We start from the raw sequence: 144,179 nt of genomic DNA, 5'->3' as shown, positions 1-144,179 counted from the left end.
TAACCCGGCTTCAAAGAGTAAAAAGACTGACCATGTATTTGCTCCACCACCATGCACTAAACCAGCTGATTCTAATTAGCATAACTCTTCACCATGGTAGGAGAACTAATTATTGTAATCAGCTGGTTTAGTGCATGTTGGTGGCGCAAATACATGGTCAGTCTTTTTACTCTTTGAAGCCGGGTTACCCACCTCTGTTTGTAGGTCAGCGTAATCAAAAGTTTTGTTATCATCGCATTAACTTACAAATTCACTCTGTGGTAGCAGAAAAGACGAAACGTTGTCAACGACTTTTCGTAATTTCTTGGAAAATACTATTATTCTTGAGGACTTCTGGACATAGCTAAGCCATATGTTTGCTGATAGACCTAGCTGACATCGTTTTCTGGAGCAAAACAGAAGCGATTAGAACAGTATAATTGATACTGTCTCTGTCACCATCTACTGAACATAGATGAGATTTCATCATTGCCATGTAAGTATTATTGCTCAAAATATTTTGGTTATATACGTTATTTTTGAAATTGAGTCTTTAAATAGGTTAGTGGTGTTATATAATGTGGATATTTCACACTGCAATGTAAGCGTTGGATGGTAGTGTAATAGTTTTTGTGAAGCATGCAACAGTGATGATGTGAGAGTTGGAACATTGCCAAAACGTGGTGGACGGTTGAAAATTGTTTTCATGTCGTCCCATCCCCATACAAGAAAACATACGAGAGTACAGAGTATAGAAATACATAAAAGAGTTAATTATTACACATTTAGGTACTGTACCGCATTGCGTGACAATATTTTTGCATTATTTTTCAAATTTGATATCAATGTTTCATCTTAAACCTTCATAAGGGGCCCATTTATATAGTTTACAATGGACAAAAAGCATTATATTCCTTTTTGGAGATATTTTGCATTTGATTCTGGACCCCTAGCGATTTTAAACCACTGTACTGACAGAGAGCTTGTAATTACCACTTGAAAATGATGCACAGTGAGTTTGTTGAGTAAAAACAGTTGATTTGTAGTGAAATACGTTAATTTGTTGTGATTTACAGCAATGCATAATTTAGACATTTTGGGTAGATTTGGAGACTCTGGATACACTGCTTAGTTTTTGCTTCATAGATCTTTAGTAGTTCTACATATCCACCCTTAGATTTTATGAACTTGTGGTCAAGAAGTGTTTGATCCGGAACATGTATACTACTATAACCTGCTGTATATATGCAATCTCACAGTATTTCATTGCGAACTAAAAAAGCAAATTCATTTTAGATTTTTTGCCTAGACAATTGCATTTGTGGCACTTTATTTCTTCCAAAATTATGAATATAAAGTAATCTAAGCTAGTATTGTGAATGGTACAAATGCCTTGCTTCATTTAACCATTTTTAAAGTCTCTGTGGTGTTCACATCTGGAGTTATAAAGGTTTTAATAGGATACCCCCTAAATGGGCAAGGATTGGCCATATTTAGCATGTGTGCTAAGTGGTTAAGTTGTTGTTTGCTCTTTATTTTAAAGAAGGTATCGGTTCAGGCACCATTTAGGAATCGGTACTGTTTTAAAGTATTGGCTTTGGCATCGGTATCGGAAAAATCCAAACGATTCCCAACCCTAGTCCGGACTCCCAAAGGCTGAACTAAAAGACAGGAAACCAGGATCAAGCTGAGAAATAGTCAGGAAGCCCCTGGCATTTAGCCTACAGAGCATCAGTGCTTAATTAAATTGTGCAAACAACTCCCCATACCACAATGAAGTGCATGTCTATCACCAGCTAGCCCTTTTTAGAAAACCTTTTTTGGCCCTATCTAAAACATTCTGGGAATTTTGGTTTACAAAATGGAATCCACTGGGAAGGGTCTTACTGGAAGCATGTTTCTGAAGCATGGTGCTCACTATTCAAAGCCAGAGATTTCTCATTTTTCATTTGACCTTTCATCTCTTCAGCATCTTTGCTTTTTCAAGGTTGGTGGAAAGACCTGACTGGAAGTCTCGAGACCAGGGCTCGCAGCCAACAACCAAACTGGTAAGGTTTTTGGCAGTCATGGAAGATGAGTCTTCCTTTAATTATTTTCAGTGTTTTCCAGCTTTCATTACAGTTTTATTTATCCACTTTCAAGGTCATCACCAAAACATTTAAAGGCAGTGCTGACTCATTCCAAGTCACATATTATTTCTGTTTTGCTCTCACTTTCAGTTTTGGCCCTTCACTGAAATGACAGCTGCAATTACACTAATTCTATCCCACACTGTCAATATGAAGCCAATTTCAGCCTCAAAAATGAAAGGCCACTCATATTTTCGGCTTAAACTATGAACAAACAACTTTAGAATAACAAGTGGTGGAAATTCAGTGGCCAGTGGCTGTCACATCCTGGTTTACTAGCTTTTAATTGGTATTGTTTAATGTAATTATTTATTTGTCATAGAACATAGTTGGGCTAAAGACAGTTATTCCTGCCAAGGCTGGTCATAATTAATGCTAGTGAGCTGATGTTTTCTTTGGCCCAGAAGGACATGATTACCGCAGAGTTTTTGTGCAAGGGGTCATGCGTTCATTGTTCCCCTCTCCTCCCCCAACTCTCTTTCTGAGGAGAGTTCACTGGTTCAACTTTTCTATGCTCTGGCTAAACCCCACCAATTTTTTAAGTCGGACTTCAGAGCTGCTGTTTTGGCGTGACGCACTTCCTTCAGATGTTTGTGAGATCAGCTGTAAAGTTCTGCTTTACTTCCAGGTCAAAGTTAACAATTTTAATGTTGATACTCTCACTTCCTCAACATGATGAAAACATCCAAATGTAAACAAGAAATTCAATGAAAAACAACTTCATAAAGTGTTTTATAGCAGGGCTGCCCAACCCTGTTCCTGGAGTTCTACCACCCTGTAGGTTTTCATTTCAACTCTAATTTGGCACACCTGGTTCTACTAATTAGCAGCTCATCCAGATCTCTAGCTGTTGAATGAGGAGTGCTTTGTTAGGGTTGCAGTGAAAACCTACAGGATGGTAGACGTCTGGGAACAGGGTTGGGTGGCCCTGGATTAAAGGCTCTTCAATGTTTTATTTGTTTCCATGAGAACTGGTTTAGTATGCTATGTGAGACTGTGCTATATGAGTTGGATTGTGCTCTGCTATGGGTGTTTACTGAGAAATACTATGCTGTGTATGTAGACCAGTTTATGCTGTGCTGCATGTGACTGTACTATACTGTGTTGTGTGGACTGGGCTCTTTTTAAGCATAGCTCATTTCTGTGGTCAAACACTCCTTGGCCTCTCCACAGGCTGGCAGTGTTTCAGCTGGCAGCCCCAGAAGAATACCCCTCTTGAACCTGCCCCACTCTCACTGATCCCTCTGTGTGGAAGTTCTGCTCTTCAATTATCTACACAAATTCCCACTAAACTTCCCTCGTTGTGTCCTTGCTCTGCCTTTGAAATGCATTCTGAAAAAAAGGGTCTTAGATATATAGTTGGTCTGTTGAAATGATAGCACAAGAGGCAGAGGAAAGAATTTCAGATAAACTTTACCAAAGCGATCAGCCCTTGTAAGTATCCCAGCTCATACAATACAACGTCCTAACATATGGGCCTTACTTAAACATCGTAAGGTTTCAGTGTAGAAAAATAATATTTAAAATGTAATATCTTAGTTATTTTACAGTGATCATGATCTGTTCCAGGAAGAGTTGGTCCAACTTTTAAAGTTGCAGATTACCTGAACCTGTCAGTCTAGTGGTCCCAACTCCAGGGTAGCATTGTACTCTGAGAAGAAACAATGCCATATAAACTTGTGTACTTAGCACTTGGTACATGTATTCATTTAATATGTTTTGCTCATGTTTTAGAAAATTCACTCTATGCCAGAAGATCAGTTTGGCTAAATGATGATACCCATGTTGTAATCCTTTGAAGTGTTGTTGATGCATTACTGTGAATACAGCTGAATATGTCAGTAAACATCACCATTGCATGACCAAAATGTAGTTGTAGAATTTATTCTCTGAGATGATCCATGTACTGCAATGGTATTATTCATGACTGTTGAATAGTTGGCTCTATATACGGAGCCTGCATCATCATCTCTGTGCTGGAGGACTGAATAAAAGGGTTTAAAATTCAAGTTCCCAAAACATGGGGTCCTATTTATGATGTGTTTTCAATAAACTGACTCACAATTAAATTAGAGTAACTTTTTTCCAATACATCATCTTTTATTCATTGTGTTGATCAACAGACTAGCCAAACTCACATTATTTAATTCTGAGTTTATTCAAAGGACAAATGTTGAATGAAGCCATGAGACAGTATCTTGGTATTATTAGAGCTGTTCACTTTCCTACTGTACATTGATTTCCTATGCCATTTATGTATTTTGTATTATTATGTACCTTTCCAACATGTCATTTTAATGAGCTAAATGATGTCATATTTATTTTTTCTCTACCACTTTGGTGTTTTGTATTTCTAAGTCCTACATTGAAGTTATTATTGATTTGCAAAATGCAGCTGAGAGCTTGAGAATGTTCTCCCTCAATGCTCTTAACATTCTTAGCAGTGGACAAGAGTCCTTAAGTATCAAAAGGGTGTTTTGGTGCTTTAGAGAAAACAGAATTATGCAATCTACACAAAAGAAGACTGAATGGCATTCCCCATCCAGAAAAGCATGGGATTTAAATCCTTTTTTGTACGTCCTCTCTGTGGGGGAAGTCGAACAAACCACTATGGTGCTTAGTCTCCAACTGAATGACATTCAAGCACGTTGGCCTTCCTTTTCCTTTCTTACACAACATTGTTTTTTGATTTTGGTGACCCCCTGAACTTGTGTTAATGACCTGGATTCAATTAACATTTGTCCTTAAGTTTCACTCAAAATTAAATGAAAATGTTTGTATTTTCTTAACAAACACGATTTGGCAAGTTCACCATGACTAACCCACCAAACTGCGTTTGTGAAAATTGAAACAAATGCTTGCGCTCATAGATACGGACAAATGTTTACTTAACCCAGTCCAATATGATTTTTTAAGGTCAAATGCATTTGCGGTTCGGTTCAATTCAATTAAATTTTATTTGTATAACGCTTTGTACACAGACATTGTCACAAAGACGAAAAACAGGAAATAAGAAAATTGGGAAAGACTGGGCCTGAACCCCACAAAACCACAGAGTGAGGTGAAAAAAAATTCCCAAGTGGGGAGGTTGAACCTCACTCTAGTGCAAAAGCGGAAGGACATGCCTAATGTCAAGAACGTGAATGCCCTGGGAGAATCTCCGTGGCGTTTCATAAATATCTAATTGAAACAGCTGCGTGCTTGCTGAAGCAAGGCCAAGAACAGTACCTTGCCGAAAGCACACTTCAGCAGAACCCAGCTTGGGATTTGAGCAGCCAGCTTTCTGGTTACGTGTGGAGCTCCCCAACGACAACAGCCCACTCTGCTTTCACGACAGGAGTGATATGAAGCCAGTGGAGTGAGACCAATAAGCTTAAAGCGCCTCTGTGTCAGATGTCTCTTTATACTGTAAGCTCTGAGCAACCATTATTTGGTTTGGAGATTAACAGAAAAAAGGGGGGGTGATTATGGGGCAGACGAGGAGGGGTGGTCAGGACGGGATTGTGGGGGGGAGAGCATATATGAGTTGAGCCGAACACTGCCATCTGGTTCCCACGCCGCATTATGACTTTATTACCGAACATCTGGCCAAATTACACAATAATCGGCAGAAATCTGTGCTTGCTTGTTTAAAGCACATGGCTTCAATGGAGGTTGTGGTCCCCTGGCTAGAGTGCAGGGGGAATTCTATAGAGTGAGCTGCATCTAATCCCATTGCTGTCACAACGTCCCTGACCCCAGCCAGCTCCCAGTTCACATTTTTGAGATGTACGTTAGTGTGCAGTGTGAAGTCAAGGGAGACCACCCGTATTTCCTATCCCCTTTAAATGAAGTTTGTACAGTGCTGTAGCATATGTGCAGTTAAATCATCACAGGTGCCGGTGTGACAGTGTGCACATTTGTGGGCGCATAGGTTTGAGCATTAAATTTCTGGGGTGACAGCGATGCTGTGAAGTTCTTTGCACCAAGACCGAGAATCTCAAGGCTGCATGCCATTTGCGTGGCTGGCACACAGAGCTGAGGTGCGGCCACTTGCCTGAATCTGCCCCAGTGGCAGGTTCAAAGGAGTCACTAGAGGGGCGGGGATAGAGAAGAAGTACAGTATGTGTACCTGTGTGTCTCGATATTTGTGTGTGGCATCTCTGTTTATGCATGTGTCGTGTCAGGGTGAAGGTAATAAGTTGGTTCTGTGTGTGTCTTTGCGGTGGTTGTGGTGTTTACCCTCTGTGTGCAGTGTTCTTGTGTGTAATGCTGATTGTTGAGAACATGGGAACCCCGGCATTTCATTCAGAGGAGGAAAGTGAAGGATCCAGTTATCCAGCTAACTCAATAATTCTGCTTCAGAAATACCCCCCTGGACATTTAGTTGGAATTGGGTTGTAAACACGGAATCATGTGTGGAATGAGTCACATTAGCAGGCCATAGGTTTATCATAGCTAGCTAATATACTTGTAAAGTGACTTTTTCATGAAGTTATCCATAGCCCCCGATTAAAATAAATGCAGGTAAATTACAGAGCTATCTAATTTGCAGCTATAAACAGTAACAGCAGTTCCCATAGGGGAGGAAGACATCTTGATAGAAGAACAGAATTCGATGTAGAAGCTACCCAACCTTAGGCATCTAGCTGTGTAAGGTAACAAGCTAAAAGTAGCGTTACTTACAGGTCCAACAGAAAACAGGCCAACTGCGTCGCTTTTCATCCCCTTGGCGAACTTCAGCTGACGCCACTGAAGAAAAGTAATTCCAAGGATGACTCTAGCTTTTTAATGAGCCCTGTTGGCTTGTCTTTTTGCTTTGCTGTATCTAGGCTTCTCTGCATCTGTCATTGCAGCAGTAAACTAGCAACAAGAACCACACAGAAAATAGCGCCATGCCTAGAAACGTCTCAAACGCATTTCAGAATAACAAATACAAGCTGCATGAATTTGGCTGAAGTGTGTAAAGACTGATATTGCCGGTGCGTCATAGATATGCCTTAGCATTGTTATTTTCTAATATTTTCTAATAAAAAAAATCATGTAGAGTATGCCTTTAATTGTAATCTCCACTCATAGAATTTTACTCTTCTCCTCTGAGGGAATAGTCCTTTTTTGTACTATACGGCAATCTCTCTCCCAGGAGTACATCCAGAGAAAGAGACCTGTTGGACACAAGGGGGTGTTTCTCCGTGGTTCCCACCAATTTTTCCACGTCTCATTACTGTTTTGGTCTGCAACACTCATTTACACTGTGCAAGACAATACAAAATCCCTTTCCGCAATACCCTAAACCTTTCAACCGCTGCATGTGGTCCTGATGTAATTTGCTTTTACATCTTTTTATTGCAGTGGTAATAGCAGATGCAGTCAAGGTCTGCTGTTTTCATTACAAAAGGGAAGTGCCATTCGGCAAAAAATAAATAAAATGAATAAAAAAGCTGAATGAACTTTTCCTCGGGGCACACACGCGAGTTTGACTTAAGCAATCAAAAGGACCTACAGCAGTCAGCATGCCTTTGAAAGCTGGCAGCTGTGGGACTTCTGAGGTCTCGCAGTTTAAGGAGATTTATATTGCAGATTTATAAGAGGCATTTTGTGAAACAAATAAACCAACGTGTTTCCAATTGCATTTGTGGAGTGCCGGCAAGTTCTGTTCATGGATGTTGCTTGGGCAACCGGTGCTGAAGTATTGCATTACGAATAGCGTGACAATTGCACCAGCATTATAAACATCTGAATTTGTGCTTATTTCCTTTGTAATAAAGCCAGGGCTAAGAACTGAAGTTCACTATGTTCAGAATTGACTCGAATTGAATCAAACTAAGGTCTGCCGGCAAGAAGTATAAACAGCACACAGTATGTGCACCAATGTGCATGCCTGCTAACTAGTGTTCTTCTGGATGCTGGAAATATGTAGTTAAGGCTCTGATCAAATAAAAACATATTTGTGTGTGCATTGCGTGAACACACACGCACACCACAATGACTCAATAAATTCTCTCCAGACTTCCAGCCAGTTGAAAGCAGAAATGTCAACTACAAATGCCAGAGTTCATTTCTGAGCAGAGCTGCTTAATGCCAATTAAGATGGAGTCGCCCACTTCCTATACCGTAATACTCTGCTGCGGCTGGACTGTGTCCAGCAGCATATCTGCCCTGGGAGTTGTGTAATGATTTTAAATGGGGACTGGTGCAGCTCATACAAGGAGGCACTGTGTACCCTCATTACCTTGTTAATGCTCGATTGGCAAGCCACTGTGTCAGAGTGGGAGTTTTCATGCCACCACTGCTTTGTTTATCGTTACACATTTTAACAACTCCGTTTCCCTTTTGTCTCTCTCCTTTGCTTTCTTTCTCAGAGATAGCCATCTGATTGCCTTTCTGAGGCCAAGAAAGCCAGGAGTCAGGGCCTTCCTTTCAAAGGGATACCTGCCATAAGCCCTTACTCTCTCACTCCCTCACCCTGTTGATTTGCGTCAGAGCCCCCATTCCACTGTCCCTCTCTAGTCTTCTGCTGGGGGTTGGAACAGACTCGGAGATATGACAGTGCCTACCAAGCAATACATTCAGCAAGACTTGAAATTCAGTGAGAGCACATAGTTATAACCTGGATACCGTTTTCTTCAGTTTTTTTTTTGCTATTCCATATATTATTTAGCCATGGCAATTGCCTTTTGCTTTAATCCTAATGGGTTATTTATAATCATGCTATTCATTTAGTGAGGATTGGGTTGAGTAGCAGTAATTCTAATATTGATTCAAGCTATGTGGAATGTAGATGTGGCTGATGGCTATGTGATGACAACCATAAAAAGTAATAATAATATTTTAAATAATTAACTCTCTCTCTCTCTCTCTCTCTCTCTCTCTCTCTCTCTCTCTCTCTCTCTCTCTCCCTCTCCCTCTCCCTCTCCCTCCCTCACAGGGCTTCCAGGCTGTCTATTCTTCTTGGTTAGGGCATCATACTTTTTTTGGAACTCTCACACCTTACATTGTAGAGTGTGTTTTTAGAGAAAACCACCTGTCACCTGGAGACTGAAGATTGGAATCCCATAAGCAATATACAGTTCCGTGAATAAGTGTTTGCCCCCTTCCTGATTTCCTCTATTATTGCACATTTGTCACACTGAATGGTTTCAGATCTTTCAACAAGATGCAATGTTAGACAAAAGGAAACTGAGTAAACACAAAAGCCATTTATAAAATCTTTTTTTTTTTTTTTTTACATTTATTTAAAGAAAGTTATCAGACACCCATAACACCCATTTGAAAAAGTTGCCCCCCTAGTTACTCAATCAACCAATTAACAAAATTTAATTGATAATTAGATTCAGCCGATTGAACACAGCCAAGCTTGATTGCAGCCAGCCCTGTTGAATCAAAACCTCACTCATATTGAACCTTACCATCAGGGTCAAGTAGTCACTGCAAAGTTTCCACAAGCACAATCAAAGGAAATACCAGAAGAGATGAGATGAAAAAAGTTGTTGAAATACATCACCCTGGAGGTACAAAGGCATGTGTAAGGTTCTGGGACTTCACTGTGAGAGCCATTATCTCCAAATGGAGAACACTTGCAACATTGATGAATATTCCCAGAGGTGGCCGGCCTGCCAAAATTTCTCCACGAGTACAGTGACAACTCATCCAGGAAGTCACAAAAGATCCCAGAAGAACATCAAAAAGGCCTGCAGGCCTCTCTAGCCTCAGTTAAGGTCAGTGTTCATGACTCCACAATAAGAGCGAGACTGGGCAAAAATGGTATTCATTGGAGAGTAGCAAGTCAGAGACCACTGCTAGCCAAGACAAACATCAATGCTCATCTCACATTTGCAAGAAAGCATCTGGATGATCTCCAGGCCTTTTGGGATAATGTTCTATGGGCCGATGAGTGAAAAGCTGAACGCTTTTTGACTACACGGGTCCCATTATATCTGTTGTAAAGCAAATACAGCATTTCACTGTAAGAATATTATACTGTAATAGTGTATAAGTATACACAGGAAATTCTTGGCGTCTGGCTCCCTGACCATGGGACTGACCGTCTTTTCACACTCACAATTAACATCTCTGGTCAACCGAGGCATAATGGCATGCCTGTCCCTTTCCTCTTATGACCCTGCAATAAACCCACTGCTTGATCAATTAGCCACCAGCTTGGGGCAGGAACACCTCTTTTAGGAGGAAATAGGGAGTCTGATTTAAACATTAAAGCAGTGTATCAATGGTTTTTCTATCAGTGTCTGATTGACAGCTCAAATTCCATGAGCCAATCAAATGTTTGTGCGGCCAAAATAATCTATCAACCAGGTTCCAGGGAACATGTGGGATTCTGTCGCATCAGTGACTTTGTGAGAATAAAAACTAACCAAAATTTAACAGCTTTCCTCTGAGGGTAAAGACATTGTCTATCCGACCAGGCGCATCTCGTTAAGGACCCAGGTGGATCTGTGCACATCCAAGTTGTCTCGACTGGAATGTGTCAAGACAACTTGGATGTGTCGTCTGCGTGTGTTGGTCTGGAACAACAAGTTCCATGACCATGTTAAAACCAAATTTTATGAGGCTGATTCAATGAACTAGTCACATACTGTAGAGTAGCATGTCACTAACCCATAACATGAATTAATCGTTAATGGTAGTACTGTTAACCTCTGTTTAGCCAAAGCAGAATTATAATTTCCTCTGATTAAGAATCATATAATATTATTCCTCATATTATGCAAATTATTGTTTTGTTAGCCTATTCACATATTCATTGTAGCCAATCAATATATATCCTTTATTTCCAAATTATTGTTATGTCTATGCTATTTCACTAAATTTGGGTTCTACAGATATACATAATTCTGATTGGTTGTTGAACTTAATTGTTCTGATTAAATCTGACTAAACCTCACTACAATACTAACTGCAGTTTGTGCTTGAAAACATACCAATCTCTCTGAATTGAAGCAGTTCTGCAAAGAAGAGTGGGCTAAAATTCCTCAACAGCGATGTGAAAAACTGATAGGAAATTACAGGAAGCATTTGGTTGCAGTTATTGCTGCTAAAGGTGGTGCACCCTGTTAGTTTAAGGGGGAAACTACGTTTTCACATGGGTGATATGGGTGTTTGACAACTTTTTCCATTAAATAAATGAAATAATCATTTTGAAAATGTGTTTTGTTTTTACTCAGGTTCTCTTTGTCTAATATTACCTTTTGTCTAAAGATCTGAAACCATTCAGTGTGACAAATATGCAAAAATAGAGGAAATCAGGAAATACTTTTTCACTGCACTGTACTGTAGAGGAGTATCTTGGTGTGTACGTACTGGGACAGGATGCCAAGCTCCAGCAGAGAGGAGTGCAGGACAAAGCAAAGCAAAAAGTGACCCTGGCAGAGAAAATCCAGGCCCGACGTACAATGGTTCCCTTTCTCTCCCAGCTCCTGGTGCCTAATATATGAGCCCGGTGGATGTGGCAAGATATTCTCCTCTATTAATCCACAGAGTACGTATCAGATTTCCGCTTGCAAGGAGACTTCGCCGAGGGCCCAGGCCAAGCGGGGTCGGATCCAGTGGGCAGAGTACTGACGGTGAGGCCTTCTGCGGGGGAAGGGGGTTAGCTGGGCCCCCGCGACTCGCCGAGCTCTCCGGGTGCAAACAAACCCAAAATCCAGTCTGGATTCAAAAGCACTCTCTCATTTTCCAAAGCTACATTATATGAGCATCGCCCTTCTGTCTCAAGTCTGCTTCTGAATTGCTTATCAAATTTATTTCTTGGTTTCTTTCCTCTAGATGAGCTGTCCTGCTGGGGATAAGGATGTAGCCTTTGAGTCCACCAATGTCAGTGACCTGTCACAACTGCAGTCCAGTCAAACGTATGAAGGGTACTGGGAGAACCAATTTTTAGATGGTAGTTTTAGCCCAGATCTTGCATCTGTGGTCAAATACCGCCCCTGGCAACAGCCACAAAGAGTTGTGTTTTATCCAAGCAAACATCATAACAGCAGCTTTTATTTGAGCCCCAACATCCACACTATGCTGACGTCAATGTCAAACTCTATTCTCCACAAAGTCTACAGTGCCACATTACACAGTTTTCAAAATTACGTATACACGCCCTTCCAAAATAAGTTGCCTTAGACACAACCATATTAGTGGCAGTATCTTTTTTATATTTGATAGTTACTTGGTGGAGCGTTCCCATATTTTAGTGTGGATTTTGGTTTTATCATAAAGTGGTGCCAGACTTATTTCTTTGGGATGATGATTATAGTTAATAATAATAACAACATTCATAGAATAATCATAAATGTATTATTATTATTCACCCCAATTACATATCAGCTGTTCTCACATTCAGATGAAGAAGAAAAGACCTAAATCAGATGCCTACATTTCCCACATGCTCTCAAATACTCTGCAGCTGTCCAATCAAAAGCTCACAAAAAAGTGCATTAGCAACAACATGCTATTGGATTTTATGACTTAAAATCATCATCAAAAAACAAACAAAAAAAACCCATAAAACATGTCTGTTAGCATTAGAATCACTTCAAATTCTGGTATTTGTTTTCCAGGTTTTGGAATAGCCTGACTGGCATGTGTGTTCTTCTCATTGCATGGTTACACAACTCTTTCCACCTCATAGCCTGAGAACAGGGCTGCAGGGACCTGCTCCTTTTATTGCAGTAACAGTGATATTAAGCAGTTTTTTGCCGCACATCTGTTAGGGAGATCAGGGAATTCACCACAGGCCGACTTTTTCAAACTTCTATACATTTATATATCACATAATTTATCATCAACATTCCCTGGACGACGGGGACCCTGAGATACGCGGGGGGCCCCTGTTCCAAGGCAGAGCGACTCCCTGGCAATTTCACTGATCGATGGGGAGATGGATAACAGCCACTATCATGCACGATCAAGCTGAAAGTTACTAAGTGGCGCGAGCAGGAGGGTTAGCCTGCCCTAACAAAGACCCTACACACATCAACAAGCGAAACTGGATCCACGCAGAGTTGGCTTCTGAACTTCTTGTAGTTTTAAGAGTAAGGGAATATTCTTGGCTTCGGTTTTGTTTTGGTTTGTCAATGGAGGACCAGTTGACGGGATTGGGGAGGAGAAAACGGGTGGTGAAGGGTCAGAAAACAATTTTTTGGCAAAGCCCAGCCGCACACCGAGAGTTCAGAAGCCTCATGGTTTTTTGGGGGGCCTGTTCAGCGAGTCTGTGGGGACCATACCACATATGTTTTCTGCCCCTGAAAAATGGCTTTGTTCTTTTGTCCCACAATCATAGATTTTCTAACTGGTTCAGACTGGTTTAACGCACTCTAGTTATGAGTTAAAAAAGCAACAGTTTTGCGCACACTCTGACACCTCACTGTCCACCAAAATATTTCGAAGCATGCGGCTTTTGTGCAAATTTGTCCAATAATAAACTTATTAAACTTTCAACAAACTTTTTAAAGATGTTGTTAATCTTTTTTCATAAACAATCTCTGTCAGGAGATGTGGTTGTAGTATTGTGTAACTACCACTTCTGATAGAGGCCACCTGCAGCTTTTTTATGTCAGACTGGTATTGTTCAGTGTTACCAGGTGCATATACTTCACCCTGAATTATGGCATGTATGTTTTTGTAAATTATATTTCAATAATGTTATATACCTTGTTTCCCTTGAGTTTGTGGGACACCCTAACATGCAGTCTCTTGACAATAGCAGTCATGATTTGGGAGAAATTTGCACTCAAGCATTTAAATATAAATGTAGATTCCCCGGGAGGTTGGGAAAAAAACAAACTCTGGATTCATGGAGCTGTTTGCTCAAAGAATGGCTATGATTAGCATATTTGCATGTTAGTAACTGAAATTCAATGTGAAAACCATGTCATGTCAGACATCAGCCTAAGACTTGAAAGTCAACTAAGAGTTGAGAAAACAAATATACGTAACTAATACTCAAGCATTTAGCACTCAATTCTGGGCCCTGTGCAAATGCAGTCTCTGTGGGCCCCTTCCCATCTCTTGGGAAAATCTTCAAAAATAATGTGAGTAGTCAGTTTCACTATTCCCCCCACTACAATGCCCTTGCTTGTAATGCCAATGAGTCAACCTCTTGTCAAATTCATGCCATGTGAAATAGAACAGAAGAAACTCCACAAATATACAGTATGTACAATATCAGAGGTATATAATATATATTATATAAAATAGTGTTTTGTTATATGAATGATGTTTTGGCTGACAGAAGTCTTATCAATTAAGACCCCCCAAAACACCGCAAATGGAGTATAGAAATGATCAGATATACTCTGTATTAATATTGGCAGGATCTCTAGTATACTCTGATCATGTCATTCTGTAACCTAGGAAAAAGTTTAATTCCCTGTGTGCAGTGCTGAGGGAGAAGACATGAAAGAGATGATACTTTCAATCACAAATACTGTTACTTTACACAAATACTTAAATTATTCAGTACTTATTTACTTTAATCATTGTTCAGGCCTGAGCTGGAGGTAGAATCCAAATCTGTGAGAGCGTGTGGCTTCCAGTCTAAACTCCAGGGTCTCTCACCCTGTGAGTCTCATAGTCAACGCCTGAGTCTCACAGTCAATGCATGAGTTTGCCTCCGAATGTTGAGTCTCCTACTGCGTCCATGTATTTCACATTCAATGCCTACACAATGCGTGGGTTTTGTACTCCATGCATGAGACATATTAAACCTGATTTGGTTTAATATAGTTGAAAACCTGGAATGGAATCTGTTGTGACTTGTGGACATGTGAAATCAAATGCCTTTCTAGAAGAATGATTATGCGATGCGAAGCAGGCGTGAGCGTAAAACCAGCCAGCGAAGCAGGATTGCTTGCCAGTTGTTCCGCTTTTTTTTTCAAAAAGGAAATTGGCTGGAAGGTGTGTGAATTTGCACTTTATAGACTTCAAAACCGTTCTCATTAAACAACAAAATTCCAAAGCAGTATTTCGTTTCAAACTGTTGTTTCCATTTGGGCAATGCATAGTAGTCACTTTGTCCAAACCGCAAACCTCTCATGATCTAATTTTCCATGAAGTTATTATTAGTATTTTTTTGCATTCACTACACTGCTTTACCAGAGGGAATATGGAGGTAAATAAGGTGTTTCTTCTTCAGGGCAAGAAAGTACTGCCGTTTGTGGTTGCTGTGTCACTAGGTTGCTATTCAGGGGGTGGCGTTGATTGTTTCTCACTCCTGTTCGGCCCTGCCAGGCAAAAGGGAACCAAAGTAAATAGAGCGACTGGAGAAGGAATGAAAGTGGATCCTGTTTGGAGTGCACGCACAGCGCTCACGGATCGCTTTTCTATTGGGTTCCTGTCCCGTTGCTGTTCCTGGTGTGTGGCCAGGTGACACATAGCACCAGGACAGCAGGAACAGGGGACAGTGCTCAGTGCTGCGGAACAGCTGCGCCTTCCTGCTGACAACAGCATTATAAAGAATAAAATGAAAGAAATAATTAAATAAACTTGACTGGTACACAGACTGATGGGGGGTCTGTGAGACTGTGGAGACCGTTCCTTCCTGGTCTTCCTGATCCTTTGAGATATTTGGATCACTATCTAAATTGTTTGAGCTCTGATGTTGGACATTTAAGTTCAGAAAAGTAATTAAAGAATTTTCCATGTAAATTTTCAAAGTCTTTACATTTATTTTCAATTGACAGACACTGAGAGATTGAGTTTTCCAGACACCGTTGTAAATCTAAAAATTTAAATATTCTCAGCGATCATTTAAGATTGCGCCCATTTATTCACATACAAAGTAGAATGCAGCTTTGAACAATCATGGGATTTAGAGAACTGGCGAGCGCACGGGCTGTCTACTCTTTTTATAACACAGCCTGCCATCCATATTCAAATCAGACAAACACATAAGAGCCAAAGTCTAACTGGTTGTCTCACAGTTCAATCCCAGAATGACTGTGCATACACCAAGAAGTATTAAACTATACACAAGATGTGGCAGTGAGCTAGTTAGCCAGCCAGTTACCGCTACATGATTAAGGAGCACTGAATAGGCTACTGTTTGAATATCAAGGTGCTTAAAAACAAGAGAAATCCTTTCTTTACATCGGATAGGGGAAGTGTCTCCTAAAATGGCTCATTTTAAAAGTAATTGCATTCCGTTGGCACTGACAATGCACAGTCCCGTGAAGATCACATTCCGCAGTGAAGTTTAAACCACAGCACTTTGTCCGAAACATTCATAACTTGTTATCTTTTCAAACAGCTAAAAACCTTTTCAAAAAAAGAAAAAAAAACTTCAAAAGCAATGTAGAGTGCTGAGTGTAGCTGTCAATGAATCGTCTGGCCCTGCTTGTATGACCTCTGCATGCCAGTTTGTCTGTTGTAAAAATAAACAGCTCTCCCATGGAGGCAACTCCTTTCTTGTTGCACTAGGCATATATGTTATCTCTGCAGTTTATCCACTGGAATAATAGTCCACGTAAATCAGTTGTATTGATGCAATATGCATCTTAGGGTCACTGCTTCTTCTCCCTGCAGGGACTCAAACTTGCAGTACATCCATATCCTCGGGGGGTCTCCATGGGCACTGAATTAGCACAATCGCCATACTAATCAAACAAGGAATGGTCATTTGTGACCCTTATAAAAGCTAATTGTTTTACTGACGAGTAAAGAAGAAGGAAATCAAATGGAACCTCAACCAAAAAGACTGAGAGACTGAATACCCCGGCATCCATCTGGCACACTGCACACAGATTCAGAATATTCTTCCCAGTTTGCAAATTCTCTGTGCATGTACACAAAATAAAAAATAGCATTTCAACAAAAGAACACACCAATTACAATCGTGTATGTATGGAGACAAACAACTAGGGAAACTATCCGTCAGTAGGGCACAAAAGTATTTGCTGTGGCACAGTCAATTAAGTTTTGCACGTTTCATTTGTTTTGTAAGAATAATCAATTGCATCATATTTGAAAGCAGTCCTTGCTGTTGTAAATTACTCTTCAGCTGTTGATGGCATCAAGAAATGCCTGTTGGACTTTGGGGTGGATTCCAGCAAAGTGACTGCATTTGTCTTAGGTAATGCTAATGTTACAGTACACGCTGAAAGCATATCAGGAAGCCCACGAAATCTAAAGGTCAGGAGCAGTCCATTTAACCAGCAATGCTCACTTTGTGCCTCTGGCAATTTACCCAAAATTGACAACTCATTTGACTTGTTAAAAAGGTTTTATACATTGTCCATGTAAAAAGTTAGTGCTTCTAAGGAAGGCAATAACGGTGCAAGGCTCAGATCTACTGTACCAATAAAACTTCCACCTGAGCCTGGCAAAATGAGATGAATGAATTCTGTCGATTCATACCATTCCCAGTAGCACAATTTCTCCTGTAGATTTGTGGGCCTGGAGGTGGACATGTGACCAAATATGACTGTGCTGGCACAGCTCAAGGAATTGCTGTGCGACAAGGATTTAGGGCACAACACAGGAAAATTGTTTTAATGATACGCTGGTTTGAGAGTTAGAGGAATCAGAACATATGACATGTACAATAAGACTGAACAACTAAACAACTGAATACCAAACAGTGACTCAGCTGAGCCACAATGCAAAGCAAAATTGAGGCAGTGCATCAAAACATTCAGAGAAGTTGCTGAGAAACTGCCACCCTGCTCCACTCCAAAGAAACTATGTTTCTTTCAACCAGCACACAAATTCCTTGAGTTTTTGACCCCAAGCAAGTCCGCACACTCGACTTCACAAAACTCCCTCTGGAGTCAGTTCCAGGATTTGACAAAAACTGTTCTTCCAAACTCAATTAAAAATTATCTGCAGAAGTAAACAGCACTACAATGGCACTGGGAAAGTTATTGTACAGAGGTAGGAAAATATTCACAAATATTATGCAGAAAGCAAATCAATAATTTCCATTACATCTAAATTCATCAGTCTGGGAAAATGTGTGTTCATATGGACAATTTTACACCAAGGCATTGTCAAGCAATGGCCGAGGATACTGTTAATTTTTTTTTTTTTACCATGATTAAATACAGTCACAAAGTTTAAACATTTTCATTAAATTTTAGTTCATCTGTCTAAAAAGGTTTATAACCTATCCCTGTGGCGAACCATTTCATTAGTATCAATAACCTTGGTGTAAAATAATTGGTTAAAACCAGATTTCTTTCAATTCAGGTTTATAGGAGTATAATGAATATGAAAGTCTTCAAAAACACTGAAGACATTCACTGTGTATCAAATATATTGAGCGGTACCTAGGTTTATAGTGAACCCATTAGCACATGACTGCAGCATGGGTTTAAGGTATCAATACAAAAAATACATTTTGTGAATGGAAAAATCATAATGCATTTACTAAATGCTGAAATGAACAAAATTATTGTTTTAAAAACAAAATAAATTTTAAAAAGTTAGTTATTTAAAGTTAAAAACAAAACAAACATGTAGTGTATGAGCCCAGGCCATATTCTTTAAAGTCACTGAGGAGTTCCATTTCAGTTTGAGGTGAACAAACTTCTGAAATAGTGAATTGTGACTGCAGGAAGGAGGCTGGATAAAGTCTGGAAACAGATTTATGGGAGGAGCCAGGAACTCCAGGCTCTTTCTGGAGGGAGGCAGAACAAACTGCTTCCTCTGATGCTCCGCCTAGTGTCACCATCCATGATTGATGTCTCCCGGAGCAGGGGCGTGGCCTGATCGGCTCTTAAAATGAGCCATTGTTGCCACCTGCCAGACCAGGTGACAGGTGCCCTGCCTCATTGTCCACCTGGAGTCAGTGGAGAGGAGAGCTAAGCTGTGTTCAAGCCTGGGAAAAAATCCACTTCAAAAGGCTTGCATTACTGCCCTGTCATTTTGGACACGCTTTATGTTGTGACACAATGAAATGCACATCCTTCTCATCATAGGCGACATTCCACAGTCCAGACCACCTCTTTGGAAAGACTGATACACAACATCGAGGTGCTGTCAAAATATCGGATAGTGTAAGGGATGTCATGGTTTGGCATGAATTGCATCGTGGATCCGTTCTTTCTGGCCCTGTTCTTTCATCGCCCTCACCATCTGCTGACGGATGCCCTCACACAGCCGCTCGGAATTCTGGGTACCTGTGGTGCAACAGCTGTTTAGGCGTTCCCAATATGAAGCAACTGTGAAGAACGGAAACTGCAAGCCATGCAAATATGGAAACAAGGCAGAGAATACACACTGTGTATTGAACATTTGTTTTGCATCATGTCGCATGTTGCAAAATGGCTATCATTGGGTTTATTCTTAATGTGATTTGAATGTACTTAAAGGTTGTGCCTGTACTGTTGGGAAAGACCAGCTGCTATTCTTACCTACAGCACTTTGTATTAGGCGTGCTTCATTTGTTAGTGTAAAAGTCCTCTCAGCACTCGAAGAGTCTTGGGGTTTGCTTTTTCATTGTTTGCTGTAATTGTCACTCAGAACTTGAAAATCAGTCACAGTAAGATAGCTGATCACGCACTTAAATGTTTTTTTTTTTGGGGCCGGGAAACCAAAGCCAGCAGGCCCTGTGGCTCCTCTAAACCAGGGTTGGGACCCTTCCTGTGGGGTTATCTGTACTGTTCCAAAAAATGTGTAGTGTAAATGTGTGCCCCAATTGCAACAGAGCTCCTCATCATGGAATACAACCAAATTGAATTTACTTCAGTGCTTTGCCTGAAAGCACTAGTTAAACAGGACTTGTTTCATCAATGTGCCAGATGCTGTCATGATGGTGACTTCATTGCTATTTTATACTTCACAGAACAGAAATGTTCACACTCTCCTTGTTGTTGAATTCTTGTTCTGGCCAATGATTTCACAGTAACAATACAGGATCTGCAATCAACTCTGCGGGAGGTACTCCACTTAAAAATGTGGGCCCAACTCTGAAACATCCCATAATCCCAGCATGAATTTTGGATTCTGTGTGATCCATAGTGTGGACCGTGTACAAGCATGTTCAAGCTGCTTTTGTGAGCTATTCGTAATGATGGGACTCATCACTGCCTACAAGAACAATCCTTGAGGTAAGGCACATTTGCACTGTTTCTAAAAATGATGCCCTGATACATTGATGTATGTTTTAACCATTACTATAAAAACCTTCAAACATATTTACTCATATACAGTATCTACAGCACATTTTTTATTATTCAGTTTTATTTAAATTTTATTCATTTATTGTATCTGAATATACTGTAGTTGCATCATGAGCAGTTTGGGGGAGTTTGGTGTTATGTGAGAAAATGGCATCATATTCTATTTTGTACTTTTTTGTTCTTTTATACAATAAAAATAAATAATCATCAGAAGCACCATGAGCTGTGCTGAGCTCAAGACAGGCCCAAGTGAACGAGTGCTTACATAATCATCAGTGGTCCATTAATGCAGGTGTTCTCAAACTCTGGTGTTTAGGGGATAAACCGGTATGTCATGAGAGTCTGAGAGATTAATTAAGACATCTTGCGCTCATTTCCACACATGCATTAATCAAAGCACATGTACACATTGTACCCCTACCACAGATATTCCAAATAAACAAAGTTTAAAACGAAGCATGATTCCACATTTGAAAATATTTCAAGCAATTTTGTTTTGTAAGGCGTGAGTTACAAATCCCCAAACCCTGAGACTCCGCCAGGCTGGGGTGAATGAAGTGTGTGTGACCTCGGGGCAAATCCAAAGCAAAAAACGAGAACAGAAACACTGACCTAGAACACAGAGTGAAAGACAGAACTTGGGCTTGGACACTTCTGAAACCCCTAGTTTAATCTGACGGATTCATTTTCTTTGCAGTATTTATGATGACTTCATAAATAAAATATTGCTGCATATTCAGGCAAAGGGTTCCTTTCGCATCACAACTTACTGTAACATGGAAAATGACACTTGCTTTACATGCATTTTATATTTGAAAAATGAAGACCTTATGCTTTTTGGCCTAGGTTCAATCATCAAGTACTTAACATGACTAACAGTTAAGTGTTTTCTAAGTTCAATAAATTTGACAGTTTATCTTTTGGGGGCAAAAATTGTGATCTGTAAATTAATGAAAGGAATGGTAAACATGACTCCCAAAATAAACTGATTTTGACAAGAACCACTTACCAGCAAACAGGCCCAAGGGCTGTTCCATGTGTGTTAATAGATTATTCTCAAGAGTAAACTAGTCTGGATAGTTGTGTACCTGGGATAACATTTAATGGTATGGAGGTAGAAAAGGAATGAACACAGCCTACAGTGGAATGTGGTTGTTTTTAACCCCCCTCCCCCCCCCCCACCCAAAAAAAACCAAAAAAACATTATGATTAAACATTTCATATTTTTTGTGATAGCTCTGTTAACCAAAATGTAGTGCACTGGTTAATTTCACAAAAAAGAACAGGATTGCATTATGGGAGTGCACCTGTCTGTTAGTACTTTTTTTGTTGGTTATGAATCAAAGCAATCATTTAAAACAATTTTTCCTACAACATCTATGACAATATAAAAAGGAAGTGAATTGCTAGATGTCAGCGTGTCCCCTGAACAAAAAATCCACATCATCCATCCAAGATCACTTTTAATATAAAAAGAGTTGTCAGGGGTAATAGCATTAAAAACATGAACAATTTTTGTATTAGTGAAATATTCACTACGTGATATAGATTGTACAATAGAACAAATCTCATTCCATTTATGAGAAAAAAAGTCCCAAAAGTTTTGTTTCAACACAGAGGTAATCATAACAATAATGATGCCTTTCTTTTTTAAACAAATGCAATGTTCTCCTAGGAAGTTCTGTTCTTTCTACTTGACTATTTGAATCTGTCATAAAGTCTACATGCACAGTGCCCAGCTCCAGGTACGTACACAGCTTGGCTTTCCCAGCATGAATACTTCCCCCTTTTCCAGAAGATAAGAATCTAAGCAGGTGTTTCCCCCCAAAAAGGTATTGGCCCTTGTCTTTACCCAGGCTGTGCTTGGTGTAACCTTTTAAAAATTGCAATTTTAAATCCAACAGCCTATTAGTCCTCCTAGTCAAGTGTAACTGTGTCCCAGACAGCAAGGCAGTCCTGTTGCTGTTGTAGTTTGATACAAGTTTGTTCTGTCTGTTTTGTCTGTATGAAATACCCAGGGATTTTCAGAAATAAAAAGGCAGCTGAAAGGCTAAACGAGGAGGAAAAGAAAAGGACTGGATGTTTTAAAAGCATTGAAAGGGAGAATAAATAAATGAAAAAAGGTAGGATCTGCAAGTCTAGTTCATGTCCTTTTCGCAGTTGCAGAGTGGCTTTCAAATTGTGCGTCCTTGCTTGGGTGGACATGCAGCATAAATGGCTGGCCAGGTGGGGGCGCTGTTCTTTTGACAGTCCCTTCTGCTGCACGGCCAATGCCAACCCATGATGCCCCCACTCCCACACCTGCTGTGCTCTCAGCTGCACTTGCAGGACTTGACAATCATGTTGGAGAGCTGCTCCACCTTGGGGTTGCGGCCAGAGTAGTACAGGATGGTGAGCGGCTCCAGGTCTTGGGGTACGCAGCACGGGGAGGCTGAAGCCTCTGGGTTTAGGGCGTTGTACAGGCTCAGCAGCTGTACAAGGAGACCGGCATCAGTGAATGATTTTTACACATTTATATAACAAGAACATATTCAGTTACAAATATTTACCAAGCAAGATTGTGTGTATATCACAACAACAACAACAGCAACAATAACATTATTATTATTATTATTATTATAACATAATTAAAGTATTTATTGGTAAAAACAAAAAAATATTTATTATTATTTTAGTGGAAAAGGAACAAGCTGCTATAATGACGCATGATTTGAAGAACTTTGTCATTTCATGAGAAATCACAGCAGGACTAAAGAAAGGGCCACACTAGTGTAATGATCTGATCAAATAGTTTTTATTCTAAGCAAGGCCTTGGAAGAAAAGACAGACCCAATTTTGAATTTAAATAACATAGACCTGAATTACATATATACTGTATATTATTTATCAATAATAAAATTTAGTCCGTTCGCTTCTGTTTACGACTGAATTTGTTCCATTTTGTATCCTCATGCATATTCATGTCTGAGGTCAAGCGAGATACAGAACCGCCAGCAGACGCTACCAGGAAGCCCAAGGTTTCATCAGCATATCACAGACAGATCCATTTTCCCATTTGGCTCAATATGCTTAACATTCTGGTTAGTGGACAGAATCTGTGGTCCTACATAAATGGCACGAAGTCGACAGTTTTAATGAGAATGATCGCAGTCACGGGTCAACTGGCAATAACCAAATCTCACCTGGCTGTGGGTGGTGTCAGCGCTGCGTAGGTAGGGGCAAGGACCAGAGCAGAAGTTGGCGTAGTACCCTTTGGGCTCGTGTATCCACTTCCAGCCCAGGTCATGGCGGAAATCTATGTATAGCGGGCGCACACAGCAGTTTTCCTCAGAATTTCTGTGGAACAGGATGGGGAAATGAACAGTATGGTTAACACCCACTGACTAGTTTGAGATTTTCCTATTTGTTTATTCACAACAAGGACAGTGTCCACACTCCACAGTGTGATTCTGCTATCCAGACGTGTGCGGTTTGTTGTGTAATCAGACATTTCACCTTAATTTATTAATAATTGTGTATTTAGCATGTCACACAGAGGCTACCCATCAAATGTACAAAAACTGTGCACCGGTGTTGCCCAAAATCCTCTCCAAGAGAGGAACTATAAGCAAAAAATTTTAACAATTTATCAACCAAGTCATAAGGGGATTTGAACCAACTTCTCTAGTTTTAAAGCGTAAAGTGTAAAGCGCTTTGGATAAAAGCGCTATATAAATGCAGTCCATTTACCATTTACAATTTAATTACAGTGTGAAACATTAACAGTACATAAAGCACCATAAGCAATAGGTATAAAATACCATAATGATAAAATACATACAAAGTTAGCGCATGATGCAACTGAAATTACAACATAACAGTGAAATATGACCTTTGCCATGGATAGAAAAAAACAACTGCGTGTCTTGTTAATGTTTCTGTCAATTGCATGGCCCTCCCTAAATCATTAGAACAGGCTGTTTTTCAGTCTCTTTGAAGGGTACCAGGCATCCTCCACTGCTTATGATGTTGAGTGCGTGGCATGGCCAGCTTAACGTGCTTTCACAGAGAAAGCATTCGGGATATGTAAGGACAGATTTCGACTTGCAGGGCGATGTAACCCTGCAAGCAGGCTGAATGGTAAGGGTGGGAAGCTTCTCATTCCTGCAGCTGGCACTTTTACAAAGCACCATCTGACTTGTCCGTGCAGATTGGGATTGGCACGCACCTGGCGCCCCCATCTTTTTTTAATCTTTTAAAAGATTGGCTGCCAGCGTGGGACTGAATATGTCCAATTCACACCCTAATTTGGAATGTCCAACTATCTGCAACCACGGCAGCCACGTATATGCGCAAACTCCACCGCCGTTTCGAGAGACATCCGCTGTTCTTCTCCGAAACACACGATGTCGCCAATCTGCTTCTTTTCACACTGCAGACTACAGCTAAGCTGGCAATAGAGTGGAAGCAGAGGAAGACACATCATAATCAGCTTTACCAGCGGGGGTCGCTAGAGAGTGTTTTAACATAGACCCCTAACAGATTGAACCCTCCCTCACTCAGGCACATCGCCCTATGGAGCTACTGGCCACAGTCCGGAACTGGTGCAGCCCGGATTCAATCTGAGGCCATGAGGCTCATCCTTGCAGCAGACCACGGTGCCTTAACCGAATGAGCCACCCAGCAGCCCACCATCTTATTTAATGCAGAACAATAAGGAGACGGTGTGCATTACAGGAAACAGTCCAGTAAGGGGAATGGTTACATGAGTTACATGAAGCAACGTAGTAAGGAGAGTGTGCATTACGTGAAGCAATAGTTAGTGTCCAGTGCACGCTTGCGTCGGCGGGAGGACGAATGGGTATCCAGGCGGTGTGGGGGCAGCATCATTAGGATCAGGTGGGGGAGGAGCTCCCCCCCCTTCTGCTTCTTTGACCGGCCTACTAGGTCTTCGTAGTCTCCCTCTGCCCCTGAGGGAAAGCGAGAGAGGTGTCCGTCACACTCCGGAACCGCCCATGCCCCCCACCCCCCACCACCCACTTGTTCCTGTTTCTGCTGCCTTTCTTGTACAGTCTGCTCCTGATGGAAAAGCAGTTTGTGGGTGTAGGGGGGTTTGTCATCTGGCAGGCACAGGGGGAGCACCTGCGTGATCCCCTTAGTGGAGCCCCAATCTCCATCCACCCCCCCCCCCTTCGAAATTCCCCCAACTGTAAGTGAAATACCAGAGCTTTTCTCTGGACTAAATCTCTGCATGCTGGTTACTATTTCATACCCAGCCTCATCAAAACCAATACATCTTCAAATGGATAAGGATAAGGCATTAGCTCCATAAATCATTCTCACAATATTGAAACCAGGGGGTTTTCTGTACCACACAAAACTTTACAGGGTTTTTCAAATCAGAACATCACATAACTTCCCAGTGTTCTAGAGGGCGGAAACTGCCAACAAATATTCAGATACTTCAGAATACAATATGTCCTTCACCTTTTACTGAAAACTGTAAACGGTATGGATAGTTAAGATTTACACAGTATACTGTCAAAAATCAGCCCTTTAAAAATCATGAGTTCTTTATATTTATTTTTTTAACTGGTGAGTTGTATCAAAATGTGGTCAGTCTTACCTTTGAACCTGACGTCCAGCACCTCATTGACGTTTTCAATGATGTCGCTGTTTGGGCCAAAGGTATGGCAGGGGCAGTGCACGCTGATCTCCAGGCCCAGGTTAGTCTCTGAGGGGGTAGAGAACTTTGCATCATGGGAAATGTCTGCATTTCTGCTTACTTTTCTATAAAAATTTTCTATTGTATTTATTCACTCATTTATGTCTGTGATGTCTGAATGTTTTTGTGGTCTCCTTTCAGACAAACAAGTTGTATGGGCTATCCAGTCAATCAATGACTGAATAAAGCCATTAACTGCAGGAACACATCAAAGGGAAGCAGACACAGCATTTTAATTTGAGATCCTGGCCTAGAGCCTAAAGAGAAGCGTTCTCATGGACAGCAGATTAACCATTCCCATAGTGCTGTATATATAGTGATGTGAAAAAGAAAGTACACCCTCTTTCAAATCTATGGTTTTACAGGACACAACTAACCCTTATCTAGTCCTCACCAATTCCTAACCGTAGAGCAATCTAATCTCATATGATTCATAAGACACACAAATTTAACATTATCATTATTTAGTCAACCTTAACCCTAGCCTTAGGTACATTGGGGCCTTATGTTGCCACTACACTGGGATTGTGTTATGATGGTAATACATGTCACAGCAACAGTAGAGGAATGTTGTATTTACACCTGTCTCCAGCCTCCACCCAAACTTTCATTAATAAGAGCAAAGAACCAGTTGGCAGGTTTTTGGGCGGCAGCACCATGGTGTGATGTTTTGGGCTCTCACCGCGGTACATCAGCCACTCCCGCACCGTATCGGTCACGTCGAAGGAGACCCACTCAGGCGTGCCTTTGGTGAGGATGTTCCTGCCACCGATGTAGCGCTGCTTAGCGATGTGCCCCTCCGGTCTCAGGATCTGTCAATCAAACGATCCAGACTATTGTACCAGACTGCACATCCACAACCCTACCCCTCCCCGCTGCCCTTAGAACCAAACACTGGGCTTCGTGGGAGTGGTATCTCCCAGGTCGATGCCCCCACCTTGCAACGTTGACGCCTGTGTCTCTGCAGACCACCAGAGTCCTGGCTGTCTGCCGGATCCGGACTGCAGGATCACTCCACATCTGGCATCCCAGCCCCACTCCGCCATTCACATTCCACATACTTCTCCTCTCTAGGGTTCCTGCAGGTGCTTCACTGCAAACAGCCTCATTATCCCCAACCTCACTACCGGCTGGGATTTAGAAAGGTCCGCAGATGGTGTGTCCGGTTAAAGCCCTTTGGGGGAGTTCAGTCCGAACCAACGCCGGTTCATCGCGGTAATCTAGTACCCCGCTCTGGCGGTCTGCGCCAAATACACTTCCTGAAAGATTATATCCTGCGTGGGGCACTGATCCAGGATACGGCATTGTTTTAAGAGGTGTACGAGTTCAGGCCTTGGTCTCGTCATGAACCGCCAGGTGAAACAACAATGGCAGCAATGTTTCTCCGCCTGCTCAGCGGGGCTCGAAACCGGCGGGTCCGAGAGCGAGCAAGAGTGACCAATTTCCCCGGCAAGCGTCTTGGTTTACTTCTCACTCAGCTGCTGACCCCCACCTCCGTCCTCCGTCATTCCTGGAAACGATCCGCCGGGACGAAGAGCCCGGCCCCTAGTCTCGCACAGCCGGCGCTCCGGAGCGGTATGCGAGCCCGGAGACACTAGTCTCCCCAGCAGGAAATGATGGAACCCAGTCGCGGCTCGCGCTCTCACGAGGGTTTCGCCGCGGAAAACTTTACTTTAACCCCCCCTCCCCTCCCCTTCCCTGCCCCCCTTTCCCCTGTCCTGTCTCGGCCTATCTCTGACAGGTGCTTTGGAAACAGACCACTTTTTTTGTTTTCGTGTTGTTTCTGTGAGAACTGAGAGATGGGGAATAAGAAGAGGGTGAATCAGACAGATGAGGTTTCTCAACCTTGGCCGAGAGGAAGCACACCTTCTCCCAGAGGCCTTCCCTTCCATTCCGCTCTACTAAGAACTGACACCGGGGGGAAATTTCAACGAGGAATTTGTCTGAGCAAATAGAACCCGATCAACGCAACGTGCCAGCGAGGACTACTGAAAGAGACAGAGGAAACGGTACCTTTACGCACCTGGTAGAGTTCGATCCGCTGCTCGTTCCTCTTGGCGCTGGCGTTGGGCACACGAAGGGCACGAAACTCGGCCCGGAACAGGTTAGTGGCGTTCTTCTCCATGGCAGAGACGCTGAAGCGGAACACCTTGGAGGTGATTCCCTTTGGGCACTGGTGCAGTTCGTCTGCAAGACAGGCGTCCGAGAAGACTGAGTGAAACCCTGAAAAGCTGTGGCTAATGCACGGTCCAATGTCAGGCGTTCATGCGAGTCCTGTCACCTAGAATTTCCCATTAAAAAATGAAGCAATAGTGAGATCATCCTTACTACGCAGCTGTTCAATGCACAAGAGTGAATAACAAGAAAGAAAAGGTAACACTTCACAATAAGGTCACATGAATTGGCATAAACTAATGTAGTTTTTAACTGCTAACTACTGAAAAGTTAATCTGCACAGCTTTGCTAATGTATTTGTACATCATTAATTCATGTTAGCAACTACATTAGTTAATCCCAATTTGTGTGACCTTATTGTAAAGTGTTACCAAAAAAACTTCTTAACGCTTGAGACAACAGTGCACAGTTGTACAATGCATTGGTAACCCATAGTTATATTAGCCTTGTCCAATGGAGACAATCTCTGCGACTTGTCTGCAGTTGTTTGTCTGTATATTCATGTGCTTTCCAAATGCCAATCTGAGTTTGTTTCAGGGCTTAAAATTAAAGTCAGGTGTCCTCTGTTGTGGAGTAAGATGGTTCCTGGGAAGATACACTCCATGTCCTGAACTTGACCCTCTTTTGGCAGGTGCCCAGGTAAGCCAGGACAGCTCAGTGTGGCTCAGCACTGCCAACCTCCACCCCCTCCGTTTGAAACATGTGTGTTTGCATACCTGAAACCCAATAGCGTTTGAGCAAATCCTGGAAAGCGAACGCCCACGCACCTGGCCTGAGATTGGCTGCCAGCGAGGCGCGCAGCCCGCGAGCAGGCCAGGTCAACAGGGGCATTACAGTGCAGCTGAGTCACTCGATCCGCGCTGCAGCGGCCATTCACTTTGGCCTGTTTTAAACTTCCATTCATTTCAAAGAGAGAGAGGGGCGGGGCACGCAAGAATGACTCCATAATGAAAATACGCTTCTGACAGAGATTACTGTACATGGGCTTACAACACCAGCCTGTGGTGTTTTCTCTGGCTGCTCCAACTCAATTAACCATACTACCTCAGAAATGTACCCGGCAATGAGAGCCACTATCATTCAGAGTAAAGTAAAGTTTAATGTGAAAAATAAGAAAGAAGTAATGAGAAACATCATTTTCGTTATAAGCGCTGACATTGGTTTATGGCATTGTCTCATTGGGGAGAGAGGGCTAAAATTTCAGTTCACCTTATCCACTATCTGACTGCTCCGTGGATTCAGGACTATTTTTAGACGGCCCTTTCCAGATTCACACATGGCCGGATAACTGTGGAGGCGATATTTCCCAAGGGGTCAGAGTGGAGGCTCTGGGCCTCTTTTCGTCCTGGAAACCCCCTCCTCCCCCCCCCCCCCCCTCGCCCCCGCATAGTCTATGCTCAGCAGAAGGTGAAAAGCCCCCACTAGCAGAGCAAATTTGAAATTCTAATCAAGCCTCTGGTTTCCTTGTGGATGACCTCATTTTTCCTATTGCGACGGTTTTAGGTGGATTTTGCATTACGGTTTATTTTTTCCAAGATTCTCAAGGTAATTTGTTCCATGGCTATCAGGGCCGGGGTATCCGGGAGTGAAAAAAAGGGGGCGAATCCTCAGTGAACCCCCTCCCCCCCTTACGAGGTTTGGGATACTGGCGATGGCTTTCTTAAAGTTTTCTTATGGGACACAAAAAATCTATACAATAAGAAAATTACATGCTCATCATGTTGTGATGAATACACATTTTTTCTTTATGTTTGCATTGTTACTGCAGTACTGTATTGCTGTTGTACAGATAAAAGAGAACAAGCAAGGATGCATTAACATCAATGTTTAAATTTCTCATTGTTGAATAAGTAATACTTGAATAGCAAAAAAGGCACGCCTGTCTAAACCTGATCCTGAGCTTGAAATCTGGTCATGTCAATGATCAATGTTAATGGCATCATGACATTTAAACAAAGAAGTACATGATTAAATTATAAACCTGTATCACCATTTCAAACATTGGAAAACAGATCAACAATCTGGATGTAACTGGCCCAAACAGACGTTAAGGTGTTCACATGCAAAGATATTGATATGTCTGAGTTTGAGTGAGTGAAGCCACATAAGAGTTCCTGATTAATGTTTGGAGTATTTATTCCTTTTGAACAGTAATAAAAGATCTGGTCTGCATTAGGTATGAACTTTGCAAAGAGGTACAGTTTGTAATGTGAAGATTGATTTGGTCCACAGCACAGTACAACTCCATTCTTTTCCCTATTGCACTCTGAATTTGAGATACTTGTGACTTCAGTCCACAGGTGCCACTGATTACACAAGTGACCTAGTCGGATTCATAGCTTCTGGAGTCCTGAAACCACACCCTTTGGCTTACACCGTGTGAGGCAATTAGCAACAACATTAAATGTGTAAAGTAACATTCAAATACAAATGATTCTGACCAGCATGCTGAGTGCCAGCTTGAGGACAAGCTGCTGTGGTACTCAGTGGCATTCTTGAGTGATGAGAAAAATAACAAAACAAAGCGAAATAATGCTCAGCTCCACCAAGCTTCCGCTTAGAGCCGAGCGATCTGGGCTCCCTTCTCTACACCGGCTCTCTCTCACTTTCTCTCTCTTGAACTCCCAGCCCCTTCACCTCCACGGTAACGCTGCCAGGGGCTCCCTCCACCGCTAAGTCTGGGACATGATTTCACACCGCGTCTCCGAGAAAAACAGCGAGGTCGTTCCAATCGGCGAGCCAACCTAACCGGCAGAAGCAAATAATACCAGCAGGCCGCTGACGGGTCTGTGGTGACAGGGACCTGAGGTGATTGGCTTTCAAGCAGTCCCATCTGCGGGAAGGCACTCAGGCAACACTGCCCCGTCACTCTGTCCGCATATTAACCACAAACGGAGGCGGTGGCGTTATCTTTTTGTCAAGAGATGTTAGTGTAACGTATTCTGAAGATGCGTCTGTCCACTGGAACTGTAGCTTGGCTCCAGGACAGGCACCCATGGCTAGCCGTTACAGTAGAGAGCCGTGCCGCGGTGACAACCCTGGTGACGTGCGTCCGACGGCAACTGCAGAAGCCATTATCTGGGAGGAACTGGCGACCCAACCGCGTGGGACGAAATAAAGCGGTGAAGTTATCTGCTGAAGTAAGGGCAGCTCTTTTCCCAGCTGCTTGATTGAAGAGGGAGGGAGGAAAAAGAAAATCTTTGGAATGGACTGGAGTCTCTTTTGGGGTGGGGATGACATCATCTCTCTACAATTCCATATATCAGAAGCACTGCTCTCCTTGGTCTGACTCCCCCCCCCCCCCCTTCTGAATTGATGGCTGCTGTATGCCAAATAACCTGAATTATGCTATAAACAGAGGTTGTTAAAATAACCCCTATAAAAATGTCCCTTGTCACCCCCACACTTCATTTTTTATTTTATTTTTTATTCTTCAGCTTCCATTTACACCACATTTCTTTGAATATCCACAGTGGTGCAGTTTGACGTCTTCCTGAGAAGGAACCCATTAAAGGTCAACAGTCAGCAATTTATTCCAAAAACCACGCGCTGCTTTGCCAGGGTGGGCGGGGGGGGGAGGGGGTTTAGCGGCACTGGCCTGTTGTCCTTGATCTCCCTCCAGTGAACCCGGCATGACCTGATGACGACTGAGGTGCTTTATGGGGAGGACAGCCTGCTGCTAAAAGCCACTGGCATTGGTTTTAACCACCCCCAACATGCAAACAGCCCATCCATTTCAGTTGGCGGTGTTCTACTCCCCTGCAGTTGGCTCAATAATATAGGGAGTCTGTCCTTAAAACCTCTGGCTAGATGTGTCCCTCTGAGAAGCTATCATGAATGCCCTCCTCAGGCTGTCTTTGTGCCAAGAGTTACAGGACTGTTTGGGGAGGGGGAGGTGGTGGTTACTTTTATCTTATGCCCTTGATTCTGCAATTCTCAAGAAATACACTATATGCTTCTTGTCAAAATGTTTCTTTGGATAAGTGCAAATGAATACATAATAAAAGATAGCATACAAGATAAATTGACACAGCTTTGGAGACATGATGGGCATTTCCAGTGAGATTGATTTGATGACCTAAGTGGGAGGACTCATGTTGTGTGCCTGGTCTTGTGACACTAACATGTACAGTAGATTTCACTAAAGCAAGAAAGCATCGGCAATGCTGCCCCCTGGTACAGAACAAGAGAGTGATTATTTAATTGGGATGGAAACTTGGGACTTTAGCTCCACAGGTTTTGCAGAGTGGATAACAATTACTGTATGCATGTGCTGGCCCCACTAAAAAATACCATGCACGCCCCACAGGGCATACATGTACCGTTTGACCACACTGAAAATTGTTTATCTTGCGTAGATTCGACAAAGATTGAAAACACTGCTTGTGGGGGAATGTTGTAGTTGATAAGAATCAACAACAATCACATTCTCCCTCCTCTCCTATACCAAACTTCTGAAACCAGACTTTTTGAGTTACATAAGGAGAAAATGTGCGGGCAAAGATCTGGTATTTCCGCAAAAGAAAATGATGTATTTTCCTCACCAAGGCAAAGAAAAGATCTGGGACGTGGGCCATTCTCCCAGTAACGTTCCGTATCGAGCCCAGACAGGGAGAAAGAGGCTGATGGGTTTTTCCCTGAGCTATGGAGGTTTTAACAAGGTAAGACAATTCTCACACACTCAATGGTAATTTTACAGCAAAAAAAAAAAAAAAAAATAGGTTCTCACTACATTGATTTAAGATTGTTTTTCTTAAATCCAGGAGTGTATTGCATGGTTATGTTTCTAAAATGGTCTTACAATACCTTTTTATGAAAGGTTTTCCAATACGACTCCTATTTTTCCCAAGAACAAGACTTTCATCTTTTCATCGCAGACTTTGATTCTCCAAGAATATAAACAAGTTATGGAAAGGGAATAATGGAAAAGGATACATGTGCATACTTTTCCATTAGACCTTTTCCATAACTTGTTTATATTCTTGGAAAATATATGTCTCTTGGATGAAAAGAAGAAAGTAGGAAATATATACATATATACCATTCAGGAAAAAATTAACTTTATTCAGCACAAGTAACTGGAGAACTGCTGTCGATCTTGGGGGTGGCATTACTGAGTCCAGGAAAGGATGGATGCAAAACTCATCAGTCTCAATGGAGCAAAAGTATGCACGACCTGATACACATGGTGACGGACGTAATGCTTTTCAATCCCAAAACATGCTGTGCTTCATATGGAATTACATAATGGACATTCAAGAGGGAAGAAAGTGATTGTTCAGCAGCAAAGGACACCCTCTCGAAGTTCCTTCTTTCATTTCAGGTGTAGTATTTCAAAAGGATAATCACTTAAGCATGAAACATAAAAAAACAAAACCATCTAATCCACGACTGTGCAATCTTATCTCAGGTGGGCTGTTGTGGATGCGGGCGTTTTGACGTCCATGCACTAAAATACATGATTCAACAAATCAAGGCCTTGATTCTAAAACAATTATTTGTTGATTAGTTGGCACAGGTGTTTTAACTCTGGGTTAGAACAAAAGCCTGCACCCATGCCAGCCCTTCTTAGATAAGACTTGAAATCCCTGATCTAATCTGAAGAGGGGATCAACTGAACTGGAGATGACTTTTGCTAACTTTGGCCGATGTGCCAAGCAATCATTTCTTGAGCAAGAAGTAAGAGAAAGCTTTTTAATGGAAGGGTGTCTCCAGACGGCTTCCCAAATGCTAGGGGTGGAGGCCTTAACCCACCCCCCCAAACACACACACTTTGTTTAGGGGGTCCTGTTGCTTTACACTGGCAGGCAGGCCATCGTAGTCATGATGACTTCACAACAGTCAGAGGCACTTTGGAGGGCCTGAAACAGAGCTTTGAGAGGGCGTCCTGTGTGGGTGCCAGAGCCAACCCTATTTAATGTCATCTCTGGATGTGGACTCCGCCACATTTTCGGAGGCCCCGTGTGATAAAAGGGGGCCTGTAAGTGACCCCCGTCTTCATCAGAGCTGTGCGGCCCATTCTAGGTCTCTCTCAATGAACGTTTTATCCGCTTCTCAGAAAGGGTGAGTCAGTTGGCCAGGTTACACAGTGAGACATTTTTTTTCCTACTGAGACCGATCCACAACGTAGACTCTTAATGGGCATTCCTGCTTGCAAGACATTTCGTATAGTGATTCATTCTTGGCTGATAATCAAATATCTACTATAGCTTGAGTATGCCATATTTTTAGTGCTACAGTAACTTGGTATGGCAGCTTTGTTAAAGTGAGTCCATGTCAATGAAGTTGTGAATTAATCTCTGCCCCTTTACAGTACATATCCGTGGTTTAGCTAAAGGAAGTAAATAATATTCACACAACAGCACTGATACACTACATGAATGAACAGATAGCCTTAAAACCCACAGGAGATACTGATTAAGGGAGAGGTCATGCCATATCACTGCCAATGTGCACAATTCAAGACACCGGGAAACCAGATATAATGGGCTCATTGTAATGCCTGTTTCAGACTTTCTATGCTGCAACCCTGCTGTGCCTCCAGCTGAATCTGTTTGCTTTGCTCATTCCTCCGGATCAAGACATCGGCTTTCCCCCTTGCTCCTAACGCCAACACTGCAGGGCTCCATGCTTGGCCATCTCATTCTTTGGACGGATGAATGACAAGCTCCAATAAGCTGAACCATACTAGACTACGCTAATTGAGTTCCTCCCATAAGTGTAAACTTACAGTAACTTTTCCTCTCTAGATCTCCTGACTTCCACTGCTGGAGGATTTATCCCTCACTCAAACTGTGCTAGAACTAGGAACATCTGGAGGGGGCAGCTGAACCAGTGGAAGAATGAGAGGAGGACAGAGGGATTTTCCATAAAACATTGCAAACCAAAGGCATGGACACAAAGGAAAACATTACCTTCTTGTCTTTACTGACTTGTTTTGTTTGATCATTGAAATAATTTAAAAAGTGTACTTTAATTCTTAAATAATTCGTTTTGTTTTTTTTTAAAAGAACACCTGAAAATAAAGAAATTTCAGATCAGTCTGAAAAAGTTGCGTATTTCAAGACGGTAGTATTGTGTTCTGAAGGAGACTTCGTTGATTTGTAATCAACAAATCTGACATTTTGATATCCACTTGTCGGGCACAATACGACTCAATTGCATACAGATTTTACTAGCGCCAAAGCCTATAACGTGTCTGCGGAAATACAGGGCAAGCTGCTTTTTAAATGGGAACTAGCTTTGACTGACTGGCCTTCAGTATGATCGTAGCACACAATTGGATCGATGACCCAAGTCTTTGGCAATGGGCTTCTTACATAATATGGACAAATCATGGGAGTCAGAGTTTACATTAATTCAGAGGGCCAACAAAAACAAGCCCAAATAAAACGCCAGGAGCACAGATATAAGGCATATTATGCAATGTTTCGATCCCTCGTAGAACCCAATTAATACATAAAGTAATATGACAGGCTTTAAATGGTCCTCGAATACACCGTTTAAACTGCCGAAGGCACAGATGACATTTGAATAACGGCAAAGGAGAAATAAAGAATAGAAACCTCCGCGACTCGCCATCTATCGTGGTTATTTGTGCTGCTAACAATTAGCAGTACAAATAACAAATACGTACAATTAATTACGGGTTAAGTACAGGTAATTACGGAACAGAATATTTGTCCCACCGTTACTAACTGGTGTTTATTTGTTCGACATCCTTATTTGTTAGTTGCATGGCAAGCTGCCAGCAACCAAAATATACCAACTCTATGTGGGCTACTACTCATTTGCCGTGTTCCTGCCGTGTTCATAGAGGCACATTGCTAGGCGAATGACATACACGAACCGTCACTTACTGTTATCCGGCGCTCCTTGAATCATATTGAATTTGTGTATCTCTTTGGCGTAGTATTCGGTTTCCGTGTTGTCTTGACCGCAAGATTGCTGCCGGTCCTTCCCCAATTCATCAAGCAGCTCTTTCGTACTGTTATACAGAGCCAGAACTTGGAAGGGGACTTGGTAGGGCGATGATTGTGGCGGACTGGTCAGTCGAAGCTTGCTTAGAATTTGTCCTCGGATTGCTTCAACTCTCTTCTTTTTTATGTTGTCAATGTCCACAGTAGCGCAAGTGGACAGCGACAAACTCATGGTCACACGATTCAAAAGTAAGAAAAACAAAAGTGCTTTTCCCAAATACATTTTCACCTGTTGTTGATTCAAAGAAATAAAAAAAAAATCCAAATAAATTTATTTATGGTATGTTTAAATTAGATTGCAGGAAAAACGTCTAGAAAAAAACTCATTTATATTAAACGTCCTTTATATACTTCTATCTGTCGCATTTAGGTACTTAAAGAACACTTTTCCCAGTGAAATCCCATATTGTCGTTTATGATTAATATCGTTCAGTGGACTCAAGTAAACTATTCCAAGAATATTGGACAACATAGTTATGCAGCGTCGTCACTGAAACATTTCATTGAACCGTCCCTTTCGCCTTTGATTCCTTTATACCATTCATTAAACAGTTGGCATCCTCAAATATTCCTTCCTCTCTCTAGCTTTCGACACATTCCAAGTTCCGTTCTTTCAGCCTTGCATCCCTTTCGTCCGCAGTTTTTTTCTTTTTTTCTTTCTCATCAAACACTGCTGATGCCGACTTTCGCCCAATCTCTTTGCGTCCGCAAAGAACCAGAGACTGTGAGGGCTTTTTGCCTTTATTCTTATACTGAAGTGTCGTGACGTTTGATGGAGGAGGGACGCAATTTTTTATCGCATCCATGAATGCGGTTCCACGGTACTATATCACTAAGAGGGACCTGCCTATTTTCTTATTTTTCAAGGGACAGCACTTTGAGGTTAAAACTTTGTCTTTTACTGTGCTTTTGAACTGCGCATAGTCATTTGTGGGTCTTGCATCGCCATTATGTCTGTAGTGTCAAAATACTGAAATGTAGGCTATGCTGGCCATCACTATATTAAAACGGAATTGTTTCAATATACTTTAATTCGGAAAGGGGGATCTTACACCTTTCAAAATCATGTACTAGGCCTACCTTAAGTTCCTAAAAGGAAATCGTGAAAATGAATATTTTTATACGATTATTTAAATGGCAGATGATTAACTGAAATTGCGCATATCTGTCAGCTGTAGTACTATGCTGTCGCTGTATTTATAACATTCGCCCATGCTAAAAAAATTCACTGCGCTCACCTTCTTCCACAAACTGAAGCACCCCATCTAGTGGAGGATCACATTCTTTAAAATACTTGATTCATTGTCATAAGCGTCCACGATGCCGGCGGCTTTTGGTTAGGTTCAGGCCAGTGGCAGTTACCATCATCTCGCAGTTAGATTTCATACCTTTATGTATAAAAATATGGCAAAAAGCGGTTTACTTTAGTTTATATTCTCATTGCATGAATGTATGTTAGCCACAAGAGATCAAGGAAGTTCCTCCAGGTCATGTGATATACTATAAACTCAATAAAAGCAAAAATAAAAGGAATCCTTTATTGGTAGTGAATCATCACATTTGTGGGCTGAATGTTGCAGTTTCATTCGCCAGTACAGTGGAGGGCGTTTCCATTCCAGGAGTGTGTGTGCGTGGGTCTATTTTTCTAGACCACAATAAACTATTTCACATAGGAATGCAGAAATGGTTATCAGCTGTCATTCATTACGTTATCAATAAATATATTAAAAATATAAAAATGTAAAACAACTGAGGGCTGAAGTTGGCATGAAATTCAGAAACAGAAACGGGCCTCCTTGCCCACTCCTACTTGGTCGGACCCCTTCTGTTGCACCCTTGAGCAAGGTGTGCTACCTGAACTGTTTCATCAAACATCCAGCTGCATCTGCTAAACCAGCAAATCAGCCATGTCTGCAAAGCAGTCGCATAACTACTTAATTTCATTCAGTCATGACTACTGCACAAGTTTAAAGTCATTTGTCAAGCAGTACCAGAATGCACTGTCATCTATAAAATATGAGTTATAAGTATTGCTAATCTTAGTCTTATTAGTATTATTAGTTTAACATTTGCTGCTTCGGGTATTTCCCTTGGGAACTTGATCCCTCCAATAAAGTTTAGGGAACAGGAACACTGCCAGCTAAAGTAAAGGAACGAAAGACTTCCCTCTTTGTGATGCTTGTACAAGGAACTTTCTATATTAGTCCAACTGGGGGTGAGTAATACGTGTGTTTACCCAACTTTTTACAGAGCAGGGTTCTGCATACATTCTGCACACAAATACTGAACTTGGATCAGTTGTAGTGTTACTGAAGGAATGGATAAGGTTAATATTAGTTAAGGACAGGTAGAGTTAAGTCAGGTTATACTTAACAGGGTAAAGTGTGTTCTGATTCTTAACTGGTTATGGATCGTAGAAAAAGTCCCAAACCAGAACAGAGCAGGCTCATCCACAATACTCCTGGCCATACATTTGCAAGTCTCTGATTCAGGCAACTGCATTTTTAGGCACAAATGTCAGCCAAACCACAAGTGAGACGTTCTTTTATATTTAGCTTCATATCTCACATAGGAGAAAACACGGTGTAAGTATCTTGGTTGCTAGAAGAAAGGGGATGGTACCTTTTCTTAGGTGTGATATCATTTGCTGGTTTAGGATAATGAGATTGTAGCCTTACAAAATTAGGGCAGTTTGAATTCAACACTGATGTCACGTCTTTGTCTTTTTGGAATCGTTGAGCACCTTGAGATTCTTTTGGCTTCTTCCATGGGGGTACAGTGTGCAATGGAAATCTAACAGAGGAGAAATCAGATTGTCCAGTTTACTGGATCAGTGTCATAAGTAATTTCTTGACAGATTTTTATTTCAGAAATCCATATTCCTAATGTTACTGCATTGAATGGTCATTTTTGGCAGACATTGTATATCTTTAAAATAAGAATGCATTACGATATCACATTATTTCCCAATAAAAATTGATTTCTGTGAATGAAAGTATGTTGGATTCAGTGCCCACCCTAGTCACAATGAAATGACATGCCACAATGAAATAGCTTTGGGCAATTTTCTTTCCATGTGTGGATCTGAATTGGACATCTCTATATATGGTGGGATTTGAGGGTCTTAAATAAATATTCACTTGCTACATCCTAGTAAACAATGAAGAACCCCAAATTGCTGGCACATACTGTAACCAACTATCCAGTAATGAAACTAAAACCAATACACTCCAAATTCCTTTCAGATGCCTTAGCTCACTATCAAAGCCAAGCTTAATATTTCCATAAAATGTATTACACGTCATTGCCCAGGCAGTCTATATAAGTTCAATTTTTCCAAGGTAGGGCTTGTTATTAAAAGTGGGGTGGCAGCATAGAGACTCCAATGATGTCAATAAGAAGAGGAAGATGAAAATGAAGAAGTATAAACGATTTCACATGGACACATTCACAATCTCATGCCTGCTGTCTTGCATGGGTAATGCCCTGGACAGCATGAAATCTTCACACGCACACATTTATGCTTGGAATTCCGCCACATTAGCTGCTGGCAGGTGTAGCTCACCCTACCCACTTGATCTATAATGGTATTCACCATAAGGCTGGTATGGTGTCTTTTTATTTACCATGGTCCAGTGCGGTTTGAGTGACTCACCAGCTGAATTTGAGAAACTGATGGTGGAGCGCATGCTCACTGTAGTGCCCTGTTTCCAATACAGCCATTTACCTATTCGGTTTATTAGGGCATACCAGTTAATTAGAGGACTCCATAAACAACAGAGGGATCAAAATAACCAATCTTGGGGAATTTCCCCTGCTCAATTTTAATGTAATGATGCAGAGGTTTCAGCAGCCAGGGCTCACATTCTTCCCCAGAGTGATATGCTAGGAGATTTTAGAAGATGACTTCATCAGATGCTGATTAGCGACTCTCCCCAAATATTTCTGCTAATGAATTTGATGTCTCTCTGAGTCATATAAGGTTGGGGACCTCGGACACATGGACAAGATCACATTGAACAAGACTGCCACTATCTGCAACAGAACACTTTTCAGAGTTTTTGGGTAGCTTATTTGTTTGCATTTTTGTCAGCTTGCATCATGGCCATATCAGCCTACACTTTATGAGCCTGGAGGATATTAACCAGTGGCACTTTAGTTGAGCTGAAGTCTTTCAGAGTTGCTTCATTAACAATTTGTTTAATCACACATCACTTCTGAAACCAGCCGATTAAAAGATAAAATGTTACCACTGATTCAGGAAAACTTTGGAGGAACTCCAATATATGGAGATCTCTTGGAAAAGCCAGAGAGAGCTCAGTCTCTAAGAAATGTCTGATTATAAAAATATAAAATTAACAAAGTCAACCCATCGTTGATTGTGCCTTAGTGCATCCGAAGAAAAACTGAGCAAAACTATTTTGACTATTTTAATGTTTGTGGTTTCAGCACAACAGTCATCTTGCTGCAGTGGCCTCAGTCATAACCACTGAATGACGCATTTCGACACATCATCACTACTTCATAAATCGCTGAGATGAACTGATTAGATTAGCTTCCAGTTCAGACTCTGACGGTGGTCTAATCTGGTCTCCTGCCTGGACTGATGCTGCTCACTCCTCTGGACCACTGCAGCTCATCCAGAATGCTGCTGTTTGCCTGGCGAAAGCGTTACAGTAATACTATTACTTTTATGAGTAGATGATTCATTTCCAGTTATCCAATTACAGAATACCAGCGTTCATTTCATCAGAGAAAAAGGGAAGAACATCGTTGTAAAATACGATCTCTTTCTGGGTGATAGGGAACTTTCTACAGAAGCAGTACATCTAACTTAAAAAAAATAAAAACTCTTGGAGAAGGTACATGCTAATTAAGCTGGAAGATAAATGCACTGCTGCGAGCTCCAAGAGACCAAGACACGCCAGCAAGCAGGATCATGGTGCTGGCGAGCCAAAACAACAAAATTTGCATCCTCCTGAATTTGAATTTGCATCCTCCTGTATTGAAGACATTTACACAAAGAGATAAGGGGGCTGGTGGCAGAATATGTAGTAGCGGATATGAAGCCGCTGTCAATGGTGGAATCACCTACATGATCAGCTACATTGCAAAAGATTATCAGTAAAATTCCAGAGAAAACAAGGCAGCAGGTCAGGGACAGGCACGTATAAATGTAACCTATTCTCATTAGCACAGATGCAGAATGCACAGATGATTCTAGAAAATGACACATGGGGTAGCAAGGTTAAATTTAGGGGTGGCATGATCACCGTTTTAAGTTCATACGCTGGCTACTGTTAATTCAGAATCAATTTGCGATGGGAGTAGGTGAAATGTATGTACACATTTTACATCGCATCTTAGTTATGTCTTCAGAATATATTCAGATCGTAAACACTAGCCAGACCTCAATGTTCTGGCTGGTGAGGATGTCTGGATCCTCTACTTGTCCAATACTTTACTTCCCAGTCTCCTGTCCTTTCTGAACCTTTGGTGGTGGAATGAACTGTCCATGGCAATTAGAATGGCATTAAATGGTAAATGGTAAATGGACTGCATTTATATAGCGCTTTTATCCAAAGCGCTTTACAATTGATGCCTCTCATTCTCCAGAGCAGTTAGGGGTTAGGTGTCTTGCTCAAGGACACTTCGACATGCCCAGGGCGGGGTTTGAACCGGCAACCCTCCGACTGCCAGACAATCGGTCTTACCTCCTGAGCGATGTCGCCCCTTGACATTAGCCATTAGCCAAACTTGGGTAGTTTTGATCTTAATTGTCTAACTCAGTTTAATGCACACTAGGGCAGTTGACAAGCTATCAACTGAGTCTGAGCTTTGCTTAGTTGCTGTCTGTCTTCAGACTCCCCCCCCCCCCCTTCGGAATTTCCTGCACTTTGATCCCTGATCTCTGCACTTGTGTTTGCATTGTACGTTTCTCTGGATAAGGGTGTCTCCTAAATTTCCTGGAATTAAATATTGAAATGAAACCTTGCTTGACATTAAAAATAAATAAATAAATAAATAAACTTGTCATTTTTCTTGGTTATCATGAAAATATGTGGCGAAAAGCCAAGGAATAACTTAGGTTGTGTTTTCACTTGGGTGGCCTGATCTTCCATGTAAAATGATGACACACTGAATTCCTGTGCAGACCAGATTAGAAATGACACTGGACAAAGTAATTTGCTGCATTTTAACATTGGTATTTGGAGTTCGAGCCTTGCTTTGTCCCCCAGTGTTGTATGCAATCAGCACCCCCCCCCCCTTGCTAGCCTTGAGGAATTCCAGAAATCCCATTGCATGTATATTCCCAAATTAGGCCAGCTTCCCCAGGAAAACTGAACTGGGATTCTCGCGCCCCTGCAAACCAGTTTCCATGTGAAATACACTTCTTGCGGTTGTTGTGTGGCCAGGATGGTTTATTATCTTGGTATTTTATCAGCAGGCCTGTTCTTCATTTATATATCTTCGTCTTGCTGTGTCCATGAAATGGTGACATTTCTCAAGTCTGAAATCCAGTAATGGGTGCAGGAATTGGTGCTGGAATATTTCATCTTAAGCAGCATAGCCGTGCATAATACCCAACATTGTTCTTATATGGGTAAATCGCTTGTTTGGACATAGACAAAGTTCTTTATTAATAATTTGACGCTTGGCAGCTATGGGCATTTATTCTGATGACCAATGCTGATAAGCCTGCTGTGTCTACACTATGCTATTGAAGTACAAGCAATAAAACTTGTACAGTGACTATCGCATGAGCAATACCAGGAAAACAGACGGAATTAAACATTACCATTCATAAATCATTTGATCATTTGCCATCGAGCTTCAGACTTCACATCAGTGATGATATGCACTTGTGATGACACACGATGATAATGATGATGAATACTGAATAAGCACTCCATGAAAAACAGGACATTAAGTATATTATTTGTATCGTTGCTTAAAGAAGCATCCACTCTGTTCAGGATTTATACATGGGGTATACGTCTTCACAATGATGAAGAGAGATTATTTCCTCTTTTTTGTTTAAGGGGGGGGGGGAATTCCTTCCAAGAGGTCTGTGTCCCCAGCAGTTCCTCATTTGGTAATGAGAGCTATTGCATCCTACGTTTATGCATTTTCTCCTGTCAGTTCTCGTAGTAGGCTCTGGAATGCTTTCATTCATGTGTCCGTCTCGGCATCGTAGCCGGAATTTGACCATCTCGGCCTAGCCGGACCCCGGCACTATTTTCAGAAACAAAGAATGAGAGGGTTGTTGTTTTTCCCTCCCACAAAGTTATTTTAGGTGGTGCGCCTGGCCTCTGGTATCCCTCTCTCCAGTTCCCACGCTCAGTGCCATGCGCTCATGCCCTGATAATGGGCATCTCTTTAAGGGGAGGCACCACCCCTTAATAGGAAAAAAAATTCCTTTACTCATATCAAAATTAAATTTTACCAGTTGAATAAACACATAAATACAAGGCTTTTTTGTATTATGACTTTTCATTTTTTTATTTTTAAAATATGCAAATGAACTATTAGCTCATTATATATACACTAATTTGCATATAAGCATATTCAATATTTAAGATCAACAGATACAATCTGAACTGATATTTTTGAAAATGTGATCAATAACTCAATAGTTACGGCTTGTCTGAGGCTTTTGTCAAAATATTGTTTTTTAAATTAATTATTCCAAGAACAATATGTACATGCTGAAAAAAAAACGTTTTTACCTATTTTTACTGATAAAATGCCACATAAAATGAAAATGATAAAACATATCAAAGAAAGCCGTTGACACACCCTAGCTATAACATTTAAGAAGCAGTATGTACAATTATATAGCTGTATCTATTGTTAAAGTTGAGATACATTGAATACCTTATGGGCAATATATATTATTGAGAAAATGGCTGTTAAATATTTGTTAATGTAAATTAAATCGAAGAGTTCTGCTTGTCTTTCGTCCATCCTCACAGTGACAGCAAAGGGGATAGCCACATATGGTGCTCCAGGAAACAAGCTTTTTAACGATATATGATTTAACCAGGTCAGTTTTAAAACCGCGGAGGCATTTAATCATAAAAGATGCTATCATAAGCTAATTTATATTTTCATCTAAATTAACTATATTATATTATAATGATTATTTACCTTTAGTTTGTTCATTTTATGAGACCATAGAAGTTATAGAAGAAAAATATCCTAAAAATATCAAAATTGACATATGGAACTAAAATCATTGTTTTTGACGGTGGTGCCTCCCCTTAAGGGTCAACACAGCCAGGTTGGGCATTGGTTTCATCCACTTCTGCTTTATTTGATTCCTTTTTTGCATTTGATACTAACTGAGTTACAGATTTTGACTCAATTAATTCCTGACTGTTAATCATGTCTGGATGTGTGTGTGTGCATGGATGGGTAAGTGCACGCACTTGTGTCTGTATGCTTGTATGTTTGCTGGAAGGCATTTCTGTGTGTGTACGTGTGTGTGTGTGTGTGTGCGCACACATGCACGTGTGTATATATGTGCATGTGGATAGAATGTGTAGAGCATTGCATCAAAAGAAGCTGAGATGTTCTCTTCCACACGTCCTACTCATCTAACAATTTTTGCCATTGTGTTTTGGTTCTATCTAATCAAAACCATTATCTTGCATCCTTAAAACCTACCCTTGAACTTTAATTCAATTTCTTATAAAGAGGTGTATAACCCCTACAGACAGTAGTGCCTTGTTTTGCTCCTGTGGTTCCTTCTCAAAGTAATTCTCATGACTTTATTGTATACCTGTAGACTCAAACCTATGTGTTTTTCCTCTTGTGCGCTGTTTCAGTCTTTTTCTCTGACAAATTGTTCTCTTCATGACCAGTAGAGGGTACTCTTCAACAGTAGGAAGCTGCTCTTTGATTAAGTCTGCCACTCAAGGTTATCTGTGGAACACAATGGGTTTGGTATAAGTGGCTGAGGTTGAGGAGCGTTGAATGACTGCATTTAATGAACCTGTCTTTTCAATTTTTTTTAGAAAAAGAATATATTTTCCAGTCTTTATTGCTCCTATTGACCCTTTTATCAGGAAAAGCTGAAAACTTGTAAGAGAATTCAATTTCATTTTTGACGCAATAATGCAGTTTACAGACAGACAGCTCAGACAAGGCTGATAGTTTTGTGTCATTATTCAGCAACAAGTAAAATGCAACTCCAAAACTGTTTGCTCAGATCTGGACACTGTCCTCTTTCTGAGGTCATTGTTCAAAGAAAATTAAATTACATAGCCTATATTTAATGGATTGACCAGCATGGGCAGCCCCAGCTGAATACTAGGCTTCAGGAATAAGAGGGAAATGTATTATTGGGACCTTTTTGTAAAATATAGTGTCTGTACTTGGTTTTTCTGTATGTTAGAATCACAGATGAGTCTTATCACCCTGTAAATAAGAATTCTGTCTATAATTTGCCTCTATTCACTACAGAGATAAACTACGAAGCCATTGATTTTGAAAGGTGGTGATCATTTTCAGATCAGCAATGCAATAAAGGTTATGTGAGCACAGTGTCATTTTAATAATGTATGAAATGTATATAAACTATGATACACTGCGCACATATTGATAGTTCTAACAAAAATATTGGCATCCATACTACCGTGTACCCTGCTCCTGCCGAATAGTTGAAGCTAAGTAAGTGTGGGCTTGGTTAATACTTGGAGTGGAGACTTAACAGGGAAAACCAAGTTGCTGCTGGAAGTGGTGTTGGTGGGTCAGTAGTGGGTGATCTTCCCACTGGTCAAATAAACCCAGATGCCCCAGTGCAGTGATGAGGATACTGTGCTGTGGGAGATGCTGTCTTTCGGATGAGATGATAAAACAAGGTCCTGACTTGCTGTGGTAATCAAAGATCCTATGACACTCATCACAAAGAGTAAGGGGTTCCTCAGTGCCATGGTTAAATTTGCCTAATCATCCCCTGATTTAATTTACTAAATGTAATTCTCTTCCACTCCACCTTGGCTGATGCGTAGTGAGCATCTGGGGCAAAATGGCTGCCGTGCACCACCCAGGGCGGTGCTACATCATCACTGTAAAGCAGTCTGAGGCGCTGGCTGGTGCGAAAACCGCTATCTAAATGCAAAGAATTAATATTGAGGTGAAATTGGTTGTCATTCAGATTGTATCTGAAGGTGTTCCGTTTGCAAAAATGCTGTGCAATGAAGAAAAAAAGAACAGCTAGCTCGAGCATGCAATTTGGCCACGAATGCTGTGGCTGAACAAACTGTTCTCATCCGGCAGTGTTTTTGGAAGTGATTCATTGCGGTGGAATATGAAGTGCCGAGCCCCCTATGTAAACCGGAGCCACCGCTGCCCACCCGCCGGCGTCCCACAGCAGGCTCCGGTTACAGCCTCCCGTCACCCCCCTCTGGCGTTCCCGTAAGCATGACCCAATCCATGGCAGTGGTCTCAGGGATTCCGAGGAACACGCCGGCTTTCCCTGACCCGGCAGGGCACGGCAAAATAACATTCGGAGAAAGAGAAACAAACCTTCAGACAAAGCAAGATGAAAGGATCATTGTGCAGAGCGGGTGCTTATGCAAACCTCCCCCACTCCTCCCTCCCTCCACCCCCATCTTCAGAATCTGGACAGGCTACAGTGGGGTGCATGGCTGGGCCCCTGTTTCACAGTCTAGACAGGAAACGGAACCTGTTCCAAACCGAGGTTTTCAGGCTCACACCCTCAAGATGCGTAACGCAGACCGTTGCGGTGCTGAGCCAAACCCCTCGCTCTCGTTCCATTTATTCATTTCTACTGTATTCCTCAAAAGCCACAGACTTTTACTACCGTTCTAAGAATAGCCTGGGCTCGACATTAATATGCTACCCCTTATAATACTATATAATACCCGAGCCTCCAGCGCTTCTCTCTCCCGCTTTGTTTTCCCCAAAATCCACTTGAATCCGTCTCGGGAGCGCATGCCGTCTTTTGCCCTGTTGTGCTTTGCCAGCCGAAGCGGATTCCCGCTGGTCGGACTGCAGTTTGGCGGCTGCTGTCCTCCCAGCAGCGGGCGAGCGATGCCCTGACCTCCCGCTCTGCACATATGGCCCTGCCTGGAAAATCACTATCGCACATGGCGTGATGGCACCCCGCTTGCGCCTGTGTGTGTGTGTGTGTGTCTGTGTGTGCGCGTGTGTGTGTGTGTGTGTGTGTGTGTGTGTGCGTGTGTGTGTGTCTGTGTGAGTGTGTGTGTATCTGTGTGTGTGCGCGCATGTGTGTGTGTGTATCTGTGTGTGCGTGTGTGTGTGTGTGTGTGTGTGTGTGCCTGTGTGTGCGTGCGTGTGTGTGTGTGTGTGTGTGTGTGCGTGTGTGTGTGTGTGTGTGTGTGTGTGTCTGTGTGTGTGTGTGTGTGTGTGTGTGTGTGTGTGTGTGTGTGTGTGTGTGTGTGTGTGTGCGTGTGTGTGTGTGTGTGTGTGACTGTGTGTGTGTGTGTGTGTGTGTGTGTGTGTGCGTGTTTGTGTGTGCGTGTGTGTGTCTGCATGTGTGTGTGTGTGTGTGTGTGCGTGCGTGTGGCTTGCGGGTGGAAGGGAGAGCATATGGCCCCCTGCTTAAATGCAGCCATCCGCCCTGCTGAATTTTCATGGTAACCTGACAGAGCAAGTCTGAGGAGAAATCTTGGCTTAAGTTTGCAGAGTTAGTGTGGCAACCAATCAAATGCTATGGAGTGCTATCCTCAATGGTATATATACATTAATTTAAACTTATACATTAAAACTTTACATTAATATATAAATCATTATATTCTAACAAATGGGTGGTGAGGCTTATGGAAGAGGGGAACAATAAGAGGGACAAATAAAACTAGACTACACAATTCAGAGTTGAAAGATTGTCATAATTATTTTTAATTTAGGATATTTTTTCCCCAAATTTCTTTAGCCTCTGTGGCCCATACAAAGCATCATGGGTATGATAAAGCCTCACCCTGAGTTTATGCTGCCATTATGTCTTGGTCCCATGTTTAGTGTGTAAATGACTGCGAAAAACAAAATACATTCGCTGAAGCAAACACTATATGTACTATGTTTAGACAGTCATCAGTCCTGTTGCAAATTTTGTGTCAACCCTGATCTGACAAAGCACAGTTCAGGTGTACATGTACACACACACAGCCACCAGGGTTGAGATGGAAATAGTTAAGCCAGTTTCTCTACCCTAACACATAAACTAACACAGTCACGTGGCATTCACACATACACACGCACACACACGCACGCACACACACACACACACACACGCACACACTAAAGGCTAAAATTATCCTCAGCAAAGAAATACTGTCTAAAAAAATGAATGATGTTTAAAATATAATTGAGTTGAAAAGAATAAATGTATTTTCCCAGGAGGAACATCATAACAGAATTAATGATAGTGTATAAATCATGCTAGGTGTATTAATTGACTGTTTCGGTCCGCATATTACAATTTCACACACAAAATGTACGTCATTTTCTCAAAACAATAAACACAAAACAAAAAGAACAAAATGCAAAACACTACAAATCTCTTGCAAAAAGAAACATTGCATTCAAAACCACATTTTACACAGCTCTAAACAGAAGTTTGCTGGCCAAAATAACACATTTTGATGCTCCAACAATCACAAGATAACAATAATACAACTTGTGATCAAATATCTTTACATCGCCGAGAACTACCAACTACAGCTTTTAATATGAACATGTTCAACTTTCATTTGTGCTGTATGCCTATGCCATTTGGTAATCCTTTTATAGTTCTAGTATGTGCCAAAGGTAAGTTAGCACATCACAGCATGGACTGTATTTTTTTTTTTACCAGAGGAGATGCCCTTTTGAAAGCTTTTCAGGTCTTTGGTCATTTTCTCTTGTGTGCAGGTCTCGCCCTTCCAATGAACTGTCACACCTAGATAAATTAGGACATTCATTTCTAGGCTCAGCTCTCGTACTGCATCCTCTCCTCACAAAAAAAAAAAAAAAATTCACCCAAAATCAGAAACAAAAATCTTAACTATACTGCAAATTTTCCTCTACTGTTCAAACTCCCAAATGCTGAATGAATAAAAAGCAACAAACTGACAATCATGGATAGAATGGTCCAAAAAGCCATCATAAATGCATGAAATACTCAAAGTGACTGACAATTATCCCATTGGTTCCTGATGACCAGGCCACATGTACTCATGAACAGCACATTGGATGTTTTTCCCTTGCAATAAACTGTGGGATAAACCTTTCATGGCATATCCATTCCTGGGAGTAGTCTGCACAGACCGCCAAGTAATCAGTGTTCATTACATTGACATCTGGTCATAGGGCCGGTGATGATACCGCTTCCATCTACATGCAGAGAAGAGTTCCTCAGAAGGGGAGCTCAAAAAGGGAGAGTAAGCAGGGAGGAACTGCATCATCACATGGGGGGTTTGGCTGCAAACCATTCATTCACAAAGCAAGAGTGGTGGAAGGCAAAAATGTCCAAAATGATGATAAACTGAGACATGCCCGGCCTCAATAGCCTTGTCTCTTCTGGTGGAACTAGTCGTACGTAAAGAAATGTGATGAGGTCGTCCATGTTGTATGGACCGATGGGTGGTATATGGCTAAGGACACCAGCATCAAAAATGACAGCATACGTGTTGATATTAGCACCCCTCTGATCCAGCACAGTAACAGTAGCCCTCTGGCCAATGATGTTCCTCCCACACCTGAGAGATTAAAGCAGGCTTCATCCACATAAATTAATATGTGATGTGTTCCTTCAGCCTCCAGCTCCCTGATTCTCTAAGAAAAGAGAAAATGCATAAATAAAATAATTCCATTTGCATGTATTGAAATGGCAAGGCGAGGCATTATAGTGACAAATCCTTAACTGCACATATTGGATTCTTGCCTCCTTCACAAGGTCATTGTTTCTTTGGAAAGGGGCTCTGTATAGCTTATATAGATTAAGTGGACCCCCGTTTCATTAAGCGTGACTTAGCAATCGAGAAAAACTCAATGTCTTCTCAAAATGGAATTTTGCATTCAAATGATACACACACACACACCCTCATATGAATAGATATTTTTAAGAGCCAGCTGCACGCTGATGTGCTCTATGGAAGACACTACTATGAATATCAATAGGTTTATGCCTTTTGTCTTTCTACTTACATACAGTAGCTTGCTTTCAAAGACTGTAATATTCAAAGATACAAATGCAATAACAAAAAAATGATATATATGTATATATGTAAAATATTTTTTAAATACTCTCTGCATTCTACGCAACAAAAAGTAGGCTTAATGCATACAAAAAAATTTTAAGTCACCTTTGGCAGCTCTGTTTCTAAAGCTGTGATCACTAATTGAACAATTAAGCAACAATTGTTTGCCCATATGGAGTCAAGAGTCAGTGGCCAATTTGTAATTCAATTTTAGTATTTTGAATGGCAGTGTTTTCCATGTGAACGCAACAGATTTTATGAAGACTGTCCCAAATGTAGAAAACTGTGTGGTGCTATGAAAAAACAGGTTTGGTATTCTGAGTGATCTGAGTCTCTACGAAAAGTAAGAAATGTGCTAGTCTTTTTGCAGAATTGGTAATAGGGCTGAGTACAAGAGTTTATGGTTTTGGTCTTTGTGTCTCAAGGTCGTGGGTTACTATGTAAACAATTGAAAAAAATGGTAAGATTCATTCAGAACTTGAGTGATAATCAGATGGGTTGTAATACGTACTGGAAGGTACGAAATTAATATTTTCTGGTATCATTCTTACTCCTCCATAGCGCCTTGTGTCTCTGCAAGATTGTGAGATTGTGTTTCATTGGCACACTCCCATGTAAACCTGCTTCAGTTAGTTTAAATTCCGTTTAAACTCATATTTGAGCTCAGCAAAACAAACACGGCTAAACCAAATCCGGGCTAATTCTCAGGTTGCGTAACGGGAGTCATGGGAAGGAATTAACTTCATTCAGTGTTTATCTATGTTCTTATAAGAGTGATGTGTGGAAATGGCTTTTTATTTAATACCCAAAAATTTAATGACACAAGTCATGTATTTTCATTGGGGTCATGCAAGGGACTCTTAAAACATCTCCTCCAAAGACTGAAACCATGTCTTAAGTATTCTGGCACAGCACATTGAAGTTTGCATAAAAGTACATATATCCATGGCTCATTAAATAGTAAATGTGTACAATAATTTAGTTTTCCATTTTTCAGGATTAGTATTCCATTAAAGTGATGTACTATGGATCTGCATTATGGATGTATTATGGATATGCATTATGGAGGTATTATGGGTGTATTATGGATATGGTGATTCTTTCAATTCCTGGTTTCGCCAAGCGGGTTACAGCATGACAGGGTTACCTTTTGGGTTTTTTATTGAATTATTTGTCCTTTTTTCACCTCAGTGCCTGACAAAGATCACCTTTGACCTGAGCAGGTTTCAAAACCAATGTAAAATCTCTGTAACCCTTTGCAGTTTGCGTACAGGGGAGAGAAAACATAGAACAGTTCTGCTGAACAAGGGCAGATGTTGGTTGTGATGCAGCCCTGGGGAGATATGATCGTAACTCTCGGTCTCTGTGAGTGGGATAAGTCAGTGTGCCTGCTGGGGGTGTGGTATCCCATGAACCCTTCCCTGCAGGGTAGAGGCCAGAGTCTGTCTGAGTGTGCTAGCATTCACTTGTCTTGCAGCTGGTAGTGATAAATAAGAGGTGGGTGGGGAAACAGGGTCATGGGAGGTTGAAGCAAGATGTACCAGCAGTACCGGCAGGCGAGAGCTTTCAACCTGCGATGTGTGTGTGTGTGTGTGTGTTTATGCGTGTGTGTGGATGTGCATGTGAGTGTGTGCGTATGTGTGTGCATGACCGTGCGTGTGTGTGTGTGTGTGTGTGTGTGTGTTCGGAGGCTAACCGTGGCCAAGTTGCTGCTGGTTTCAGTGAAGCTCCTAATGAGAGTAAAGACCTTCAGTATACTTGGTTTATGTACCATCTGTGCCAATAGCCCCTTGGCAGGAAGGGTCCTGCCCCACTGTGAGGAAATGGGATATTTAAAATAACCTTTCATACCATTAGTGAAAAAAAAACATCCCCAGCATATTTATCATTAAATACATCAAACCTCAAAATACATAAAGCACACACAAAATTGTGTCTGGGTTGCTCTCTGGGGAATTCCTTCCTTAATCATATCAACATCTGGGAATAACAATGCAAAAATGTTGTCTGCACCAATACAGGATGATTGTGACTGATAAAGTTCCATACACGGAAAAAAGCTTTGCATGTCCTTGATCCTGTATTATAGTTAATTGAGCTGGCCGACTCTTTGCCTCTTACTCTTTACTTCAAATCAAATACAGTGATTTAGTAAGGACCAAGGACATTCAATTTCCAATTAGACTGTACAGGTATTGTTTTCAGTGTAGATGACAGCACTGTGACCGCATTCAGAAACAGTTATAATGGTCCTTATACACAGATAAAAAACAGGGTCACAGCTGCATTTGAAAGCCCTGTTAACCACATTGAATATGATATAGTTTTATGAACGTGGTCAAAAGCAATAAACCATGCGTTTCTTTTCTCGTGGATGAGGGTCACCATTGAAGGTCAGCGGCTCCATCCTTTTCCCATCGTCTTCCAAACCGTTGCCGAGCAACCATTTTGGTTTTTATAGATACCAACATTCTCTTTCAGTAAAATCTAAAAAAAAAATGTTTCACTGCAAGGTGGGAACATTTATAGGGAATCAAGAGGAACTTATCCAATTACACCTCCTTGCTATTAAATATTTTACTCCCACAGTATAAAATAGCAGCACTGTCAAAGAGTGCATAGTTTTGAGTATACTGTCTTTCAAGGCCATTTTTATGGTAGAAAAGGAATATGGAAGTTTTTTGGTGAGCAAAGTGAAGGATTTCATCTTGAAGAAGGGGGATTAAACTCCCTCTTCTTAAAAGACTAACATTTATTTCAATGTGAAAATTCCATTGGATTAAATAGGAAGAATTGTTTAGTATAGCAAATTTGGAATGTTTCACACTTTTACGTCGTAATCATGAACACGTTTTTTCCCCAACTGGCTATTTTCCTCGAACCTCTAGACAACAACCTTTTCAGACTACACCTGGATGTTTCCCAAATATCTAGCAGGTCTTCAGGCATGCACCTTGAGGGCATGTGTCTGTAATTGAGCCCATTTAAAATGCACTTTTGTATGACACTTTGGCTGAAAGCATCCGTGAAATTACTAAACGGTAAATTTGTCTGTTAAATGTCTTTCTGTAATTCAGACTGCTTTCCACAAGGGGGCAATGTTCAACCATAACGCAAAATCAACCCCAAAAATCCTTTTGGGGTTTGTGATTCAGAAAACAGAAATAAGAGGTGCATTTCAGGTTTGGTTTGTTTAAGAATTTTTTTTTTTTCAGCTCCAGATCTCATTCACATGGTCCTTACAGATTTTGTGTTCAGAGCAATAACAGAGCCTAAGATGAAAGAGATGGATGTCTGTTTTACAGGGTTGACTTTCACTGATCTGGCAGAGGTGACCAGAGTGGGTGTGATGTCACTGTATAAATAATGAGTTGTGCCTGTGACGGCTTGGAATTCAAGGAGAGGTCAGCTCACGATCCATATACACTTTAACAGTTTGCTCAACCAATTACATTTCTCTTTGCATTTTTTCTTTCTGTGCCAGTTAAAGGGTAGATGATCACCTTGTGTGAGAAAGATGTCTGTACGACTCCATTGGTGCACAAAATAGTGTGCAGTATCTTTGACCTATCTTTCACTGGTCCAGATTATGCGATGATTTGGTAGGTGTGCAAAGTGAATGGACAGTGTAGGTATGTTTATCCTCAGTGAATAGGATGTCTAAGCAGTGTATTCGGGATTCACTGGAGTGAGAAGCCTGCTCTGGCACCTCTTGAGACAGATCCAATGCGTAACTACACACATTCCTTGGATTTAATTTTTGAATTCGAACTGATATTTTTTTTATAGAAAACACACAACGATAATCAAGCTCCAACATATTCACTTGTTTGTTAACTGTAAGGTAGCCTACCAGTAGAACCAGATAGAGTGCCTTTCTGCATTCTGCTTCAGGATTGAGGTCTACTGACAACAACCTTTCTTTTTCAGATGTCTGTAAGCTACACTAAAAAAAGGTTATGTCTGTCTTGTACAAAGTTCCACTCCAAAATAAATGCTAATCCTTAATTGCAAACCACTGATTTCTTATAAAACTTGAACTAGCACTATATAGCATTAGTCAAAGTGTTTTGTAGTGTCTGTCCTATTGTTATTTCTGTAGGTGTGAGTGATGTTTTCTTTACAATGGACTCAATGATAAATGTTAATGATTTTTTAAACGGTCTATTAATGCAACATAAATATAACATGGCAGAATATGAATTACATTAAAGGCAAATGGCAGAATTAATTTCTGTTCTTGATTTTCTGTATGTTTCGAACTGCTCTTAGCTACCTGCAATAAAATCAATAAAAACACACTGTAATATTAAAGTAACAGAAAAAAATACTAATAAAATGAAAATATTTCTGCATAAATGAGAAAGGCAAGAGATGCTGGCAGAGAACTTGGTCTTGACTTGGCTTCTGCTATGCTCCTCCTGTAAAATGGCACCAGCCGAAATCCTTCTATTTGAAAACAGCAGCGCCGACCCGAAAGCGGGCGCGTGCCGGTGCCCTTCTGACCCGGTCGGGTCAGGCCATAGCGGACCGGCCGCGGAGGGGTCCTCGCCGCCTCACCGCGCTTTTTTGCGGTCGGACCGATCTGAGGGAGAGGTGTCCTCTCAATCGCCTGCCGACTCGAGCACGAGCAGGTTTGTGATCTGTGACAACTCGAGCGCTGGCCTTTTCCGCTTTGAGCTGCCACCGCCGCGCGGCTGTCACAGGGAAACCTCGCGGAGCCTAACGGGTTTCAGCACCGCGCAGGGGAGAACAGCTCCTTCAAGGAGCTGTGGCTCATTTCTGGCCTTTCTGTCTTCCCCTTCACTGTCGCTCCTTCGATTTGCTTTATTACAAATGCGCTGCGTTTACGACATTTAATCCGTTGTCACAAAATAAGGTGGAAAGCACTCAGTTTATGATGCTGTGCTTCCGGGAAAAAACAATTCATATTTGTCTTATGTCGAAGGGCCCACATTAGTGTGATGTGAGATTTAGTTTTGATGCGTATTATCCCTGGATTCCATCAAATCTGCGAAGACATGGAGACAAAGTGAATGGTGAATCAAACATATCAAATATTGCCACATTCGCTGTGTACCGTTCGCGGTACGAGGATAGAATAAACTGAACGTGCTTCTGAATTATTATTATTATTATTATTGTGATTGAAAAGCAGTTTCCCTTAAGCCAACTTTATGGTTTTGTTTGAAACCCAGGAAAGTGCAATCACATTCAGCTAACACCAGTCTTCAAACAAAAGCATTTTATCACCTGAGGCTGCGGTCTGTTTGCACATTCGCGTGGTGGAAGAGAAGGATAACAGCAGCACTTTCGGCAATTTGAGGTACATTAATGCCGAGAGGCGGGGTGGATCAAGGTAGTAGACTCCTTAACGGTTGCCCTTCAGTGAGTTTGAAGCCAATTACTGCATGATTGCTTGGCTGTCCGTTTCAGGCAGGAAGGGGAGTGGTCTGAGCTGTCATTTCTGCAATGTCACGGTGTCCCTCCTTTCCTTGTTGTTTTCAGTTCCAGTATTTCAAAGCATGTGTCGCTTCCTCTTTGTGCTGACTTACAAATAATTTATTTGATTTCAGTTATTTTCCTCAAATGCTCCTTAGCAAATGGCATTAGTTAAGGCTGTGCTGACCAGACAAGTGATAATAATATTAAGGTGATCGTTTTCTTCTCTCTCTTTTTTTTAAGTTTTACTGTAATTTTAACAGCTAAAAGGAAAATAAGCATGGCACTGAGTCTGTGTTGAAGGCCCTTGAAGTCTTGAGAGATCTTAAAAAAAAGATCTTTGACTTGGAGGTAAGGGAATGAGGTCCTTCACTGGACCCGTATCTGCGAAATGCGATGGACCTACCCTTTTTTTTAGGAAACAGAAAACTGCAGGAATGCCCGCGGAATTCTGATTGCTCCACAGGGCTCTTTGCGGCCCTCTCTTCCATTATCTTATTGTCTGTCCGCCCATTCAGGAGAAAATAAAAGGTCTACAGGAACCAACAATGGACCGGCAAAGGGCTATGCATCCTTCGGCTTTAATTTGTGTTGACCTGCCTGGCCCCTGAACAAGGCTTGTTTTCTTATTTTATGGACAAATCGATACCTGCTGTAGCAGAAAACAGCTCTAGAGAGGATATACTGGGAAACAGTGCAACTCGCTGTCTGTCATTTGTCTCCTTATAAAACACTACAGTGTAGTCAAACACTGATCAATGAATTTCTGTCATCTGTCCCCTTATAAAACACTACAGTGCGGCTAAATGCTGATCAGCGACGGTTTGTCATTTGTCTTATAAAACACAGCGCGGCTAGGCGATGATCAGCAACTGTCTGTCATTTGTCTTATAAAGTGCAATAATGTGGCTAAATGCTGATCTCTGACGGTCTCTCATTTGTCTTATAAAACGCTGCAGCATTGCGGTGTACTGATCGGCCAGCCTGTCGGAGCGCGCTGACAGTTTTGATTTAAAAAAAAGGCAGACATTAGGGAAAAGAGCAAAAAGAGACATTATGTAAAGCAGTTACTATCATGGGGGTTGAGGGGTGCATAAAAATATCCCTTAAAAGCCCACAAAACAACAGACAGCTGAACTTTATATTATGAATATAGTTGACAATGGGGTGCACTGAGCCCAACCAATTATTCAGAGTGCTTCCACTGGCCCTGTGGTTTACCATAAATAATTATGGGATTGGCTGGAACAAAAACAAGCATACACAGGAGGCGGTTCAGGAAATCCTTGCACACACGCATGCCCTGTGCAAAAAGTGAGAGGGTATTATGCCGAAATGTTCAAAGAATGAGGTATGTCTCAATGTAGGGTTATTTCGTAACTGCTTCTCAGTCAATGAGATGCAAATGGCCTGATTCTTTTCATTAACTCCTGCCTATTATGTGTGCAGTTAACCTTCTCAGTGTCCCCACCCTGAAGGTCAGGCAGTCATGTGAGCAGGCCACTCTCATGCCAAGTCAAGGGTACAGAAAGCAGTGGTCGGCCTGGAACAGATGTCCAGCTGGCTACTATGTAATGGAAAGGGCTGGGGTCTGTAACTGGCTCCGTACGCGAACAGAAAGGCAAGCCATCTGACCGTCCTCTGCCCCTCCCTCCCAATCTGTCAGTCTGGACCCTGTGCTTAATGAATTCTATCAATTAAAGGCCAACCCTTAGATTCAATCCAATTTACTTAGCCAGGTTAAGGGCATGTGCAATTCAATCAAACCGGACTTAAGTTGTTGTATTCAATCAAACAAACCTTAAAGCTCTTTAAGACTGAAAAAATCCAAGAAATGGGAAAAGGTGTGGCCTGAAAATTGTAGTGCCCTGGTTGGAGGTGGGAGGTTTTTTAAAGAGGAAGTGAATCAGTTTTTTTGTCCCCATCTTCACAGCCTACACTTTTCATATAATTGTTAGAACATAAGCAAAGAAAAGTTTTATTGTGCAAATAGAGGAATATTGGCAAACTTGATTTGTGCAACACTTCAGAAAAATGCTATTAAATAATTTAGTCCTTTCCCAGTTGCCTCTAATATTTTCGCATGGTATTAGCAGTCACCCGTAGAATTATCCATTCAAAACTTATTAACCATTGCAATGTTTTTTGTTTTTTGTTATATTGTAATATTCTAAGCAATAAATTAATAACTCAGTGAGCATTTGGTAATATTTTGGAAGTTTTGACAGGTGATTTAAACTTTAAAATTTTAGAAGAGGTCATACATGCTATAAATGTACTGTAGTTTGCACATGTTTAAAATGGTTACGCACAGTATGACTCTGAACTTTTGTAACTCACGAGTGTTTGTCTCCATACTGTTCATTATAACATAGAAATTATTTTATACATACCATTTCCCTGATATATAAAGAGTGTAAAGAGTTTAGCATATTGGTGTCTTTTTATAGTTGTATAACACATACTTCTATATACCATCTCTGAATTAACCACCGCACTTGCATGGGTCCAGGTACAGGTTTATCATTAACAAAATAACTTGCTGGAAGTAAATCGAATCATTTATGAAGCTGCATGAGCAATAGAATCTTTTTACGAACCTTTTTGCTTGTAAATTGTGGTCAATTAAAACATTATTGATCAGAATGACAAAACATCATCTTAAAGTATAACAACAGTACCTTTTCTGGTAGTTTTATATCTTTCTATGCTACAGAGAACTTTGTGAATTAAGGATGCTTGAAAAACAGAGCTTTTGGCATGGGTGTCTTACAATATGGTCTGAATAATGAATCATAGCCATGACAGCACTTAGTTCAGGTTGCTGTATCTCAAAACAATGAGTAAAGTAATCTTTACGCTGAGGCGCAGGATTAATCTGGATAGCTTGATTGAATTGCGTATGCTCTTAAACAGTCCAAATGTGTTTGCTGAATGCTACCCGAAGATGGAAAGAATGTGAAGCCACAACATCCTTGTTATTCTCAGTGAGAGTGATAGTGATGTCGGGGTGAGCCTGGACTCAGTGGCAGTGGGGGTGATGGTATAGTTTGGGGGAGGATGGTTATAGAGGAAGGGCATCCATCTGCTGCTAATGAGAGGTTGTCAGGTTGTGTTAATGAGCGCTGAAGGCTCTGCTAATCTCATTAGCATTAGCCGTGGTGGTGTTGGACCCCACTCGGATTTAACAGTTGCCTCGAATCCTTCACTGCGAGCGGCAAGGATGAGGGAAGAGTTTACAGAGAGGACAGTAGGTGGGGGCTGGGGATCTTTGTCTGTGTGCGTGCACGCATGTGTGTGCGGGCCTGAGTGTGTGTGTGTGTGTGTGTGTGTGTGTGTGTGTGTGTGCGCGTGTGTGTACGTGTGCGTGCGTGTGGAAGAGAGCTATAGAATGTAGAATGAGAGAGAGAGAGAGAGAGAGAGAGAGAGATTGTGTTTGAGTGTGGCATTTGGCAGGGAGGGACAATGTTGGCATGAGTATATATGGATGACATTCACAGATTCATAGAAGCCCTCCCTTTGCCACCACACTCCCAGCCCTAAATTGAGAGAAGTTCTGCAAAATAATGTGCTATTTAAACAGCAATCTCTTTGGAAATTAAAAAAAATTAGGGAAATTAGGGCCATTTTTTATAAAGATTTACAGTCAAGGTCTTTATCAGCGTTGGGCTTGTTATGCGTGGTCTGACAGAGGTTCTGCCTGGCAATCAATAGGCATGTGATTTACTAACCAGCATTGGGGTAATCAATAAGTATAAAAGTAAATGAAATGTGCATTAAGGGGGGTTTATTGGAGAGATGGCCAGTAGGGAGATATCAGCGCCCGGGCCATTTATCCTCATATGTATTGATTATAGAGCGCGGACTTCACCCCGGCCTCTCACTTCCCCCTCCCCCTCAGCCACCCGCGCTGTCTCGTTTATGGATTTTCGGGGTCACGCAAAAATGCAAAAAGGGCAGCGTGACACGTTCGGTCCGCCCGCGCTTTCGCTGCGTTTCGGCTCAGAATCACCTCTCAGCCGCGATCGAATCGGGCTCTGGCCGTATCTCAGTTTTTCTCACTTTGAACGAGACGCGTTCGCGTGCCTTCGCCAGCCCCTTCTCCTGAATGACAGTAAGTATTAAGATGTCAGGCGTGTAACCCGAGCGGCGAGGAAGGTGAAGAGATCCAAGTGGAAAATGTGACCCCAGGGATTTCTAATCATTGTCACAATGTTATTACAGTGCTTATTGATGGAGCTTTTTTATACAAGCTGAATTTAGTGCATTTCATGTCTGTCCGGAGAGTTGACAGAATGTAATATTACAATGTTGAGTAAGAATAACCTGCCATGATCTTGTGCCATGGTTACAAAACTCCAGTGGATGTCCATTTTCCTGTTGTCAGAATTCAATAGCATTTGATAGTTTTGTTTGGTTCTGTACAGGAACATACTTGATTCTGTACAGGAACATACTTATACATACATTATTATTACACTTGACTGTAACACAATTTTTAAAATTGCACATGCAAACACACACATACACACACACATACACAGCATACATTTTTAAATGGTTAGATATATAAATAGTACAGCTAACCGTTTCAGAAGAATTGCTAAATTTGATTATTTTATGCACCAAAGCCATACAATTTGAAAAAAGGCATTTTATCCATTTAACCACCCTTGCTTTCACATATTATGTTTGGCTCAAATATTTATTTTTCTCTCTTCTGATTTAAAAATAGGACAAATTGTCACTTGCAATAATGTTATCGTGGTTCAGCTGCATTGCACACAGAGTCCTCCAGCACACTGGGGAGCCACACGCAGGATTATGTCGCCCTTATATCAGTCCTTCCCAAATGACCTCGCTTATTTTTACACTCTATTAAGAGAGTTATATCTTCACCGTGTGCTGCAATTATCCTGCAAAATGCTGACAATGAAACATGAAAGGTCCCTTGTGGTTATTATAGGCAATCTGCTTGCTTTGTGCAATGTGATTGCTGCGCTGGTCGCGCCTACACAGGGGTGACCCCGGCAAGATGGAGAACAGAGACGTCAAACGTCATCGGTGCGGAGAGCGGAGCCCGCGCCGAGGACGTCGGCCACGCTACGGCGTTAAGGTCAGATTTGCGCTGTTACGCAAAAATAATTATTAATGTATTAACGAATATCATATTCTTTTTAAACGTAAAAATTTAAAAAGAATATAACAGAATATTCTTTCTGTATAATAGAAATTTGCTTTCTAGTTGTTTGTGTAGCACATAACTTTAAAATGATTGAAATAACTAGTGTATACTATTTAACTATAAACATAAAGGAATAACTGGTTATTCAAGCTTTAGTGCTAAGGCTAGTGCTAGTGTTTTGTCTTTAACTTTGAGTAAAAGCCATGCCAAAGCATCCAAATTTTCATTCTGAAACTTGACTGAGTATTGTCGACTTGGTTTTCTACCTTTTGGTTATTTTCATCATCATGATGGTCATGGTCTTGCATTCAGAAATATACTGTGGTCATAGAATGGTCAGCATTAAGCTGGATAGTATTCACCATTGTGAATTGATGAAATGTTCAAAACCCAAACCCAATTTACACGTATAGTATGTATTTAAAAGCTCAATCGGATTATTACTATGACAACACATAATTTCTAAAACATTCCCAAGCAAATGCAGTGCCTTCAAAAGGATGACATTACTGGCAAGATTGAAAGATCATTTTAGGTGTGACATAACATAAATGACGTACTGTTCTGACAGAAACACCGGTGTGAATATCTCGCAGGTGATTTATAAAGCTATTTTGCTGTGTCAGTGGTGGCATTATGCATATTTCTTGAAAGCATGTTTCTTATGAACTCACACAGCACTTGCTTGTGACTTTTCTCTAACCCTGTGGGGGGGAAGATTTAGTAAAGGAAAAGTCCGGGCTCTATAGAGTTTAAGTATATAAATAAAAAGAAGTTACATGCACAAATAAGAGGTACACTGCAGCATACCGAGGTAAAAATAGTCATGGAAGGCAGGCAGATATGGCCTGGCTTTAAGAGGGCCATAAAGTAAAGCCACAATGGAAGCCAGGGCTGGCCATAAAGATTAAAGGAGAGTCATTGTTGAAACAATGATACCGAACAGCGATGGCTCATGTCCACCGCACGAGTCCCATTCTCTCTCTCGAATTGAAGTGAGGTTGAATAACTCACATTTTTCTTTGGATAAGCTCTCTAACCTGAGTCCTGTGTCTTTGGTGGGGCTTCATGAAATCCCAGTACCATGCCCGAATCACTAATAAACAGCATCGGGGTCAATTCTGTAAATGAATCAAAATTCAATACATGAATGTGAAAATACCGTAAACGTTCTCTGGAGATGTTTAAACTCATGAATGCATTTCATTGTATTTCAATGAATTAACAAAATTGAAAGAGAATTGATTTAACCCTGAGAGGTCAAAGGTGATGTTTTTTTTCACTGTCCTCAGTCTTTTGCAGATTAAACAGGTTTATCTAATGGATAACTTTCATGCAACCCTTCCTTTTGTGCACAAGACTTGTTCCTATCAGGAAATGTCAAGCTTATGCCTGGGTATGAAATGGCTTAGTTGGTAGGCCCCATTGTATGAGAACATTTTTTCTTCCTAATAATGTGTTCACTTGAGTATATCTCCAAAATCAAAAGTGTCAGTTCAGGTATATCATCTTACGTTACAAGGTTGTATGGGGCAACGACAGCATAGAGCCCAGTCAATAGGACATGCCATTGCTTTATAATGTATAGAAATACCTGCAGAGTGCCTAGCAGAAATATGCTTAGAGAACTGGAATGATTTTCTTTTTTTTTAGATGACACCGCAACCAATTAAATAAGCAAAAAATAACCATACAATAAAAATGCATTATAAAATTATGATGAATGACCATTATGCATACCTATATTATAAAACAAAATAACTTTACATAACTGTTATTATAATACTGTTAAATCAGTTTTTGAACTGAATGAATAAACCATTGTAACAAACACAGTTTGAGAATAACTGTAGGGTTTGTATTGCCCGTGAAACAATGGTCAGGGAAAGGTAGGTTTTAATGTCAGTTGATTCAACATATTTGAGGGTCACAGTTCTCCCCAGCATAACAAAAAAAAAGATCCTGTATTCAGAAATAAGAGAGTTATTATATGGAGATTAAAGGGAGTGCTTTTTGATGCAAATTGTGTCGTTCAAATTCAAAGGGTTAAACTTTGCTGAAGAATGGTCCGGCACCCTCATGACCAGAACACAAACAGCATTAGATATGCCTTCAGTGCACATGATTCCAGGAATATTAGGACGGGGGCCACACACAACTCGAATGCAACTCACCTGACACCACCTGACCTGGAGCAACACTCTGGCACTCTGCAAGGCTCCCTGGCTACACTCCCGTAATCACGAGCGGTTTTTTTCTGTCTTAAAGAACTATAACTGAGCCCCAGGGCCACCCCTTGGGTACAGTAAAGCTTCCTTAAACATGCGGCTAAGCAGGAGAAATATAAAGTGGTTAATAGCAAACTAGATTATTAATACAGTGGATTTATAGACCGTGACCACCCCCTCTGGACACCCGCGAGGAAGGGCGTAGTGCTGCCCGGTGCTCTAACTTTGTAAATGAACAATTGACTCCCACATCGAATACGCCGGACTTCTCTCTTGTCATCTTTCATTACGCTATATAATTATCTACCTTGGGGCTTCTGCCTGCTCTGCTGGCAAGATCTCCACAGTGTGCAGCTGATTACTTGCGTCCGCGCTTCAGCTTTAGAATGCGCGGCGATGCCAGCTGAAATACTTTCCCTCCCCCCGCAATGTATTTTAACAACACACTGTGACTTGTTAACTGCTACCAGGTACAGAGTGTTTCCAGAGGGGTGATTGAGGTGGTGTGGAACAACCTGTGCCCTGCACATGTCATCAGGAGTTTGGAAGCTTAAAAGCCACTATGAACTGCAATGATGTGTGATGTCAGTAATATCTAGATTTTGGCTGATACTACAGTATATTCTGCCATAGCTGTAGCCGCCAGCAAGGGTCTTCATGCAGTAAATCATCTGTTTCCATGACTGGGAAACTTGTGGTCCACATGCCCTTGTATATTAAACTTTCTGAGTTAGCACACCCACAAACTGATATCTCAGGGTAGAAAATGTGCTTGCATAAGTTTCCACTTGTGCAAGCATTTGCCATGCTTTTGAAAAGAAGACTCGAATAATTCGGAATACAACTTTGGCCACAAACACATATAACTTTTGAAACTCACACTTTTTACTCCTTTGTTGAGCGTGTGGCTCACTTTCAAGTCCCCGCACAGCATCGTACGGGGCCATTCATTCCACCAACTGTGAATTAACAGCACTTCAGGGGTTTACTGATCATCGCTGTCTGTGTAAAAGCTTTTGCCAGGTAATAACTACACGACACGGCGTGGGAAAAAATTCATTGATCGGAAGAAAAAATATTACACAGAAGGCATGTTGATATACAGCCAATCAGCCAATGGTAAGCTGCCACTGAATATAAATGGAGGATTTTGAAAACAGAACACAGATATGGTCCTTTGTAGTTTCTCAACTGCTCCTTTTCAGGAAAAAAAAGACGACAAAATTGTTCATTTCAATCCAAAATATTCAGCCGTGGAGACAAAAAAAAAAAAGTTTAAAAGGTATTATGGCGTGGTTGCTGTAGTGTATTTCCAATTTAATTTCCCTTGAAATTGAATTACAGCGAACATCTGAACCACAGTACGCAATTATCTATCTGAAAGCACAGTTAAAGCCTTTCAGATGCTTGGATGCAATCTTCTTAATGTGGTTTTACAGTGTATCAGATCAGAAAGAACTCAGCAGTGGCCATCCCAAAATCAAAATATCTATTTAATATTAATTGCTTTTAGTGTATATATTGGTGTGTGTGTGTGTGTGTTCCCATATTGGGCATGCTCAGCCCCGTGTTTGGTGCCAAATAATATATATATATTTTTTTGTTAAAATCTCCATAGTTCTGTCTGATCAGAGAAATACATTTGTATGTACATTCAATTAAAAGGTACATAATCATAAAAACAAAATAACGTTCATTCACTCATATTCAAACAAAAGAAAGAAGATATCCCATTCATTTTTTAGGTAAATACAGTAAAAACTGCATCGCCTTCCCCACACTAAAATCCATATTTCTGTTCTTAAACCCTCCAACCCTTTTGCTATGAGTCATAGGAAAACTTGCATTCCTGGTATGTAGATACCAAAATTAAATTGCAAAAATAAGGCTAGACTTATTAATTTTAATGCTCTTTCCATCATAATAAAGTGTATTCTTATCCCAATATAATAAACGTATGAAATAGTGATAAATGGCTCCAACACTTCCCCTTTCTCACTACCAACTCAAGCCAGCTTTTAGTCACTGGTCATTTCCCAGGTGGCCTTCTGCAACTTTTTTCTTACTGGTCTTCTCGTCTTCGCCGTCTAATCTCTACAGCTCATCCAAAACGTTGCTATTCACCTGATCTACATCCTCCCCATACTCAGCTATGTCACTCTCTTTCTCCCCTCCCTACCAATATCGGCACACATAAAATTCAAAACCATGGTGTCATCCTATCCAGAAGCTAAAGGGACTGCTCTGTTATATCTTCAATAGATCACCAGTCCCATCACACCAACCAGACCTATCCATTCTGCAACCTCCAGGGGTCTGGCCCCTCCCCTTTCCAATCACGTCGTCTGTCTCTTCTGGCCCGCTCTGTGGCGAAAAGAGCTTCCCACTGCAGTCAGGACAGTAAAACCCCTGTCTATCTCCTGACACTGACTGAAGACCCACATCTTCAGACTGCACCATGGTTCCCCTGAACCCCTTTTAGTCATCCTCTTTCTTTTTGGATTTCCTTTTGGGATAATAATGCTATAGGTATAGATGCGAAAATACAGTTTAGTTGTATATGGGCATTTACTTTTGTTTATGATACTATTTGTTGATTTATTTGGTTAACTTCATACTTATTGATTATTACTGAGTAGTTTTCTGTGCTTTCTTGGTGATATCACACTTTTGTCCTCCACAATCTTGTATTCCTGAAACTCAGATGTTCTACATTTTTGTACAGTAAGTTGGTCTGGAAAGTGATTGTAATGTAATCTTACATGTGTGAAAACTGTGCTTGAGTGCATGCGTGTAATTGTCTGCATGTATTACCACTTGTGTGTGCGTTTGTGTGCTTTTATGTATGTGTTGAAATCTAGCAGACTGTGATGTCAAGTACAGAACATCATAACAAAAAAGTTATTCGCTCTGTCTCATATAAACACACATACACACAGACACACATACGGTACATACACACACCTTTGAGAGATCTTTAAGAAAGACAGTATTGAAAATAAATTGCATTTGAGATTTAATTTCATTACGTTAAATGCTAAATTAATTAAACAAGCCTAAGAATGATCTTGTTGTTGATTAATAAACATGTTTCATCTCCTGTGCTGAAGGTATCTGTTTTATGCATTTTAATCTGAGGCTGAAACCAACAGCCAATCATATCTTTGCAGGGGACCCACTAATGATTACATTACCTTTTCTTTCCCCTCTTTTCCATATGTTTAAAATTCTTCAGGGGGACTACCCCGTGGTGTGGAAAGAGGTTGATCATTAGCCACTCATAAGGCATCGTTTGAATCGCCCTCTGCTAAATGGGAAAGTACAGGCTATTAATGGTTATTAACCCCATTTGTGGGGGTTGGGTGGGAAGGGGGAGGGGGGGCAATGGTGTCTGCTTCAATAACAAGGCCCGCTGTAAGTATGCCCTTCCCTCCCCATGCATGCACTGCTTGGCCCGAGGAGAGGTTTACTCATTAAAATAAGGAATTAGCCTACTGATTACCACCGCCTGTGGTGAAAGCAATTATCCAATCTCCAAACTGTGGGGTCTGCTGCCTCCCCAGCGCCCACGCTGACACCAGCATTTGGAGACCAGGAGGGGAAAGCTCCTCACGAGAGAACCTCTCCTAAATCAGGCCTCGGCTCTCCCCTCTGTGCAGAGAAGGGAAGGGGGCGGCAGTGCGATGCTTGTCTGGGTCTCCGTCTCCGATGGAAGTGGCCACGCATCAGGGTGTGATTCAGGGTTCATCACTGAAACGCTTTGGCTACAATGGCCTCCTGCTCCCCCCACTCCCCCTCTGTCCCAGCACTTCTTTGCTACTCTCCTTGTCACACATCTCCCAACCATGTGTCAATTTATTTATGGAGGTCGTGACCATCACCTTGGCAGATCTGAACTGGAATGCTGTTGCTCAAGCAAATTCAATGTGTGTGTGTGTGTGTGTGAGAGAGAGCGAGTGAGTGCTCATGTGTGTGTTTGCGCGTGTGTATGTGCGTCTTTAGTTTTGTTGGGTTAAAACAGCTGAGTGAAGCAATCCAGATCAAATCAAACTAAGATTACAGGTAGCGGGAATTGGGATGTCGAGGGGAGGGGAAATTGGTGGTTGTATTATCCTGGTTCCTTGCACTCTATTTATGAATATGCATGTGACACCAGGATGACCACAAATCCCCATGGCCTGGATCCACCTTTAACCCTTTTAAGGTATTCTATTTAAGGCTTTATAACTCCAGATATGGGCGTCACAGAGACTGAAATGAAGAAAGACACAAATTCAAAAACAATCTAGGCAAAACTACAAAATAGAAGTTGCTTTCCTAAATGCAAAATAAGTGAAAATATACATTTCCTGAATCTTAAACTCCAGGACCACAAGTGTGCAAAATCAGAGGGTTATATGCTGAACTAACAAATAATTATAAAGCTAAATGAAAAGCAGTGTATCCCTGGGGTTTCGTAATGTCTCCAGATCTATCCAAAATGACTAAATTGAGCATTACGGTAAATCATAAAATAATCATATATTTCACCACAAATCAGCTGTTTTGCCTCATGAAACTCACCTTTGTATCCTTTTCTAGTAGAAATGATAGTTTCATCAGTATTGGGAGATTCATATCTAGGGATCCAAAAACCAATGAAAAACCTCTCATAAAATGTTGGGTTTTTTTTGCCCATTATAAAGCATTTAAATTTGTCCAATTTTCACCAGAGCCCTGTTAAAAATGTTAGAATAGACACATGACAATGCTAAACACATTTTGGTGCATACTCCTAAATATGTAATATACACTCCTGTACTTCACCTAATAAATGCCACCTTTTCTGTACTCTACAGTACAATCAGTCAAATTAAAATTTTACATTCATCTAGCACATATTAACACAGTAAATTTGAATAAGTACTTCCCGTGCCCATGGAGACACTAATAATTATATAATAATATATGTCTATCTCATGTACAATAAAAAGAAAATATTCCATCATCAGGAAAATGCTGGCAATGTATTAGCTTCACAGGAAATCGGTGCATCAAACATAACACATGACTGAGCCATCTATGAATGCTTATGCTACAGTATGCGAAAGGCCCTCATTAGAGAATAGCTCTAACCTCTTGAAGATTCAATTTCATTGTGAGTAGTATGAATTCTGACAAAGCTGGCCACAACAGTGATAAGTCATTAGCTAGCCCCCAATACAAATATGCTCAGTGTTATTAGCAAAGGGTAGCTGTTGGTGATTAACTGCCAATTCTGACAAATGCGAATCCAAAAATATAAAAATATGGCAAAGCCCAAAGTGTAGTAGAAATAAGTAACCATGTTTGTACTGTATGTATCCTGTTTGAGAGAATCAATGCTGTTGGGCTCAGAGGAGCCTCCCTCACTTTCCTTTTCTGATTCACTTCCTAAATCCATATCAGCTGGGTGAGGATATGCCTTAGCGTTGCTGAGAACTTCTCTAGATTAATAATGTCTGCCAAAAATTGAAGGAAAACAACAATGGCTCTCTCGGTTTTTCTCTTTTCCTGCTAACACTGTGGCTGAATTTGTAAAGCTGTGGTGCGAACAAAGTTACACTTGGCCTTAAAGCGCTGTACCAAATGTACAATTAGACATGTCATACTGTACATTGTTAGAAAGCGTATACTGTCCGTTACTAGATAAAAGAATTGTTGATAAAACCACAGTTAACTTTTATGGGCCACAATGGTGTAAACAGCATGTGTGGTTTAATGCACAATAATCTCAGAAGGTATACAGGCTTTGCAAATGAGCGTATATTTAACAAACAGATTTTCCAAGATAATAAATGAGCACTGAATCATGAAAGGTACATCTTTATACATAAAACCAATAGTAGGATTGTGTATTTATTCCATATTTAATAGCTTGTATTGATAGTAGAGTGACATGGTATAATTACACAAAATGTTTTCTCATTTTGCTATTAAGTGCATAGCATTTTTCATTGCTCTTTTGGCAAACATTCAGCCAATTGTTGGCTTTATTTGCAATAATGGAATGTATATTTTTGGTGGTGAAAAATTATTTTTATGAACTCCCAGACGCTATTATCCAGTTTGTCACGCTTGGTCAGTGTCGTGGAAGATGAGACTGGGGTGAGGTGCTTGTTAAATGGACAAACTACACAACAATGGTCGCAATTACGTATAAACATTGTATTTGCCTTTGTTGTAATCTATTGTGTATTAATGAAGATAGAACACAAATTTTTTTGTTTGCACTCGTAGAATGGTTGCAGGAACAAAGAATGTCTGAGTTGAGCAATCTCTGGATGCTGGCATCCTGGCCACTAGTAGGCTTGTGCGAAGGGGTTAAACAAACAGTTCTCTTTATTGCTCCTGATTTCCTGGGGCAGAACCCCCAGAGACTGGAACATTGCCATTACTGCCAAAAGCATGTGTAGGCAACATTACCAAATGATCTCAGAAAGAGCAGGTGAGAGCCGTTGCTTCAGGCCATAGTTTGGTGTGTGTGGAACACTAAAACATTGAGAGTTTTTGGTATGCTTCATTCCTGAGCCGGAATCCTGTCTGTGTCACTCGAGCCCTGCTGCCGCAGCGGGTGACCGTGGTGGCAATTTGGAGCGTTGCCACAGCCACTGTTAGAATCAAGACCCCCTCAGGGAACTGCATGCATGCCTGCACTGAAATGTGCGTGCGTGTGTGTGTGTGTGCGCGTGTGTGTGTGTGCGTGAGTGTGTGTGCGTGTTTGTGTGTGTGTGTGTGTGTGTGTGTGACTGTCACAGACCTTCCAGTTCTATCCCTCCCTCACTTCCCAAATCAATAGCCACCGTGATAATGACCCTGACACCCCATTGACATTATCCATGTCCTGGACTTCTCAATCACCAGATCTGAAACAGATTGAGCCATTTATGGGATAATCTGGAATGATGCCTGACAGCTTTTTTCCCACTTGCATCAACTAAGCTTTAGCGAGTGGTTTTGTATTGTAGCCATGGCCGTAGTTCATACAGGCTGTACTGGCCACACATGGCTGCCCAACACCCTCTCAACGTGTTTTACATTGGTATTTCAACTTCTGTTTTCTATCTACTACAGAATTATAATTGGATGTCCCAAATTGATTAAAACACTTAATCATCTGTTGTAAATTTAAAAGTCATTTATGTTTGTTGGATAGCGATGTTTTCTTCACTCACCAATTGTGTCAGACCAGCCATGACCCATTGTTACAAATGGCTATTCCACCTGGTAAAATGCACAGCTATTGTATCTGAAGGCTAAATTTCATTCACAACTATTGCAGGTGGACTACCTGATGCCCCATTGACCAGATGAATCATTGGCGAAGAATGAGGGGAAATAAACCGTGCTAATTGAAGACCCTCCTTCCTGGGTGTCATTTGTCCAATTTCATCACCCTGGAGGACTCCTAGATCCAGTCAGCACTAGCTAGCCTGCGCCAAGGACCACTGAGGGACACCCCAACAACCTATTACATGCAGGAGAAATAGCCTCTCTCCTGATGAGCACTGTCTGGGCTCATTTGCAATGAAGGTCAATGGAGCTACAGTTTACAGCTGTGTTTTATTAGCCTGATAAGATTATAACTTAATGAGAAGGCGACAGGACATTTCTTAAATGTAAACAATTGAGCTTCTGATGGACTTGGTTATAGTCAGAATATGATGCTTGAGGGATCATATTCATTGCTGTGACTTTGACGCTTTTTTTGTCCTCCCAGTAAATTTTCCAAAGGACATGTTTTCCCTTCTACTTGAAACCAATCCAATGAATTAAAAGAATTACAACGAACAGCCTTTTAATCCTGTGATTTGCAATTAAATTTCCTTACTTAGTGGGTTGCGAAAGTCCATTTGATAGCAGGCCAGGGGTTGTTGAACCTGAACCTAGAAGTACTACAAATAATTTGAGAATAACACCTTTACTTTTGGAAGTAAACCAGACAATTATTCTATATAACTGTTTTTTTCTTTCAAATGAACAGAGAGGGGGGCTCAAGAGATTAAAATCGGTGATTTCATTTGAAGAAAAAAAAACATGAGTCTGGAGTATTGATTTTGTCTGGATTTTATACTTCTTCCTCGTCTCATTAGGATAGTTTATTTGGTCCTGGTTCAGTTTTTTTTTTTTTTAACATCTAAATGTACCAATGTACCAAATTGCACTTTATTTGGATTTACTAAACCAGGAATAGGACTTCACTAAGACTTTAGTGAAAGGGACTGTGGCAGTTGAAAGGAATATATAATACTGTTCTTTGCTGTATATGCTGTGCAGCACTGTTCCTGACTAGATTAATTACTGGGAAATGATAAAGGCCAGTATTCAATCAACATTTATCATTCACTTTGACCCTTGAGTAAAGGTATGGAGTTTAGTAAGTTCAGCAATCACCAAAACAACTTGTGTTTGTGTGAAACAACCAAAGGTGCCTGTGAAAATTAAAGCAACAGAAGGACATTTAAAAAAAAAAATTGAATCCAGAACTACTTAAAAAAATTCAGAAAATATAATTTCATCCAAACTCTTATTCTCAGAGATTAATGACCAAGAGAAAAAGAAAAATGGTTCCACCTTGCTGGTTCAAGCAGTCAAACATGCTCCATTACTAATATTTAAAGGGTTGTGAGTTCCAAACCTCTCTCTGGTTGATCACATATTCATTTTCAGGGAGTATAATCCACAGTCCTTCACAGTCTATTCCAACACAATTCTGTCTAATTTCACTGAAGTCTAGGTGCTATAATACTATCCCCACTATCCTATCACTTTTACGAATTGCCGTTGGATCTTGATTAGTTAGGAAATACTATCAGCATTCCAGCAGTCTTTTTGAGGTCAACCAAACATGGAGGGTAAGACAATTATATAATACAGAGGATTTTATGCTGCTTAAGGAGCTAATGAGCTCCTGATTATGATTGTGCTGAAACACTGGGGCAAATTCAGATTAATGTGATGTGAGTAATGTGATTTACCTCGTTAAATTTTAGCACAACATTTTTGGTCTCAGAATTTTTCCCTGTCCAATCACTCCCAAACTGATTTCATCATGTCCATATGTGCAATCTGTATGTCTATAGTGTACATACACATTAAATGCGTATACTTTATAGTAATTGTCAAGAGACAGGTGCTGTCAATTTGTTTAGGGAACTGGGAGTCATAGATAACCCATGTTTAAACTCTTTCCCCTCTAGGGTGTGTTATAAATCATTAGTAATGCACTGGCATTTTGCTGTCTGTTTTAGACGATGAGTAATGTTTGTGTATTTCTGTGTGCGAGCATTTGTGTGAGAGTGCCGAAGAGAAACATGGTGCATGCGGTTCTGGGCAGGAATCTGAATCCTCATTGGCTCTCTCCCCTCATCCCTCCTCCCTCCCCTCCTGCTAGCCCTCCCTGTTGCTGTAAGCCACTCCCCCTGGAGTCAACCAACAGCAGCTGTTCCTTATTATTCATCATGCCCTTGAGTCTTAAAGAGCCCTATCCCGACCATGGAGAGAGTCATTCCTCTCATTCCCTCAGCCTGTCTCTCAGCCTCACAGACAACACTGTCCTACCACTGCCTCTTTCGCGCGCTCTCTCTCTAAATCTCTCTCTCACACACACACACACACACACACACATATCCCTCTCTTAGCCTCCCTCACCTCTCTTTCCCCCTGTCACCCTCCTCCTCCCCCCTCTGTCTCCCTGCCTCTCCCTCTCGTTCTCATCCACACTCACACACAAGCGCAGATTGAAACACCTGGTCCAGCTGGGAGGTCTGCCGCTGTCAGCAGGGGTGTGTTTTTTGGGGGAACAGGCTCTGAAGGTTCCCTGCGTTCTTTCTTTGGGGGAGACAGCGACTCTGCTCTCCCCTCCCCTCCCTGCTCTTCTCCTATCCTCTCCTCTGACTGGTGGAATGCTAAACCTGGACTAATGGATGTTTCAGAACTTTGCTCCCCGGAATCTCGCAGCTACCAGAACCAGTAGGTGCTTTTCCTTTCAGTTAAAATTTTTTATTCTTTCCTGTTTGATATCTCTCTTTCTATCTTTCTCTCTCACTCTCTCTCTCTCTATCTCTCTCAATTTGTCTACCTATCTATCTCTGAATCTCTCTTTCTCTCTGTTGTTTCTTCCCACTGTGATGGTCACAATTGTTTTCTCCTGTGGCGGGTTGATATGCGTAACTTTTCCTGCACTGCTGAAGCAGTGCTTCACTCTCAGCGTGCTCCCTGTCAGGCCTCACGGCTTGTCCGCTCCCCAGCTCTCCCAGCGCAGCGCTGTCCTCCCCAGCTGCGCAGCTGTAAGGCTCTCCTCCCCGGCTGCGCAGCTGCAGTCCAGGCCCTCCGCAGCTTCCGTGTTCCGTGAAGCACGGGGGGAGATAGAGGACACCGTAGGCCTGGGTTTGCGTAGCTGAGGTAGTCGAGGGGACAGGGACCGAGAGAACTCGGGCCAGGAGAACCTGTCCTGGTCGCCGTGACGATTGTCCCAGGTTAGACCCTGGAGGGGTGAAAGTAAGCAGTGAAATCACAGGGCAGCAGGTTGAGGCTTATGCAGTGTCGTATTAGCGCGCGGGGTGAGACACACTGAGCCGTCTTTAGTACCGGTCACTCCTGGAAGGGCTGGCCTTTTTAGGGGGCATCTAGCACAGTCTATGCTGTCAGTAAGCCTGAGCTTTTGAAATACCTTGTTACATTTTTACAAATGAAAATCTCTATTACAGTATATCATTGAATCATATTGCATTGTAGTTTCCTCCACTTTATGCTTATTTTATTCATGGATTTTTTTCATTATTTATTTATTTATTTTTTACCATCAGTTACTCCAGTTTTAATACTTATGTTTGAGTTTATCTTAGTGAATTAATGTACACAAAACAAAGACATTAGATAACTAATCACTTGAAAATATATTAAGCATTAGCAAGTAATAAACAGGCTAGAAAGAGAATTTAATGTCTGTACAAAAGTATTTTATATTATATAGATTAAAACTAAATTTGAATTTATGCAAGCCATTTGTCCTTCATCTTTATTTGGATTAGCTCATTGTACAATGATCATTTAACAAGTTTCTGCCGATTTTATATTATAAGCTGATGGCTGTAGAACCAAATTAAGCTACTTTTTGTCCTATCAGTTTCATGACATTAATGGATTTCTCTGATGGATTAATCTTAAGCTAGGCGTAATATATTTTGCTTTCAGTTGTGAGTTTAAGATTAGTGGATTATCTTCTTTTTGTTTAGATTATTTTAGTAATGGTGTGCTGCAACTGCAGCACTGAAACGGGAAACTATTAAACAGAACCCGCTGTAAGAAAAAACCTTGTGAAAAATAATCATAGTTCATAAAACCCCATTGTCCTGCCAGTGACCTTTACCTAGCCGAAGGGAAGCAATTTCAATAAAGTCATTAACTGGGAAGAACTGTCTTAATCTTCTTTTTATTTAACACTGATCGGGATTACAGAGCTTCCTACTGTTCTGTGGTCACAGTCATCTGGCTTCTCCCATTCCCAACCCAAGCTCGCTTAAAGAATTCTTATTTTCGTACTGGCTGCATAGCAATGCAAAATTGACAACATATTTGTCTAAACTAAACAGGGTTTTCCCCATGTGAAAGTATGGATTTCATTCATTTGATGTTTGTTTTCAGTCCCATGTTCACTGATTTTTAAAAAATAATTACATGATTTTTTCATCTGTTATAACTTTCACCTTTTTTTCTACCAGATTTATTTAAAATCTTGAATTAAAGGAGAATCTCTACAGATTTACAACTTCTTAGTTTAGAAATGAAATGACTGCAAAATGCCCTCTTTAAGTTCTTAGTAATAATCTTGATTTGCATTGTTAAATGATTGTGTTTAAATAATTTGCACAGAAAACTATAGTTAAAAAAAATTAGAAATAGACTGCATCAAAGCTTAATGTAGGCTTTTTCAAGGCTCCGCATATGAGTCAGTACTGTAAATTGGAGAAAAAGAAAAACAAATTGCAAAGGTGTGCTTTTAATAATAAAAAAAACTCAATGATATTATTTTGAAATGTCCATGACCCAAATTAGACTTGGAAGCAGTTATTTACAAGGAATATTTGACATTACAGTTTTACGTCATACATATCCGTAATACACCAAAGGCAAGCTAGTGAAGGTATTTGAAAGTGTTCTGTTAAAGTGTTGGGTTTTGGATGTGCTTTATAGTATGTACGTATATTGTACAACTGATTAGATTTTGCACCACTAAGAAATGTGATGCCATATGATTTAAATATTCATACATACATTTGACATTTAAACATACATTTGATAAATATCTTAAATTGTAGCTTGTAGCTTATGCCATTGAACATTTGGACTTTGATGCAAGAGAGGTCGTTTTTTTATTTAAAATTTCAAAAAAATGAAAACATTTTTTTTTTAAATGAAGCATTGAATTTTCAGTAATTTGTTTTATTTAAATGTACTGTACATGTATTTCAGTGTCAGCACAAACCTCATTTTTTTGTCAAGACATTATGACAGTATGTTGGCCTACATTGTGCATTGTTTGATGAATTAGAATCGCAACCACTTTTCATAAGAATGTACAAACATAACATAAGCATTGTCAAAAATGTAAATTGAGGTGACATTTCATCAAAGACAAAAGTCAGTATTACAGAAATGCTTATATTTATTTCAACTAATTCTATGTACAACACTAGCAATATATGATGGATAGAAACTAATCAAATTTTATTTGATTAAAAGGAAATACATGGTGAGTGCTTATTTAAATTATTTATTTTAAATTATCATCTTAAACTCATTACTGTACAGAGAGAGTTATATATATAATAAATATTCTAGCTGTTCCTACATTTCATTATTTAAAAGAAATGTCTAGGCCCAGATTCAGTTTTACCTCAATAGGCCTTGTTTGTAACTCTGAGTTACAACTTTAATCAAACAACAACATGAACTCATAAGTTCATTGAATGAAAGGAAATTGTTCAGTAAGAATACAATAGACATTAGGTTTAAATTTTCAGGGAATGTATATTCCACTTATGTTCACGCATGAATGCTAGAATAAAACTTGTTGCAATTGTTACTTCAACAGGCCTTAAAAGGGGAAGTTTGTCTAGTCTAATGTTTATTGTGTTTTTTTCCCGTACAGTTAGAATCGATTTACAGCCAGTTTTGTTTTTGTTTTTTTTGCATATTACCCGGTGCACTTTTTATGATCATATGATTTGGGAGAGCAGGTGTACAGTGAAAACAAAAAAACAACTTGAAATTCCTGAGAGTAAAAAGCAGATTTATCTGCGAACATTCCCGTGCTTATAGAATTGCAGATACCACGCTGCATATGTAAGACGAGAGCAATCCATTTGTTTCCCCCACCTGATATCAACTGGGCCCGCCTCTATGATTGATGGGCTGTGCTCGGTGATGTCATGTTGGCTGTGGAATACCGCCTGACACATATGTCCTACAAACTGCCGCAACATTAAGCGTGTGTGTGAGTTTCGCAGATAGAGCCGACTGTGTCAGAATGCAGCGGCTGGACGGTGCGCTCTTAATTCAATTAACACCATGCTGGCATGCAATCAGATCGTACGCAATGAGGGCAGGAGCTGTGTCTGTACACAAACGCTAATCTGGGATCAAGCAGTAGTTATAGTTGCACATGGCTGATTTAGCTCATTTTGTGATTCGACTATTTATTTTCTGTTTCAATGCTCGCGCCAAAGCCACTGGAGCAATGCCGGTAAGAAGAATCACAGGATATTTTCTGCCCATGATGTACCAGGCTGGGGCTGAGAACCTCTGCATATGATATTTTTTGTTCTTACCAATTGTGTAATTAGATAGGTTGCTGCGCAGTAAAGTGTCCAGTGTTAATTCAACACTAACTGTGTTAATTCAATTATAACGGGCAAGATTTGGTCCCCATTGAGCATTCCTGTGCTTTCATTATTTTTGACTTTGATTTACTTAGAACCCAGGCGCTCATACATGTGCTTTTGTACCTTTTCCCACAAACAAGGTTCCAGAAACCCAGAATTTTAGTATTTAAGACTACAAAGTTATTTTGCATGTCAGTTAGAAAAGTTTAGAAAAGACAACCTCTTTTACAGACTACAACCAAATTATCAGCTTGTTTGATACCTGAAATTGCTACTAAAGCTGGAAGGCATGGGTGAGAGGTAAAGCAATGCTTCTCTATATTATATTAATGTGAATTTGGCTCTGGTGCTGTGGATGACTACATGTCTGCTTGAATGTAAGGGCTTCTTTCTTCCCATGGGTTTATTTTACTCATGTTATTTAGGTATGGTCGCATGTTGTCCTTGTCCAGCCATTTCATTCAGAAATCTGGCCACACTGCAGTTTGCCAAATTCAGTTAAGTTGTGCTTGACAGTGGGCAGTGTATCACCTTTGGAATGGGATTATGGTACAACATGTCTCGATATCAAAAGCGCAACATGTTAACCTTCACCCAGGCTAAATTTTAAAGATTTTTTCCTATTTCTTTTTTTTTATGTTATGCAGCTGATTTTGTCAGCATATCTTGTACAAAAGTGTATTTGTATATTATCCCAGTTTTGCTGAGATAATCAGATTTTCCAAGTTTAAAAGGTACCTAGGGTTGTTCTTGAACAAGGTAAAACCTAAACATTTAGTTGGACATACCAAGCTCATAAATCTGTAGCAATCTCTTGACCAGTGGATGGTATATAAAATCATATGCATTCTCTGGAGTTCATTTTATTGTCACTCAATTTTACATTAAAATCTTTTGTAGAAAAGACATTTGTTTTTATTAGTATAGATATTTTACTTTTTTGTTTTAACTGATCTGCAGAAAAAAATGGACATATATTTTTCTACAAACCAAATATATAGTGAATTCTGTTTTACTGGAACAGTACAAGAATGTTCTCATCATGAAACCTTATCTACTCATATTATTGTTTTTTAATAATCACATTTAAAAATACTTACAGGCTATGTTGCTTAATAGAGGTTGCTTAATTGTCCCTTCACTCTTAGTATCTGTGCAGGTATCAATTGTGAGTATATTGTAACAGTGACGTGTGTACAAAGAGTAAAAATCCATATATCACTTTAATATCACATGATCAGTGGTCCCTCTGGTGAAATTCATCAGTCAGCGCGCGGAAGGTGAGGTGCCATTCTGGTGGCACAGTGTCCCTGTCACAGTGCCTCCGGAATCACTATTGCCCCCTTGAGTCTAGCGATGACATTGCCGTTACCCCTCCACCCAGCGCGACAATGTTACCTTGAGGGCAGCAGTGACCTGTCTGAAGTTGGCTCCCTATTTGCGGCAGTTGAGCTGTATCGGTAACACAGCTGGCGGTACTTCAGTGCCGGGTCTCGCTGCTCAAGTGAAGACCTTCCTGATTTACGCTCTTGCTTTTTTAAGGGTGGTGAGATTCGAGCTAATGGGGCAGTGTCAAATGAAGACCTAATATGCCCTTTGTAAATTATTGCAGTATTTGTGGACTGCTGCCTTATTTGGTTGATGTGCTAAACATGGGTATCCTCTAATTTGACCATTTATTGACAAGTCCAGTGTTGGTTGCTTAGATGACTTTTTAAAGGAATTTCATAACCTATACATTCATGATAGTGTTTACACTGCAGCAAGCAATATACATACTTGTGATAGTGATGTTATCACGTTCAGAAATTATGATTAATTAACTGGTATTTTAAATACATTGCTTCCAATTGTTTTGTTACAGTCAAAAGGCATTTTAGCCACTTCCTGACCAAACTGCAATTCCGTAAAATAAAGCAAAAAATCTTACTAGAAATTTACCACCTGCAAACAGCTTGTTTATTAACTATTTCAAAGTTAACTTAATTTATTATTGGTAACATATCCATTGCATGTTTTTGATCACGTTAAAAATATCTTTAAAATAAAATGCTCCAGGGAAGGATTAGTACTGGATCTGAGCTGGAATTGAAAGGCAGAAAGTTTGCCAGAAATGTACCCACGAAAGTAATAATTTATTATCTGAAGTCAGGTGGCGGGACCTCAATAATTTTTGCCCCCATTACGTATGCAAGTCTGGTAATATCTGAATTATTTTATTATATGAGTTATCGTTTCTCTCTATCTGGATGTTGTGTTAAAACATAAGCTCAGTTCTCTATACCTCATATCCTTGGATGTGCCTGCAGTAAGGTCAGCTTAGTACAGCTCAACTACGTGTTTCTTTAACCAATTCACAGTTAAATCCACAGTAGAATAAGAATGGAGAGCAATTTCAACACACAGTCATTTTCATTTTAAAGAGGCCCGTCTGAGCCAAACAGATCTGCTAGTGTTTATCGGCATACATTACTGGTCTTGAGTGCGTAGTGGCTTGAAGGTTATGGTCGGGAGCAGTAAATGAAATGCAAAGTAGCATTAGGGTTGATGGTTAGCCACACTTATTTATGGAATCGATACTGAAACTGTCCTTTGCAAAGTTGCCTCTTGATTCCTTCTGACAGAGCAAGTGCGCAGTGCATTCAGTCCCAGTTTTATTCACAACTAGTCTTTAATCCCCTGTCATCTTTCGTACAGTGTTATTATCTGGCAAACCGTGCTGGAATGAACCAAGGTCAATGAAACATAGTCAGGAAAGTGTCTGAAGTATCCATGCAATGAGTGCCGAACTGGAAGTAAATTATTCACGTTCGGAAACAATATCTGGATACGTGACAATTCTAACCAGCAAACATTGGCCATTCCACAGGCCCACACTGCATAATTTCTGGGAAAAAATTACATAGAACATTTTCCCCCTTTGTCAACACCCAGGGGTATGGCTTAAGGGGAACTCGAGCCGTGTTTTAACATTGTTTTGAAAGTGCAGCTTAATGTCTTGCTCTTACAGCTGTGAGCTAAATTACCGGTCTGTTTAACATTTTTGAATGAAAATGTAGAAATGGAAAGGTGTGAATTAGTCATATCAGAGTCTCGTGTTTTTGCATTCTTTTCTCCAGGCAGGATTCACTTGAACCACGGTTGACATTTGTTTTTAAGATTGTGACATTTGCAAAAAAGTACAAGTTTGTTTTCTCATTTAATTGGTAGCAGTGCCTAAAAATGATGTATTCCGTACGAAACTAAGCAAAATGTAAAAATGTAATACTCACTTAAATTTAGACGTGTTTCCTTCAGTGTAGCGAAAGTTACTTTAACATTTCTGTATTTGTTGATTTTATTTTTTTATTTTTGCTCATTTTATTGCTTTTTTACTGTTTACAAGTTTTGTTTTTTGCGATATTACTGTAATTCTGTGCTTGCCACAACAGAGTTGGTTCCCGCGTGGAACTCAGAGACTTACAGCCATGTGTGCAGGAAAATGATAAGATGACCCTCACTCTAAAAAAAAAAATTAAAAAAAACCTAGTATGTGTAATGTATTTGTTTTCACAGGGAAAATAGGCTATTATGAAAAAATGTATTACTGAAAATGTTGTTTTTTTATGTCAGCTTCTTAGGTACAAGGACATATTCTTAACAGAGGGCAATTAAGCATACATCACCTGAAGATGTTTTTGCACATAGGTTAATGTGTAATTTTGATCATTTTCATGCGACAAGACACACAATTTTTTTCCCAGGCATAATTCACGCATATGAGTAAATAACTACATTCCACACATTCTAAATAATGTTAAACAACAGAGGTGCATAGATTGAAGGAATTAAGTAACTACATTCAGAACAAATCTGCAGTCAATATTTTTAGTTTAGATTATTCATTTAGATTATAATAAATGTAATAAACTTAAAACAAGCATGATCCTTGCCATATAGCAAATATTAAATTACCTGTATGGTTTGACATTTATTCTGTAATAAAAATGGGTTTCAACTGGAAAAGAATAATCCTTTCATTTAATTTTAAGGTCTTAGGGACAGTGCTGACTCATGAATTTAAAACATCTATTTATTCAAGACATTTTAAACAAAAATCTTTAAGGAAAAGAAGAAATGGAAATTTTCTATTCCTCATTAAATTTTTAACACCATTCTGGTATTCAGCAGTTTGACAGTGTTAGCTGCTCCTCGAATCCCTGTTATGGGTCACATTTCATTCCCTATCTGGATTTTAAGATTAATTTTTCATTATTTGAAAAAAAAAAAGCCCTGCACAATTCCCTAATAAATTCAGTGATGATATAGGCCATGCAGTCAGTTGTGCACGCATGTGCACATTCGATTCTTGTTTAACTGTCTGTCTTGTTTAACCTTTGCTACTCATTCACTTTTTCAATTAATCAGCCCGTCTTGAAATATTTTATGTGTGTTTTGCCCTTCAGTTAAGCATCAGACAGACTGAGCACTATACGAGAAGCCAAGAACGTACAAGAACGTACAAAACAATCAGAGGGAGGTTAATGAACTCATCCCATATGTGGCTCCCAGTCACTCTGCACCTTTCCCCCGTGGGAGTCTCAACTGGTTATTTAAATTATAAAAAGAGTAACCTTAATGGCAATTTGTTTTTCAGATAAAAACACTCTGTAAAAAATACTTTTACCTTCTCCATTTCACCCACCATCAGGCTTCTCCCTCTCTCAGATCAGTCATTTTCAACATGCAGTGACTACCCGCTATTTCGTCCAGCCGCGACAGTGTTTCAGAGCAGGACCTTGAGCGACTAGCTTTTCAAATTCATTTCGCGGTTTTAAAAGCTGTCCGACAGTCAATGCGGAAATGCAAGGGGAACAGGCAATACTGCCAAAATGGACACAAACACCCCCAAGGATATTTAAACCGTTTAGCCACTGTTTGGACGCCGATTCGTTTGGCTATCTGCTCGTGGAAAACGAACCGTTAGTTCAGCCCGGCCCCACCTCCCCCGCCCCCCCTTCCTTTTCGAATCCGCCAATGCTCTCTATGTGACATTTAAGATATTCTCGCATCGGTTGTCACATTTTCCATTGGGCAGCCGGGCAGGACGACAGCAGAAAGCAAGGCCTCGTGGTCTTCAGCAGTACGGCGTCCGGCGCTGCTTGCCGTGAGATCACCGGAGACCCCTGCAGTCGCTGGCTGAGCCGAGATCGCTGCAGTTTCGAGTGAAAAGCCTGGCAACCTTCCTGTTAACCGGAAGAGATCACTAGCTCAGTTTGTATGAAATATTTATCTATCAGTCTATATCTTTATTTATTTGCCAGTTATTTTCCAGAAGAAGTTACAAGGCTAGCATTATATGATACATACGTATCACAGGAGCAGTAGGAACAGCGACAACGTCAGTGCAGAGGACATGGAGTTATCATTTACAGTAAGTAGGGATCACTCTGAAGGACAATAAAACCATAACGGTGAAACCCATAGTAGCTAACAATTACCCTTAAGAACAGCATGCACACACCACACTGAGGTGTCCTAATTTCTGTGTGGAAAAACAAACATTGCTGGGAGGGATTGAGTTCCGGGAGCCTCTCTACATTTGATCCAAGCAAAATCCAACTCAAACTCAAAAGCGAGCTGTGTTTAGGACCAAGTTCCTATGGAGACGTGAAATTACAAATGAGATCTAAGGCTATTTCTGTCTTTGAGAACATGAGATCGGTGGATTGCACAACCATTTTTGCAAAAATGGATGGACACACTATCAGAATCGCTATTAAATGTAACAAAAAAAAAAGAACTCCCAAGGCGTCGCCGTGCGCTAAGTGAGGAATGAACTAATTTTTCGACACAATACTCTACAGAATTCTGCGGGGAATACTTTCACACCGCCAGGCGGATGGTGATGCATTAACTGCTAGACTGCTAAATTTAGATTAAACAAGAACGATCCATGCTGGGGATAGCAATTAAGACCAACACTTATCCCAGCAACGATTTGCATTCATGATTTTAGAACATGGTACAATCACACTCTCGTACTCTTTATCTAAATATAAATGTCTATCTTGCAATGTCTAATGTCTAAATGTCTATCATCCAAACAGCCAGCTCATGTTTTAAGTGCAGAATCGCATGATCGATAGATCTCGTATACGTCTCCTCAGACAAGCTTCTCTCACCATAAAATAAATAGCTATATATATATAAGGGACACATGGAATGTAAGGACATTGAAGAACTCACTGTTTAGATCAACTAACGGATGTGAGGTGCGGCATTATGGTTTCGCTACTGACAGATAAAAGTTCTTATGAGTGGAGCGCATAAAGTAACCTCAGTGAGTTGTCCTAATGAGGAAAGACCCTCGGGTCTCAGCCACCCCCCCCCTTTGTCTGATTTCTCAAAGGCGCTGTTAGTCCTTGCATGGTAGGTACAGAAATGAAACACAGGTCTCAGCCATGTTTCCCTTTCCTCTTTGAGTTTACCTGCTGAGTTGTTCCTTTGGTTATTTTCCCGCATTACATTTTTTCATTCCCAAGCCTGGTTCTTAGTCTGTCCATATATACAGTATATGAATGACAGATAGGTGTGCGTTAATGGAATTTGTCCTGTGGGTACTAATGGACCAGCTTTGTTGTGGACCCCTTCCAAGTATTTACAGTACACTGAACAAACACTATGGAATCTATATATTGTGCCAGAATTATATGGATCTCAGACAAAGCATTGCTCACTGTTCCAGAGGCAATAGCTCTTGTCCGATCTTAAACTTGGAGAAGAAATAGCCAGTAGGAAGTTAACGCCATATTAAGAGTTAATTGAGTTAATTGGAAGTTAATTAAATTCCTCCTTGGCTGACTCTCACAAAAGTGGCTTGTCAGATGCATCACTTTGAGTATAATATATCTACTCTGCGGCTCTGAGACCACTTAGCTTGTGGATGTTTATGTGAGACAGTCTGCTTCATAAGGGCAGCTGTGATGTGGATATTAAGTGGATACCAAGTGTAATTTTGGCTACCATGGTAACAGATGATGAGGAAGGTAATGCTAAAATGTCTGGTTGCCGACATATACACAATGATACTAAATAGCCAAAAAAATAAAAATGAAAGTGGGAAAATATCAAGTGAACACTGACCATTTTTTGATTATGTTAGCATCGTACTCAATTGTACGGGGCAGGCATCACGCAAGGTCACGATTTCACCGTCTCATCATTTTTTAATGTTTTGGAACCTTTTTTTCTGTGAAGCAAGGTGACTTTGGTTGTCTACCATTGGGCAACCTTGTGTGCACCCTCGTATCATACCAAAGCACTTCTACAGCCTTTCAATCCTCTGGAAATGTCAGGGAGAGACCCTGAAACGGATACCCAGATACGGGGAGCATATTTAGGAGATCCTAAGAGCTGCTAATCCCAAAAACAGCAGGAACAGCAGAACAATATCACACGGCAAAATGTACAGTGTTACGTCAACTCTAATAAAGTGTAAGTGGCACTGATGGAGTACATTTTATATTTATGTGGCTTATACAAACTGAACGCTTGATTGTGTATGTAAATAAGGACTGAACAGCACATAATTTGTGTGCAGGCAATTAAGAACTGAGGAGGAAAAATGTATTTATTAGACAGATGGAACTGATCCAGTCAGGTCACAAAAATTAAAAAGGAAACTGATTCACGTAGGAAGGACACAAAATAGATTTTACAATTATGCCAGTAGTTTCATTGGGTTTACAGGGAAAAAAAAACATTTTGTACATATCACAACACACATGTATAAGTATAATAATAATAAATAAAATGTTTTTTTTTTTTTTTTAATTATTATTATCTTTAAATAGAGAAGGTTCTGATTCAATTGCATGGCACATGTCTTGAGTTCATCTTGTACTCTTGGGAGGGGGTTAAGATATCTAAATTTCTGATGAAGTACCACGTTCTTTGGGGAAAAAAATAAACGCACAATAAAAAATTTAAACCCCTTAATGTATATGCAGAAACGACCAGCAAAATGATATATTGGCTGGTGTGTAAGTCATGTGAGTCAATACTTTCATTTCATAAGGCTGTCATTTTAAAGCAGGGCCTTATTTATATAATTTATCTTAATCTTAGAGGTGACAGGGACATCAAGCTTTGATGAATAAACATGACGGAGAAGGGGTACTATACAAGGGTGAGATTTAACGTGACCCCACAACCCCATCACCATGGTACCAAAAGATAAGCCTGCCCGAATAGGGCAAAATATGTCAGCCAGAACCCTGCTGATACCCATACCCCCCCCCCCCCCCAAAAAAATGTGGGGAGGTCTCTGCATAAATGTACAGAAGCCAATACTGAAATTTATTTCTCTTTTGAAGCCCCGTTAACAGGAACGGGCTCCAAATATTGCTAATAGTCAGACATCAGAGGGCTGTCAAAGCTCCTCCCTTCAGCACCGCCGTAAGCGATATTGATGAGGATGGCGGTCATAGTATTCGCCGCACTTGCGTTCCCTCACCAGTTGTTACCAGTGATGCATGCCTTAGTAAGCCTTCCATGTTCTTCTTACCAGTTTAGAGGGTAGGGCTCTGGGTGGTACATTCTTGCTACGTCCACTCACTTGTAAGTAAGCTAGAGAGGCTGCACTTCAATTCATCTGGTAAACACTCAGAATTTTGTTAAGGGGTAACATAATGCATTTTGGGTAAAACATTATGAGAGGTAAAGGCATTGAAAGTAAGGACTTTAAAAAGAAATGCTTCTCGGTTTCATTGTGAGTAACGATGCCGCTCCCCACCCGCACTCTTCACATTAGTCTTCTCCTTGTGTGTGTGTCCCTCAGGCAGCTAGGCAGAATGGCGGCAGACGACCACCGCATGCCCCCGGGCTGCGGGTCCTACATCAAGACTGAGCCGTCCAGCCCCGCCTCGGCCGACACGGCCAGCCACCACAGCCCCGGCGGCAACTCCGACACCAGCGGCGGCTACGGCAGCACCCTCAACGGCCACTCCAACGGCCTGGACTCGCCGCCCATGTTCGGCGCGGGCGGGCCGGCGGTCGGGCCCTGCCGCAAGCCCTACGACGACTGCGCCGCCGCCTACGGCGAGGACCCCCACGTCAAGTGCGAGTACATGCTGAGCTCCATCCCCAAGAGGCTGTGCCTGGTCTGCGGGGACATCGCGTCCGGCTACCACTACGGCGTGGCCTCCTGCGAAGCCTGCAAAGCCTTCTTTAAAAGGACGATACAAGGTACCGTGCCTCCCTTCCTCTTCCTCCCTCCGTCCATCCCCGCTGGTCTCCCTTTTTTCAGACGGCCGTCTTGCTCGGTTTGCTTCGCGCCTTTACGCGCGGTGTTTTAATTTGCTCGGTTTTTTTCGCCCGACCTGGGTCAGACAGTGCCAACAGCTACGAAAACAGGCCGTGAGTGTCGACCGGGTGCTTTGCCCTTTGCGTTTCACAAGGCATTAATAAGGTTAAAAATTCAGTAACGGTGCAGCGATAATTTACAGTTCCCTGAACCTATCCCAGACAGTGTAGATCAGGAACAATGAGGAAAGTTATAGCTATGGGGAAATTAATTAAGAGCTGTGAAGTAAAGCATCACACACATCAATTGTATTGGTCACAGTGAGAAGGAAAATTATAGTAATGACTGTAATGATAAAAAAATATATGTTAAATCTTTCCAGATTTAATGAAGGTGGTCACACCTCAGTGATAACTGTAAAAATGACCTTGAGCAATAACAGCTACTGGTCGTTCTGTTCAATTGCACAGAACGCCTTCTAATAGTTTTCCAGCAATAAAATCAACAATCAGTGCTATTTTAAGAAATGATGCAGAAGTCATGACAGAGATGGAGTGCTTGCAACTAACTGCTTGACAGTCGTGATGAAATCAGAGTTCTCTAGGATGACTGCAAGCAAATGAAGATAGTTATCAATGCGCTTTATGGATATAATTGCTTTTGTATGACTGGGTCTAACCCTGTCATATCTCATGTGATGACATCACTGAGATGGATCAGTCTCGACAGCAGTTGGTGGGATATGCCCCTTTTTTTGCTGATGTCCCAGGATGTGATATCTATCTCAGAGGGGTCTCTGATGGTTGCACCAGTTAGGTCAGAGCCAAAAACATGCTTACCATGACACAGGCCAGACTCTAGCCGAGTGGTGCCACTGGCATCACACTTGGACCAGATGTACTAAGCCTTTTGCAACTACTTCAGATGCAGATATGACGTTTTCTGCCCAGAAAAAAACATGCGTCTTATGGATCATAAAGGCGCACGGGGCTAGAGGAGCAGTATGTGTGTGATCTACGTGGGTCATCGCAAGGTACGCTTCTCTCCTTAATGCGTATGCATTTAAGGGAGGGTTATGCAAATAATGGGCAGAGATATTATAAATTCGGCTGATTATATATATATATATTTTTTTTTTATGTACTGGAGTTCAAGCGATTAATGAATGCCGATTTTTCTCAAAGTTTCTCTGCCTCTAAAGAGCAGACGCAAATCAAGGCACAAGCAAGACAGAGACACAGATATAGCCCTTGATGATGCGCTGAGAGAATCTTTGGAACAAGAATCACATTATTTCAACTTCCTGAGCAAGAAATCATAAAACAGTACAGATGATTATTATTCATTAATTATTGCAGCCAAACAATAAAGGTTGGGTGTTTGTCAAAGCAAGTATTGGCTAAAGTATGGAGCAGCCAAGACCTAGTTTTTAAAAATCATGGAAAAAATAAGGCATAAATCACAGAATGTTTAAAAACATCAATTTATTAAATTAACTATCAATTTATTAAATTCAATAGATCACACGTGCAACGAAGAGAAATGACTGAAATAACATGCGCAGCTGTAGCAACAGAAACAAGTGCTTGAAGTTAAAAAATAAAATAAAAATCAGTGGGCAGTTGCCACAAGTAAATAATACGAATGAGTGCTTTTATAGGCTGGTGCGTTCATTCACATTTGTCCATCACAGAAAGCGCATTCTTTTTGACTTTAACATCACATTGTTAGAAGCAGAGCATAGAGAGCATGCTAAAATTGCATTACTAAAATACTTAAACAAAGAAAGGGTCACTGTGTGTTTGTTTTTATTTATTTAAAGGTAGATTTGGTACAAGTTGTCAGTCTTTGAGTGTCTGTTGTCACTTACAACATTACCGTAGCTACAGGAAGGGGAAATTATTATTTCATTTATTTAATGAAAAAAGTTATCAAACATCCTTATCACCAATGTGAAACCTTAATTGCCCCCTTAGTTATTACATTACATTACATTCATTTAGCAGACGCTTTTATCCAAAGCGACGTACAAAAAGTGCATTTTCATGATCGTAGACAACTGCTGAACACGGGTTCAGTAAGGTACAATTACTTATTTTGTAAAGCTATTCAATCAACCAATTTATAAAATTTTACTGATAATTAGCCCTGCTGAATCTAAAGCTCACTCATATTGAACCAAAGTGAAGTAGTCACCACGAAGTTTCTACAAGCACACAATGGCATTTCAAAGGCAATTCCAGAAGAGATGAGAAAAAAGTTGTTAAAATGTATCAGTCTGGAATGGGTTACAAAGCCATTCCTAAGGCTGCGGGACTCCAACAAACCACACAGAGAACCATTATCACAGTGGTGAATCTTCCCAGCAGTGGCCGGCCTACCACATTTTCTCCAAGGGTGACAACACAACCAGGAAGACACTGCTCATCTCACATTTGCAAAAAAAGCACCTGAAGGATCACCAATACTTTTAGGATAATGTTCTATGGACAGATGAACTTTTTTGGATAACATGGGTCCCATTATGTCTGGTGTCGAGCAAATTTCACAGTAAGAACATCATACCAACAGTCACACATGGTGGCAGCGTGATGGTGTGGGGATGCTTTGCTGTCCCAGCACCTGGACAACTTGACATTATTGAAGGAACCATGAATTCTGCTCTGTATCAGAAAATTCTTCAGGAGATTGTCCGGTCATCCGTCCGTGAGTTGAAGCTGAAGTGTAATTGGGTTATGCGGAAAAACAAGGATCCAAAGCACAAAAGCAAGTCCACATCTGAACGGCTGAATATAAAAAATAAATTAATTAAACAAAATGCTGCAGTGGCCTAGTCCTGATTTTAAACCAATAGAGATGCTGTGGCAGAAGCTGAAACGAGCAGTTCATGCTTGAAAACCTACAAATTTGTCTGAATTATAGCAATTCTGCAATGAATAGGCTAAAATTCCTCCACAGCAATGTGCGAGACTGATATCAAATTATAGAAAGTGTTTGGTTGCAGTTATTGCTGCTAAAGGTTAGTGAAACCCGTTGTTGTGTTTAAGGGGGCAATTATTTTTTCACATGGGTGTTTGATAACTTTTTTCATTAAATGAAATAATAATTTAAAATTGTGATTTGTGTTTACTCAGGTTCCCTTTGTCTGATATTAAATTTTGTCTAAATGTGTCTACATTTTGTTTAAACTATTCAGTGTGACAAATAATAGAGTAAATAAGGAAGCGGGCAAATACTGTTTCACAGCACTGTATGTAAATCTGACCCTTGATGCATTTGTAATATCCAAGATCAGGGCTGCCCAGTCCTGTTCCCTGTGCACTCCAAACCTAACACAGCACACCTAATTCAACAACTAGAAATCTCATTGAGCTGCTAATTAGTAAAATTAGTAGAATCGCATATACCAGATTAGGGTTGAAATGAAAACCTATAGGATCGTAGATCTCCAGGAACATGGTTGGGAAGCCCTGTCCAAGAAATATCTGCTGAGCCTGAGGTATTTTTGATGGATGAACTGGTGCAGGGAACTATGCTGAACTATGTTTGCAGATCTCGGGGGCATCGGGTAACCCAAAAGGTGCAGACCATATCCAACAAAACCATAAAACGTACTATTGTGAGTCACACTTTGAAAAGGGGAAAATGAGAGTCATAGGTAACTATTCAATCTGAGACAAATTACTTTTGATGAAAAAAATTACACAAGTCTTATTGTGTATTGTCTCTTTATTTTTTCTTTTGATAATTTCAGTGTAAAGACATATTGCCGTGTAGGACACAATACAAAATTTCTCTTAAAACCTCTTAAATTTGTTTGTGATTGTTAGAGAAAGCGCTTTGCAGATAACTTGAATGATGGACTACTCTCAAGAGGAAAATTCACCCAAAAGCATATTTATCTGCAGACTGCAATGCAAACCACTAGTACATAATATATGTGATTACCTAGATAGAAAAGTTATGAGAAATTACTGATGATGTAGTTGGGAAAAACTCCGCTCCTGTTTAATATAAAAAGTAATATGAACTGTACATCCACATTTTTGCTCTTGATGACTTGGCATTGTCATTGCAGCAATAAACATACCACAAAAAGCTGTCACGTAATTTACCACCATAAACAGAAGTAACAGCATATGAATTTTAAAAGTAGGGTCTGAATATTTCCTTCAAGCATGGCCAATTTCGTTATTTTGTGAGGTGATGTTTTGCTTATGTATCTGTGTCACATCTTAAAGCCCTTTTTTGTTGTTTTCTTCCAGCATTATACAGACAGTTTATATAATAATAATAATAATAATAATAATAATAATAATAATATAATACTGTTTTTTTATGACACTGAAAAAGACAACACACTGATTATAGGTCATGCTAAAATGAAATAAATTGCCGTATTACAGAAAGAGAGACCAGGAGATTAGTGTTTAAGTGTGAGAGGGAGAGGTTAAATTGAGGAAATGCCTCCATTCACTTTAAATTGACAATTCAGACTCCGGAATATCTATTTGTCTATTTCGAGTCCATCTCTTCTGTCCCTCTTTTATGGCTTTCCATAATGAAGCTTATCCGCCACCGTTTGTCTGAGACACAGGGGTTTTGTCAATAGCAATCAGTGCTCAGAAAGTGTAATTAAGGACAAGGCTTTTCATTTGGAGGACAGGAGGTGGGGTGGGACGTCCCCCAGGCGAGAGGGAGGGGGGAGCGGGGGGGGTAGAAGCATGGGAATGTGGTTAATTTCAGGGGAGGGACAGAGAAGGACAGAAGAACACCTCTTTAGAATGGAGAGGGAACCAGCTTGTCTTTCAGAAGAGAAAGCTTCATGAAATATTAATCAGGACTGGGTACAGGACAGAAAGAGTACAAGGAGAGGAGTGTCAAAGCAAAAAAAAAAAAAAAAGGGGAAGGAAAGGAAAGAAAATATGAAACCAGGAAATGCAAGCCGAGGCTGAAAAAAAGGCACAAATGAGCAAGGAAACAATCTGTTTTTAATTCTCCCTTTAATTCTAATAAGTGGGAGCGGTGCTATGAAGAAACAGTAATTTCCAGTCAGCTTGACGCTGACCTCACTGCTACTCAATTTCACTGCTGTCTCTCTGAATGCACGTTGTTTTTAATCAATTTGATTGATTTTGATATCTACTGAGGCATGGGACTTCTGGGACTTCTTTACCCTTGGAGTGTGTTTGCCATCTCCTCGATGCTGAGTTGAGAAACATGTCGAACAGCACAATCAGTTAGTTTATAAGGACTGCGCTCTCCTCCTTCCTAATGCTATAGTAGTGCTCTGACTACAGCTGACTGGGGGCCAAACTCCTTTATGAAAATAAATGTGTGTTTGTGTGTATGTGTTGGACATAAGAGAATAGTTTAGTGGGGAAACATTTGACCACTCTCCAACAGGCTACTAGTTCCCCTTCTCCACCAGTATGAACACACCTACTAACAGTGTGTGCGAGTGCACATACACAAACACAACACAAGAGAAGCACACAGATTAAATTTCTTAATGGATTTACAATTTTGGGTGTATGGAGCGGATGGTTTGAAAAAGAAAAATATATTTTTTTCACAGGCCACAAAAGCAGAAATACAGAAAAATAACCATTGTGATCCATGCCCTCTAAAAATGTTTAAAAATCAGCCAGTGACGTAACAAAATGTAAATATTTCTTGTCTGACTTCTTAATCAGTCTTGTGTCCTTTATCCGGTCAGTTTCAGTTTTAGTCTCAGGTTCACAGCTAGTTAGGATGGTGATATATTGTGTTTGTGCAGGCTGTGACCCATAAAGGCACCTAACAAGGCAACCTAACTTTTAGCTAGCTTAACACTAATGTTAAATACCTACGATAGCTAGCTTGGTGGATGCACTCACAATTCTAGAGAAGAGATTAAAACTTCCATATTAAACAATGCTGCATTGGGTTTATACTGAATAAATGTGGGATTTACATTTACTTTAAATACGTCAATCATTTTACATCCAGCACTAACATTACTTAGGTCCTGACATTATCGCAAGTTCAGCGTGTACCCACAAATAAGCTAGCTGGCATTAACCAACAATGGGCAGGTTAGACAAAAACCACAAATAACACAAATAAAACCAACAATAACAATAACCACTATTTAAAGAACTAAAGTCATTTAAATTGTACAACAAATGTTACCGATAGCCTTCTTGAGGTTTCTTTTGACTGTTTTTCATGAATCCACAATAACAAGCTAGAAGGTGAGCTATTAGGTAGCTTGCTATATAGCTTCAGTGCTTAATTTGCTATTTTAGCATCCAGCAGGAACAAAAATAGGCTTCTGATAATGTCAATTGTCACAGTAATTATAGTTCTGGTCTAACATTAGTTAGGTACTATGCTGTACATTTATTCAGCCAGCAGGCTAGTAACGTTATTATTTGCGATAATTTTACTGTTTGTTTTAGCTACTGCCTGATATGTATTAACTTACCAAACAATGTCAAGTAGAAAAATGTTGTCTCTCACAACATCTGTCCATTATCATTTTCATGTGGCCATGCAAAAACCTTGCCAAAATTCTAATTGAAAATGCAATCCATCCTAAGCTAAGGATAGATTGCATTTCAATTTAAATTTTGGCAGGGTTTTTGTGTGACCATGCAAAAATAATGATGCAAATGGAAGCAATGCCATTGTATTTGATTAATGTTACTCTTGTGCCACAAAAACATGAAAATGAAATGATAAATGGGCAATTGAATTATCATTTCATTTTTGTCATCAATAATGCGGTTACAATTAGAAACTGCTATTTCAAATGTGTTTTTTTTTTCATTTCCCTTTATATTACAGGGTTGTGTCATAGAGGGTGAGGAAATATTGAATATGAAATAGACTTTGCATTAAAATTTTTAAATTGTCAGACAAAGTGTGTGCATTAACTTGAAAATGAAAACGCAAAGCAAGACTTTTGCATTTTCTTCTGAATTAAGTCATGGTTTCTGCACACATTGAGTGAAAATGAAATGTAATTGCCGATTTGCATTTTCATTTGAATTCTGGCATGGATATACCTCAATACCTGGCTTCATCAGTGAGAGATGCTTGTGGCACTGCTACAACAATCATTTTTTCTTCTGAGAACAATTTGGATGCAAGCCGGTTTCAAGGCTAAGCTAATCAAATTAGCGGAGTTGTTTATTTATTTATTTTTGGTGGAGTGGTTGGAAGGGCAATGAGGGTTTGTGGAAACAGAGTGGTGTGGATAAAATTGACATGACAAATAATGTTTTGGATTTGAGGAAACTATTGGTGGGGACAATTTAAGGGTCTCTCTATGAACATTTCATTTTGCCTCAGAGTCCTGCAAAATTTCTCTTTATGCTAACTTCATCTGATCTTTCACAGTTAGGTAAGACTTTTTTTTTCTTCTCAAAGTTAAAGCCATTAGTCAATTCGTATAACAAATTCATGTTGATTCCAAGCCTCCTCGTTGAAATTCATCACTATCTGGGGATGAAAGGAATAGGTTGTTTATTTGATGGTAATGGATGTGTGTTGAAAGAGTGTGTGTGTGTGAAGTGGTGACACGGGGAAAGCAGTAAGGTGGAAGTCACGACGCTGCTGTCGCACTCATGGTCCACACCTTGTTCTCTCCAGGCAGCATAGAGTACAGCTGTCCGGCCACGAGCGAGTGCGAGATCACCAAACGGCGACGCAAGTCCTGCCAAGCCTGCCGCTTCACCAAGTGTCTCAAAGTGGGGATGCTCAAAGAAGGTAAGGCGCCGCCCGTCTGTACGTTCGCCTATTTGTGTACTGCTACGGCACAGGAACCTCGGTGGAGACACTAAGCTATAAGGCCCTTTATGGGGGGGGGGATCACATTTCACATGTGGCATTGGAACAGGAGATAAATGCCCCTGGATTCTGATCAAGGGCTTTGCGTTCTGTGATGTGACCTCAGAAATGCAATAGTCGGGATTGGAGGTGGGGGGGGGTGGGGGGTGGGGGGTTGGGGTGGGGAACGGGACGAGGCGCTTGCCAATTCTAGCTGTAGAATGACGGCTGCTGCCCGGGACGCTCGGGCGGTTCAAAATGCGTCTTGCCGGGACGAAAATGCACCCAATCGGCCTGTCCCCGCAGTCCAGTCCAATAGAGTCACGGACGCAGCCCCCCCCCCCCCCCCCCCCACCATGTGCGCGCTGGGATACGTCTCAGCCCTCCCGGCGTATCGATCAGGTAAGTGTTTTCCAAACGTCTGGGTTTCCTTCCTGTGCGTTGCTTTTCAGAGCTACGCCGCAGGGAATTCTGCCCCGTTTAAGCAGCCGCCAATGGATTTTTCCAGCACGGTGCCCGACCCTATCAGCCTTCAGAGATTAGAAGGTTGGGTGAGGGGGGGGGCGGGGAGTCCAGCTGTCCTCATTCATATGTTTTATTTAGTTAACTACTTTCCGACATTTTATTCATACAATCAAGGTATAACATGAGAAACGCGAATAATGCATTTAACTTGTCGTATGTAAGATGACGAGTAGATCGACGGGCAGATGCGTCGCGTTTCATTCACAAGTCGCAAATCGCATCCTCTGACATTAGCGTGCCTGACCGAATTGACCCACAAATATGTACACCATTGTCCTGCCCTGATTATCTTATTTATAGACCTCCCACCAAAGTTCCCCACCGTGATGTCTCTATGCCGATGAAAAGCCAGCTCTGTGGCTGTGACTCTCCGGCCAAAACAAACAGAATCATGCTGTTAGGAAAGCGCAGGACATTAGCGTTCTTAGAAACTACGGTGCGGGGTTTAACCAGGAGAAGTGGGCTGGGGGGGCCGGTTTTGGACGAGTCGGATAAGTCAGAAAGCAATCTTCACGCATGCCTCGAAACAGCACATGGTAAAAAGTAAGAAAGACGTAAATATTCTAGGTAATTTCACTAGGTATTCACTGTCACATTATAGATCATTTCCAAACATGGCCAACTTATGGATTTTCTGGAAATAATAACAAAGGTGGTCATACATGAATTGTGGATATCAGGTAAATTCTTGTGGTTAAATTTAGTCTGGCTTTAAAATTCCAAAATGGCATTTTTGTACTAGGTACATGTACTGTAGCAGGCAGCATGTTTTGCTATGCAGTTATCTTTGAGAAACTTGGTAGACTGCTGTTCACATTGTTACAGCAGATCAGCTTGTGCGCTCATTGCAGACGCGTTTGTCAACGCTCGGGACATAAGCCTAACTGTGACAGCGCCCTGACTCCTGTGCATACCGCCACACAATATGGCGTGGAACCCAGCACCCTTCAATGAGGTGCTGAGAGAATTTATGGGTACAGTTACCAATGTTTCTAAATGTACTTAATATTTCCACTAGAGGCTTATATAAGCCCTTTAAGTGAGGCAATGATTTATACAGCGTCAGCTGCCGAGGTCATTACGCCATTCATATCCCCCCCACCCCCACCTTACAGCGCAACAACTACACCCTACACCCTTACAGATCCGTGGAGGAGTGATGTCAGTCTCACAAAGGACTGCCGTCACGGGTACGTTGTCCCGGGCCCTGGAGGATGGGGGGCCCAATGGGTTTTTGAACTTGTGGTACACTGGAATTTCAGAGGGCAGCCCCGGTTTCACATGCCACATCAGTGGCCTGGAAAAGCCAAATAGCTGCTTTGCAGGATGTGGTTTCACCATGTCCTTCACTGGAGCCAAAATGGCTGCTGAGGTTACAGCTGTAGCTTGCTTCTCGTGCGTGACTCCTGAGCCTGCTTCCCCTTGGCTTGAGAAGCGGGGGCAGGGTGGATTGTCTATGAGTGTGAGGCAGGTATCAGTGAGGATGAGGGGAGAGATTGTCGCAAATGATGCGGTGTCTTTGGCAACCGTAGTCCCGGAACCTCCCCCCAACCTTCCCCCCACCCCCCTTCCCCCCACGAGGGGCTGAGCAGTGCAGCCCATCTGATCACAGGTCTGTCAGATCTCTCATATCCTCTGCCACTTTCCGGGGGTTACATTTTGGTGGAAAGGTCATCCACTCAGGGGAAAACCCCACCTAATTTTAACTTCACAGTTAAAGGAGGCATAGTGTCACTCTCTGGCACCTGCAGTCTTGGGCCCTTGGAGTGGATGTATGAAGAAAGCTTCCATTTATACGGCATTATATCATATTCCAAAAAATACATTCATATTCATCAACCACACTTGACTGAGAAAGATGGATATTTGGATTTAATTCAAAGTTATTGCAAAGTGGTGGCTTATTATGGCTAAAGGGCCCTTTTATCAGTCCAGTGATGCACCCCAAGGTGTTGGGTGGTTTGCGAATGATTCACTGTTTTAAATCAATCTCTTTGGTGCCTGAAATCAACTGCATTTCCATGCAACACCATGTATCGATTCATTCAATTGGTATTTCTCATCTCTTTAAGCATTTCTCATGAGAGCCAATAAAAAGGAATTAAACAAAAATTGATATCTTTGAGCAGACAAGTTGTGTTTATCTGAAATCTTATTGGCATGGTCTGGCTGAACATTTATGTCCCCAAACAAATAAGGAGACGGTCAGTGAACAAATTAGCATATCCAGTTCTGAAATGAAAAATAATAAGTGAACTGAATGAACTGGAAACATTTTTCTCAAACAACAAACAAATCAGTGAACGAACTTAAAGTCCCTGGTGGCTTTACCTGAGATATGTCGGAAATGCAATGCTTCCTTTGATTGAAGAGTATTATATGAATGAGTGCTCTCTAAAACTCACTTTCAGTGGTAAATTGCTAAAGAAATTATGTAATGTTCTCGGCAATGCGCTATCATTGTCAGGCATGAGAAAATTAAATGAAAGCAAGTTTTATTTCTTTTAAACCATAAATGTGTATGAACAGACTAAAGTTCAGAGAGAACTGGGGGGTGTAACTTGGCTGAACTTCAGTGAACATCATCTCACTTGCTGCATAGACTTTGTTGCCTTGAAAAGTGACTGAATGAATATGTGTTGAATTAATGCAGACTACACAAGGGTCCTGTAAGCTGTTTTCAATTTAAAGACTGACCAGATGTACTGTATAAATCAATGTATTAATCAGTGAATGAAGCTTTATAGCGCACTGAATCAATGTCCCCAAAACGGAAATGCTCAACAATAGTACTGAAATGCCCACCACTAACTGAAATTTAATTCTGCCTGTACTAGTACTGACGCTGAGTAGCAACCTCTGCCCGGATGGTTCCTAATTGGCTGGAGAGAGAGGGTTTCCTCTGGTCACCCGGACATCTACAGTAGTCGTCCACTGACTGCGTAGTTCAGAGCGAAAAGAACCGGTGACTGGCAGCACAGAGAACAGAACGGGGGCTCTCCGAATTGGTAGATAATGTTGCGCAGACGTCCTATAAATATTATTTTGCAATCCAACATCTTGAAAAAAAAAATTAATAAATAAATAACCGAATAATAGATGAGAAAAGAAGCGGTTCGGTCCCTCGAAGCGTGTGACAGAAGATGAGCGATCTGTTCTGCGGGAGGCAGGCCAGGGGTGCTGCGGAGCGTCATTATTTTTCTGTGGCTTACAAAACAAGTAGGCGATCAATAGACATATCAGATATCAGATATCAGGTTGCAGGTCTATTTTCTGATCAATGGCCTGACATCAGCCCTGCATGGATATCTACCAATGACATCACGGGTTTGACCCGGGCTGAGGAAAAAAGGTAGCGATGTAAGACCCTTCACACCTGCAATTATGGTCCTGCTTTTCCTCTAAATACATAAGCAGTTTCTTCAGAAGTCTTAATGATCATGTGCGCTTCTCATTTTTGTTGGTATGTGAACTGATTATAATGCACACAAATTTTGACATGCATTTTTACTCCCTGTCTTGCCCGATTATTAATCTTGCATCACATATAAACTGAAATGTTCAGTGTCATTTCAACTCTAATAAAAATAAATAAATGCACTCACTCAAAGTAAAACGGACAGAAAAATGTAAAATGCGCAGTCTTCCATTATCATTATTACATGTACAACTGAGGATGCAGGTCACTTGTCTCTGCAGTCATTTTGCAAGTCCGAATTTTCTGACGCGATTGCTAAATTGGTTCAGCTGTGTGTGACAGAGAGCTTAACCCTCATCTGTGAGTTGGCTGGCCTTGCCCGGCTTCTTGCTGTCCAGGAGCGCTAGTGCGCATTCTTATGAATAGAGGGGTTAACCACACAATGGATATCATTCCTGCTGGGCGACAAGCAGGAGCCTGCGGTTACAAACCCACGGCACCTGTGCCACTCATGCCGGGGAGATAGGGCGAGTCTGGCAGGTGGAAGCTTTCACCTCCCAGCCCTGTTAAAGAACAGGAACAAGCCGCACGATGCACCATGGGAAAAAAATGGGCTGATTGATTAGCCTTGGTTAGGCTAGTGTGGACATTTTAGAGCAAATACATCACTTAAGGGCATTTCAGAGTGCACTGTTTTAATGTGTGAAATTCCTCAGCTGGAATATGTCTGAGCGGGAAAGAGTGTGAACATAATCAATAATCTGGCTGACTGAGGCATATATAATTGGCAGAAGAAGAAAATGGCTTCCGTTTGATAGAACTTTGTGAGGCCTTGGCTTTCTCCAAACACTGGGAGAAAGAAGCCTGCAGCTGGAGCGGTGAGTGAGCCCACAAATGTGCTGCCGTCCCTTGGATCCAGCACGTGCATGCAGTCGGGTCGGCTACAGGGTGTTGATGGGCCTGGGGGGTGGGGGGGTGGGGCTTTGACGCCAGGGTGGAGGAACAACGGGGTCTTTGTGTGCCCTCCCTTTGGGAACAGCAGGTGGTTGGCCACTGTACTACAAATTTCCTCCTCAACCCCCCATGACTGAACATATGCTATCACATGCTTACAACCCACTAAAGCTGGCACCACTGGGTCCTTTGGAACAGTGCTGGTGGGGCTTAGCCACGGCAGGCTTGAAAGGCCAGCACCACCGTGCTGTGTGATGTTGCCCCTTCATTTTCCCTGCTAAAATAGGCTCTCCTAAGCCCCCACTGCTACTGCCAGCTATGCCAGCCATCCTGACACATTCCCTAGAAAGAGACACCCAGAACAGGTGAGGGGCTTAAAATAGCGCCCCCTGCATCTACCACTGTGCAAAGCGACCGAAGACAGCCGCCTCCAAAGGGACGCGCCCCAAGGCGGGGCTGTCATTGTCTGTGGAGAAAAAGAGTACTTCTGGATTCAGTGGCACTCACTCTTAAGAGGCTGCATAGTCCCAGTAGCAGCCCTTCCTCATTCCTCTTCCCCAAAGCTCTCTTCCAAAAGTTTCACTTCGCAGTTGGAGGTGGCTGTTCCCATATAGTTCCCATCGACTGTTACCATCTTGAGTGTACAGCTGGACATTGACTAATATGACAGACATAAGGAAACTTCACCTATACAGCAGAATGATTGAGCTTCACAGCCCCCAAGTCCCAAGTCCAGTGTCTACCCATGAGTCAGAACACTGCCCCAGGGCTGGTACCGTGCAACCTTCTAACACCTGCCTGACAGGGACTGGACAGGAAAGATTCAGGCCAGAGCTTGTTTGTCTCATGGTGCAAGGAGATGGAGTGACTCCAGTCACAGCTGAAACAGGCTGTCTTTCTCTCTCTCTGTCTCTCTCTCTCCCCCTGTGCTTTACCATCCCTCCCCTACCACTCTGAAGCCCTCAAGCCAACCAGGGCAGCGCCAAGACCTAATTTCCTTCAGGGTCTGTTAATTACAGACCAGGGCTCCTCTAATTAAACAGACACCGCACACCTTGGAACGTTTCCCTGGCTTTGGCCAAAGCCTTGACAGTCATGTGATCTATTGCCCTGGTTGTGAGCCTATGTCAGCCCTGCAGATTGTTCTTCAGGGCACACAGAAGGCATGCGGTGATGTCATTATGAGTATGCCAATGAATTTTCCCTTTCTGCTGTAAGAAATGTGCTGATCGAGCTCTTCAGCAATGGACATTGATGGGCTGACACTGAGGTCAACCTTTGTGTCTGTTACCGTCAATGTTCTTTTCTTTATTAACTGAAATAGCTTTACAGCTCTGTATTCTATTTGTGCTTTACGTAGAATTTAGGCAAGTCCTAAGTTTGCAGAACTCTGCATCAATGTTACCATTTATTTTGTTTATTGACTTAGCACACTCTTATGAATAGCAACCTTCGAAAAGCCCATAGCAAGATATGTGAATGCATGTCACGAGAGTATCACTGACACGCTGTTGGCATTTCACAGCTTGTGCCACAGTACTGAGTATCAAGCTCATCAGTCCTGAAATATAATCATATAACAGTAATCATTTTAACATACACGTAAGATCAGCATGCATACCTCATACAATGCACCACTATCATGATATAAGAACACAATTAGGTTTAACAAATAATGATCCTTGTAAGAACATACTCCCCAGGACCAACATATCATTAATATTCCACAATAAAAGGGAAAATGTGCAATGCAAAGTAAACATTATCGTGTAATATTACGTAATATATATGAGTATATGAGTAGTATGATAAGTTATTAGAAGCAAAATGCAAAATGTTGTTTAGACCACATATTTAAAACATCTTGCTCATTTTTTTAAACTAAATTTAAACTAAACTTTCAATGTTGCATTTAAATTTTGATACCCATCAATTTTCTGTAACTCTTTACAGACAGACATTTTCTGTAACACATCAGACATTGAACTTAAATAATCCTCAAGAGACAAAGGAAAAATGAGGATGAAATATGCCATGAAATGAAAAATAAGTTCCTTATGATTGATTGATTGCCTGATAAGACTATTTTCATGCTGCTGCAGTCTTTTCTCATTTATTATTTTTCCTTTTTTGAATCTCTGTATTGCTGTGACTTGTCTTTTCTGCAATATTTCTGATATGAAAAAAATTAATAAATAATAAAAAATAAAATGCGGAAAGTTAATTATATTACTCTGGCCACAATGCTGAGAAATAGACTTGAAAAATTAAGGTTATTTACCGAAGACAAGAAAAAAAAATCTTACAACCTTCATTGATATATTTAGTCTGTCTATGATCATGAATTTAAAAATGAAAATAATTAGTTGGAGAAATGGGATTTTGCTGCAGCCTGTCAGCGTTAAAATGATGGCCTAGTGTTTGCAGAGAGGAGTACCCGCTGGGGATTGTGGGTAATTAGGTTACCGGGTTGCCAGTGTCAGGAAATTGAAAGATAATCCTAATCAGATTTGTGTTTCCAGGGAATTGAAGAATTTATATAAATAGCCACAGTCTCTTGGCCCCGTTCGTAAAAGATAATATGGTTTGCTGGAGCTACCAGTGCATGAGTTGTATGAAGATAGCAAAGATGGTGGACAGAATGAGATGATGCTTCGAGTTTGTCTAGGGCTGGCATGTGTAAGATAATGTCTGAGGTCTCACAAGGTCAGTCTGAGATTCCTTGTGTGGGTGGTGAGGGATTTTAAAATTAAAGCAATAAAACTTTCGAGCACACATTGTATTCTAGTAGACAATGCTAGTGTTGCATTACATGAGTGATGCTTTCGCACAAGGATAAACATAAATTCAGAAATAGGGCAAAATCCATCCACTGATGCATGAGATTATTACGCTGGGGCGTGAGCATGGGTCAGGGTCCAAATGAGTGGACGTAATCTACGGTGAGATTTTAAACGCTTGGCATGTCTCCTGTTCAGTCTCATTTACAGGGTTATCCAAATGGTCACATTTAATCTCCCGTTTAAAAAATGAATACTGGAAAAATGACTAGAATTTTTCTTCTTCCTTTCCTTGTCCTTTCCTTCTTTTATTTCTTTAATAATAATAATAATAATAATAATAATAATAATAACAATGATAATAATAATAATAATACATATTATTATTATTGTTGTTGTTGTTCTCTTCTCCTTCCTATTATTATTGTTATTATTATTCTTGCATTTACATGGTGCCCTTCGTGGATCTTAAAGGTGCCGTAATATCCATTTGGAGGTGAATTCTCTAAAAGCACTTTGTTCTGGTGTCTGTCATTTGCAAACACAAAGCACAACATGAAAAGGACAAATACTGTCAAAGAATTATATGAATTGCATATTAAGGATTTTTTAGTTTGCAGCTGGATGCATGATCCAATCAGAAAGTGAAAAGACAAAATCGCATCACACTCAATTAAATCATTTATAACAAGTTAAATATATATTCTATGTGATAGAATTCATCCAGTGCATTATTTGTTGTCCAGTTGTGCGTCCTTTGTCATTGCTCTGTGTATGTCTTTTGTATTAAGTCAAACGGCTGCACTTTGTATTAATCTTAAGAGTAGGATTCGGTTCTCTTCCTGTAAAAGACAGTCTGGTGGCCTTGAATCCCCTGGCATCTTCTAATGTTATCAGGACATACTCCTCTCTCTTTGCTGAACAGCACCTGCGCCGTACCCCTCCGACCCCCAGACGCAGGACGCCCAAGGTCCATGCACTGCCTCTGCGGGCTGGGGGGTGCGCTTCTGGAGGACAAAAATGCGGTGGGGAAATTGTATTAGGCTAATTTGCAGTGGAGCCGCATCCTGCACTTTTTGACACTGGCGTTTGCCAACTAAAGTGATGAAATAATTACATTTTTGTCCCCAGTCTCATTGTGGCATAGTGCTCTTTCTGAAAGGGGCACATCTGCTTTGAACTGCTGTCACTGTACTGCATTAAATACGTGCTGTTCTTCAGTGCAGGCTACCTTTCTGTCTGTGTGTGTGTGTGTGGGGGGGGGGGGGGGGGGGGGGCAGGGTCTGAAAACTGAATCTAGCTATCTCGGTAGTTTATGGGAAATCCATTCTCAGGTTGATTCAGACAGAACACCAAGGACTTCAAAACTATCTACTTTTTTCGATGGTTTATGAAGTATGCTCTCTCTGTCTCTCTCTCTCTCGCTCTCTCTCTCACTCCTTTTTATGCTTCCCTCCCCTCCCCTCCCCTCCCTCTCACCAATTTGGAATATGCCCAATCGTGTGCACCGCGTGTGTGTGCGTGTGTATGTGTGTGTAGGCGTGTGTGTGTGTGTGTGTGTGCGTGTACGCGTGTGTGTGTGTGTGTGTGAAATTTCAAACAGCTGCCAGTCGTTTGTTCCTATAGTTGCTGATGCTGATGAGAAATAGGGGGACTTGACTCATTAAATGCCATTGTTATGATATAGTTCAATGTCTGTTTAAAAAAAAACCACATGAAATACATATATCACCATCCATCTGGGGAGTCTGACAGTACATAAATTGGGCTCCCACAGACATGAGTCAGAGGAAGACACTTCGCATACAGCACAACAGGCTGAATTGCGGGCACCCGATCAACCAGTGGGACACTGTAATCCTGGCAGACTCATCCCTGGACAATGAAAGAGACAATAAGGCATGCTTGCTACATTCTACACAAGCAAAATCTATATTTGAAATCAGACCGCGGGGCCCGTCCATGCACCGGAACAGTGCCTTAACACTGAATGAGACAGTGTTAACCACAGAGCAACCTCATCTCTCAGTTTATTAATTTATTTCCAACTGTCAAAACACACACACACACACACACAATTACAATAAAACAAGCACTCAGATTGGAGTAATGAATGATGGGAACTGTACACATTTTTACAGTTAAAAAAGATTTCAAAGAGAACAAATTGAAACATGTCCTTATCTCATAATTAGATAATAAATAACATACGTTATGGGCTCCAGTGGCATCCCTCTCTCTCAGTTCATACAGAACGGAGTCATGGAACACACCGATAAGAGCTTCTGCATGTTTATGTTAGATTGAGGTGCAAACAAGGTGACTTTATTATGGAGACTAGCTGTGCTGCTTTGTGTGCTAGTCGCATACATTACTTATTATTCATAGGGCTGTAATATTCTGACAAGGGCTTGTGCTTTAATACAAAAGAGAGCAGCATTATTGTGGAGCTGAATGTTCATTAGTATGCCATGCCTCTCGCTTTAAGAACAGCATCCTTAGCAATCCAGTCTACGCAGACCCTGTGTTAAGTATTCATGTGCGTAGAGCTTTCCCTGACCCTCAGTGTAGGCCAGCCAGTCCTGGGGTCACATACAGTGCTGAACTCACCTTTGTGGCACCCCAACACTATCTTCCAGTGGTTAAACGCTGCTGTGGATGTTGCTTTAGAATCTGACCATTTGATTTGTGGATTTCTATTATCTTTTCTGTCTCCAATGTGGAGGCAAAGACAAAGAGAGATAGAGTAAGAGAGAGAGATGGAGAAAGAGAGATAAAGATAAAAAAGAACGAGAGAGAGAGATGGTGAAGAAGAATGATGGCAAGGGGATATGCTTGTGTTTAAGAAAAAAATAATCATAGATTATTTTATATGTGACATGGTTGCCCACTGTAGCTGAACATTTTGCGGCCATTTTGTTCTAACACCCATATTGTCCCCCAGGGGTGCGTCTAGATCGAGTGCGGGGTGGCAGACAGAAATACAAGAGGAGGATGGACACAGAGAGCAGCACCTACCTGGCCCTCACGCTCCCCCCTCCTCCCAAAAAACCACGTGAGTGACCTCTTTTCCCACAATCCATTGCAACGTTACAGGCAACCGAAGACGAGATTGCCTGCAGTCTGATTTTTTTTGTTTGTTTCATAAACCTTGTTAATGCTGTAGATCCTGTGTTTTCAACAGGAGGGTCCTTGAAGGTATTGCAGGGGGTCCATTGATACGAAATGACAATATATAGATTTGTGAAAATATTTTTTTAAATAACCCTTTTTAATTAAACTTATGATGGGATTCCCTGGGATGCCTTTAAGTCTGGATGGGGGTCCCTGGATCAAAATCAGATGAAAAACCCTGCTGCATTTTACTGGGTATTTTTTTATTTTTAACAAGCACGATAAGAACTCATTGTGTCATCTAGCAGGACTTCTGGCCTCAATAAATTGTCAGGCCTACCTATGTCGGCCTGCACTGAAACAGGCCTATAGTTTCTTTATATGATGAGCAACATTTATATGATGACCTAGGAAACATTGGCTTCCATAATAAATTACACATTTTGCATTTGTAACAAGATATGACACAGTTATTAATAATATACTGAGTGTTTATAATCACTGAATGAACCCCCTAAGTTGTGTAGCCTATACCTCTGTCATTTAAACTAAAGTTCTCTCAAGGTTCAGGGATGAATATTACAAAAGTTTGGAGATAAAAGCATTTAACATTAGGAACACGGGATTGTTGCACCTGCTCCGGGGGTTCACATGGTGTAGCAGTAGGGCTGAAAAAATTCCCCCAAATTTTTCTTGGTCTGTCCCCCTCTCTCTCTCTCTCTCTGAATAAACTTCCAATTTTCCTTCCTTTCTCTCCTTCAGTGACTAAGATCGTGTCCCACCTTCTGGTGGCGGAGCCGGAGAAGATCTATGCCATGCCAGACCCCTCCCTGCCCGAGGGGGACATCAAGGCCCTGACTACGCTGTGCGACCTGGCCGACCGCGAGCTGGTGGTCATCATTGGCTGGGCAAAGCATATCCCAGGTAGCGCCGCGCATCTGTCGCACATCTGGACCTCCTACCAATCTAACAAAAAGACACGGAGCATCTGATACACCTCCAAACACAGATTTCGTCTTCTGCAATGACATTATTAATAAGAGGATGCAATAACTGATCTGTTTCATTTGAAAATTAGAGCCATTTGTGTTGTTATTGATATATAATAACATATACATTATTATTATTATTATTATTATTGTTGTTATTATTATTATTATCATTATTATTATTAATAATAATAATAATAATAATAATAATAATAATAATATTATTGGTTAATTAAGAGGGGTTTTTAATCCATTCACCAAACCACTGAAATAGGGGTAGCTGGTCAAACTGGGAGGGCCAGTTATGGAGATTTGGTCAGGACATTTGCGATGTACAGTCTCTCATTGTGATAAGTGCAACAGCATCTTAAAGGCCATTATGAGTCTGGACTACAAGTTAAATATCTTATCTGAAAGATGGTTATCCTACAGCACAGTGAACAGCCACCTAGGCACCGGATTTTATGCTTTTTGGGCTACTGGTACACCATCAATAGTTCCAGTGGAATCTTAATTCTTCCAAGAAGTAATTTGCTGGACTATTCAACAAAAATGCATTGGACTCCCATGTTGGCAAAGCAATTTGTTGATACTGTATGAGCCAGACATTGTGTTTTATTGCAGTGATTGGTCCAACAATTGACTGCTCATTGTAGCTTCATCCATAAGTAGCATTACTGATGCCCATTTCTATTAGGAAACAATTTTTTAAAACAATATTATTGACTTTGTCTTTTGAATTTGCACTCATATTCTGATAGAAGACATAAGTTATATTTTATATAAAATCTAATCACCATGCAGCAAAAATGCAGAAAAAGCACTCTCTCATCATAGTGGTGAAGCAACTAGAGTCAGTTTTGTCTTGTACATTTTAAAACTGTGGTTTGAGTTTTCCCCAGCTGGTTCTTTGAGCACTCCATCACAGTTGCCTGGAAACAGAGTACAGACTATAAAGAATGCCAGTGTAGCGCATTCCTTCACAATGTATGCAATGTCCTGTAGGACCATGACAAATATGATAATATGATATGATAACAAGGCCTAATCCTTTTGGGATCGGTTTGTCCGGTTGGACACTTTTATTAGGCTCTTCTGCCTGAGTACTACTGTTCAGAGGAATCACCGTGCCGATTACCCAGAATGCCTCAGTCCATGTTCCATCCAAAAGGTATTATAGTATGTGCCTGCATGGATAGTGTGCCAGAGCAGCTGCCCCTCGTTTGGGGGATTGGCTGTAATCAGATTGTAGTAGGTATGAGTGGCAACAGGTAATGAGATTAAGTGCCAGGTCCAATTAATTCCCCTTACAGTGCGCTGTGTCAGCACAGGTAGAGCCCAGCTTACTTGGGAGTGGGTCATTACTGATCCTGTGCCATGCTTGGCCTGGTCACTGAGGCCTAAGCCTGTCCAGATGTGTCCTTCAACGAAAAAGGCTTTGTTATATTAGCCTGGTGGCCACCACCACACAGGTTTCGTATCAGTCAAAAATAGACTGAGCTAATGGCCTTCCTATGGGAGTCGTATGTTAATAAACATCAAAGAGACTTTTTTTTAGTTTTGTCTGTAATTTTACATGCACAATACAAGTCAATAGTTGGACTTTTGATGGAGCAAAGTATGTATGCTCATATGTTAACTCGTAGTCAGTTTTAAAACATTGTTTATTGGTAACATTAACAAGTAGTTATTGAACACAAAATAAAGTCAAACAATATCACTGAAACAAGCAGCTAGCAAGTCATTTTGACAGTGGCGGTGTTGTTATCAATGATCATTTAATGATCTTTTTTTTCCTCAAAAGTGCTAGGCATTCTAGATGGAAAAACTGGTGAATGTCATTTTCATCCTTTGCATCCATTTCTTTATGGCCATCCCCTAATCAGAACACTTCTATAAATACATCAGACCTCCAAAACAACGTTCACAGACCAGTGAGTGTATGTGCAACAAAAAAACTAAATATAAATTAATGTGACCCAACGTAGTACCATAATACAAATTACAGATTCATACGGCTAGCATCCATGTAAAAATTTAAATTGTGATGTAACAGTACTACAGTAATTACACACGAAAAGAGTGCTAGTGGATGGGAATAGGAAGGGCACCAAGACAGTCTGAAGAGGTGGGTCTCCAATCTGCATTGAATATTCAATAAGATAAGTTTGAAGCAGCAGTAGCAATAGTTTAATAAAATCCATGACTTGACAAAGCCTGTTTGCCCTCCCTGGTAACTGTTATGCAATGCCTATTATATTCATTTCCCAGAAATGAAGGGTGTTCCTCGGCTTATTCACACTGGGGATGAATAGTCTATCCATTTAGTCTCTGCTGGAGCAAGATTGTTTGCTCTAAGAAGATTACAGGAGGCTTAACCGGCTCATGTGGCAAACTGCAGCCTGCATACCCAGCTAACTGAATACATTTACTATAGTTATAACAGGGCCAACTGGAGGGAACCTAATTGTCTAATAGGCATGACAAGACATACAGACATAGTAAATGTTCCCACAGAAGCACACTGTAAATTCTTAACTGTACTGCATTATACAGTGCAATGAGGACATAATTATGAGACATATAAAATGCATTGTAAAAAAAAAATGTGTGACAGTCATTGCAGATTTTGGGATTTTAATTTGATTTAAGTGTGTGTGTGTGTGTGTGTGTGTGTGCTGTCCATTTTCGGATTCACAAACTCATAGCAATAATAATATTTATTATGAATTGTATTGCTATGTGCCTTGTTAAATTAGCTCTTTAATTTAGAATCCTATAAATAGTAGACATGCTCTTTTTCAAATGTTCACATTTTCTAGTTGTTTTACATTGAATTCAGTGCAAAAGGTAACCATGGGTCAACTGCAGTTTTTGCACATCACCACAGAACAGTCCAAAAGAAATCAATAAAAGCACTTTTGGCAAGGCAGTTACTCGTGTTGCATGTGTATGTTAGTTCCACAGAAATTTTGTGAACCAAGTTAGTTCAACTGCAATCTCAACAACTTTATTGGAACAGTACATCCACCGAGCAGTCTTCTGCCACTCTAATATGGCTATCCTATCTAGAGATGTATTGCATGGAGTGGGGAGATGTACCCAGACTACATTAGGGCCAATAACACTATCACTGTGGATCTGCACACTGAATCCCACTACCCAGCTCTCATGTTCCCTGCCTGCCTGTCACAAAGCCTCACCCTCTTTCGCCTTAATTCCCTCACCGCCCCTACATATTGCATAGCAGAGAGACAATCAAACTACACCATGGAAATTAGCATTCCACTACGGTCTCTGTGCAGCTCTTTGATCACCGAGCAATAAAACACCAGCTGCCTCCGAAGAGTCTGATGTTATGCATAATTTAATATTCTAAGTTGGTCATTTCTGATAAACAAATGGATACTAATCAGTTGCTTATATCCGAATGAAGCGGTGCTTCACTTTGCTGCTCGGAAGCCATTTCATTTCAGTATAATCCTCGCAATCGTTGCTGACAGCCAATATTACTCTGGAGGTATTACCAAAATGTGATTTGTAAAATTGCATTTTATCTTTGTCCTTGCTAGAGGTGAACTATTCATCACATCAAGGTCATTTTACAGTTGGACGCTTTTCCATGTGTTGCCAGGATTGAGGTCAAATTGTTTATGTCAAGAGCTACAATTTACTGTCACTCACACTACCAACAATTTGGTCCAACTTACCAATGCTGTGATAGTATAGAAAGAAGAACGGCTTGGCTGTCCGCTTCGGGCTGCAGATTAAAGGGAAATTTGATTGTGTCCTCCTTACCTGCCAATGTTTGACAGCTTCCCACTGCAGCATGACTCTGGATTTAATTTGCTCCGCAAAATTTCCATGTGACACGAGCTGGATATACACCGTCCGTATTCAGACTGAAGTAGATGCCCACTTTCCGCTATGTTCGCTGTCAAACAGAAATAAAATATGACGATGGATTTATGTTCTGCCACTTAGTCCTCATCATACAATTTACTAATGAAATGATTTATGCATCGGAGACTTTTTAAATGCATCTTAAACTTCCACCCAGTAGGCACGCTCGCCCGCACGCGCACACATATGCACGCACGCACACATGCACACGCGCACGCAATTACAATAAAACAAGCCGTGTGTGGCACAGTACATCAGCCGCACCATATATCTGCACATCAGGGACAGCATAAACAAAAAGACCTCGCTGTTACTTGCACCTTCAAGGTGCTTATGGGCACAGCATACCACCGCTTCATGTGATACAAAACAAGAAGCCTTGCTTCCTTATGACACATTTGGAATTGTCTCGGCGCATACACTTTGATTAAAGGTAAATAGCCTGCTCGGCGCCTTGCTGATAGCAGTGATTTGCACACTCGTGTTCATGTTTAGGGTTAAGATTTATTAAACAGACTCCGGAGAATGCTCGGCTGGATCAAGGCTTGTTTGGTTGGTAGGGACGCGGGATGACGGGGGTGGGGGGGGTCATCTGAGTATCTGACGGTAAGCCATGATTGCTCAGCTCCCCCCAAGAAGAGTTACTGTCTCTCTGCCTCCAAGAACGGAGATTGGAAATGAAATGTGGTGGTGGTGGTGGTGGGGACTTGTAAACAATAATAAGATAATAGAATATGATTGGATGCCATTCTTGGGCCGTGATTCATGAGGATCAGGGGATGGGGTGGTGAGGAGAGTCTGCTGGATTTCTCTGCACTAGGAAACAGCAAAAAGACAATGACAAAAATGGCAGGAGAAATCATCTGCATTTTAGGCCAGTAGAAGAGTGAAAGAGACATATGTGTGTGTGTGTGTGTGTGTGTGGCTTCTTTCTTTTGTGTGATGTTAGCTGAGGGTGAAAAGAAACCTCAAAAAAGAAACCTCTCAAGGGCACATAAACGTGTGTCTAGACCAGAGTTTCTTTTAGTGGGCTACGATGTTCCACCACAGGACTGTAGGTTGTTTCTTTCCAGAAACAACATCAGACCCGAATTTTCTATTCCCCCCTTGTAAGATACTCAGTGTGGTAAAAAGTTAAAAGTGTGAAAGTTGCACAAAAGCGCCTGCCCACACAGAGCTGCCTTCCTCTTAAAGGCAGAGGTCTGAAAGGTAGCCGCCATCAAACGCAGGGCTGCCAACTCTCACACTTTTGGCGTGAAACGCAGGCTTTCGGGCCGTGTCCTCTCCTGCTCTCGCTCTACCCAAACGCACTTCTCGCCGAACGAAAAGGGCTTTCGCTAAAAGCAAAGCCGCTCCGCGATTAAACAAATTATCTATCAGTTTGCAGGACCGAGTGGGTTTTTTTTTTTTTTTTTTTGGTCTGCAGTGCAAACTGAGATTACAGAGAGGCTGTCGATTGGCTACCCGTGTTTGACAGCAGCCCCCTCCCACCGGTCTGCGGTGCGCCGGTCATGCAGTACATCTCACTCCGGCCAAAAGTTGGCAACTCCGGCGCAGGGCGGACGGCTGCTGCGGTGCACTCAATTTAGCGTCATGCTGAGTTAGCCCACACAGAAGCAGCAGGTCAGAAAATGAAGAGGTAGTTATTGATATTTCATTAGAGGAAATCACCTTCCCGCACGGCGCTCATCTCCACTGTCCTTCAGCGCGGTGGCCCGGGCATCGCCTGACCCGGGGAGCTGGGGAGTAACTTCATTACTCCCGTCAAATTGAGTGGAAAAGGTGGTGGGATACCATTTAGTATGATCACTCATGCTCGCAGGAAGAGACAGACAGAGCAAACCGCTACCTCTCCGACTACGGGCTTCTTATTATATCATAAATCATTAAATAAATAACACGAACGCAAATGAAATGGGATGCGCTAATATTTCTTCCCGACCGTACAAACAAAATAATTGGTTCAAAAATATGTATTTGCACTGACAAACAAATTTCTCCCCAATAGACAAATGTAATAATGCATTTTAATTTTTGAGACGCATCATTTTTTGGGAAAAATTTTACCAATGTATGGAGATTCATTTGACAATGACTAGAGGTGCGTTTACGCATCACCTGCCGTGTGTGGAATCGGTTGCGTTCGTTCGTGGATTTTTGAGACGTTCCTCACAGCACGATGTGCACATTTACCCACATTTTTTTTTCACTGAGTCCACTCCAGCCAATCAGCTTTTACGTCATCCTTTCCCTAATGCCCACATTACTACATTATGTTTTTACAAGCGAACGATGCATTTAAACCCATTAGTATTCGAGAGGAGCTGACAAAAAAAAAGCTGTATGGTCAACATGGATGTGTGTCAAGAAAATAAAATGCATTACTACATTCGAGTGCTCCAGAGAAATTTGTGAATGCACGTACACATTTGTGAATCAATCATTTTTATTTGTGAACCAATTATTTTTGTTTGTAAAATACAGAAATATTTGTGAATCTTGTTTTTTTGTTTAAGGTTCATATTATTTATTTAAGCATTTATGAGATAATAATAACCCCATATATGAGCCACTCGCTGGCATTTCATTGTCACATGTAACCACAAGTTTCCCCTGTTTACAATGGGAGGTATAGTGAGTGCGTGGGCTTTCAAGGATGCCTTGGTGTCAATCATATGCAGTAAATGTTTTGCTAATAATATGACATGATTTTGCATCTTAGCATACAAGCGGCTTCATCCTAAAACCTGTATTGTGAGCAGGGTGAGCATCTACTCAATGTGCTGATAAAATTAAAAGGTCAAAATAATAGATAATACCTATTGGACAAAAAGATTGCTTTTGTTATTAAAGTTAAATAAGCATTCAATTAACACACTGTACACAAATAAAATTGCAGGTAAAACTTTGTCATTTAGGTAAGATTTCTGTTAGTTTTGCTTATATATAATTAGAAGGCAGGTCAACTATTACCACATTCGTAATTTGCAGTAAAATGGATAACTGTTTGAGAACAGCAGATCTAAACTCTGTTAGGGCTATATTTTCATAGCCAAAATTTTGGAAATACTAATATTATCTTTAGTTTCCATTTGCTTCTAATGACCCTCTGGAGGTCACCGTGAAGGATCGCCATGAGGGACTAGCACCCCCAAGCTCCCCCAGCCACCCCCGTCCTATGGCAAACATGAAGTCGGGCATGTCCTTCATCACAGTGACAAGGGCCAGTCTGGGCTGAATTAGTTCCCTAAAACGGGTGAGAATGCTACAGGAACCAAGCTTAAAGCAGGAAAGACTCGTGTTTCAAAGTCTCGAACCTTTGTGTTGATGTAGGGCTCTCCGGTTAGCCTTTCAGCTGCGCCACGGATTGACAGTCATCCGTTAGGAGAGGACCATGGACTGAAGTGTATTTAAAAATACACCGCCGCAATACTGTATGCTTTCAAAGGAGGGATATGCTTCGTTGACCCGAACTGACGCCGCTGCAAGAAGCTCACAGTTTAATTGGGCTTCTCTGAATAAAGGAGCTCGGTTCATTTAAGTACGCCCAACTACACCATGTCCTTGCCTTGTCTTTCTATCATTAGTGTAGCTACATCTAACAGCCACTATATATTCTGCTCACTATTTAGTATGACTAATTCATGGGAATCCTTTTTAAAGCGAATGTGCTTTTTCTACCAACTAGCTTCCAAATACTGCCATTTCTAGTATCATACAATATCACACATATTTAAGTGCAATCAAAAACAGTTTCAACATCCTAGATTGCCAAGTTATTAATTTCCCATCTCAGAAGAGGTACCTTAAAGCACAAATCATAATTCTCCAGTAATTGAACCGAGCATTTCTTTAACATGTGGGACACCGCGCTCGCATTGTAATTAAGGGATCCCGATGCGAGTTAGAATCCAGTGCCCGCCAGGTGTGATTTACGAGAGAACGTTCCGCTCCCCCAGGGTTCTCCAGCCTGTCGCTAGGAGACCAGATGAGCCTGCTGCAGAGCGCATGGATGGAGATCCTCATCCTGAGCGTGGTGTTCCGCTCGCTGCCCTACGAGGACGAGCTGGTCTACGCCGAGGACTACGTCATGGACGAGGGCCACTCGCGCCTCACCGGGCTGCTGGACCTCTACGGCTCCATCCTGCACCTGGTGCGCAGGTACAAGAAGCTCAAGGTGGAGAAGGAGGAGTTTGTCACGCTCAAAGCCATCGCCCTCACCAACTCAGGTAAGAGGCTGGCACACTGAAAGAAAAATACACTGGATTAGTATTTGATTGAATTTTTGACAATATGGTTCCACCTAATTTGCTTGCTTTAAATGTACCTGATATATCTGTGTAGCATGCATGTTCAATGCTGAAACATGAAATGATTGCGCTGATTTAATATGGCTGAATACTTTCAATAGTGGCTTCTTTTCCATCCCTTTTTTCTGTGTAACATGTTGAAAATCCACAGAAATCTAGAGCTTTTGAAATCAAAAGAGAATTTCAGATATGCATTTGACATTGTTCTGAAGTTAACGCAAGTAGATGAACACTTGTGTAGGTACAAACTGTAGTCTCATTTCTGTTAAAATGGCACTGGGGGGCATCTGCAGGGTTCCCTCAAAACTGCACAATTCTAGATTGCTAAAACTGCCTTAGAAGTGTTTCCCATTCAAAATATTATTAGTATGGTTGATACATTTTCTCAGTTGTAACTGGCTGCTTTTTTTTATTAGATGGAACAAAAAAACACCCCCGGAGTGGTGTACATTGACAAAATAAGCATTTGGTACAATGTCACCTCACACAGAATTATTATTGAACATTTTATGTTTTTACGTTGAATAATAATTGGATTTTTTTTTTTTAAAACAATTTCACTTTACAGAATAGGTACTACAAATCACCTCAGACTCAATTGAGTTCAGGTGAATATAAGTAAGTAAAGCAAGAGGCTCTAACGATAGAACTTTTTAAATTGGATGCCCTCTGCATTGTGGTATCTCACTTTCCTGCCCGTCTATGTAACAGTAGCTACCGGGCAAGGATGAATCTAGAATTTCACTATCAGAACAGGGGCGGGTGATACTAACGTTAAGCCAAATGGAATGATTTGGAGCCCCTTTTTAATCCGCACCGAGGAGCAGAGGGCATCTTTTCAAGAGAACCTTCCGCGGTGGGTTTAAAAATACTGTACACACTCCCACAAAATGCATGCTTTCGCAGAACAATATGTGCAACCGAGACCTGAACTTGGCAACTGTTTCAGATGGCCTCGGGCTGCATCATGCTGTGCGAATCAAAGTGCCCCATTAATTTTAACTGTCATGTGATGTCCTTAGCTTCTATTGGCTAATTTAGGAAGATGCTATTTGTTTCATACAATTGGATAATAAATTAATGCAGCCATGCATTCTATGGCTTTGATGTAATTGATTTGTTAAATTACCAATGGTTAGGCAGCAGGTTGCCTTCATCAGGGTTGTCTGATAATGCTGCTGATCCTATGTATTTATAACATCTCACTGTCATCATTCATAGGTGTTTTCATTCATGACCAATGATGCAACCAGTAAAATAATTAGCTTAATAATTAGCATTACCACTAAATAAAATGGACTTTGTCTCAGTCACTATCACATGTTCAGCAGTCACTGAAATGAAGGAGGAAAAATTTGTTCCATAGAAAATGAAACAGGAACAACAACTGACCATGTGAGACTCACTCTATTCGCGCAATACCGCTTTTCCAGACAAAAAGCCATTTGAAAACACCACTCTCTGTTGCCTTTAAGTGTGAATGCTTGTAGCTCCCCCAGGTGAATTTGCTGCACCATTCCAATGACAATGTGGCCAATGAGAGAGTGAATGAATCTGTGAGAGAACACTGGGCTCCTTAGTTGCAGGCTAAAATGTAACCCTCGTTTCACAAAAACTTTCTGCAAAATGGCCCAGAGAGAATTTATGCCTGTGTAAAACCACATTGAACGTGATCAATTTTAGGTGAATACTGCTTGAAGGTAGACAATAGGACAAGGGCGGTGCTCTCTCAGTGTAGCATTTCTGTTGTCTTTGTCACCATAACAGAAGCTGTTGGGCATGACAGCCAAGGGAAATTAATTTTGTGAATCGTTAGCAGTGCGGAGGCTGTCAGTGCAACGTGTTAAGCCGAGTGGAATGACTGCTAGGGAGCGTGCAGGGGCAGGGGTGGGGGATTTCAACTGTTTGAGTGTTAAGGAAGTACCTCTATAAGGGTAGCTCACTTTTCAGAGGGAAGGGTCCATACCGTGTCAAAACCTCAGAAAGGGGGGGGGGGGCAGGGGGATTAAGCGTTAAGGATCAACATCAGTAGACCCAGTCTTCAGGTTCGCTGCTGATACGTTAGTGCCAGTACATCACAGCCCACTGGAGGAGAAATCTCCTTCACTACCATGCTGGGACAATGCAGAGTCCTGTCAGACTGCTACACCCCAAAGGGAAAAGCTGTGGAGGCAAAGGAATTTTGTGTCATTTTGGTGTGCCACTTTAAAAACAAGCACAAAACTCTCTTCACAAACAAGTATATCTTTATGAAGAAGGGACTCGGGATAAGCACTTGAATGTTCATTTATTAAATTTAAATGATTCAGTGTTCCTTTAAATAAATAAATAAAAATTATTCTCTGTGGTCCTCCCCACAGCCATTAGAGAGACATTAGTCTTCTTTACAATTTCCTTATCCAGAGTGATTATCCATTTATAAAATGCTGAGGTTTCTTTTTTTTCTTTTTTTGGGAAAAGGATGACTTTCTGGAAGTTGCAAGTCACTGTTCATCTAGAACACTGGTTCTTGAACTTTTTAATATCGGGACCCAAATTCGAAATTTAGTACCTTTCAGGGACCCATCAAATACACATTCTAGAATAGCCTACAGTGGAATACGCATTCATTCTGGGACCCAAGTCATCCATTCCCACAATGTATGTTCTGGGTCCCAACACACAGTTTAAGAAACAGAACATAAAATTGCTCCCTCCATATGTTCACAAATGTATCACTACTCCAACCCCCCAGTCATTATTATACTCTTGTGTCTTATGCCTGCTAAACCTTTTCTGTCCTCCCCCTGCATGGATTTTCCTTTCCTTAACTGTAATTAATATATCCAAAACCTGAAGCTTATCTAGTGCAATGACATTAACTATTATGCCAACTAGCGACAACTAAAATAGCTGAGTTTTCAGTGTCATGATGAATCTTATGGGTTGACAGTTATTTTAGATTCTTCACTTGCTTAGAAGACACCCCTATCCAGCACAATATGCACAGCTTACATTTTTTACATACTGCCCATGAATTCAGGAAATTCATCCCCTGTTCACACTAAACATAGTCGTTAGTAAACTTTTTAGTGTCTAATATGGTAAAGTTCATATACAGCACAGTTCTGGAAGGGGGAACAACTACACTAGTTCAGAATGCTGGAAGGAGGTGGGAAAATCACTTGCTTAGTCCAGCTCATGTGCAAATGAGCATGGGCAAGCATGTACGAATGGCAACCGTAGATGGGCTCCTGGTAGTTGCTGTGCAGTGAAGTCAATTCACTGCACAGATAATTCAAAAGCAGCTACTTACCATGACTTCCAACCAGTTTTACGGTCAGTGTAACATCCAGTTGTTGCAATCCCCTAAGAACACATTGATCAAAAAATAAAGCTGGAAAATGACCTACAGTGAATTAGTGCATTGTTGCAGCACAGCAAGCTTTCCAGGACAGTCGCCATGCTTGTTTAGCACATTCAGTCAGTTACTACGGTTGTCAAGTTAAAAGATGAATTGTGAACCTAGCCGTGCTAGCCGAGACAATTCAGAATTTTGCTCACGAGTGCCCCAACTGGGAGTTGAAACTGCGACCTCTGATTTCTGGGAGCAGTTCCCCAACCTTTATACTACGCCGCTGCCTCTTCCCCCTGCAGATTCCATGCACATTGAGGATGTGGAGGCCGTTCAGAAGCTCCAGGACTCCCTCCACGAGGCCCTGCAGGAGTACGAAGGCGGCGAGCACCAGGAGGACCCGCAGCGAGCGGGCAAGCTGCTCATGACCCTCCCGCTGCTCCGACAGACGGCCGCCAAGGCCGTGCAGCACTTCTACAGCATTAAGGTCCAGGGCAAGGTGCCCATGCACAAACTCTTCCTGGAGATGCTGGAGGCTAAGGTCTGACACAGAGCCCTGTCCAGCCCAGCCGATCCCCTGGTGAATGGAGAGAACTAGATCCCTGCTGGGACGTCAAGGGACTTGAAGGAAGGCTGGGAAAAAAAGAGACAATTCAGTAAGGGTTTAAAGTGCAAACGCAAAATGGATGCATATCAATTTAATATATAATGATGTAATAATAGAGGCTGTGTACAGAGGTGAAAGTTTTGTTGTTGCATTTCATGATTTGCCATGCGCGAAGGACAAACCCCCCGACTCCGTAGAACCAGAATGAGGAACCCATGCCCCCAGCTTCCCGTAGGTTCCTTAACTTTGTGAAACCCTGGTCCTGAAAGCAAAGTGTGCATATGTGTTGTGACGCAACTGAAATGCTAGCTAAAACAAGATTTTTAATCTTTTTTTTTTCTTGTGGAGTTCAAACTTTAAAGGTTTTTTGTGGCATCACGGGTACTCTCTGGCTATGTAGATATTTATCCCAAGTTACATATTCTTAAGAGTCTGTTGCACTGGACAGCTGTTGTATCACTTTCATGTAAGATGGACAAATATGGCCAAACCCCATCCAGACGTGTCTTCATCTGTAACTCTGTAGAGATTTGTGGAAACATCAGAGCCAGGGCAGGGGTATATAGGAAAAGGTGAAAACATGATCTACTTATCCAATGTACTGTAAACCAGCAAAAGTTCTTCTGCACTAACACAGCAATAAGGCAATCTGTTGTATCTTTTGTGTGTTATGGTCCACTGTCTGTCCTTAAACTGTCAAACCCTCCTCTGGGTCTACTGTAAAAAAAAAAAAAATTGTGTCATGTGTGTCTGTGTGCTGGCAAAACTGTTACGCGCTCAATGTGCTGATTCCCATTAAAAAAAAATAGTCAGACGATCTTATTGCCCAGCTTTGTCGCCATTTGCATTTCGGAGAACAGATGACCCCCTGACCAGCGGAAATAAGGACGGCCACTGAGGGGATATCCACAGCATTACGCAGAGTGGTGCGGTCAGAACGCAACCTACGCTCAAGCACTCACCGGCTGTTTGAAAAACTTTTTTGCGTTACAGTGAGCCGAACATAGATGCGGAGGCAAGGTCCTTGGTGCCCGCTGCATCCATCACCGAAGCAGGCTGGGCCGTGTTGCGAGCTGCTGTCACAAGGACAGTCCTGTGGAAATGAAAGGTGTACCTCGGGGACCAGGTGCACACCGCAGCCGCGAATAAAGCTGCAGACGGCAGATGGCTGTCTCGGTTAGCCTCGGACTGTAATGACAGGTTTTACAGGTAGGCCATATGGTGCCCCCTCAGTGGCTCAGCGGTGTCTGCACGGGCGTTCTGGTACCTTACTGGCAGACGGCGTCTTGCCTTGGGCGTAACCGAGGTGCTACTGGCATGTGCAACTCTTAATTACTTAATTTGGTTCAGTTGTGTGGGACTAAAACCAATTTGTGCTGCTCATTTTCGCGTTGTTTTTGACAGAATTCTGTGGGAAGCAAATGTGAACGCTGCAGAAAAGCTTAATGCGATGTGTCACATAATCTAATTGTGGTGCTGTAGTGACTTGATGCTATTTTCAAAGGAAACTAAGACATTCTCTGGAGGAATGCTGGGATCTGTCTTTGAATCTAATTGGCCTTTAGGGTTCTTAAATACTCACTCTTTCACTCGCTTGGAGGTCGACAGGCCTCAAAGCTCATGATAACTTACATTTAATCCAATAGATTGTGCTAATTCAACATAACTGAGGATATTGTATATACTTTAACTGTGTAAAATGGTAACATTTCACATAACAAATATAAAGTGACTTTAATATGATTGTAAACTGACAACAAATATTTCCCATGTGTCGTCTACTCTCTAAGGACCATGGTACAAATGCTGCAGATTTGGTTTATATTTCAACAAAACTGCTTGAATTTTTAGTGCTGTCCAATATCATCTATACCAAGACCAATGTCTGTATCACTTCAGAGAGCCTGCATGGGAGATCAGGCATAAATCCTCATGGATTCACTGGAATGTACGGCAGGTTTAAATTTAGTGGGATACAGCTCTCGCTTATCATATTCCCCCACTAAGCAATGAACACAACTGATCTATAAATACAGCCTATGACTCCAGCAGTGATACAACAAACAAAATGTCACATAAACAATCAAAACTGCACGAAAACCTCAACCCAAAACTCCCCAGAACTGACATTATTGAGGTGAATCAGGAGCTGTAGTACTACTTGTGAGAGCCTTTAATTGCCTGGAGATTTCCTGGAGTCAACAACAGGAAACAATTACCTCACATCAGTCAAATCAAAACATTTGAAGACTATCATATATAGGAATTGCTAGGAGGATTTCAGGTGGTGTGTTGCTTTTGTAATATGCCCAGGGTTGTAAACTGGGAAATCTTCAGATCACAATGGCCCTGATTTTATGGGTATTGGAGCCCTGTACATGGTGGATTTTATGGATTCACGAATCATGTCGTGGTAGACTATATGGATTTTATTGTCATGTCAGAGATATATTTATGGATTTGTATTACACTGGTAATAACATGCTTTTTGCCGTATCACCCAACATATTTTTCTAATGCACACTTTCTCATGGTTTAGTTCTGTCCATGTAGGTCTTACACGCCTTACTGGCTTTATACCATGGAAACCATTTCCATATGCAGCTAATATACAGCACGCTCATATGAATACCAATACTGTACATTTAAAATGAAACAAAGGCGCTACAACAGTAGTATAAATCGCAATAGCAACAGTATTTCTAAAATAGATTTATATCCATAACAGCACTTTGAACACATGAAAGTAAAAGTATATGATAAATGTATTATTATTATTATTATTATTATTATTATTATTATTATTATTATCATCATCATCATTTCCTTTGTCCATGGCAAAAATAAAGGAACATTTCACTTGCAAATAAACACATTGGTAAAGGGATGTATCTTCTACATATGAATTTAAAAAAAATATATCCAACAATATTTATCTTAATGGCATACTATGCAGGATTTTCACGTTGAAAATATTATGAAACAACCATGCTCAGTCATTACTATGATGCACTGGCAATCTGTGTCTGTGTTCACTTCTGCCCAGTCTTTGCTCATCTGTCTGTATTTGTTATTCTAAAAATTGTTCCAGACATTTCTGAAGGGGGATGGCGGCATTCCATCAAGCTATGCAGCGGGAGAGGTATATCACTTTGCTGCAATTGATACACAAAGCTAGACTATGTAAAGATGCAAAAATTACATAAATAAAAATAAAACTGACAATGAATTGATGTGTTTGTGAATATGTGTGCTTACGTTACAGAAAGGCTAAAGCAGACTGAAACCCACTGGTGCTGTACAATCAGTGGCTAGCATACAGTATGTCTGTTCCATCACCACCCTAAGTTAAACCTAGCCATTCTTTAACTTTGCTTCATGTGACAGTGAAGTGGGAGTTTCTTCTGTCGGATATGTCAATAGAGCATTTTGGCAAACTTGTGGCTTCCTGACTGGTATGAATGCAGCTATTGCTGTATTTTAGAAAGAGATGTGATGCCAACAGTCTGCAATACAATGTTATGAAGCTATCAACATACTGTAGCGAGCCAGAGCAAAATATGTAGTTGTTTTGTTGGTACGTGAGCTTAGTCATCTTAAGGGAGTAGGCTGGGTTGAAAACAGAGGAGGATATGTTTTTTTTATAAATTTTTTAAATTTTATTTTAAGCACTACAGCAAGGGGATAAATCCTGTATAGTATGCCTTTAACTGAAGGGAGATCGACTTGAGATGCTTCATAAAGGGCTGTCATCATCAAGGTCGGTGATCGCAATTTTTTTGTGATTGCATATTTCATTCTCCTCCCCCTGAAATTTCACCCAAATCCCCCGCTGGTCAACGATCACAATCTCAACCTTGGCTCCACTACCCCCACCCTCCAGACTGCAAACTTTATAAAACCTTTTTATTAAAATATATACATAACCCTTTTAATTTATGAAACAGGGCTCCTAGATGCCTTGGGCCTGGGGTAGAGGTCCCAGGATCAGAAATGTTTTAATAGCCCTGACTTTCATGCTAATGGTAACACAACACCCTTGGTGCAAGTGCAATCATTGTTTTCCTCTCACACAAATATTTTTTCACCTCTGTCCAGTTTGATAGTATTTTGGTCTTCAGTTAGTTTCCACCAAAATGGGTTTGGGGCTCAATAGGGACGGTGGCACATAAACATTCAACACCGTGCAATCTTGATGTCAAATAATACATTTGTGAGGGTTTTATTCAATCTAAACTACCTTTTACCTCTAATTCTGCCACATTGTGCTATTTTGGTGCTCTAACCAATGCTCTGCTATCTTTGGTTTTATTTGTGATTTCATTCTGGTCATTCTTTGATTTTCTTTAGTAAATCTGGAATTTTCAGTTACAACCATCAAAACACATTTAGTCTACTCTGGGTGTTATAAGGATCTGGGTTTGTTTGTTTTTTTGTTTTTTTTTCTCCGATTAAAATATTTGAGTGTTCAGTATAATTAAAAAAAAATGTATTTATTTATTCATTTTGCACCAGAGCTTGATATTTATAAAGCATGGCTGTGTATGCTACTTCTTGGTTTCTTAAAGGTTTGGTGTCCAAGGATGGACCTGTCGACTGCAGGTGTATCACAAGTGCATCATGATTGTGAAACATAATTTAAGTAGAGAGTAGGTAACTGCCTGATAAACTCAAGAGATAGTACAGTCTATGAAGCTTTAGTATTTCAAATTAGAATAAGAAGAAAGCAATGACAAATATTAAATCAATACTTTAGGCTTATTTGAATGCACAAACAAAACAGTTAACATTTGCCACATATTCCTCCTGTAGTTTGCCAGCTATCCTGACAACATAACTTGATGATGCTTTTTTTCAGAGGCCATAAATGTGCGTATGGTGAATCTCCAGAATCTATGAATCTCCAGGAGAAGGATATCAAATACAACCAGTTTGCTGTGCAATGGTATTAAGGGAAAGAATGTGATCAATTTATTTTACAGATGTGTTGTAGGCAGTAGCGACAGCAGGATTCAAATCGTGGGTGGGCCACGATAATTTGTGAGTGGGCTAAATAATTTAAGATTAAGATAGTGCCGCATTAATTTAGTTAAGGACAATACGCTGGTAAAAGTAGGCTTAACTGTAATAACGTTTTATTTTCATAAAGGAGTGCTCAGAGACATCCTTTGTCATTGTAATTCAATTTGTCATTGAGGCTGAATGAGCAGTATGACCTGTCAAAAAAACACAAACTATTTCGAAATGAAAATAACCGCACAGACCAGCACCAACATAATGTCACAAATCAAAAACCCAAATGTAATCAATATCATTGTTTTTATTGCAACACAAAATAATAACATGTAAAAGTTGAGCGATAGAGATGGCGATTTAGTTAAGCACTCTCTGTTTAGCAACAGCCGGATGCACGGGATCTCCTAGAAAACACACCGCTATCACCTGCTAGAGTGCATGGGAAGCGTAGTCAGTAAAATTACCAACGGTGTAGGGAGAACATAGTATGCATGTAAACATGGACAATGTCGCCATGAATTATAACCACTTAAACCTGAGTGCTTCAGTTCAAAAAAATATTGTGGGCCAATGAAAAAAGTGGGGGGGGCCTAGGTCCACAGTGCTACAGCGTGCCGCCACCACTGGTTGTAGGTACACAACAATCTCTAGTCACAAAATTACAAAATCAGTTTGACACACCTTAATACACTACCACCTGAGTTACTGCTGGAGTTTAATTGTCCCTTGACTGCAAAAATAGGACCCATGGTGTGGCTCTTACTTATTATATTTGAAATATCCATTGATATGACTGTGTTTATTTCACATCAGGCTCACATTCAAGTGTTTGCCTCTGGGCAGCATCAGGTAAGAGAGAATTATTAAAATGATACAGTCAACTTAATGCAACTTCACAGCAGCAACCATCAAGGCATGTGACATCTGTCCAGTTGTTGATTTCTAAATGCCAGTCACAGTTTCATTCAATAGGCACCTTTTGTCTTCATTTCTTTCTACAGCAAGAAATTGTACCGGAAAAATAGCAGGGCATAATAGAGTTTGTATAAGCCTTGTGTTTAGGATGCTATAACCTAGCATTATTGCTGTTATGTCAGCTAAATTCTTCTTTATGTCTGGCTATTCTCTTCTCTGTCTCTCCTTTCACACATCAGAAAGGAGTGGCTTCAGGGAATCATTTAGTCAGCATGCTGATTGTAGAATCAATAAACACACATTTTGTGCAAAAATGATAAGCTTCTCAGAGACGGTTCTATGACACATTCTTTTGAAAAGATTGGTTATTGAAATAAGGATGTTGCTCTTTGTGATATTGTTGGTGAGATCACTTTAAATTACTTTTTAATAATAGTCCGATAGTGGACTTAAAAATTCTAAAGACTAAAATAACAAATGTGCTTTATCTACAAAGAAATCCAACACTAAACTTAGTGCTTTTCGGACTTTTTGCAATTAGTATGGCCCACCAAAATCAATGGAACTAGTATCTACAATTCATGGTTCACATGGTCCTATCGTAATCAATAATATTATTGTTTAAATTTTAATTGGAGAAATTTCAGTCAACAAGATGCATACACATACATGTGACAACACTTAGCTAGCCCCTTGGTTGCTAGCTAGCCACCGCTGCATACCATACTGTCTTTTCTTGCTGAAGAGCTAAATAATTAAAGCTGGGGTGACTAGCATTAGGTGACTGACCTCTTTTTGGTTGATCTTTGTGGCCAATGCTCATGTCTAGCTAGCTAGATAACTGTCTAATTAGATATGGCTAGTAACAGTGAACGTTACTAAATTCCCTTTCATGATTTGTTTTATACATTCAAATTGTCAAGTTGGTCCACCTTTTCCCAGCAACTATCAATGTATTTCATTAATTTTTATGAGTAAGAGTGTACCTACAGTAAGTAGCTAGCATTAGCTAATGTTATAGTTAGCAGTCTATAGCCATTCTAGTTAGCTAAATGAATGACTTTTAACTTACATGTTTGCTAACATGTTACTGTTTCAGAAGCTATCTTGCTGGCTAGCTAGATGTAAATATCTATAATGTTACATTGTGTTTTAAATGCACATTTTTGATATCTTAGCCTAACCTGCTGCATGCTGTTGTATGCTTATCATAAGAAGTATGTTTGCACTGGTCAACTCTCCAATAGTTACAGAAATTTTTGATATCGCCGCCATTTCAAAATACAATCTCTAATACATTGTAAATGTTGCGTATTTGTTTTTAATTACTTCACAATGACACTGGGACACTACAAAAGCTCCTTATCGTACGCTCAGACATCGTTGTTTTCTGCGCTTTCCATTAAGCGGAAGTGAAGTCACCCGTCGGAAGAAAAAAAAAAAGAGAAAAACCATGTAGTGTGAAAAGGGCCCATTTACACTTTGTGGATGTTTCCAAGAATTTTCACAGGCTGTGAAAATTCTGTGTTGTAGTTGTACATAACAGCCGGCATTAATGTTACTTTCCTGCAGACTTGATAGAACTTCAAGATGCATGAGAAACCGTCTATGCAAGTGGCACGTTACCACGTGCTAAGAAAAAATGGTAGAAATCCCAAAAGATGGCAAGCTCACCACAGAAGCCAAGAGATGAAACATTTTTCTTTGATGCAGGGGACTGGGGGCCCGCATGCCATGTGCATGACAGCAGTGCATCTGAGCTGAGGAGGACACATTAGTCACAGACAGTAAGCAGCACCCCCCACACACACACACACACACACACACACACACACACACACACACACACACACACGCACAGACAAATAAATAAATAAATAAATAAAAATGATTTCAGTCTTCCCTGGTACTTGCTGTGCCCTCATTGCCCTTCTTTGGTAATATAATTATTGTTTCATCTGTTCTTTTTTCAAAAAGTCATGTGGTATAAAATAAATTGTATGATTCTTTTCTAGATCCTTAAGCGGTGATACATAACTGACATATTTTCACTTAGATGTAGTCTAGGGAATGACTAAGGAGCAAAATAGTTACAAATAGTTAGAATTGTGAGAAGTTATTCTCCTGGTCGGCATGGCCAATAATGTAATGGGTGCTTAGAGAATACATGAAGAGTAGCCTAATTGTTAGGCTACACAAGGGAAATTGACCATTTAGAATGATTCAATTATTAATTTATGTTAAACTAGTGATGGGAGAATGAGGTTTCATGAGCAACACAGTGGGAGGAACTACAGTGAATGATCAATAACTTTGTTAACCAACCAAAAGCTTTCAGTCGCAAAACACAATTCTTGGTCCAAGTCTGTGCATCCCAGCTAGTTTATGCCTGCTCTGCCAAGACAACCCTGAGTAGAGCAGTTGCATACTCTTTGCTTTAATTAATAGTCATTACTTGTCATTTGGAAGCAGGTGAAGCTAATGTCCAGTTGCATAAATAAAAAGGTTCTCCCTTCCCTCCTACTGCTACAATGAGACCACTTTCTCAACAAAAGTTGTTTATACTGTGCTCCATTTATAAAGTCTGGCATCATACGATTCAGACTGTTAAACCATTGGAGTTAAATGCTCAGTGCATCCACAGAAAAATTGGAACAGTGGATAGTGCAATGTTGTGATATAATTATTTAAATGGTTTAAACTAAGCAATCAAGGGAATTCCGAAGTAGCACTGCTGCTGTTTTGGAAAAGATCCAGGGAAGTTATTTGTTTTATTCTATTTTGTACAAATGATTTCTCTTGTATCAAAGCATTTATGACTCTAGAATCTCAGATGGTTTTGCCCTACATCGTATCTATACCCATTCATAACATCACTTCTGTTTAACTCAGATTAGAGTGTTTGGCCATTCTGTCCATCCTTTATCTATTGCAATGGATAAGTTACAGCTTGGCGGGGCATGCCCCATAACTATACAACACAGAGACTTTGGAACTTTTCAGGATTTCCTACGGAAGTAAACACAGTGATCACAGACTTTCAGCCCTGTACCTTCTGACCTCATGTAAACACTCAAAAAAAAAAAGATACAACTTCACATGTCCACACAATAAAGCCCTAAACTTGGGTTATTTAGCATTTCCCCCCTTTTAGATTTTCCTGGGCATTTTCATCACAAATGCTCCAATCCTGCAATAAATAATTCTCGCCATTGGACAGATAGATACAACTGCCAGTAGCTAGCTTGCTAACGGTAACTGCTGTAACTGGTTTAGTCAACAGATTGAGTGTGAACATTAGTGACTAAAATTAAGTGCTGAAATCTGCATTACGATTCAGTTTGGTAGATACCGGTCATATGGGAACTGGTGCTATATGGTGTAACTGAGTTTTGTTACCCAATCCTATTCTTTGGGAAAAAATTGGAAGTGCACAATTCTCTAAAATGTCAGTGTATGCCGTAGCATTAAGAATTCCCTTCACTGGAACTAAGGGGTCCAGCCCAAACCATGAATAACAGCCCCTTCACCACCAAACTTTACAGTTGGCACTACTCGGTGCAGTACAGTTGGCACTATGCATTCTGCCAAACCCATATTTGTCTGTGAGACTGCCAGGTAGTGAAGCGTGATTCATCACTCCAGAGAACACGTTTTCGCTGCTCCAGGGTCCAATGGCGGCATGCTTTACATCACTTCAGCCGATGCTTGGTATTGCGCTTGATGATCTTAGGCTTGTGTACAGCTGCCTGGCCATGGAAACTTGTTTCATGAAGATTTTTTACAAACAGTTTTTGTGCTGATGTTGTTTCCAGAGGTAGTTTGGAACTCTGTAGTAAGTGCTGCAACCAAGGACAGATGATTTTTACGGGCTACAAGCTTCAGAACTCGGCAGTCCCGTTCTAGGAGCTTGTGTGGCCTATCACTTTGTGGCTGAGCTGTTGTTGCTCCTATACATTTTCACTTCTCATTAAAAGGGCAGAAATTTTACAAACCAACTTGTTGGAAAGGTGACATCTTATGACAGTGCCAGTGGCTGTATGCTTGATTTTATGCACCTGTTAGCAATGGCTGTTGCTGAAATAGCCAAAACCACTAATTAGAGGGGGTGTCCACATACTTTGCATACTATGCATTATTATTATTATTTACTCATAACAAACACAGTACAAAAAGAAACATCTCAACAAAAACATTTTTGACATATGAGTTTTACTCATGTATACAAGGCACTGTTTATAAGTCATTAATTAAAACTAGCACAATCTAGGCCTGCTGTTAAAATTATTTATATCAAAATGAGGCCAAGTTACCACAAGCAATATTGGCTGTTAACTCACACAAATTAAACAGGCTGTTTAACCAAAATGATGCTACTCAATGTTTCCCAAAATGATTTAATGTCCCTGTGTTTTACCATCTGAAGACAATGTGGTCATTCAAACTTCCTGTCACTTCAAAGTCTCAAATAACAATAATTGCCTCATGTTGTGTTTTTAACAGCTAATGAAAAATGACACTCCAGAAAGGATATGTTGGTCATCAAGTTAATGTTACAATATGTACAGTACAAATGTTGTATGTTTCCGCTTAAAATAAATATAGGCAGTAAAATGCATAATGTATGTCAATGTATATTTACAATGTATATATATAGATAAATAGAATGCTTTATTATCCCAATGGGATAATTTTTCTAGCAGCACATTTACAAATAGACATTTATACCAGAAGTGGGGATGAATAAATAAATACAGATAGAAATGACTAATATTTAGGCCTATTGAATATATATTCAATCTTACAAACCTAACCAGACATATTTACCCTATTAACATATTGTACGTTTGTGAGTCAGATAAAGTTTAGCCAAACAAGTAAAATTGTATATATTGATTCGCAATGTAAGATAATGAAACATATTATTATTATTATTATTATTATTATTATATTACATTTATATTGCAGTCATTTTTACCATTTCTAAGTGTACCACAGCTGAATTGTATGTTATGTATGTTGAAAACACACAGGGCCAAGTTATATGAAATAATTTAGGAAACATTGGGTAGCCTTGCTTTGGAATGGAGCTTGTTTATGTGGCATTTTTTTATATTGAAAACTTTTTTTGGATACCGTATACACACAGTATCAGATTGTGGTTACTTTAGTTCTGAAATTGTTTCACTGATTTTGCATGACATCTGTGCTGATGAAGGGTTTTGATTAAGGGTGGCAATTTGAAAATGTATGACATAATTTTTTTTAAAAATGTATCAAATCCTTCATGGGTGTGAATGTGCCTGCCATTGCCTGTATGGTTCCCATATTGTGCATATTTTTTGCGGGGATACTATTGCTAATAATGTATGGATCCATAATTTGCCTACTTTATAACACCATTGGAATGCATGAATACTAATCCTGCTTTGTACTGTAATTGCACTTTACAAAATGTTTAGATAAATGGGATTTTGAATGTTGGCAAATGGGAAAACAGCAATATCAACTATTCTTGGAAAATGTATTCTGTGAAGGTGAATGGTAAGAATGATCTGATTGGTCTTTTGAAGATCCATTAAACGCCCAGTGGTTCTGCAACAAGTTTCCACGTTGTGGAGAAAAAAAAGCTGGCCTCTAGGCTTCTTGTAAGCAAACCTACCTATCCGCTTCGTAGAATCACTGGTCCGGGACAAAGACATGACACAAAACCCCATAAATTCAGGCTCTGGTTGGTGTTTTCAGCCATCTGTCATTCCTGTGTTTAAATCTCTCTGCATCTCTCCACCTGAAATGAGCCCCCGCTGCTGACTGCCCTGTGCTGTGCACTTCAACCACTGTACACCGCTATTTATTTATTGTGTATCTATATATTTAATGATAAAAAATGACACTGAAAAGTACTACGTGATTCACTACCTGAATTATGTATATGCCACATGATCATATCAGCATATGGAAATAGATATTATGAGCTTATACATGTAGAAAAACCACTTGCTTTGTGGCATTATTTATTTTCATCATCTGTGCCCAACACATTTTTATAGTGTTAAATTAAGTCTAGGAAAGCATGTATGACTCGAACAGAAACCATGTGAACTGTAATAGTTTTCTACACTGTTAGAATACACATCAGAGATTATACGCTAAGTATTTTTCAGTTTTGCAAGTCAGAAAAGCCCAGAGGGCCACTGAAGGCAGTAAGCCCAGCTCATCCAGCACCCAAAGAAAAGGACCTGATACTGAAGGGACCTGAATACTCCAGGCCCAGGCTTTGCTAAGGCCGAAAGGAAAAACATAATGATAATTTTCAAACAAAGAAATAGGAAACCATGTGTAATCTGTAATTATTATATTATAATTAATTATTATTTTATTATTGTAATAATCACTTTTTAATAATACATAATAATTTTCTTTGAAAACAGGTTATCCCTTTAAAATTCTGTAACATAACATTAATCACATGATGGATATGAAATTGAAAGTGAAATTGTTCAAATGGGGATTGGAAACTTTGTCACGGACTTGCCGCAGCATCATCCAAGATTATTTGGTCTTGCGAACGCAGTTGCTGCAGTCCATCAAAAAATCGCAGCTCGCGTCCGACACAGCTGCCTAACGCAGGGAGACGAGCGCGTCTTGTGGGGCGGCGCGCGAGGTGGTCGAACCCTAGCACCTGCCGGTGGTGTGGAATTAAATCATGCACACTCTGTCACAGTCGGAACGCAGGAGGGGCATTTTACCCGGCTTTTCGGCTCTCAGGTAAAACAGCGAAGCAGCCACGGCAGGCGCTGTAACGCCATCTCTAGCCACAGGACTCGTCAGAGTCATTCAAGCTGATTGAGAAAACTACCTCGAGTCCGTCATTCGCCCAGGGGGTCAGAATTGCGATTTTGGCATGGTCTTCTACAGGATGAACAATGCAGTCTTTAAAAAGGCCTCAAGCTTGCTCGTACTGCGACATACTTCACAGGAGAAGCGTTGATATTTTGTTGAAGAGTCTGAATGGTGCAAGATTGCGGCATTTCCACTACATTTATAAACCTGTCATATCAGAGAGGTTGCATCATGTACAGTATATAGCCAAATGTACTCTGCAAGAGCCAAATGTAGATGTAATTTTCCACCTTTTTTTTCTTATATTTTTGTGGAACCATTTCCAAACCGAGAAACCTTGGTCAGCCAAATATTTAAATGTTTTTTTTTTTTGGAATGAGTAATAAAATAGCGAGTAAATATGTGCCAGTTTTCGAGGAAGGCGGACGGACACTCCGGCCTCTTTACAGGTTGGCGTGAGCTGGGGGTGAATTGATTAGCCTCGCTCCTGCACCTCAGGTGGCCATCTCCTCTCTATTGTGTTTAACCTTGTGTCTGGGGATTTAATAAACATTGCCTTCGTGGTGGGGTCTTATTGAAATACTTTACAGTTTATGAGGTTGGCGAGAGGAGTTTGGGTTTGCTGCACTAACCACTTACCCGTGCCCTCTATCCATTCCAACATCCCGTGTCATAACATTACATGTGCTTCTTTTTCAAATTGCAGATTGAGGACAGAAATATATCCCACCCCCCCACTCCTCGGCTGATTAATGGCATTGCCTAGCAGCCATAGAGCCACTCGGTAACACTGCTGTGGGGGCAGCTGTGGAACTTCCAGACACATATTAAACATTTCACGTCATCTGCCCCTGTCTGAGGGCTACGGATGCGACACAGCTATGTCCTTGAAAAGATTCCTTCACAGTGCCAACAATATTTCCAGCCCATTAAATAAATGTGCATGTAGGAGAATTCAAAATGAAGAAAATGATGCAAATGAAAATTAAGGCAGGGACAGGGGTGCTTTGTATGAACTTAGAATCTTATAATCCAAAGTGCTTTTGTAAAATAGACAGAAAGGTTATTTCGACAAACGTTTTCATTTTTAGAAAATATCCAAAATATATCGGTTTTTATAGAAAATGACAATAAATATATTTTCACTTAAATAATATAAAGCGTTATTTTCATGTAAGCACTACAGTCAAAATTACAGTATATGTACTGAATGTTTTGAGTATTTAGAATGTCATGGAAAATGTTTTCTCTGCCTCCTTTTGGGGGGGGGGGGGGAGGTTAGCGTCCCCTCTCTCTTTGATCTTCTGGCCAAGCACAATCTTACATACTGGCTTTTAAAAGCCTTTCTGCGTCCAGAAATGATTGCACCCTCTTAAATCTTTACCTTTTGGATCATTTGTCCCCTTAAGTGCATTTATTATTCCATGCACTGTGAGGTTGGTCGCTGGCCAGATGCCGATTTTATGAAATCCTCTCCGTGTGTCATTTCAATTTATTTCCCCTGAACGATCGCAAGAGTGAAGTCAATTTACCACAAGGAACGCTGTCATTTGTAGATGGTTATTTTACTTATCAGTGTGCCTGTTTGCTAAGCGGAGGAAAAAAGCGGGAAACTATTAATACGGTCAGCGTATTAATTTAAGCAGGTAATAAATTGCGGGCTTTCTGCAATGGAGCGCATGCTGAATTCACGGTTTTCCCAACTCAAGGACAGGTGAGGGTGCCCTCTCTGCTACCCAGGCTTTTACGTGGAGCTGCTCTTTGCATTTTAATGAAAACAGCTCCATCTACAGTCCACCTGTTGACCTACAAAAATCACACCCAGTTAAAAACAATATATAGCCATTTCATTTGCGAGTGCATGGCGTTGTGATATATGGGTGAGGGAAATGAAATGATTACTTAATCGTGCGCATGTCTAAAATGTGAATGAACCACGTCACATGTCATTGTCAGTTTGGTCGGCATAGGTGTTTGTGTTAATGTAGAAGTTTTCCCATTATTATACTTCATCTATAAATGCACAGCAGCATGAATATAGACTCCATGAAAAAAGAGATTTTGCAATTATACTTTTATTATACGAGGATATATGGACAGTTTCAAGTTCAGTGTAAGCCCTCCCAGTTACCTTCCCCTTTATTTATACCAGATTTTCTCTGAAACCAAAACGTTAGAAGCATTTTTTCATGTCATCCAGAATCTTGTGTCATCAAGCAGCTCACAACATTTTAACCATTCACTGCAAGTCTGCCATCAGGAACTACACATCCAGCAATGGGACTGAGAAATATGTCAATATGAAAGCTGCAGTGACAGTAGATTTGAACCGTACAAAACCCAGGTCTAATACAGGTCACGCATTCAGAGAGGCCAGCGTATGGGCACAAGCTGGTCTCCATCACTGGAGGGCTAAGTCAACTACCTCATCAGCAGACTACAACTGGGAGCACACTGTGCTTCTTTGGTTACCGATACATTAGTTCATTAGTTCCCCCTGACAACAGGTCACAGTCGACAGTGGCACAGCTGGGACTTAATATTTACTGTGTGTTACTTTGGACACTCCCTCGCCTTGCCGTGTTTTTGAGTTTGATAAGGACGAGCCCATTTTTCAGCACTGCAGATTTACACGTCCAATACCCAATAGAAGTCACAATGCAGAACACTGTGGCGGGCCTGTTGGGCAAGATTAGACAGGTGTTGAGGCCCCATATGGCTCAGTCAATCTCACATTACCTTGACCTCCTGGCTGCTGCTGTAGACTTTACTGTACAGTTTTCTATAATGCTTCAGCAATCATAACTGGCAGTTATGCCCTTCACGGTGTCCGCCAGAATTAATTTCCCTATTTCACAGTTTACATTACAGCGGACTTGTACCTGCGCAATTGCACGTGTTAGAGCATTTAAATGTTACTTCAGTGCACTCTATTACATGGTACTTACATTGTATGGAGACCTCTTAGCGCTTAATGCAATTACGTGCCTGTATTTGCGGTACGTAATGCCTACATACTGTAGTTCTTACAAATGAAAATTACAGCAATGTGAATACTAAGCACTGTGATGATGCATGTGTGTAATTGCATTACTCATTGATTTTATTGTTTTTTTTGTAGCAAATCAGATCCAGTTGACAGTCTTATCGGCATTTCGATTTTTTTATTTTTGAAACCTTATGTAAAAGACCTGGGTCATCTCCAAAAACCTTGTAACAGGAAAAAAGACAGCATTGATAGATGGAGAATACAGCAGCCGTGGCCTAGATATATGTTGAGAGATATTGCATTCATAATTTACAGATGTGAGAATGATGGCCATCTCTTTGAGGGAATTCAAAATCAGTCACTTTTAGTTACGTTAGTTGCTGTGCAAATGTTTGATATTGCAGCAGGCCAACAATGCAAGGTCAAAATAATCATCATGTGATTCATTTCATATTAAACAGCTCTCAGAAATACGGTGTTGTGGTGGATCGGGGAGAGGCACCGGGAAGCTTTCTTTTGTTTGCTCCTTATCTTTTCCCTTGGTTTCATTTTGAGGTGCACCTGCCAATAGCAATGGCACCGTCATCATTTATCATCTCCAAAGTCTGAATTACGGATATACCCAGGAAAATTCACAGTTACTGGTGGTGCTGGAGCAGGAGCCATGATCCAAACACAAATTGTGCATTTTATTGTCTAGCTGATCTCACGTGGAAATTTTCATTGGAAATTTCAAGATGAAAACACAATGGGGTTTGAAGAAACAGCACGATTGCTGAAAATGTTCAAGCAGAACTTCAGATGGACAGACAAATAATGGAATGCAGTTCTTTGAGTGTTCAATCCTGCTTTATTTGTGGCATCCCAAAACTTGATTATGTTACATTAAATTGTCTTCATCTCACAAAAGCTCTGCTCTGAAGTGATTTACAATATAAGAAAACACAAGTAAATTCACCTGGTTTATATGAGCAGTAATACGGTACCATTCACAGACCAGTGAGTGTATATGGAACATCATTAAATCACTCATTTCAGTTAACTATGCTAACATAGAACCAAAATACAAATCCTGAATACATGCTGATGGTCCATAAGTCCTAAAAAAAAATTAATTACATGAAAGACAGTACTGGCAGTCTTATAAAGCTTCTTGAACTTTAAGCTCAATATGACCGAGTTGTGGCAGTGTGTTGAAAGTACAAGCATGGTTTAGCACCTCTGTGGTATTAGCAGCGCTTGTTCTGAAATGAGCATTCTCGCACTTGTTCTGCACGGATGTAGGAACGAGCCAGGCTCCACATCGCAGCGTTACCATTTCTGTAGGGTTTCCAGTGCGCAAGGAGTTAAACGCAGTTAAATATCCCCATAGACTTTTCTTTGCACCTCATTCATCAAACTAAGTCTTTGCTTTAACTTTGCAGATTTTCTTTTAATCACCCAATTAAAGCCCACTAAGGCTTGCAGTATGAGGAAGAGAGGAGAAAGGGGGACAGCTGTCGGTAGTTACTAATGGCAGTGGGTTTCCGCGGCCGTGCTCATCCGCAAGGAATCCCATGACTTCATCTCGTCGCCGTGCGCCTGTCCAATTGGCGCTCAACATACTGTTGTTTGTGGCAGGTGTTCTGAACTGTTGAATAGAGAGATGACACCCAGCAGGGGCATAGTGGTATTCCACGAACTAATATTGTTTGCTTTGTTTGTCATGAAATTTTTCATTGTCGATTTTCGAACAGACTACACTTCGACCCCACACCTAACTGTCCCAAACTGGCACTCCTTTCCTCTCTCCCCCAGCACACCACCCTCTTACTATCCATATCCCCAGGAGAAAGAACAAAAAACTACAGAAATTTATTCTAAAAAGGAAGAAACAACAAAAATAAAACAGGAAATGAAAGGGGGCTCTCAGTCTAAATTCAATACTTGTACTGCCCATGAATAAAATGAAAGGTTGCCATATTTTTAAAAAATAATACTGATAAAAATTAATTTGGTGACTGTTCTTGTATCATGTTAATCCTCTTCTGCCCATTTTTTCTTCTTCCTTGTCTGTATTATTCCATTTTTTTTTTTTCGACAAAAGAGGAAAAGGGGCTAGAGAGAAATTAATAACCACAAAGCTTGAGATTCATGCAGGTATTTTGAATGGATTCCTCTTTTCTTATATAGTTGTTTTCGACCCTCTGAAGCTTGCAATAATGTGATTGAGATGGTATTAAGCGGAAGATGCATCAACATCGACATAAATCCTAGGTACTGTGTACTTATAAAGTCAAACCTGTAAAACTGGCCCGGGGTTTTTATTTTTGGAATGATATTCCGAGCCTTAGCGGTGTGCGCTCGGTAGACATAAATCTTGAATACATGCAGTAAGTATCCAGTGATGCATTCTGAGAGATTTGTTTGGGTGGAATGGTATTGCTCTCTACCTGGAAAACAGACCTTTTAATTAAAGTTATAAGCTGGCAGCGGGGGAGCAATATTCACGCCGCCCTGGCACCTCCGTAATGGTTTGTACGCCATTACGCCGGGTTGCGAGTGCTGTAATTTATGAGCTCGCGAGACAGACACACCGTGGAGAGGCAGGAGCTTTGATGCTTTGACCTATCCTTTCTCGTCATCATAGAGTTTTAAAGGACATGCGAGCAGATAAATGATGGCAAAGGGGGCCGAGTCCCGCCTTCTGCTTCGCGCTGTCTTGGAGAAATTAGACTCCCCGATGAACAACACGTGTTATTATAGAAAGATACGCTCACAGAAATAAAGGTATAGTGGAGGTACATTTCTGTTCTTTAAAGAACATTCTCGCAAATCTCCCAAATGTACCCTGAAAGCGCAATAATGTTCTATTTGAGTTCTATTAAGTACCTTTTGCAGGCAAAAAAGGCACAAATGAATTGTATATTACTTGCTAGGGGCACAGTTTTGTGTACTTACTGGGTACCACCCAAGTGACAATCATTTGTACCTTTTTGGGAACTTTTTCATAACTTTTTTTCTAGTAGACAACTACACAGACAGACAGAGGGACAGATGGATGGGTGGATGGATGGATGGACAGACGGATGTAACTATAAATTGTACTCATGTACTCCATTCATATAAAATTACATACATGATCATATGCATATATGATGGAAACTGATGTATTTATAAAACGTAATATCTCTGTGCAAGGGACCAAGATGCTGACAGTGTGTCCAATCTGCATTGATGGTCCTAGTCAGTTTTTGTGTGCAATGAAGAATATTTTAGATACTTATACTTATTTTATAGCTTGTATGGAGACATGTGCAGGTATGTTGTTTAAAAGCAGAAAAATAGTAATAATAAATACTAGTAATTCTAGTAAAGTTATGTTTTGTAAAGGCTGTACATATGAACACATTACATTTATTAATTATGAACATAAATATCAATTTTTACACTGCACTGCATCTGCTTCTTTCCTTAAACGTAAACATTTCTGAACAAATGTTGTGATCGCAGAAAGGTTTGTCATCAACTAACAAGATTAAAACCTAGTATATGGCTGGACCTAACACACTTCATTCCGGCCGACCAGCGGTGTAACTTCATAACTCGGCTGACCAATGGTGTAACTTCAGTCACTCAGTCACAGACATTCACGTCTGTAGGGCTGCCCCCGCTGTTGCGGTCCAGCAAAATTCTAAAACAACATGTTTGGAATTAGCTAACATTAAAAGCTGAGTGTGCATGGAAAGGTGTAAACATCTGGGAATAGAACGGAGGACAAATACATTCATGCATTTAAACTACTACTTTAATGCTATGCTTTTGACAATATTTACCTTGTTTCTTGGCACTGAAGCATGTTGAATTGAACTGAAAATGAAAATTACAACTTATACCAGCCTAAGCTGATTAAGCCGGTTTAAGCTATGTTTCCAGCACTCCAGCTTAGCCACCTATTCCCAAGGCTATAGTCAGCTACTCTATTTTCAGTTGGAGAGAGAAAGAGAGAGGGAGAGAGAGAGAGAGAGAGAGAGAGAGAGAGAGAGCAGTAATGCAGTAATGCATATTTTTGTATGTGTATTGTATGTGTTTGTGATATGGCTACGTTGGGGGTGGGGGGTTCTTAGCATAGCCGCTAATGGGACAAAGCCATACAGACCTGTATGATTTATGGCAGCACACCAGCAAGGGTGGAATAATTTGAATGGCAACAAAGCAGCTACTTATCCATAGTTTCAGGTGATGAATTAGCTCTTGTGTAAAACAGTTGAGGCCCCATTTTTCATTTTGATTACTAAATATGATATCTCGCACTCTACCTTTTATCGGGAGGTTTTTGTGCAGTAAGGGGTATGCGCTTGAGTGGGGCTCGTCTCTGGTCCTTCTATTAACCCTTTTCTACCCAATGCAGCTGCATGCTGTAGTTATTCTGCCATGCTGTTTCTGCAATGTGTTTTTCATTATGCTTCACATTAAATGAGGTGAATGCCCCCTTAACTGTAAAGCCACTGATAATGAGATGAATGGAACTCTATTTAACGAGTGTTGTTCAATCAGGCTTCATAAGATTTAATGAAGACCAGCAGCATGATAAGAACTAAGCAGGAAACAAATCCTCCGGTTACAGAATGAAGACTCAATTTTGTTTTGTGGTATTTTTATCATCTGTAGCAGTGGGAGTTTGGGAAGCCTTCTCTTCTGTGACCTTGAAGGGGAATGACTTATCACACCTGCCACCAGTAGGCACATTGCTGTACTTGAGCAGTCATGGTTGCTGGTCCCACGCAGTAAACTGTGTCATGACCATGCTCCACCATGCTCGGCTGAGCAGCTTTTTAGTATCTGTGTAGCTTTTTGGTCGCGACTACTTAGCACACAAAATAGACGTGCCTCTCTCTCATTCACTTGCTTCAATGAGAAAAGAGTGGGGCTCCCCTGCGATGAAGGCAATACTTGTGTTTTACGACTAGATGCTGGTGAAAACATTGCTAATGAGCTGACAGCTCTGAACAGTGCGTGTTCTTATTTCATAAGCTGCTTGAGTGATGCTTGAGTTGCTCAATCCTGAAGGACTGCACATTTCAATGTGATTATGCACACAAAAGCATGTGCACAAAGCACCAATGCGTGGCCCTGTCAGTCTGGGGTCATAATTCAGATGCCTTGGCAGTGCTCTTATCACACACCTCTGGTACAAGCCCAGATTTAAAGAGAACACTACGTATTCATATAAAACACATGCTTTAATTTCAATGACCCTTTCATTAACATAAGTATTTATTACATTTATCCGATAAAGATTTGACCCATTAGACTTGCTTTAGGTTTCCTTTGAAATGATAATTCTATTCATGCACATCTTCTGCAATGCTGAAGATGTTCCTAATCACGGGAATCAAGTTCCTTCACTCATGGTTCATCCTGCGCTATAACTTCCCAGGCAGCAACACGAGCAGACAAAAAGCACACCAAGACACTACTCTCAGGACACCAAATGAGCCATGGCTGCAACTAAGTACCCTGTGTTCCACATTCCCATCTGCTGTCTCTTCCTCAAGGAAATCCTCTGTTTCCATTTGCCAGTATACGAAGGGTTTGTCTGACTGTTTAGTTCAATATAGTAAATTGAAAATGATATATTACAGATTTTCCACATCAATGCTGTCAAGTCTATATGACAGCCATCATGGTGGTACATCCAAACTTTAATGAGAAATAAAAGAATCACATAAAGAAGGGAAAGTGGAACTATGGAGCAATATTGGGTCCACTCCATCTTTTTTTTATTACTGATGCGCATAAATCACTAGTAAAAAGTGAAGCAGCTTTTCTTACCTGCAACTAAACTGTGTGATTGGCTAGATCAACTATCAGTTTTAAACAGCTGAATGTGAAATTTCAAATGTTTCTGATATGATTATACATACAGTATAATACACTCAAGTTAACCCCTCCCCCAACTCAAGTTAAAGTGAAAACCTTCTTAATATAGACCTCTCCGCCATCCAGATTCCACGACCCTGGATTTCGGAAGCTTGCCCTCTAACATCCCACTGTTGATCCAGATATTTGATCTCTGTGATGTTGGCAGGGGGAACAGTCAAATCTGCCTTTCCTCTGAGAGGCTGTGAGAGCTAGCAGCTAAGAACGCTAAATGTGTGCATTGGTTTGTATGTGTGTGTGCATGTGAGTTAGTGTGTGTGTGTGTGTGTGTTTGTTATGTGTTATGTGTGTGTGAGTGTGTGTCTGTGTTGTGTGTGTGTGTGTGAGTTTGTGTGTGTGTGTGTGTGTGTATGTGCGTGTGTGCACGCGTGTGTGAGTGTGTGTGTGTATGTGTGTGTGTGTGTGTGCATGTGTGTGAGTGTGTGAGTGTGTGTGTGAGTGTGTGTCTGTGTTGTGTGTGAGTGTGTGTGCGTGTGAGTTTGTGTGTGTGTGTGTGTGTGCATGTGTGTGCATGTGTGTGAGTGTGTGTGTGTGTGAGTGTGTGCATGTGTGTGCATGTGTGTGTGTGTGTGTGTATGTGTGAGTGTGTGTGTTCTCATTGTCTTTGGCACATTGGTGTTTTGTGGGCTGAGTATTGGCAGCAGGCAGTACTCAGCTGGCAGCAGCTGGGAGGGTTAAAGCCCTACAGACCGCGAGGAGCTCAAAACATTCAAGATCTGTTACTGCCCCAGAAATTAATTTTGTTATAGATTTCACCTTCCAGACAGCGGAACAGGGGGCCCCACACACTGAGGGGAGCTTGCCCCAGAGCGGGGGGGGAGGGAACGGGAGGCTCAGACTTCTCTCTGCCATAAACTTGTGGTAGCATAACTGAGAGAGAGAAGACACACTGCACCCCACACCCTCCACATTAATTACATTGACAACATGTAAGATCTGACTAATTACTGCCACAGTTTTTAGAGCCACGCTCATTAGATATGAAAATTATGCCGGTAGACCAGATTATTTCTGTAATCAATCAAAAAAAGAACAAAAGAGAGAGGATTCAGAGAGTGTTTTTTTTTTTTTTTTACTTTTATTTTTCTTATTTGTGTGTTTATTAGTATACCACATTTATCTATTTAATGTGTCCATTTGTCTGATAAATGCTTATGCAGAACAGCTTTCAAGGCTACTGGGATAAGACATCAAAAATGTATAACATAATAACATGAAGAATGTGATTCATATTATGGAGTATTTTCTCCATCTTGCAACAACAGGACAAACAGAAAGAAAAACAATACCTGTTTATTATACATTTATACCAGCATTAGTATAAAAAGTCAAAACATACCAATTTTCAGAAAATCATTTTTTGAAATGGTTATTACATCACTGTAGCCTTTTTTTATAGAGGCTACTCTCATTTTGTGGCTATAAGTCAACGTGTAAAAAAAATATTCTATTGTTAAAACTAAAAATAAAGAAACATTTAATTTATAAGTACCCATCTGTTCCAACAGTTCACTCATATTTCTTAATTCTTGTTCACAAATGAAACAGACACATGAAGGCACAAATGATGCCTTTGAACCATAATTTCTGGCTTTGATCTAAACAGTTAGATTGAAGTTCCCAGCTTTACACTCATGGTGAGTATGAGTTTTTTTATTATTATTATTTTTATATTTAATCGTATTTCTTTTTACTGCCTCTTGTAGAACTGAGCTTGTCTATTGTAATTATATGGAACCGATGGCACAAGGACGCAAGACAAATTTCTGAGTAATCAGAGAATAAAATATCATGGTATTATATCGTAAAAGGAATAAACACCCTTGAGTGCAATAAGCCCTGTTTAATTGTATTTGGTTGTATATTTGATTAATATTACTCAGCATTCAATGAAAAATTATTAACTTACAAACAAATCCAACTTCATGCACATTTTAAATGTATTTATTTTATTTTATTAACTTAGACTGAAGAGAAGTTACTTGAGTTGAATTGTGTGTTTAAGTTAAGGACACATTTTGACTAAATTCAGACTAGTGTTTGAGGCTACTCATAGGTATGAATAAGCACTTGTAGATTCTCAGATGTAAATGATAGCAAGATAAATGAGTAATAGTACTTGTGCTTGATAAAACAGGGACAATCAAGGGCATTCTTCTGCTTAATCCTTTCGTGCTTTTTCTGAACCAGAAATCTAGACAAGTTGAAGCACAGAGCCATGAAACACTTCATCAAAACAGTCCCTGTAGTTCTCACAGGAGCACCGTATTTTATAAATGTTCAATGCATTATTCATAACCCGGTAGATCTAAACAAGATCTGAATATTCTTGTAAATATAAGCACTCCCTATTTAAATATATTCCATAATATTACCTCGGCCTCTGTGACCAGCAGTCTCACACAGTGTGCGGACATTAACCTTCAGACTTCATGCCAAATAGAAAATGCTTTATCACACTCTTTTCTGTTTTGCTCTGATTAATTCTGTGGCAAGGCAAACAATTACTTTTCATCTTTATCAGTAAATAAACAATCACCCTTGTTTGCAAGAATCATTTATTAGGAGAGAGACAAATACCCGTATACTTGAATTTAAAATGGTTCGTTGCCTCCTGGACTGTGTTTACACTTCTTTTTTTTTTCAAATTATGGTCAGCTGATCCGAGCACTGTCTCTAATCACGTCTATTTTGGTTTGAACAAAAAGCCTACCTCAACTGCCTCTGTTTCACTATCTCTCAAAGACTAGACTTCCTGAGTTCTTCCAGTCTTGTTCAGGGCCGCTCAGTTCTCCGAGTTTGCCTTCACTTCGTCTTCATCAGTGAAGCACTTACCTCAGCTAAGGCATCTTCAGTCCTCTTCTCATAAACCAGCTGACACGTTCAGCTACCCACCTGCTCCTCCGGTCCACACCGGCAATGATAGATACCTCAGACATAGCTCTGAAATGGATCCCGTTTCCTCTCCTATGTATTTCATTGCATTGCATTCCTTCCATTTAGCAGACACTTATCCAGAGCAGCTAACACACTTTTACAGAGTATGTATGCAGCCTGATATAAGTACCTTGCTCAAAGGTACAACAGCAGTGCTTAACTGGGGAATTGAACCTGCAGCTTTTGGGTTACAAGCCCAACTCCTTAACAATCACACTACTCTGCTGCTCTACTGTCCCCCAAGGTTCAGTACCTGCCCCCCTTTTCTTAACATTCTATCACTTGATTCTGTCATCTCCGCTGTGTGGTTTTCCCAGCCTCTTCTATACTTCTACACTGAGTCAACATTTTTTTTTTCTCCTTTCTTTTCTTCCATCCAATTCACAGGCTTTAGCACACATTTCAGTTTATCTGAAGGAGATTTCGGGCTGAATGGCAGACCTTCCCCTGAAGCTTAACCTGGTTTAGACTGAGATGCTTTATATTTCCTCCAAGTCTTTCTGCTGCTAAGGCTTCTCCCACTGTCTGGATACTACAGCTAAACTCACTCATAGCACTTTTACGACCAGAGCTCAGAATGTAACCCTAGATTACCAACTTTCTGATTCTTCCCATATGACAGCAGTTAGCCAAGGTTAAAAAACTCAAAGGTTAGAAAAAAGTCAAATGGTCTGTGTGGTAGAGAGCATAGAAAAAGATTAGCTAATAAAGGAAGACACTTGTGACCTCTAGTGGTCATTGATTGCATTACTAGTGAATGTGTTTGCTTTGGGTTACAGTACACCGGTTTCCATTTCCGCAGATCTTATCGCATTGAGCCAGTCCAGTTCTGTAACCTCCGTAGCATAGTTCAGAAACCACCTCAAAACCGCTGTTTCACAATGCAGGGCAGAACTTGAAGTGAGGATTTTTCGTGCGTGTCGGTACGAGCGAAACTGTACCGCTAAGACTGCAATATTAAACGACAATTCAAAAAGTCTTGCGTATGGTTAATGGTAATTAACTTGCATGTTTTAACTCCCCAGGAAGGCTTCCACTGAACGCCTTTGTTTTTGTAAATGTATGATGTGCTACGCGTAAAAAAATGTGTTCATGATGCCTAACACCATTTAACATCAAATTTGGACCATGCTGGTGTTAGCATGATGGTACTTGAATACTTTCTTGACAAAAAAATTTTGTGTTTATATTATCACTCTTTGTCAGCCAACATTTACCCTGTGCTTGTAAGGCTCATTTATATTGATAATGGCTTGGCAACAGACTGCATAAGGAGAACATTGATTCTACGTCAGATATAGCATATATAGCTGTTTAGTTTTGTCAGGATTGGATGGACTAGATCCGATAAGATACTAACATTAGTGGTAATGTCTGCTTCATATTAATTTATGGAAAGTCCTGTTTCAGGCGTATAAGATAGAATTGTGTCTGAAGATTTTAATAAGAAAACAGTGTGGCA

At 40.7% G+C, this 144,179-nt stretch overlaps 2 protein-coding genes across 2 annotated transcripts; one reads left to right on the top strand and one right to left on the bottom strand.

Moving 5' to 3' along the window:
• Positions 1-21,660: 21,660 nt before the first annotated feature.
• On the bottom strand, positions 21,661-36,798 carry LOC135257088 (transforming growth factor beta-3 proprotein-like). The gene is made up of 7 exons (XM_064339510.1): positions 35,954-36,798; positions 27,943-28,106; positions 26,602-26,731; positions 25,821-25,928; positions 25,002-25,164; positions 23,398-23,551; positions 21,661-22,686 (listed from the first exon to the last, which is right to left on the bottom strand). The coding sequence occupies exons 1-7, from the start codon at positions 36,294-36,296 to the stop codon at positions 22,528-22,530; spliced, it is 1,221 nt and encodes a 406-aa protein (XP_064195580.1). The 5' UTR covers positions 36,297-36,798; the 3' UTR covers positions 21,661-22,527.
• A 35,862-nt stretch (positions 36,799-72,660) lies between these two features.
• On the top strand, positions 72,661-121,324 carry LOC135257087 (steroid hormone receptor ERR2-like). Its single transcript, XM_064339509.1, has 7 exons — positions 72,661-73,146; positions 85,882-86,288; positions 93,985-94,101; positions 104,783-104,893; positions 105,715-105,876; positions 113,804-114,073; positions 117,791-121,324. The coding sequence occupies exons 1-7, from the start codon at positions 73,097-73,099 to the stop codon at positions 118,033-118,035; spliced, it is 1,362 nt and encodes a 453-aa protein (XP_064195579.1). The 5' UTR covers positions 72,661-73,096; the 3' UTR covers positions 118,036-121,324.
• The last annotated feature ends 22,855 nt before the right edge of the window (positions 121,325-144,179 follow it).

Source organism: Anguilla rostrata, chromosome 6, assembly GCF_018555375.3.
Source record: "Anguilla rostrata isolate EN2019 chromosome 6, ASM1855537v3, whole genome shotgun sequence".
Taxonomy (NCBI): domain Eukaryota; kingdom Metazoa; phylum Chordata; class Actinopteri; order Anguilliformes; family Anguillidae; genus Anguilla; species Anguilla rostrata.
Note: the sequence above shows the minus strand (reverse complement) of the source record. Positions and strands in the feature narration are given on the sequence as shown.

Excerpts from the sequence above, each read along its gene's own strand:
- LOC135257088 (XM_064339510.1), bottom strand. The coding sequence starts at position 36,296 with ATGTATTTGGGAAAAGCACTTTTGTTTTTCTTACTTTTGAATCGTGTG. Across the intron at positions 26,732-27,942 it reads AGCGGATCGAACTCTACCAG|ATCCTGAGACCGGAGGGGCA; the intron begins GTGCGTAAAGGT and ends TTTGATTGACAG. Across the intron at positions 22,687-23,397 it reads CTGACACCACCCACAGCCAG|CTGCTGAGCCTGTACAACGC; the intron begins GTGAGATTTGGT and ends CTCCTTGTACAG.
- LOC135257087 (XM_064339509.1), top strand. The coding sequence starts at position 73,097 with ATGGATGTTTCAGAACTTTGCTCCCCGGAATCTCGCAGCTACCAGAAC. Across the intron at positions 73,147-85,881 it reads TCTCGCAGCTACCAGAACCA|GCAGCTAGGCAGAATGGCGG; the intron begins GTAGGTGCTTTT and ends TGTGTCCCTCAG. Across the intron at positions 105,877-113,803 it reads CTGGGCAAAGCATATCCCAG|GGTTCTCCAGCCTGTCGCTA; the intron begins GTAGCGCCGCGC and ends CCGCTCCCCCAG.